Source organism: Danio rerio, chromosome 16 (assembly GCF_052040795.2).
Source record: "Danio rerio strain M-AB ecotype USA chromosome 16, GRCz13ab, whole genome shotgun sequence".
In the NCBI taxonomy this organism is placed as follows: domain Eukaryota; kingdom Metazoa; phylum Chordata; class Actinopteri; order Cypriniformes; family Danionidae; genus Danio; species Danio rerio.
Window position 1 is genome coordinate 59240001 of NC_141036.1, and position 130000 is coordinate 59370000.

At 36.7% G+C, this 130000-nt stretch overlaps 7 protein-coding genes across 43 annotated transcripts in view; 4 read left to right on the top strand and 3 right to left on the bottom strand.

The window, feature by feature from the left end:
• sacm1lb (SAC1 like phosphatidylinositide phosphatase b) overlaps positions 1 to 28063 on the top strand; it is a 30775-nt gene extending 2712 nt beyond the window's left edge. The window contains exons 2-20 of one of the 2 annotated variants that reach the window (NM_001080624.3): positions 1702 to 1799; positions 3828 to 3902; positions 4516 to 4643; positions 5604 to 5753; positions 6623 to 6682; positions 8657 to 8690; positions 10167 to 10268; positions 10340 to 10425; positions 12126 to 12212; positions 13417 to 13485; positions 14019 to 14098; positions 15382 to 15480; positions 15915 to 16053; positions 16597 to 16666; positions 18511 to 18583; positions 19052 to 19145; positions 21012 to 21104; positions 23290 to 23347; positions 27609 to 28063. In NM_001080624.3, the coding sequence (NP_001074093.2) occupies positions 1702 to 1799; positions 3828 to 3902; positions 4516 to 4643; positions 5604 to 5753; positions 6623 to 6682; positions 8657 to 8690; positions 10167 to 10268; positions 10340 to 10425; positions 12126 to 12212; positions 13417 to 13485; positions 14019 to 14098; positions 15382 to 15480; positions 15915 to 16053; positions 16597 to 16666; positions 18511 to 18583; positions 19052 to 19145; positions 21012 to 21104; positions 23290 to 23347; positions 27609 to 27745 (1732 nt within the window). In that variant the 3' untranslated portion in view covers positions 27746 to 28063. Of the gene's footprint in view, positions 1 to 1701; positions 1800 to 3827; positions 3903 to 4515; positions 4644 to 5603; positions 5754 to 6622; positions 6683 to 8656; positions 8691 to 10166; positions 10269 to 10339; positions 10426 to 12125; positions 12213 to 13416; positions 13486 to 14018; positions 14099 to 15381; positions 15481 to 15914; positions 16054 to 16596; positions 16707 to 17695; positions 18031 to 18510; positions 18584 to 19051; positions 19146 to 21011; positions 21105 to 23289; positions 23348 to 27608 lie in introns of those variants that run through there. The other variant, XM_087286285.2, reaches the window with a different exon arrangement.
• A 14746-nt stretch (positions 28064 to 42809) lies between these two features.
• On the bottom strand, positions 42810 to 76258 carry LOC103908994 (uncharacterized). 24 transcript variants are annotated; one of them, XR_015512069.1, is made up of 14 exons: positions 75892 to 76020; positions 55877 to 56032; positions 55632 to 55784; positions 54370 to 54513; positions 54104 to 54229; positions 53258 to 53368; positions 52709 to 52852; positions 51733 to 52203; positions 51390 to 51484; positions 51165 to 51221; positions 47429 to 47801; positions 46507 to 46671; positions 43564 to 44988; positions 42810 to 43477 (listed from the first exon to the last, which is right to left on the bottom strand). XR_015512069.1 is itself a non-coding variant. In XM_087288022.1 (14 exons), the coding sequence occupies exons 1-13, from the start codon at positions 76016 to 76018 to the stop codon at positions 44891 to 44893; spliced, it is 2220 nt and encodes a 739-aa protein (XP_087144148.1). In that variant the 5' UTR covers positions 76019 to 76258; the 3' UTR covers positions 42810 to 42991; positions 44868 to 44890. The 24 variants fall into 24 exon arrangements, 5 of the variants coding, with proteins under 5 accessions (XP_087144148.1, XP_087144146.1, XP_087144147.1 ...); XR_015512067.1 differs by having other exon boundaries at positions 42810 to 43109; positions 44769 to 44988; positions 51625 to 52203; XR_015512080.1 differs by lacking the exon at positions 75892 to 76020 and adding an exon at positions 57169 to 57319 and having other exon boundaries at positions 42810 to 42991; positions 44868 to 44988; positions 51896 to 52203.
• Positions 66374 to 71818, top strand: LOC110439018 (serine/threonine-protein kinase pim-2-like). Of its 4 annotated transcripts, XR_015512187.1 has the most exons (9): positions 67649 to 67884; positions 67976 to 68064; positions 68160 to 68201; positions 68828 to 68953; positions 69099 to 69130; positions 69254 to 69509; positions 69623 to 69745; positions 70244 to 70986; positions 71062 to 71818. XR_015512187.1 is itself a non-coding variant. In XM_087288238.1 (7 exons), exons 1-7 carry the CDS (start codon positions 67797 to 67799, stop codon positions 70345 to 70347), a joined length of 828 nt encoding a protein of 275 aa, XP_087144364.1. In that variant the 5' UTR covers positions 66374 to 67796; the 3' UTR covers positions 70348 to 71818. The 4 variants fall into 4 exon arrangements, 2 of the variants coding, with proteins under 2 accessions (XP_087144364.1, XP_087144365.1); XR_015512186.1 differs by lacking the exon at positions 69099 to 69130 and having other exon boundaries at positions 67298 to 67884; XM_087288238.1 differs by lacking the exon at positions 69099 to 69130 and having other exon boundaries at positions 66374 to 67884; positions 70244 to 71818.
• LOC141374996 (serine/threonine-protein kinase pim-2) lies at positions 75902 to 81900 on the top strand. 2 transcript variants are annotated; one of them, XM_087288271.1, is made up of 6 exons: positions 75902 to 76203; positions 78340 to 78465; positions 78611 to 78642; positions 78766 to 79021; positions 81183 to 81305; positions 81389 to 81900. In XM_087288271.1, exons 4-6 carry the CDS (start codon positions 78787 to 78789, stop codon positions 81487 to 81489), a joined length of 459 nt encoding a protein of 152 aa, XP_087144397.1. In that variant the 5' UTR covers positions 75902 to 76203; positions 78340 to 78465; positions 78611 to 78642; positions 78766 to 78786; the 3' UTR covers positions 81490 to 81900. The 2 variants fall into 2 exon arrangements, with proteins under 2 accessions (XP_087144397.1, XP_087144396.1); XM_087288270.1 differs by lacking the exon at positions 78611 to 78642.
• On the bottom strand, positions 78460 to 85350 carry LOC141378099 (uncharacterized). Its single transcript, XM_087288263.1, has 4 exons — positions 85089 to 85350; positions 83684 to 83740; positions 82026 to 82202; positions 78460 to 81742 (listed from the first exon to the last, which is right to left on the bottom strand). The coding sequence occupies exons 1-4, from the start codon at positions 85305 to 85307 to the stop codon at positions 81659 to 81661; spliced, it is 537 nt and encodes a 178-aa protein (XP_087144389.1). The 5' UTR covers positions 85308 to 85350; the 3' UTR covers positions 78460 to 81658.
• Positions 85351 to 87724: 2374 nt separating this feature from the next.
• slc6a20 (solute carrier family 6 member 20) lies at positions 87725 to 112839 on the bottom strand. Of its 3 annotated transcripts, XR_015512121.1 has the most exons (12): positions 112026 to 112839; positions 104074 to 104214; positions 103778 to 103869; positions 103133 to 103363; positions 99867 to 99977; positions 99278 to 99519; positions 98736 to 98898; positions 95593 to 95797; positions 95340 to 95499; positions 94881 to 95046; positions 91169 to 91969; positions 87725 to 88891 (listed from the first exon to the last, which is right to left on the bottom strand). XR_015512121.1 is itself a non-coding variant. In XM_087288111.1 (11 exons), the coding sequence occupies exons 1-11, from the start codon at positions 112147 to 112149 to the stop codon at positions 91802 to 91804; spliced, it is 1803 nt and encodes a 600-aa protein (XP_087144237.1). In that variant the 5' UTR covers positions 112150 to 112839; the 3' UTR covers positions 89892 to 91801. The 3 variants fall into 3 exon arrangements, 2 of the variants coding, with proteins under 2 accessions (XP_087144237.1, XP_087144238.1); XM_087288111.1 differs by lacking the exon at positions 87725 to 88891 and having other exon boundaries at positions 89892 to 91969; XM_087288112.1 differs by lacking the exons at positions 87725 to 88891; positions 112026 to 112839 and adding an exon at positions 110390 to 110421 and having other exon boundaries at positions 89892 to 91969.
• Positions 112840 to 118569: 5730 nt separating this feature from the next.
• ggctb (gamma-glutamylcyclotransferase b) overlaps positions 118570 to 130000 on the top strand; it is a 13436-nt gene continuing 2005 nt past the window's right edge. The window contains exons 1-5 of one of the 7 annotated variants that reach the window (XM_087285532.1): positions 119286 to 119375; positions 119454 to 119596; positions 122496 to 122650; positions 124028 to 124173; positions 124254 to 124386. In XM_087285532.1, the coding sequence (XP_087141658.1) occupies positions 119590 to 119596; positions 122496 to 122650; positions 124028 to 124173; positions 124254 to 124386 (441 nt within the window). In that variant the 5' untranslated portion in view covers positions 119286 to 119375; positions 119454 to 119589. 7 annotated transcript variants of the gene reach the window in all.

Sequence of the window (130000 nt, forward strand, 5' to 3'; positions counted from 1 at the left end):
ATGAGTGAAAAGAAGAGAGAGAAGCCAGTCCAGGAGACTCGAAACAAGCAGAATTCCTTTATTGAGACGTGTTGGTTAATGTGCAGTCATACAGCGTCTTTAAGATGTCCGTGTCTGCAAGAGCCTACTAGAGGTCTGCAGTCTGCAAGTTCTTTCACAAGTCTCTCACAAGTCTCACACAAGTCTATGATTTAGTCTATATTGTGTTCTTAGGAGGAGGGGATATAGCTAAACAAAGTATGCAAATTAAGAGTTGTGGTCGGCAGGGTAAACTGCTTTTTCAGGCCTAATCTCATCTTGTTCTGGAGACAGAAACCGCCTGACCATTTGATCGAAAAGAGAAAACAATAGACACCCCATGCTGTGAAACTGACAATTTGCATTACATTGGCTTAGCCTGTAATCAGAAAGACAAAAGGTTAATGTCCTTCCTAGCTGGGATGTTAATGAAATTATATAATTAAAAACCAGAGAATATAACTTTTTAGTTATACGTAGATTATTGTTAATTTGAAATTAGATTATATAAATGTATATTTCCACAGTAGTGTGTGTGTGTTTGTGAATGCAAGAGTGTATGGGTGTTTCCCAGTGTCATGTTGTGGCTGAAAGGGCATCCCCTGCATAGAACATATGCTGGATAAGTTGGTGGTTCATTCCGCTGTGGTGACCCCAGATCAATAAAGGGACTAAGCCGACAAGAAAAAGAATGAATAAAAAAATATATATAAATAAATTTAAAAGTGGTAAGTAGTAATTTAAGAAAAATTGTATAATTTATTTAATTTTTATGGATTGTATAATAATAATAGGCTGTCTCTGTGGCACGATGGTCCATTTCTGTGTGGAGTTTGCATGTTCTCTCTGTGTTGGCAGTTGTTTCCTCCGGGTGCTCCGGTGGAAACAGAGGAATTGATTAACTAAATTGGCTATAGTGTATGAGTGTGTGTGAGAATGTGAGTGTGTGTGGGTGTTTCCCAGTACTGGGTTGCAGCTAGAAGGGCATCCACTGTATAAAACATATGCTGGATAAGTTGGCGGTTCATTCCGCTGTTGCTACCCCAGATTAGTAAAGGGACTAAGCCGAAAAGAAAAATTAATGAATGAATGAATGAAAGGATAATATAAAATACAAATGAAATAAACAGTATTGTTTTCGGTGACATTTAAAGGCTTCACTAGGTTAATTATGTGAACTAGGCAGGTTAAGGTAATTAGGCAAGTTACTGTATAACGATGGTTTGTTCTGCAGACAGTTGAAAAAAATAGCTTAAAGGAGCTAATAATATTGTCCTTAAAATGGCTTTTAAAAAATTAAAAACTGCTTTTATTCTAGCCGAAATATAACAAATAAGACTTTCTCTAGAAGAAAAAATATTATCAGACATACTGTGAACATTTCCTTGCTCTGTTAAACATCATTTGGGAAATATAAAATAAATAAATAAATAAATAAATGAATAAAAGGGGGGCTAATAATTCTGAGCTCAACTGTATGGGATTACTGCACATTGTGATATCGATGCTGAAACCGTATATTGTGCATCTCTAATTTGCAGTTTATAATTATTCATTCTAGTGCAGGTTTTTGCAGAGGCATGTTACAGTTACTGGTGTTCAGACCTGTTTGTGTTTTTAAGCTGTATTTCTCTGCAGTGTGTTTGTGTGTGTGTGATAATCTGGAGTTTGCTGTTGTTTCAGACACACGACAGCAGAGAAGTTTTACATCGAGGCCTGTGATGATGGAGTTGGAGATGTTCTCGCCATCGACCGTGTGTCCACTGAAATGACCCTCACTGGTACTACACACACACATACACACACACACACACACACACACATTCAGTCTCACACTCATAAGCCTATTTCGCACAGTGATACCGGTAAATATACGGAAAATTTCCTGGACGACTTTACCAGTGAATTCAAGAAAGCGATGTTCCCTGCGGCAAGGGCGTTACGGGATTTTTCCAGAAAAGTCTGTTCACACATTTATTCCAAAATACCGGCAAATTCTGAATTCATTCATCAGAAATGAGCTCTAATCGATTGAGCTTGTGTTTGTAAACATTAGACTACAATAGTAACTCTGTGGGTGGATCAGTATTGTCAACAACTTTGATGAAAACACATGGAGAAACATGTACATAATATGTGTGTGTGCTGGCGCTCTCCTGCTGCTTCATGTGCACACGCGATGTGTCAAGCGACTGAAGGAAGCAGAGCTTTAAGTTAAACACAGTTGGCATTAAGAAGCGACAGAAATGTGATCAGACTAACATCTAGCAGCTAAATGTGTCTGGAAAATATTCAAAGGCTTTTATTTTCATAAACCGCATGGATGTGAATGCGTCTGAGTGTTCTGATTGGCTGGAGTAGACGTCTCATGTCAGTGTGTTCTAGACGTGAACGCGCTCTTCCCAGCAATCTTCCTTCTGCATTCACACAGCGCATTCCTATAGGTATAAAGTGATTGGCAGTTGAAGGCTACGCAGAGCGTGAGTCACCTGACATTGAGTAAGTGGTGCAGGCAGCCGAAAACATTTGGATACTTAAGATTAAAGGCTTCTCAACGCCAGGTTTCTGTTGCACGGAACGAACCTGCTGCAACTAAAATTATGCCACCTGTGCACTAGTTTATACACCAAGGCACGCAGGCACACTTTTATTCAAAATTGTGAAACTATATTATTAAAATAACTATTATTTTTGCATATAATAACTAAGTCAGCGACGCAGTGGCGCAGTAGGTAGTGCTTTCGCCTCACAGCAAGAAGGTTGCTGGGTCACTGGTTCGATCCTCGGCTCAGTTGGCGTTTCTGTGTAGAGTTTGCATGTTCTCCCTGCATTCGCAAGGGTTTGCTCCGGGTGCTCCAGTTTCCCCCACAGTCCAAAGACATGCGGTACAGGTGAACTGGGTAGGCTAAATTGTTCATAGTGTATGAGTGTGTGTGTGAATGTGCGGCTGGAAGGGCATCCGCTGCGTAAAAATGTGCTGGATAAGTTGGCGGTTCATTCCACTGTGGCGACCCCGGATTTATAAAGGGATTAAAGCCTGGTTTTTACTTCTGTATCAAGTGACCGGCGTAACCCACGGTGCATGCAACGCACGTAGCTGTGCATTTATACTTCTGCGCACTGTCTCTGTTGGTCTGCATTAACACTTCCGAAACGCTAGTTGGCAGTGAGGTGTAAATGTTCCTCTGTGTCGAGTTTCTTCTCTGCTGTTTTGTTTTCCTGAACACTTCCTGGATGTACAAGTGGCTCAAACTCGCTCATTTTGAGGCAGGAACCGGCGGACGTGCAACAACTTTAACTATGAGGTAAACACAAAACAAAACTTTCCATCCGGAGCTCCTTCACGGGACTCCACACTTGTAAACAATCGCTACATTGGGTTCGCGCCATTCGCGCGGCTCTCGGTCCCGGCCAGACTCGTCAGCACTACCAAGCCAACCAATCACAGAGCTTGCGCTACGCGTCGTTGCGAGAGGTCAATTTTTGAGAGGTGCACGTCAGCGACGGCTATGCGTCAGCGCCGTAGCATACGCCGGCGTTTGACGCAGAAGTATAAATCAGCCTTAAGTTGACAAGAAAATGAATGAATGATGAACGAATGAATAATTAAGTCAAATTTATTTTCATTTTATTTAATAAAATAATGACTGATGTCGAACAGTGACCATGAAATACAGTATTTTAATATATGTTAATCTTATTACTTATTGTCTTATTTTATATTCTCTTATCATCTTATTTTCTCTTATCTTATTTATATATAATCTCTTACCCCTCCAATAACAGTCGTGTCCTCTGTTGTGTTTCAGTGAGGAAGGACGTTCCTCCTTCGGCAGTGACGCGACCAATATGTGGCATCATGGGAACCATCCGGCTGGTGGCAGGTACCATCTCTCTCAGAGACTCTGCATACATTTATTACTACATTAAAGGAGACCTATTATGCCACTTTTTACAAGATGTGAAATACTTCTCTGCTGTCTTTAAAGCAGGGGTGGGCAAACTCGGTCCTGGAGGGCCGGTGTCCTGCATAGTTCAGCTCCAACACCAATCAAACTCACCTGAACAAGCTAATCAGTGTCTTTAAGATCACTCGAAGTCCATAAGCAGGTGTGTTTGATTAAAGTTGGAGCTAAACGCTTTAAATTCAAATTAGATTGTGGTGTTTTCAGAAGAGGGCGGAGCTACAGGTGCCTGTGTGTCAGCATAGTGGCAGATTCAAAAACAAGACTAACTTCCTATGCTAATAAGGGAGAGATGGCCACTAGTGGGCGGGGCTTTCCCCCTGATGACACGTACAAAGGAAGAATGTCAATCAAAGTGTTTCATTCTGATCCTAAACAATACAATTAATTCATGTTTACCCTTAGAAGCTGGATATATTCACACACTGCTGACACACAACTGTATTTAAAAGTGATTTCTGTCGTTTTAAAATACAGAATTAAACTAGAAGATGGTCTGTGAATGAGTGAGTGTTGATTATTGTGTGTTCAGGCGTTTACCTCATCGTCATCACCAAGAAGAAGAAAGTGGGTGATCTGTTGGGTCATGCCGTCTGGAAAGCGTCCGACTTTGACATCATTTCATACAAGAAGACGGTTCTGCATCTGACAGACAATCAGGTATGTGGGTGTTTACACTAATACAGCGTTTTATTTGAGCACTGCGCTTGAACAGATCTTCATCCACATGAGGAAAACACACTGCAGAAGCTCGTGATATAGACATTTTTGGCAATTTCAAGCATTTCCAGTTCAACACCCCCAAACCACTGAGCGCTCCAACCACAACTATTTTCAGCTCGGATATTTTTATTTTGCTGAAAATCTGAAAGCAGTTTCTTTCTTTTTTTTTGCACATTTAAGAAATATCATGCAGGTCATATTTTACTCGAGCAACAAAAACCAGAAATGTTCATGTTTAAATAAAACACAGAACGTTTCTTGTTCTTAAGTGGAATATATTGACAGGATTTCTGAGATTAAGCCTTTTTTGTTGGCTTTAGTTTGTTGAATTAGGGCTGGGCGACATTGCAAAAAAAAAAAATCATGAAATCTTGTTTTATATCATTCGATATCAATAATTATTGAATATTTTTTAAGAGTACATTTAGGTATGTTAGGATTTGTTTTTATTTAACCACTTTATTTTTATTTACTATCATCGCTAAGGCAAATAATTGAAATCAGGGCTATTTAATTAGTTTGTCATAGGGTTCATGAAAAGCATCCCAAACGCAGGGCTGGAGAGATATGACTTGCTATATGAGTGATGACACAACTGCATATAAGAGCCCATATGCTGTATTTTTGCTCCTTAAGACACCCACATTGTTTTTTTTCTACTTTAAAATGTTAATAAATTTTATTTTAAAACTTCATAAAATCAGTGCACTGTACAATAGACTTTTTTTTTCTTTTTTTATTACAAACATTCAAATGTTGTGTTTTAGAGCACAACAAACGCAGTGCATTGCTGAAGTAGGCTTCTTCTACGTTCAGACACATTCATATGTTATGTTATGTCGTCTCTTTAAGAAATGTTGTCGTATTGATCTGATCATGTTTATTTGTATCTTCCAGATGCAAGACAACAAAGTGTTCCTGTCCATGCTGAACAGTGTGCTGAACACTGACGGTTTCTACTTCGCCACAGATTACGACCTGACGCACACATTACAGCGGCTGTCCAACACCAGCCCAGAGTTTCAGGAGATGACCTTACTGGAGCGGGTGAGGACTCGTTGACATTTCTTTTGCTAAACGGAAATTCAAACTATTTTCCCAGTCAAAGTTTGCTATTTAACAAATTGGGGAATAATAAATTAAAAGAAAGATCTAATTAAAAGATCTACTAATAGTGGCTGTCATGAGTACAACCGCATTCACCATTGAGAGGTGGGATAAGGACTTATGAAGAGGATTTTTGTTTTCACAATCAAAAATAAAAAAAACAATCCAACCTTAGAGGCTGATAGCTCCTCACCTTCATCATAAGCCCCTCCCCTTCATTATCATATCACCCCCTTCCTCATTAGCTCCACTACTTCACCATAAGCCCCTTCCCTTTGTTATCATCTCCTCCCCCTCATTAGCAGCTCCTCTCTTCATCATAAGCCCCTCCCCTTCATTATCATATTTTCCCCTTCACTAGTAGCTCCTCCCCTTCCACACAATTCCTTCCCCTTCATTATTATCTCCTCCTATTCATCAGCAGCTCCTCTCTTAACCATAAGCCCCTCCCCTTCATTATCATCTTCTCCCCTTTTCCAGTAGCCCCTCCCGTCCCAATAAGCCCCTCCCCTTTAGCATCTACTCTCTTTCATCAGCAGCTCCTCTTTTCATTATAAGCCCCTGCCCTACATTGTCATCCTCTACTCTGTACCAGTAGCTTCTCCCCTCCCAATAAGCCCCTCCCCTTTATCATCTCCCTTTCATCAGCAGCTCCTCTCTTCATCATAAGCCCCTCCCCTTCATTATAATTCACTCTGGGACAGGTTTTGCATGTAATTACTCATGGAACCTTACACAGAAATGTTCAGTAATGTGCTGTATTTTTGTATTTTTGAGGTTTGTTGAATGATTTTCTGCTGTTTCTGCAGGCGGATCAGAGGTTTGTGTGGAACGGTCACCTGCTCCGAGAGTTCATGGCACAGCCGGAGGTAAAACACACTCACACATTCACATCAACAAACTTTACATTCAGCTGCTGTTCTCACACTCATTTCTAGGACAGGTGTTTCTGCGCCTTAATATGCAGTTGAAGACTACACTATTTGCTTTAACATTCCTTTGAAATGTTAATTTATTTTAGTTTAATTTAAGTGATGTTTCACAGAGCATGGATAATTTTAATTTCATATCATATTTTTCGCCAGAATAAAAATATATATTTTTGGCTAGAATAAAAATATATGTGTATATATATATATATATATATATATATATATATATATATATATATATATATATATATATTACGGAATCCCGGAAGGGACGTAGTGGAGGAGAAAAAAATTGGCTGGGTGAAAAAAAATAATGGGTGAAAGAAAAAAATGGGTGGGAGGAAAATATATATTTCTAAGTTTTTGCGTTCTCGCAAAGTTTTGCGTTCCCTCGCTTCACTCACGTTAACCCTCCCGTTTTTGCCGAAATTCTCCCATATTATACCATTCTATCCCACTTTCTTTACATTACTGTGCGTCGATCGTCGCCTTTCATATGCTACCTTTGAACCAGCGAATGCATGTATAAGCGCTGACTGACAGACGCGCTCCATACAATAAACTGATCCCAGATCAGCATCTGTACGCGCCAAGTAATCGGGTAATTTATGCACTCTGAAATGTTTCATATCATATTTTTCGCCAGAATAAAAATATATATTTTTGGCTAGAATAACGCTGATCTGGGATCGGTTTATTGTACGGAGCGCGTCTGTCAGTCAGCGCATGCATTCGCTGGTTCAGAGGTTGCAAAGTGAAAGGTGACGATCGATGCACAGATTAAATGTAAAGAAAGTGGGATAGAATGGTAAAATATGGGAGCATTTCAGCAAAAACGGGAGGGTTTACTTGAGTGAAGTGAACAGGAAGTGTTTGTGGAGAAACAGTTTTGCGAGGGAACGTAAAACATCTTTGCGAGAGAACGCAAAAACTTTAAAATATATATTTTCCTCCCACCCATTTTTTTCTTTCACCCTTTTTTTTTTTTTCACCCAGCCAATTTTTTTCTCTTCCACTACGTCCCTTCCGGGGTTCCGTAATATATATATATATATATATATATATATATATATATATATATATATATATATATATATATATATATATATATATATATATATATATATATATATATATATATTAAAAACTGCTAAGGTCAATATTATTAGCTCTCTTAAGAAATATTTTTTTTCTATAGCCTACGGAGCAAACCACTGTTGTCCAAATACTTGACATCATGGATAAGACTAAAGAAATTAGTTATTAAAACTATGAAAAATTTCTATTCAGTAGAACTTTATATACAGATGAAGTCAGAATTATTCGCCCCCTGTTTATTTTTTCCCCCAATTTCTGTTTAACGCAGAGATTTTTTCAACACATTTCTAATCATAATAGTTTTAATAACTCATCTCTAATAACTGATTTATTTTCTCTTTGTCATGATGACAGTAAATAATATTAGACTAGATATTCTTCAAGACACTTCTATACAGCTTAAAGTGACATTTAAAGGCTTCACTAGGGTAATTAGGGTAACTAGGCAGGTTAGGGTAATTAGGCAAGTTATTGTATAACGATAGTTTGTTCTGGAGACTAAAAAATATAGCTTAAAGGGGCTAATAATATTGACCTAAAAATGGTTTAAAAAAATTAAAAACTGCTTTTATTCTAGCTGAAATAAAACAAATAAGACTTTCTCTAGAAGAACAAAATATTATCAGACATACTGTGAAAATTCCCTTGCTTTGTTAAACATCATTTGGGAAATATTTAAAAAAGAAAAAAAATCAAAGAGGGGCAAATAATTCTGACTTCAACTGTATACTTTCACAGAAAGGTGAATGATTTTACCGTATGAAATGGGTTTGTGTGTTATTCATGCTTTTTTCATGTGTTTTTCTCTTTCAGCTCCACAGATTCGTCTTTCCTGTTATTCACGGCTGTATCCTTTACATTCTGACTGCAATGTGTGCATACATTAATATAATATAATTAGTGCTGTGCAATGATTACATTTTATTATTATCATTAATTAAAAAATATAAAATATTTGTTTATTGGTTTTAATATACAATACAGAATCATAAAAAAATTAGTAACACTCAGTAACAAGGTCAAACAGTAACAAGTATTATTTAAAGGTAAATAAATAATATTACTTAAAAAAAAGGGAAGTCAGTTTTGTTCATACATTAAGTATATTGTTCTGATCGTAATTTTTCAAATTATTAATTTTAATTTTGTAATTTAATTCCATTAAATAAATATTATCTGCAAAATTAATCAATTATCAATTAATAATGCATTATTAATTAATAATGCAATAATTAACTATTAATTACATTCTTACTTGCAAAATGTAACTATGATTTTAAAATTTCTGGAATATGATTAAAAGTGCAATAACACTTTAACTGACAACTTAGGTGTTTTTATAGCAGTATTCCCTTTACTAAAATTTATTGTACATCTTAACTTAAATGTATAAAAAATCTTAAACTAAAGCTGTTTGCCACTGTCTGGGCATTTAGTGATAATTACCAAGTGACTATATATATATATATATGTAGCATAATATAATCAATAAAATAATGGAGTTTATATTTTTAAATGGTATTAGAAAATGTTTTATTCTGAAAGAAATTTAAGGGAAATTGTTAAAGACTTGTCTTCTGGAGGATTTTTTTTAATTGTTATTTATCATGACATTTTATCAGTTTTGTTTTGGTTTTTTGTCCTCTTTTTTTGTATAATGCTTCTTTTGTTAAGAAACTGTCATGTTTGTAAATGATGTATTGGATATTTATTACCAATGTTGCCATGATCAAGTCAATGCTGTTGATTTGGCACTATAAAATAAAATTGTAAAAGTTTCAATTAAAATGAAAATGATAAATAAAAAACTATTTAAATAAAAAAAAAATACAAATGTGAAGTAATAAAAGTGTGAAACAAAATAAAAATGTGAAATAATTAAGAATAAAAGTGTAAAACTATTTAAAAATAGGGCAACACGGTAGCTCAGTGACCTCACAGCAAGAAGGTCACTGGTGGAGTCCCGGCTGGGTCACTTGGTGTTTCTGTGTGGAGTTTGCATGTTCTCTCAATGTTGGCGTGGGTTTCCTCCGGGTGCTCCAGTTTCCCCTACAGTCCAAACACATGCGCTCTAGGGGAATTGATGAACTAAATTGGGCGTAGTGTATGTGTGTGTGTGTGAGAGTGAGTTTGTATGGGTGTTTCCCAGTACTGGGTTGCAGCTAGAAGGGCATCCACTGTGTAAAACGTATGCTGGAAAATCTGACCCCTGATTAATAAAGGGAGTAGGCTGAAGGAAAATGAATGAATAATTCAAAATTAGATCATATGTAATGCTCGATCTTCATATATTGAGGTTTTGCTCCTTGATCTGCGCTCTCAGTCATCGCTATGAGGTCCTGCTGCATCAACGGTAAAATCTTCGACTGGAACCTGATTTCCCGCAGGAGCTGTTTCCGTGCTGGTGTCCGCTATTACGTCAGAGGTAAATCCAGTACATCTGCAGATGCTCATCAGATTTATTGATCCACTATTAAACGCTCTGGTTTCCTCCAGGTATCGACTCAGAGGGTCACGCGGCCAACTTTGTGGAGACCGAACAGATTATCCAGTATAATGGAGCAAAAGCTTCATTCATTCAGGTAAACCTCTGATCAGTGCTGGGGAGATTTAGGCCCCGTTTACACTAATGTGTTTTACTTAGAAAACGCATAAGTTTTGCTACGGTTACGCCAACCGTCCACACTACGCCGGAGTTCTCGAGCGCCGAAAACGCTGGAGAGGCCCTTTTCATTCTGAAACGCTGCTGCTCCGTCTCAGTGTGGATGATGGAAAACGGAGACATCTGAAAACGGAGGCGGGGCTGCAGACATTCGCCTCTCTGATTGGGGCTTTTCCTCAATATTAAGTAGCCTAACACACAGTTCAGTCCTGCATCATCTCCGTGCAAGTTCAGACTTCGTAAGTTTGATCAAGGCTGCAGTCTCTTTTTCTCAGTTTGATATGGAAAACAGACTATACCGAGGACACGGGTAAATCTTCAAAGGGAACAGTGTACTTTATAACTTCACTCACTTCACCTTGGCTACGTTGTTTCACTTTCTCAACAATAAAATGTAAACATGATATAAGGAACTCCCTATCTTCATTTTAATATTAACAACTAAACAGACAGCAGAAATGTTGAGGCGTCGTGCTGCATATATGAGCGTCATCTTCACTGTGTGGATATTTACAACAAAACGGAGCCTATAACAACACTGCCTCCTTTCAATTTCAGTGAAAATACGAAACACAGCCTCTCTTTTGCTGAATATCAGTTTTAATAATCGATAATGGCCATTATAAAAGTGTAACATACAATAAGTTTATACATTATAGGAAATAAAGGCAAGCGATCAGTCAATATACAGAATAGGCTACGTGGTTACATTAATCATTAACTTATCTTTGCGCTCAGCCAAAACACGTTACCTGAGAACAAGTAATAGATTCCAATGACCAAAGTCAGGGAATATGTCGTTAGATAAAGACAACAAGATGAATGAAATATCCTGTTTAATAAATATAGTGAGATTAGATCCAGCGGGAGATGCTTGATGAGAAGTCCGACTAGCACAGCTCTCATCTGGGTAGATGAGCTGCAGCGCTTGCCTGAGAGTGTGTGTGTGTGGTCACGTGATGTGTGTTTTCAGCGTTTTGGTGTGGACGGAGAGCAGTTCAGAAACGCTGAGTAAAACGCGAGTGTGGACGCGGATCGTTTTCATTCTAAAACGCCGTTTTAAAACTAAAACACACTAGTGTAAACGGGGCCTTATTCAACACATTTCTGAACCCGATAGTTTAATTAACTCATTTTTAATAACTGATTTATTTTATTTTTGCCATGATGACAGTAAATAATATTAGACTAGATATTCTGCAAGACACTAGTATTCAGCTTAGTGGCATTTAAAGGCTTCACTAGTGTGATTAGACAAGCTGCTGGACAACAGTGGATTGGCTTGGATTTGGCTAAGTAAAATTGTACAAAAACGTATACAAAACTGCTTTTATTAAAGTATTAAGACTTTTTCCAGAAGAAAAAAAAATATTATACATTAATATTATATAAACAAACTCTAGTTAAACCTTTAAATTGCTGAATACTAGTGTTTTTGCCTTTAGAGGCTGATAATTTTCACACACTGCTAGCACACACCAGTGCTTAAACCCCTTATATAAGGGATTTTTGCATTACAGGTACTAGTTGACTAAAAAAAGCTCTGCAGCAAAATGCTTTACAGTTTGAGGTGTCCTACAGTTATGAATAATGCAGTAAATCTGTGTTTTTATTCCTCAGACTCGAGGCTCCATCCCGTTCTACTGGTCTCAGAGACCAAACCTCAAATACAAACCAAAACCGCAGATCAGCAAAAGCATCAATCATGTGAGATTCACTTCTCCCCCTGTCCAGATCTGTGTTTTTTTTTTATATTCAGCGATGAATTGTGCTGTTTTATAGTGTTCTTGATGGATGTTTTAAAGGCACTATATAATAAATATAATATATTATTATGTGTGTCATTTTAAAATTATATATATATATATATATATATATATATATATATATATATATATATATACATATATATATATATATATATATATATATATATATATAATTTAAAATAAAAAATACACTACCTGACAAAAGTCTTGTCTCCTATTCAAGTTTTAGGAACAACAAATAATAAGTTGACTTCTAGTTGATCATATGAAAGGTAAAGGCCTCTAGATTTTGCTTATTTGAGCACAATTAAATCTGATCATGTCTTGATTATTAATTATTTCATTAGGACAGTAATGTCTGACTCTGCTTAGACTAAAGTCTCATCACTGAACAGAAATAATGTCCAGTATAGAATATAAAGTCCTGCTGCAGTGGAGACAGAATGAATATTGTGTCTGACTCCATCATGAGCTTGGAGGACTGCATCCATACATCTCTGACATGACTCACATCACTGATTAATAAAGTCATCTGGAATGAAGAAGAAAGCGTTCCTGCAGGACTCCCAGAGTTCATCAAGAGTCTTTGTGTTCATCTTCAACACCTCCTCCTTCATCTTACCCCAGACATGCTCAATAATGTTCATGTCTTGTGACTGGGCTGGCCAATCCTGGAGCAGCTTGACCTTCAGAATCTTTGATGTGGAGGCTGAAGTATGAGAAGGAGCGCTATCCTGCTGGAGAATTGTCCCTCTCCTGTGGTTTGTAATGTAATGGGCAGCACAGATGTCTTGATACCTCAGGCTGTTGATGTTGATCATCCACTCTGCAGATCTCTCGCACGCCCCCATACTGAATGAACCCCAAACCATGATGTCTCCTTCACCAAACTTGACTGATTTTTGGGGAAATCTTTGTTCCATGCTTGATCCAGTAGGTCTTCTGCAGTATTGCTGATGATTGGGATGCAGATCAACAGATGATGATCAGAGAAATTCACCTTCTGACACTTTTCCAAATGATCAACTAAAAGTCAAGTTATTATCTGCTGCTCTTACAACTAGAATCCACCACAAGACTTAAGCCAGGCAGTGTGCAGTGTGTATGTTTATAAATCATTATATTTCGACGTTTATTTACAGCTGGATGGTTTCCAGAGACACTTCGACTCTCAGATCATCACATACGGCAAACAAGTGATTCTCAATCTGGTGCGTTGACATTCAGAAAAATCTTTAATTATACAACATGGCTGTTGAATGCTAGATTCTGATTGGCTGATGAACATTCTCAGGTGTGTGGTTATTGTCAGATAAAGGCACAGCTAAAGTAGTTCCGGCAGGGTTTAAGTGCATTATAGCTCCATATCACTCCACTGAATGATCAGAGTTATTTCACAACAGTCAAAAATCACATCAAAACACAACAGGAGGAGGAGATGTGTGAGAAACTAGTGCTACACACAGGAGCAGTTTGAGGAGGACGAACATCTGACTAATAAACTCTCAACATACAACATCTGACGTGTGTTTTTAGCTGTGCAAGCTGTAGGTTAAACATAATGATGCACTCAGGGATGGAGGATTATTAGAAAATAATGCACATGTAAGATGTGACGGTCACTCCGCTTCACCAAATCACCATTTTGGGTTTGCATTATTTACTAATAACAATTTAACAACCCTTTGTCAGTTATTGCTTACTTATTGCACTGGATAAATGTATATGTCTTTTAATTCTCCAGGTGAATCAGAAGGGCTCGGAGAAGCCGCTGGAGCAGGCCTTTGCAAAGATGGTGGGCAGTCTGGGAAACGGCATGATCAAGTGAGTAGAAATATCCAGTGAGCGGCAGTTCTGTGGGTGCAAATGCCTTGTTAAAGTCAGAGGAGAATGGCCAGACTGGTTCCAGCTGATAGAAAGGCAACAGTAACTCAAATAAGCACTCGTTACAACCGAGCTCTGCAGAAGAGCATCTCTGAACACACAACACGTCCAACCTTGAGGCGGATGGGCTACAGCAGCAGAAGAGCACACCGGGTGCCGCTCCTGTCAGCTAAGAACAGGAAACTGAGGCTACAATTCACACAGGCTCACCAAAACTGGACAATAGAAGATTGGAGAAACGTTGCTGCTCTGATGAGTCTCCATTTCTGCTGACACATTCGGATGCTCGGCTCAGAATTTGGCCTCAACAACATGAAAGCATGGATCATCCTGCCTTGTATCAGCGGTTCAGGCTGGTGGTGGTGGTGTAATGGTGTGGGGGAGATTTTCCTGGCATACTTTGGGTCCATTAGTACCAATTGAGCATGGTGTTAACGCCACAGCCTACCTGAGTATTGCTGCTGACCATGTCCATCCCTTTATGAGCACAGTGTCTCCATCTTCTGATGGCTACTTCCAGCAGGATAACGCAGCATGTCATAAAGCTCAATCATCTCAGACTGGTTTCTTGAACATGACGATGAGTTCACTGTACTCAAATGGCCTCCACAGTCACCAGAGCTCAATCCAATAGAGCAGCTTTGGGATGTGGTGGAACGGGAGATTGGCATCATGGATGTGCAGCCGACAAATCTGCAGCAACTGTGTGATGCTATCATGACAATATGGAGCAAAATCTCTGAGGAATATTTCCAGTAGCTTGTTGAATATAGTTAATGTGTGTTTGGGTAATTATTTGTATAAAAAATACCAAATATATCTATGTACTTTCTCCAGACTAAAAATATGAAACGAAATGATGTAAAAATGTCTTTGCTCTTTTAAACATCGCTTAAAAAAACACTTTAATAGCTGGGCTAATGATTTTGTCTTCAACTGTGTACTTCACTGCTAAGGATACTACCAAATAATGCAATAATAGTGTTTATAGTCATTTCAAGGTTAACGAAGAGAGATAGAAAAAAGATAAATGAATAATAAATAAACTGCACATTATAGATTTATTTTATTTTATTTTATTTTATTTTGTGCTCAAACACAAAATCTGCCAGAATTTATAGTGAAAAAAATGTCAATGTTTACATGTTTTGACAGGAGAAATTTGAGTGTTTTTAAAATCGTGAACTGTTTAAAAGTGTGCGGTATCTTGTGTTTTTCTGCAGGTACATCGCGTTTGACTTCCACAAGGAGTGCAGTCGTATGCGCTGGCATCGCCTCCAGATCCTGGTCGATACAGTGGCTGAACTGCAGGATGAGTTTGGGTACGTGACGCTTGTATGCTGATACTGACGGTAATAACGACACTTCAATATGTTCATTTTATTTAATATATATCGTATATTAAGATTTTAAGTAGTGCTGGGCAGACATTAATCACAGTAATTGCATTCAAAATTGAAGTTTTAACATAATATGTGTGGGTTATGTGTATTATGTATATGGGACACACACATAGAAGCAAAACAAAACAATTTTTTTTTAATTTAAAGCAACAGTCACCAAAACGCCACAATTAGGATTGAAGCCTAAAGGGTCTAATTCAGAGAGTTTGTGATGATCTGTGCTTATTTTGAGCTGAAACATACACATCAGACATCAGAGACTTATTTTACATCTTTACATCATAATGGGTCTCCCTTTTTTGATAACCACACATAGAGCTGTGATTGTTTTATCTTTGTATTTGTTTTATCAGCTACTTCCTGGTGGATTCGGACGGTTCTGTTCAGATGCAGCAGGACGGGACGTTCAGGAGTAACTGTATGGACTGTCTGGACCGAACCAACGTCATCCAGAGTCTGCTGGCGCGCCGCTCGCTGCAGTCTCAGCTGGAGGTGTGGTATTATTCTCCTTTACACAAACCCTTTATCCTGGACACGTTTATAGTATATGTTAATCCCAAAGGTGTTCAGTCAAGTGGGAGGAGACTAATTTATTAATATTGGATGAAAAACGCACAAGCAAACACATAAAATCAGTGAGTGAGGGACAAAACACCACGATTATTACATGGAGATCAGTAATGGAATTATTTACCTTAATCTGAATAAGACAATAATGAGATTAAGGTGTTTACATGAGTTACTTTTTGAATGTTCCTTTCATGATCCTGTTTTACATGTTATAACTCGATTCGACTAACGTCACCACACTATCTACTATATGTTAGTCATTTACAGGTATAAATGATCTGTTACCTCCAGAGTTGTGTTCATATTTATAACTGTGTTTATTTATGTAGCTTCGTGGTTCTGCTGTTTGTCCACACATGTAGACAATAAAGCTCAGCTTTGACCTGATTATTCTTCTTTATTATCCTCCTTTGATTTAAAATCTGACTAGTATGCATGTTCTGTTTTTGTTTGCTTGTTTTATAGAGGATGGCAGTGCTACATGTGGGCCAGAGAATTGAAGAACAGGCAGATTTTGAAAAAATATACAAAAATGGTAAGAAAAAATGAGTCTTTTAGAGGCTTTACTTTAAAGGGCACCTATGGTAAAAAATCTACTTTTCAAGCTGTTTGGACAGATCTGTGTGTTGGTATAGTGTATAGACCGTCATACTGGGGTGATATGAACACACCCAGTCCTTTTTTTTCAATTTAACTACAAAAAAAGGGTCGACCAATTGGAGCTGTTTTCAAATAGATCGCACCATTACGTAGGTGTGCGATCCCCCCGCCCACCGAATTGATTGACATGTTCCGGTAGTCACGTGTATATGTCAACAAGACCAGACAGACATACGCAAAGCAACCGGGAATAAAAGCTCTGTTCTGTTCGCTAGGATCAGCAATCATCATCAAATGTGATTAAGAGTGAGTTTCACATGTTTAAAGTGTTTTAAAACAGAGTATGTGTGTAATTAATTACAGCGTTTTACTTCAGCTTTACTTCATCAGCACAGCCGCGTGTCAGAACAATTATAAAAGAAGATGCTTCAGTCCCGGTTTGTGGAAGTTAAATCAGGTTTATTTTGTACATTAGCATAACAGATATCCACACAGTACTTGAGGTTAGCCTTAGCTAAGCTAAGCGCGCTCTGTCTGTCTGCCTGCCTGCCTGCCTGTGTGTGTGTCATCTGCGGTTTGTGTGTGTATCTGTGTGTGTGTGTGTGTGTGTGCGTGCAATTGTGTGTGACTCATCAATGCAACTTCACAATACTGATTAGTAAAGGTTAGTTCTTACTGTAGTTTCTCACAAACGCTACGTGAGACCTTCTTCCTTTAAGTCTGTCTGTTGTCTGACGCAGCTGAGGGAGGAGCCATGTAGAAACAGTAGGCGGGCAGAACTCGGCTTAAAGGCGCAGTACGACAAAACCACCCCCTGCTGGAAATCAGTATAAAACAGCATCTTGTAAAAGGTATAATGAAAAATCTGATGGGTATTTTGATCTGAAACTTTATATACACATTCTAGAGACGCAAAATACTTATATTAAATCTGAAAAAAGGGGTAACCTAGGTGCTCTTTAAGCATCATGTTCACTGTCCTTCACTGAGCAGAGGATGTCTTTCACACACAGTCTACACATTTTACCAGGTCATGCTTTATAATAAGGGTCCATTAGTTATAATGGATAATGTAGATCCGGCCGGTTGTTCTGGCAGAATAAACCCTGACAGGTTTATCAACAGCTGTTGTGTAAGACTGAAGAGGTTATTCTGCGTAAACAACCGGCTGGATGTGCATTATTCTGATTATTATACAAATACTTGCAACTAAGCAAAACTATAAAACACAAAACGTTGATCTGAGCTGTAATAGTTTACTAGCTCTTTCATTAAATGTTTGTAAAAAGAAAAAAAAAAGTGAGTAGATGCAGCTTACACGAACATGATTATACGGTTACAATTAGTTCAAAATGCTGCTGCAAGGCTTTTAACAGGTATCAAGAAACATGACCACATCACAGCAGTTTTACGCTCTGCACTGGCTGCCTGCGCACTATCGAGTCACTATTAAAATGCTTCTCTTCGTTTTTAAATCTTTAAATTGCCCGGCACCTGCTTATCTGTCAGACATGTTAATTGAGCATCAGCCTGGTCAGTCTCTTCGCTCAGAATTTTCTGCATCCCTAAGTCGCGGCTGAAATGCCTTCGCAGTAGCTAGTCCTAGGTTGTTTCATTTCTTTTCGCTTTGGACAATAAATCCAATTGCAGTTATTTGTAGTTTTCTTTATTGTACACAAAACTATTACATGTTACGACAAACAAATATCCCTACAATAATAATAACTTGCTGTATGAGAGACGTAACCGTGTTTAATTGCCATTGTTTCTTCTCTCCAGCATGGGCAGATAATGCCAACGCGTGTGCCAAACAGTACGCCGGCACAGGAGCCCTGAAGACCGACTTCACACGGTAAACTACATCAGCTCTGCGTTGTGTTGATATTTTAGCGATTTTCTATCTCGCAATCAGAATTTATTCAGAGAGTGCCTGGAGTCATTATTTTATATTAGTTATAAGTCAATGCCAGAATTTTATGGATAGTAATTTCTTATTAATATTGAATGTTCTTATGTTTTTACCATGGTATTACTGCATCGTTTATTTTCCGCACTTGAACCACACCATTAAAAATATTTATATGCTCTGTTATAAATATTTTAAATTAATAAACAATATAAAATAATAAAATAAAGCCATTTTAAAAAATGTAAAAACAAATAGTTTTCTGTGAAGATACAGGACTTTTATTTTGCTCAATGAATACTTATCAATTATATAATATTGTTATCGTAATAAATACCAGAAAATATGATATGCAAGTCTATATCAACCACATCTAGTGTTGAAGATGGTGTATGTGTGTGTGTGTGCGTTCAGCACAGGGAAGAGGACGCAGTGGGGTTTACTGATGGACGGCTGGAACTCCATGATCAGATACTACAAGAACAACTTCTCTGACGGCTTCAGACAGGTCACAGCACGCTCAGAAAAAAGATGATGCTCATGAATACAGCTGAAAGCAGAAGTTTACGCACACTCTTAAAAAAGCAACATAACCATTTTTAAAAAAATGTCTGATGGTAAATCACTAAACGTTTACTATTTTAGGTCCGTTAGGATTACCAAAATGATTTACATTAGCTAAATGCCAGAATAATGAGAGAATTTTTATTAATTTCTAGACAGTCAGAAGTTTACACACATTTTCTTGGTATTTTTTAGCTTTGCTTTTAAACTGTATAACTTTGGTCAAATGTTTTGGGTTTCCTTCCACAAGCTTCTCACAATAGTTTGCAGGAATTTTGGCCCATTCCTCCTGACAGAATTGGTGTAACTGAGTCAGGTTTGTTGGCTGTCTTGCTCGCACAAACTTTTTCAACTCTGCCCGCACATTTTCTATAGGATTGAGGTCAGGGCTTTGTGATGGCCACTCCAAAACATTCAATTTGTTGTCCTAACTCATTTGGCAGTGTGCTTAGGGTCATGGTCTGTTTGGAAGAGCCATTTGTGGTCAAGTTGTAATGTCCTAGCTGATGTCTTGAGATGCTGCTTCAGTATTTCTCCATAATGTTCTTTCTTCATGATGCCATCTATGATGTGAAGTGGACCAGTCCCTCCTGCAGCAAAACAGCCCCACAACATGATGCTGCCGCCCCCATACTGCACAGTTGGGATGGTGTTTTTAGGCTTGTGCGCTTTCCCCTTTGTCCTCCAAATGTAACACTGCTCATTATGGCCATCAGTTCAATCTTAGCTCCATCAGAGCACAGGACATGTCTCCAAACATTACTCTTTTCCCAGTGTCATTTAGCTAATTGTAATCTGGCTTTGTGTTGATTCTGGCTTGTTGATTTTCCCATGTTGTCACACAAGGAAGCAGTGTGTTTGAGCTTTTCCTTCAACACTATTCTACAGTTGTGCCTCACATTAACTAAAATGTTGTCAATTAGCCAATCAGAAACTTCCAAAACCTTGACATCATCATCTGAGCTTTTCCAGAGGCAGAATAATCTTATTGTGTTATAAGTTATATTGAGTTATAACCATTTCTCAAACAAATCTCTCTCTCATTATTCTGCTATTAAGCAGAACAGAAACACATGTGATAATCCTGACTTACCTAAAAGAGGAAAAGTTTAGTCACATTAACATCTGAGTCTTTTAAATGGTTATGTGCCTTTTTATACAGTGTGTGTACACTTCTGCTTTCAACTAAACAACAATATAAAATGACTTTTAATCTTTTCATAGTTTCTTCTTTAAACATCATGTCCATTGTCCTACACTTGAGAGATATAAAAAAGAAAAAAAAATATATATATTATTATATATATAAGTAATATTTAACAGATTCAGGAATTTTTCACAGTATTTCCTCTAATATTTGTTCTTCTGGAGAAAGTCTTATTTGTTTTATTTCGGCTAGAATAAAAGCAGTTCTTTATTTTAAACAGTTTATTTAAAAGTCATTTATTTTAAAACCATTTTAAGGTCAATATCATTAGCTCAGTGCTGTAACTACGCAAGCACTGAAAATAAGAGTAATTTCATTAAAGACCAAATTGAACCAGAGACTTTGTCATGAGACCGATCCCATTTTAGGTCTTCATTTTGATCAGATGTGTAGTTACTGCACTGTTCCTTTAAGGGGGTGATGTACATCTTCACCAGATCAGAACAGACCTACTTCTTATTATTTTGGGGATTATTGCTCATTTTAATTTAGCGTTTTAAACCATTAATTAGTAAACCCATGAGCAAAGCTGTTGGAATAGAGGATGTGTTGTTTAATGGAGTATTTTCTGTGGTGTTGATGGATTTGATTGTTGGTTTTCAGGACTCTATTGACCTGTTCTTGGGGAATTATGCTGTGGAAGAAGCCGATATGAACACTCCTCTGCACGAGCCCAAAGACTGGAAGTTCCTCACGGTAACAAACAAACAAACACACACAGGGGTTTTCACAGCGTGCTCTTTTAGACTAATTTAATTTCAGTTTACTTCATGACTTTATCCAAATCAAAGTTTCCTGTTTTTCTAATTGGTGTTATCTGTGCATGTTTTGTTGGTCATTCCTAACCATTATTTTTAATCAAATTGCAAGTTGCAAAATGAGATATATAACCATTTTGAGAAATGTTGGTTATTTGATGTTATTATTTAAGACATCAACAGTTAAGTTCATTCGCAATTTTTATACATTAAACTATTACTTGAGCTCAGTGAAGGCCAGGAACACAATATTCTTCAAATCCAGGATCAATAACATTGTCAAACATCTTAAATTGGTTAAAAAAAACAATACATCATAAATATATGGAATAATATATACAAAGATTGATTAATATAAATAGGATTTTGAGTTAGATTTGGCCAGAATGTGCACAACATAACATCACTATTCTTTGTTTTTATTTTTTTGCAAAACGCTATATCCACCTTAGGCTATGTTCATTCATTCATTCATTTTCTTCTCGGCTTAGTCCCTTTATTAATCCGGGGTCACCACAGCGGAATGAACCGCCAACTTATCCAGCAAGTTTTTACGCAGCAGATGCCCTTCCAGCCGCAACCCATCTCTGGGAAACATCCACACACACACACATTCACACTTACACGACGGACAATTTAGCCTACCCAATTCACCTGTACCGGGTGTCTGGACTGTGGGGGAAACCGGAGCACCCGGAGGATACCCATGCTAATGCAGGGAGAACATGCAAACTCCACACAGAAATGCCAACTGAGCCAAGGTTCGACCCAGCGACATTCTTGCTGTGAGGCGACAGCACTACCTACTGCGCCACTGCCTAGCCTATATTCTACTACAGTAATACCACTCAGAAAAGCTAGTGAATCATTGTTTTGGTTGATAAGTAAGATTAAGTTAGTTAGATAAACGACTTGTAGCTTGTTACAGAAAGAGTGGAGGCTTCTTCCACACCGCTGCTGAAAACCAAACCTATATGATCAGAGCGGGCGGAGCCGTGGTGTCACAGTTCTTGTCTCTGTTGCACGAGCTTGACTTTAGCTTGATTCAAGCTTTGATTCTCTGACTGACAGACAGCTGTTGATCAGTGACGTAGCCTACGTGACTGACAGCTCGCCTAAAGTAAAAACCAGGGATCACCAAACTTGTTCCTGGAGGGCCGGTTACCTGCAGATTTTAGCTCCAACCCTAATCAAACACACCTGAACAAGCTAATCAAGGTCTTACTTGGTGTACTTGAAACACCCAGGCAGGTGCGTTGAGGCAAGTTGGAGCTAAACCCTGCAGGGCACCGGACCTGAATGAGGAATGAGATTGTTGACCCCTGGTATAAACAATTAAATGGTAAACCATTTTTTAGTTAGCCTATTGAATCCTCTTTTTAATGCTTTTTGTTTTGATGTTATCTTTAAATCAATGAGCAAACTCGGAGCACTTCACGGGCAGTGACTCTCTTCCCAGGAGATGTTGAGGTCGCGCAGCATCGTGAACGTTCTATAACTGTTATATAGCACTTTGTAAACAAACTGGTCTGGTGGATATCTCGTTTTGTGAAAAAATGCATTTTGCAGTAGGCCTGAAACGTACATTCTTAAATATTATTAATGGCAGCTATTCACACATAGATTGAAGTGCATCTGAACAGTGATTTCCAATAATAAAACAGTCCAAAAATGAGAAGCCCAGATGTATATGTTAGAGAAAAATATTAAATTAACAATTTAAAAAGAGCAAAAATTATGAAAAAATGTTAAATGTTTTGTATTCGTCTTTTTTATGCAATATTTTGCTTGAATTTAAATGTATTCTCTTTCCATTTTTAAAGATGTTCTGTGACTAAAATATGTCTTTAATAAATATATCTGTTTAATAAATTTGTTTTGTTCAAATGCACTAAAACATTCCCTGAGAAATGGAGAAAAATATTCATTTTCAAAAGAGAGTGCACTCATTTATCCTAAGCTCTCTCTCTCTCTCTCTCTCTCTCTCTCTCTCTATATATATATATATATATACATATATATATATACACACACACACACTATATATTTTATTTGATTAAAAATGTTCTTCTGCATTGAGATTGAGATGAGCGAGTGCTGATGTTTCTCTCCTCCTCTTCCAGCTGCCGATCATCATGGTGGTTGCGTTCTCAATGTGCATCATATGTCTCCTAATGGCTGGTAAGATTAATATTAATACTGTACAGTTTTTAAAGCCTGTAAATGATCAATATAGGCTGTTTTTAATCACGTGGTTCTGGTGACGTGCGAAATTCAGATGAAGGGCAGGAAGTAAAAAAATCTGAATGGGAGACAGAGGAAAGTGTATTTTTGCGATTATACCATATTTCAATTGAGATATTAATAGATAATATGCACATATGTTGGGAATGATCCTTATATCAGTAGGAAGGCCGAGTTTTCTACTGAGCTAAAATATATTTGCCTGTCATCGATGCCGTACAGACTGTATAATAGCGTTAAATGTAAAATTCTATAGTAAATACCATAGTGTTCGGAAGCACAGTATAGATAATTAATTGAATTATACTGTGCTAGTAATTATATTGTTGCTGTGGTACAACACAACTGTAGTAATGAACTAATTATACAACAGGCTTCAGTTCTCTACGCTATAATCATAGTGCACCACAGTTTACACTAACATTACAGCATTTACTACAGTTTATCAGTTTACTATAGGAACTATATAGTATTCTTTAGCATTCATTAACAGAGTTATACACATTACACACTTTACTATGTGCTTCATAAACATTTACATTTCGAGAGTTCACACTTAGATACTGTTTGACAACTTGTTAGCAAGTTAGCAGGTTTGGCATGCTGTCCTGGGAGAGAACCCTGAGCTCGGAGATAGTTGAGCCCAGGGCTCCCGCCAGGTTCATAGAGCATGTGAGGGGAGTACGAGATCAGATGTTCTCGAGAGCTCCCCTCGGCAAAAGAGGAAAGGAGGAGAAGGGGTGGATGGGGGGTTTCTTCGGAAAACAAAGAGAAGGGAGTAGTGCTAAGCTAGGTTACTTATAGTGAGTTTGGATCAATCTGATTGGCTAACTAATGAGAGTAGATGAGTGGCCAGCTGCAGTCAATCATATCACGTGCTCTTCTCGAAATTAGTTTGTGAAACTTTATGACTGTGGAATTTGGGACCGGTCAACGCTTGACAATTTTACTGTGGACAGGGGGGTTGAAATAATAATAATAAACGTGACTCCACTGTGTACTCATGTGAAACTTTATTAGCACATTGCTCCACCATTACAATGCTATTATAACATTAGGAAGTAATAACTTTATTAGCACATTGCTCCAACAATATAACATATTATAACATCAAAAACTGTCCGTAACGCTTAATCAATGGGAGCCCTGAGCTTGTTTCTTTGCAACGAGATGCTCCCATCTGGGGGTAATGCAGAAGGAAGATTGCCCGAAAGAGTGCGTGCACGTCTGGAACGTGCTGACTTGAGACGTCTGCTTTAGCCAATCAGAACAGTCAGACGCATTCACATCCGCGCGGTTTATGAGAATAAAAGCCTTTGAATATTTTTCAAGACACATTTAGCCGCTAGAAATTAGGCAGATAACGTTTATATGTTCATCTTAATGCCAACCGTGTAAATAAATATCGATAAGAATACCCTTATGATAAGCCCTTGTTTGTTTAACTTCAAGCTTTGCGTGTGTCCGTGAAACAGCCAGTGAGCGCCAGCACACACACACATATCATGTACATCTCGACATGCGAAAGTGTTTCTGCCATGACTTTAATCCAGAACACCGGCAGAGTTGTTGTCTCGAACACTGTTTAAGGCCGCCGTCATTTGCGATCTCCAGCAGTTGCTCTTCTTCTTGCACGGACATACCGGATTCAGCTGGTTTGTTGACAAATGGGTCACGTATCCATTCCTTGGCCGTTTGTGGGTCCTTTGAGGTTGGGAAGTAGCGCTCAAACTCCTTTAACAGTGAAGACTGGTGATCGTGCACCAGCTTGGTGAGTGAGGGCGCAGGCTCAGTCTCACACAACATCCCTGCTAATGTTGGAAACATGTCCAATATGCCTCTGTTCACGCGCCGTCCACACAAATCTAGTTTGGCTTTAAATGCAGCTACCTTACCTGCCAACTTAAACATAATTAAATCTTGTGCGGCCCGGTACTGATTGATCCACGGACCGGTACCGGTCCACGGCCCGGGGGTTGGGGACCACTGATTTAGCAGACGCTTTTATCCAAAGCGACTTACAAAAGGACACGGAAGCAATTTACACAACTATAAGAGCAACAATGAAAAAGTGCTGTAGGCAAGTTTTAGAAGTGTAAGAAGCAAAACATTGGTGCTTAATTTTTTAATTTTTTTTGTAGTTAGTGGAAGAGTCAGAGAGGATTAGGAAGGGAAGTGGAGACTAAATAGTTGAGTTTTTAGTTGTTTCTTGAAGACAGCGAGTGACTCTGCTGTTCTGATGCAGTTAGGGAGTTCATTCCACCAGCTGGGAAACATCTTTATTATAATTTATTTATTATTTTAATAATATAATAGTCTTTATTATTTATTACTATAGTTTCCCCCATGTGGATATCTTCCATCACGAAATAACAAATGAAAGCATAGAAAAGAAAAGCATAGAGACAGAAAGTGTGTCAATAATTTAATTATTAATATTAAGCAGTTATCATCATTATCCATTCATTTTAATAGGAAAGCGTGTGACCATGTAAAAATAAATACAGTGGGGAAAATAAGTATGGAAAACGTACAGAAAACATGTTTCTAAAGGTGCGGTTGACTTGAAATTATCCCCAGATGTTGGTAACAACCAAAGAAATCATGGGCATGGGCAATATGGGCGATTGCCCAGGGTTGAAACTTGCTGAGGGCTGCACAGGGAGACGGTGCAACGACAACAAACTAGAACCTAAAGTTTATTGATAAACTTTGATGTTGGCTTGAGAAAGCCAACGTGACTGCACTAGGACTAGGAATGGCAGTTGGCAGGAAGCACGGCGGCGGTTGCTAAGTGGTTGCTAGGCAGTTGATAAAACAATTATGGCATTGTTAGGTGGTTGCTAAGCAGTTGTTAAATGGCACTGCTCATGTACATGTTTGATCAAATGCTAATACTTAGTAGGCATTTCTAGCATATGTTATAGTATTTAGATAATCATTCATAGCATGTAGCTAATCGTTATTAGCACTTGGCTTCCATTATCATTGTTACCATGCATAGTACACAGGAAGTCCCATTTGCTAGCATGAGTCAAACAAGCCAATGCCCAGGTCCCTACGATGTTCTGATGTAGAGATATTGCTGTTTTTAAATGGTTGCTAGGTTATACTGTTTTGTTGCTATGGGGACATTTGACAGGTTAGTGATGACACATCAAAGCTTGACAATATGAGTGATCTTAATCAACCCTGATGTTTCTATGACAGTCTTTATGAGTGTCAAAAACTGGACTTGAACATTATGTATTCCTGGTGTTGGGTTGCGGCTGGAAGGGCATTTGCTGTGTAAAACAAATGCTGGATAAGTTGGCGGTTCATTCCGTTGTGGCAAGCCCTGGGTAATAAAGGGACTAAAGGAATGAACATTATGTAAAAATGGCTTGCTGTATTTTTTTGAAAATACAATGCTTAATAAGTGTGAAAGTGATGCATGCAGAAATGGCCATATCAGTAAAAAATATGGAGTTTAAGTCAAAAATGGCTTGCCATATTATAAGAAAAATAATGCTTAAAAATTATTTATTGGAGAACTATAAGTCTGATAAACCATAAAGATATAGCAACAAAATCTAACGCATCTAAATACAGCTTTTGGCCAAATTTGGGGCTTGTATAATTTTTTATATGCTCGGATTATAAAAATTTAATATTTAACATTTTTTATTAAAAAAGCAATAAGTCTTATAGGCATGAGGAGATATAGCAACAATCTTGAATGCAGAAGGCACATTTTGACCACATTTGGGCCTTGTGGCATGAACGGCCTAGGAGGAGATACGTTTTTTGATTTCAAGGACAGAGTAGCATAACAGTATGCTGGCTTTCTCAAGCCAACATAAAAAGTGCCCCAGTAACACTGAACTGTGCCCCAGTAAAAGCTTGGAGATGCTTTTATGCAAGTGAATTAATTTAGAGTGGTAATCCCAGAATAAAGCCGTTAGGGGTCATTCACATTTGGCTTCATTTGCATGTGCAACTGAAACAGCGCTGGTCAACACAATATGACGCATGAATCTCCGGCTTCACCTTGGCTTTAGTCTTGACTAGTGCAGTTGAATGCCATCTGTCTTGAGAGCCCTGTAAAAGTGTAGTATTGACGCATGCTCGGGGTCTGTATGCGATATCTAGTGTATATATCTATGGCTGAGAAACGCTCACCAGTGTGAGTATAATGAGTGTGTGTTTCCTCCATCAGGGGACACGTGGACGGAGACTCTGGCGTACGTGCTGTTCTGGGGCTCCGCCAGCGTGGTGACCGGCGGCGTGATCCTCTTCAACGGACGGGACTTTGTGGACGCCCCGCGGCTGGTGCAGAAGGAGAAGATGGACTGAACCTGCGTGTGTGGGAAGCAGTCGGGCCCCGCGGAGCCTTCATCCTCATCCTCACCCTGGAGCCTGTACTGATGACGATGATGATGATGATGAGGGCCCGGGGCCGAACACACGGGGTCACGCTGCTCTCCACACCAGCATCAAGCCACGCCCACTTTCCCATGATTCCATCTGCCGGTCGCACCGCTGGACGCTCAGGCTGACCGTGAGGCCCTCGGCCCCGTCCTCACGGTGCAACCAGATCCGCCATTTTGGCTCAAGCGCTGGCTGATGATGACGTGTTTGTCTTGTTTTCTAATAAACGCTGAGTGACAGTAAGGCAGCTGTTTACATGAACACCTTCAGCTAACGTTCAGAATAGCTCTGTTTAAACATTTAAGTGTTTTAAACATTAAACAGTGAAGTTGCCCCCAAAATAACTCATAGTTTGGACAAACCGCACACTTCATTTACTGGACTGACTGCTGTTGGGCCGTTTTCCTCCACTCTGGGCTGATTTTGAGTCTCAGGCTGTACTCACACTATCTACAGTTGCTTTGAACCGGGCCAAAGTAAGCTTGTCCCCCCTCCCTGCTCCCCCGACGGCCCGCACTCACATTACATTCAGACCTGAGCACGCTTACTTCATCAATGCTGCGCTGTTCAGTAGAGAAGCGCTCTCGCTCAGCACAGTGGAGATTTCTCTAGTTATATCGGTTGATATGCGGTGACACACAGTCAGATATTTCACTGAACTGATCCAACACTTTTGACACTCATAATCATCATAAAGCTCTCGTGCTGCAGGTATTAGGAGGTCTGCTGAAGGTGCAGCTGTGGTGCAGTGAGGGGTTTGCGTCTTTAATAATCTACGGCAGTTTGTGTTCATTGAACAGTCAGAATGATTAATAAACACATATGAAACAGCCCCTTAAAGTCACGTCTCGCTTTCAGTTTCGGGCTTTGGCGTGTTTTGCACTCACACACAAGCGTACCGCGCCAAAGCCCAAGTGAACCGCGCCGCCAGGGCCGGCCAAGTGAACTGTGCGTGAGCCCGATTCAGAGCACTCACACTTGTCAAACAATCCGGGAAACGGGCCTGGGCACAGTTCGGATAGCACAGTGTGAGTACGCTCTTAATTTGGCCCCAACTTGAGTTTCAGAAAATGAAGTGTTTTTGCTGACAAATCTTATTTTGACATATTTTGGGAAAATGTTTTGAAAATTGAGCACACTGACCCCCCTTTGGTTATGTTGGGGGCTGTTTTTGCCCCATTGATTTCCAATATAATCACATTTATTGATTGTTGTTTATATATATATATTTATATTTGTCGTTTATCTCTGTAAATTGGTCATATTAATTATATGTAATGATATTATTAATGTAATATTATAATCATTTTATATTTAATATTTTAGAATATATTTAGGGATTTACACACAGCGTAAGTCAGAATTATTCGCCCCCTTTTAAATTTTTTCTCTTTTTTAATATTTCACAAATGATGTTTAACAGATTCAGGAAATTTTCACAGTATGTCTGATAATATTTTTTTCTTCTGGCGAAAGTGTTGTTTGTTTTATTTCGGCTAGAATAAAAGCAGCTTAAATTTTTTTATGAACCATTTTAAGGTCAATATTATTAGCCTGTTTAAGCTGCCTACAGAACAAACCATCGTTATACAATAACTTGCCTAATTACCCTAACCTGCCTAGTTAACCTAATTACCCCTAGTGAAGCCTTTAAATGTCACTTCAAGCTGTATAGAAGTGTCTTGAAGAATATTTAGTCTAATATTATTTACTGTCATCATGGCAAAGTTAAAATAAATCAGTGATTAGAGATGAGTTATTAAACTATTATGATTAGAAAGGTGTTGAAGAAATCTGCTCTGTTAATCAGAAATTGGGAAAAATAAACAGGGCTAATAATTCTGATTCAGCTGTATATGTTTGGGCTGCTCAATGTATGGTTTCAGCATTGATGTCGCATTGTGTGTGTCCACAATAGTCAAATCTCAGTGTTGAGTCGGGATTACAGTTGATCAACACAACAGTTGAGAACTCATGAGATCTGTGGAGTCATTACAGAGTATAACTATAACAGAGGGAATCTTTATCATTAGCATGTGTTTTAGACATTTCAAGAGTTCACACTTAGATATTGCTTGATGATCATAGCAGGTTTGACATGCTTTCCCGGGAGAGAACCCTGAGCTCGGGAATAATTGAGCCCAGGGCTCCCGCCTGTCATGAGCATGTGAGGAGAGTTCGAGATCAGGTCGTTTGTGTTTATTAGTTTGTGAAACTTCAAGAGTTTAAAGCATTCAGGCTAAAAAAGTACAACATTTGTAACTTTAATGAAGATTCATTTCACTGAATAGTTATAATAATGAAGACTATATACGGTTCTTTTACATTTAATTATACAATTTCTGTAACCTGAATACTGTTTGACTCGGGGGAATCATAAAGCACTGCTTATTTGACCTTTTTCTGCGATTTGTTTATTGTTGTTTATAAATGATTCACACCTTACAAAATCTCCCGCATCTGTCTCATGTTGAAATGTACAGATTGAGCTGCTGTTTTCAGAAAGTGTTTCACACAAAAGTGATTTTACTGATGAGTGGCAAACTATTTTTAATACCAACAAAAAAACAGTAGTTTATTATTATTTTAATAAGAGCGCTAGAATGCTTTTTAGCTCAGGGTTTCTGTGTGTGTGTGTTTGTTTGTTTAGGTGCTAGAATTTTTGAGGTACGTAGTTGCAAACAATTTATATGGGAAATATATATATATATAAACAAACATATTAAGTTGAATATTACTACATTTAATTTGTTCATTTCCAGCCAATATAAATTGTTTACAACCACTTACTTTACATTTTTATTATTAATTTAATGAACCATTTTTGTCAGTACACTCAAACATGCACACAGACAGCTAAAGTCAGAATTATTAGCCCGTGTGAATATTTTAACCCCAATTTCGGTTTGTTGGAGAGATTTTTTCAGCACATTTCTAATCATAAAAGTTTGTCCTGGAGACAATCCAAAACTAATATTGCTGAAGGGGGCTAATAATATTGACCTTAAAATGGCTTTAAAACAATTAAGAACTGCTTTTATTCTAGCCGAAATAAAACAAATAAGATTTTCTCCAGAAGAACAAATATTATCAGACATACTGTGAACATTTCCTGAATCTGTTCAACATCATTTAGGAAATATTAGACAAAGAAAACTCACAGGCGAGCGAATAATTCCGACTCAACTGTACATCATGTTATTTGTGGAAAACAAGACAAACACTTCATCTGTGCGTCAGCTGCTGGTCAAGTGTGGTGAACTGGAGGATTTGAGACGGAGCCTGATGTCTTCTTCATCGTCAGCGGTGCTTTAATGGACAGTAAATCATGGTCTTCCTCAAACTGAAGAACTGACTGTGTTCTGGATCTTTCTGTGGGACCAGTAGCGTCTCCAGCACTGAAGCCGTGCCATATTTAGTTGGGTTTTTTTGTATACAGTATAGTTTTTCCTTCATCATTTCTGAACGCTTTGAATGAATGATGCCTTACTGTATTTACTGTCCTCACTGCAGCTGGAGCTTCAACAGAGAATGTACAAATCCTGTCAGTTATTATTATTATTATTATTAAAGTTATGATCATGATGCTCTCCTGGCAGTCTGAAGGGATACAGGAATGAGCTGTTTTTAGGTTTCTGCAATAATAAATGAAGCGTCACCAAAATGAACAATTATAAACAATTATCCTTCATAGTGCACTCAAAATACTGCATTTGCAACTTTGCATGTGATGTTACTTTATTTAGCCGTTTCTATTAAAAATCAAGAAACTGTTTGAAATTGCAAATTGTGCTGAAATTTTAATAATAATAAGAATATGTATTGAAATCACATTGCAATCATAAAATCACAGATAAAAAATTAAATAAAAAAACACAAAGGATTTTTACCTTCTTACAATTAATCTTACAAAAATCTTACAATCCTAAAGTCTTAAAACACTTTAAAATCTTACAATTGTAAAACCTTAAAACATTGTAAAATCTTACAATCCTAAAGTCTTAAAACATTGTAAAATTTTACAATCCTAAAGTCTTAACACTTTAAAATTTTACAATTGTAAAACCTTAAAACATTGTAAAATCTTACAATCCTAAAGTCTTAAAACATTGTAAAATCTTACGATTCTAGTCTAAAAACATTGTAAAATCTTACAATCCTAAAGTCTTAAAACATTGTAAAATCTTACAATTCTAGTCTTAAAACATTGTAAAATCTTACAATCCTAAAGTCTTAAAACATTGTAAAATCTTACAATTCTAGTTTTAAAACATTGTAAAATCTTACAATCCAAAAGTCTTAAAACATTGTAAAATCTTACAATTCTAGTCTTAAAACATTGTAAAATCTTACAATCCTAAAGTCTTAAAACACTTTAAAATCTTACAATTGTAAAACCTTAAAACATTGTAAAATCTTACAATCCTAAAGTCTTAAAACACTTTAAAATCTTACAATCCTAAAGTCTTAAAACATTGTAAAATCTTACAATCCTAAAGTCTTAAAACATTGTAAAATCTTACAATTCTAGTTTTAAAACATTGTAAAATCTTACAATCCTATAGTCTTAAAACATTGTAAAATCTTACAATCCTATAGTCTTAAAAACATTGTAAAATCTTACAATCCTAAAGTCTTAAAACATTGTAAAATCTTACAATTCTAGTTTTAAAACATTGTAAAATCTTACAATCCTAAAGTCTTAAAATATTTTAAATCTTACGATTCTAAAACCTTAAAACATTGTAAATTCTTACAACCCTAAAGTCTTAAAACATTTTAAATCATACGATTCTAAAACCTTAAAACGTTGTAAATTCTTACAATCCTAAAGTCTTAAAACATTTTAAATCATACGATTCTAAACCTTAAAACATTGTAAATTCTTACAATCCTAAAGTCTTAAAACATTTTAAATCTTAAAATTCTAGTCTTAAAACATTGTAAAATCTTACAATCCTAAAGTCTTAAAACATTGTAAAATCTTACAATTCTAGTCTTAAAACATTGTAAATCCTAAAGTCTTAAAACACTTTAAAATCTTACAAGTGTAAAACCTTAAAACATTGTAAAATCTTACAATCCTAAAGTCTTAAAACATTGTAAAATCTTACAATCCTAAAGTCTTAAAACATTTTAAAATCTTACGATCCTAAAGTCTTAAAACATTGTAAAATCTTACAATCCTGAAGTCTTAAAACATTGTAAAATCTTACAATTCTAGTCTTTAAACATTGTAAAATCTTACAATCCTAAAGTCTTAAAACATTGTAAAATCTTAAGATTCTAGTCTTAAAACATTGTAAAATCTTACAATCCTTAAGTCTTAAAACACTTTAAAATCTTACAATTGTAAAACCTTAAAACATTGTAAAATCTTACAATCCTAAAGTCTTAAAACATTGTAAAATCTTACAATTCTAGTCTTTAAACATTGTAAAATTTTACAATCCTAAAGTCTTAAAACACTTTAAAATTTTAGAAATGTAAAACCTTAAAACATTGTAAAATCTTACAATCCTAAAGTCTTAAAACATTGTAAAATCTTACGATTCTAGTCTAAAAACATTGTAAAATCTTACAATCCTAAAGTCTTAAAACATTGTAAAATCTTACAATTCTAGTCTTAAAACATTGTAAAATCTTACAATTCTAGTTTTAAAACATTGTAAAATCTTACAATCCAAAAGTCTTAAAACATTGTAAAATCTTACAATTCTAGTCTTAAAACATTGTAAAATCTTACAATCCTAAAGTCTTAAAACATTGTAAAATCTTACGATTCTAGTCTTAAAACATTGTAAAATCTTACAATTGTAAAACCTTAAAACATTGTAAAATCTTTTAATTCTAGTCTTAAAACATTGTAAAATCTTACAATCCTAAAGTCTTAAACATTGTAAAATCTTACAATCCCAAAGTCTTAAAACATTGTAAAATCTTACAATCTTTAAGTCTTAAAACATTGAAAAATCTTACGATTCTAGTCTTAAAACAACATTGTAAAATCTTACAATTGTAAAGTCTTAAAACATTATAAAATCTTATAATTCTAGTCTTAAAACATTGTAAAATCTTACAATCCTAAAGTCTTAAACATTGTAAAATCTTACAATCCCAAAGTCTTAAAACATTGTAAAATCTTACAATCTTTAAGTCTTAAAACATTGACAAATCTTACGATTCTAGTCTTAAAACAACATTGTAAAATCTTACAATTTTAGTCTTAAAACATTGTAAAATCTTACAATCCTAAAGTCTTAAAACATTGTAAAATCTTACAATCCTAAAGTCTTAAAACATTGTAAAATCTTACAATCCTAAAGTCTTAAAACATTGTAAAATCTTACAATTATAAAGTCCTAAAACATTGTAAAATCTTACAATTCTAGTCTTAAAACATTGTAAAATCTTACAATCCTAAAGTCTTAAAACACTTTAAAATCTTACAATTGTAAAACCTTAAAACATTGTAAAATCTTACAATCCTAAAGTCTTAAAACATTGTAAAATCTTACAATTCTAGTTTTAAAACATTGTAAAATCTTACAATCCTAAAGTCCTAAAACATTTTAAATCATACGATTCTAAACCTTAAAACATTGTAAATTCTTACAATCCTAAAGTCTTAAAACATTTTAAATCTTAAAATTCTAGTCTTAAAACATTGTAAAATCTTACAATCCTAAAGTCTTAAAACATTGTAAAATCTTACAATTCTAGTCTTAAAACATTGTAAATCCTAAAGTCTTAAAACACTTTAAAATCTTACAAGTGTAAAACCTTAAAACATTGTAAAATCTTACAATCCTAAAGTCTTAAAACATTGTAAAATCTTACAATCCTAAAGTCTTAAAACATTTTAAAATCTTACGATCCTAAAGTCTTAAAACATTGTAAAATCTTACAATCCTGAAGTCTTAAAACATTGTAAAATCTTACAATTCTAGTCTTTAAACATTGTAAAGTCTTACAATCCTAAAGTCTTAAAACATTGTAAAATCTTACGATTTTAGTCTTAAAACATTGTAAAATCTTACAATCCTTAAGTCTTAAAACACTTTAAAATCTTACAATTGTAAAACCTTAAAAAATTGTAAAATCTTACAATCCTAAAGTCTTAAAACATTGTAAAATCTTACAATTCTAGTCTTTAAACATTGTAAAATTTTACAATCCTAAAGTCTTAAAACACTTTAAAATTTTAGAATTGTAAAACCTTAAAACATTGTAAAATCTTACAATCCTAAAGTCTTAAAACATTGTAAAATCTTACGATTCTAGTCTAAAAACATTGTAAAATCTTACAATCCTAAAGTCTTAAAACATTGTAAAATGTTACAATTCTAGTCTTAAACATTGTAAAATCTTACAATCCTAAAGTCTTAAAACATTGTAAAATCTTACAATTCTAGTTTTAAAACATTGTAAAATCTTACAATCCTAAAGTCCTAAAACATTGTAAAATCTTACAATTCTAGTCTTAAAATATTGTAAAATCTTACAATCCTAAAGTCTTAAAACACTTTAAAATCTTACAATTGTAAAACCTTAAAACATTGTAAAATCTTACAATCCTAAAGTCTTAAAACACTTTAAAATCTTACAATTGTAAAACCTTAAAACATTGTAAAATCTTACAATCCTATAGTCTTAAAACACTATAAAATCTTACAATTGTAAAACCTTAAAACATTGTAAAATCTTACAATTCTAGTCTTAAAACATTGTAAAATCTTACAATCCTAAAGTCTTAAAACATTGTAAAATCTTACAATTCTAGTCTTTAAACATTGTAAAATCTTACAATCCTAAAGTCTTAAAACACTATAAAATCTTACAATTGTAAAACCTTAAAACATTGTAAAATCTTACAATTCTAAAGTCTTAAAACATTGTAAAATCTTACAATCCTAAAGTCTTAAAACATTGTAAAATCTTACAATCCTAAAGTCTTAAAACACTTTAAAATCTTACAATTGTAAAACCTTAAAACATTGTAAAATCTTACAATTATAGTTTTAAAACATTGTAAAATCTTACAATCCTAAAGTCTTAAAATATTTTAAATCTTACGATTCTAAAACCTTAAAACATTGTAAATTCCTACAACCCTAAAGTCTTAAAACATTTTAAATCATACGATTCTAAAACCTTAAAACGTTGTAAATTCTTACAATCCTAAAGTCTTAAAACATTTTAAATCATACGATTCTAAACCTTAAAACATTGTAAATTCTTCCAATCCTAAAGTCTTAAAACATTTTAAAATCTTACAATTCTAGTCTTAAAACATTGTAAATCCTAAAGTCTTAAAACATTTTAAAATCTTACAAGTGTAAAACCTTAAAACATTGTACAATCTTACAATCCTGAAGTCTTAAAACATTGTAAAATCTTACAATTCTAGTCTTTAAACATTGTAAAATCTTACAATCCTAAAGTCTTAAAACATTGTAAAATCTTAAGATTCTAGTCTTAAAACATTGTAAAATCTTACAATCCTTAAGTCTTAAAACACTTTAAAATCTTACAATTGTAAAACCTTAAAAAATTGTAAAATCTTACAATCCTAAAGTCTTAAAACATTGTAAAATCTTACAATTCTAGTCTTTAAACATTGTAAAATTTTACAATCCTAAAGTCTTAAAACACTTTAAAATTTTAGAATTGTAAAACCTTAAAACATTGTAAAATCTTACAATCCTAAAGTCTTAAAACATTGTAAAATCTTACGATTCTAGTCTAAAAACATTGTAAAATCTTACAATCCTAAAGTCTTAAAACATTGTAAAATCTTACAATTCTAGTCTTAAAACATTGTAAAATCTTACAATCCTAAAGTCTTAAAACATTGTAAAATCTTACAATTCTAGTTTTAAAACATTGTAAAATCTTACAATCCTAAAGTCCTAAAACATTGTAAAATCTTACAATTCTAGTCTTAAAACATTGTAAAATCTTACAATCCTAAAGTCTTAAAACACTTTAAAATCTTACAATTGTAAAACCTTAAAACATTGTAAAATCTTACAATCCTATAGTCTTAAAACATTGTAAAATCTTACAATCCTAAAGTCTTAAAACATTGTAAAATCTTACAATCCTAAAGTCTTAAAACACTTTAAAATCTTACAATTGTAAAACCTTAAAACATTGTAAAATCTTACAATTCTAGTCTTAAAACATTGTAAAATCTTACAATCCTAAAGTCTTAAACATTGTAAAATCTTACAATCCCAAAGTCTTAAAACATTGTAAAATCTTACAATCTTTAAGTCTTAAAACATTGAAAAATCTTACGATTCTAGTCTTAAAACAACATTGTAAAATCTTACAATTTTAGTCTTAAAACATTGTAAAATCTTACAATCCTAAAGTCTTAAAACATTGTAAAATCTTACAATCCTAAAGTCTTAAAACATTGTAAAATCCTACAATCCTAAAGTCTTAAAACATTGTAAAATCTTACAATCCTAAAGTCTTAAAACATTGTAAAATCTTATAATTCTAGTCTTAAAACATTGTAAAATCTTACAATCCTAAAGTCTTAAACATTGTAAAATCTTACAATCCCAAAGTCTTAAAACATTGTAAAATCTTACAATCTTTAAGTCTTAAAACATTGAAAAATCTTACGATTCTAGTCTTAAAACAACATTGTAAAATCTTACAATTTTAGTCTTACAACATTGTAAAATCTTACAATCCTAAAGTCTTAAAACATTGTAAAATCTTACAATTCTAAAGTCTTAAAACATTGTAAAATCTTACAATCCTAAAGTCTTAAAACATTGTAAAATCTTACAATCCTAAAGTCTTAAAACATTGTAAAATCTTACAATCCTAAAGTCCTAAAACATTGTAAAATCTTACAATTCTAGTCTTAAAACATTGTAAAATCTTACAATCCTAAAGTCTTAAAACATTGTAAAATCCTACAATCCTAAAGTCTTAAAACATTGTAAAATCTTACAATCCTAAAGTCTTAAAACATTGTAAAATCTTATAATTCTAGTCTTAAAACATTGTAAAATCTTACAATCCTAAAGTCTTAAACATTGTAAAATCTTACAATCCCAAAGTCTTAAAACATTGTAAAATCTTACAATCTTTAAGTCTTAAAACATTGAAAAATCTTACGATTCTAGTCTTAAAACAACATTGTAAAATCTTACAATTTTAGTCTTACAACATTGTAAAATCTTACAATCCTAAAGTCTTAAAACATTGTAAAATCTTACAATTCTAAAGTCTTAAAACATTGTAAAATCTTACAATCCTAAAGTCTTAAAACATTGTAAAATCTTACAATCCTAAAGTCTTAAAACATTGTAAAATCTTACAATCCTAAAGTCCTAAAACATTGTAAAATCTTACAATTCTAGTCTTAAAACATTGTAAAATCTTACAATCCTAAAGTCTTAAAACACTTTAAAATCTTACAATTGTAAAACCTTAAAACATTGTAAAATCTTACAATCCTAAAGTCTTAAAACATTTTAAATCTTACGATTCTAAAACCTTAAAACATTGTAAATTCTTACAACCCTAAAGTCTAAAAAAATTTTAAATCTTACAATTCTAATCTTAAAACATTGTAAAATCTTACAATCCTAAAGTCTTAAAACATTGTAAAATCTTACAATCCTAAAGTCTTAAAACATTGTAAAATCTTACAATTCTAGTCTTTAAACATTGTAAAATCTTACAATCCTAAAGTCTTGAAACACTTTAAAATCTTACAATTGTAAAACCTTAAAACATTGTAAAATCTTACAATCCTAAAGTCTTAAAACATTGTAAAATCTTACAATTCTAGTCTTTAAACATTGTAAAATCTTACAATCCTAAAGTCTTAAAACATTGTAAAATCTTACGATTCTAGTCTTAAAACATTGTAAAATCTTACAATCCTTAAGTCTTAAAACACTTTAAAATCTTACAATTGTAAAACCTTAAAACATTGTAAAATCTTACAATCCTAAAGTCTTAAAACATTGTAAAATCTCACAATTCTAGTCTTTAAACATTGTAAAATCTTACAATCCTAAAGTCTTAAAACACTTTAAAATCTTACAATTGTAAAACCTTAAAACATTGTAAAATCTTACAATTCTAGTCTTAAAACATTGTAAAATCTTACAATCCTAAAGTCTTAAAACATTGTAAAATCTTACGATTCTAGTCTTAAAACATTGTAAAATCTTACAATTGTAAAGTCTTAAAACATTATAAAATCTTATAATTCTAGTCTTAAAACATTGTAAAATCTTACAATCCTAAAGTCTTAAACATTGTAAAATCTTACAATCCCAAAGTCTTAAAACATTGTAAAATCTTACAATCTTTAAGTCTTAAAACATTGAAAAATCTTACGATTCTAGTCTTAAAACAACATTGTAAAATCTTACAATTTTAGTCTTAAAACATTGTAAAATCTTACAATCCTAAAGTCTTAAAACATTGTAAAATCTTACAATCCTAAAGTCTTAAAACATTGTAAAATCTTACAATCCTAAAGTCTTAAAACATTGTAAAATCTTACAATCCTAAAGTCTTAAAACATTGTAAAATCTTACAATTTTAGTCTTAAAACATTGTAAAATCTTACAATCCTAAAGTCTTAAAACACTTTAAAATCTTACAATTGTAAAACCTTAAAACATTGTAAAATCTTACAATCCTAAAGTCTTAAAACATTGTAAAATCTTACAATCCTAAAGTCTTAAAACATTTTAAATCTTACGATTCTAAAACCTTAAAACATTGTAAATTCTTACAATTCTAGTCTTAAAACATTGTAAAATCTTACAATCCTAAAGTCTTAAAACATTGTAAAATCTTACGATTCTAGTCTTAAAACATTGTAAAATCTTACAATTGTAAAGTCTTAAAACATTATAAAATCTTATAATTCTAGTCTTAAAACATTGTAAAATCTTACAATCCTAAAGTCTTAAACATTGTAAAATCTTACAATCCCAAAGTCTTAAAACATTGAAAAATCTTACGATTCTAGTCTTAAAACAACATTGTAAAATCTTACAATTTTAGTCTTAAAACATTGTAAAATCTTACAATCCTAAAGTCTTAAAACATTGTAAAATCTTACAATCCTAAAGTCTTAAAACATTGTAAAATCTTACAATCCTAAAGTCTTAAAACATTGTAAAATCTTACAATCCTAAAGTCTTAAAACATTGTAAAATCTTACAATCCTAAAGTCTTAAAACATTTTAAATCTTACGATTCTAAAACCTTAAAACATTGTAAATTCTTACAACCCTAAAGTCTTAAAACATTTTAAATCATACGATTCTAAACCTTAAAACATTGTAAATTCTTACAATCCTAAAGTCTTAAAACATTTTAAATCTTAAAATTCTAGTCTTAAAACATTGTAAAATCTTACAATCCTAAAGTCTTAAAACATTGTAAAATCTTACAATTCTAGTCTTAAAACATTGTAAATCCTAAAGTCTTAAAACACTTTAAAATCTTACAAGTGTAAAACCTTAAAACATTGTAAAATCTTACAATCCTAAAGTCTTAAAACATTGTAAAATCTTACAATCCTAAAGTCTTAAAACATTTTAAAATCTCACGATCCTAAAGTCTTAAAACATTGTAAAATCTTACAATCCTGAAGTCTTAAAACATTGTAAAATCTTACAATTCTAGTCTTTAAACATTGTAAAATCTTACGATTCTAGTCTTAAAACATTGTAAAATCTTACAATCCCTAAGTCTTAAAACACTTTAAAATCTTACAATTGTAAAACCTTAAAAAATTGTAAAATCTTACAATCCTAAAGTCTTAAAACATTGTAAAATCTTACAATTCTAGTCTTTAAACATTGTAAAATTTTACAATCCTAAAGTCTTAAAACATTGTAAAATGTTACAATTCTAGTCTTAAAACATTGTAAAATCTTACAATCCTAAAGTCTTAAAACATTGTAAAATCTTACAATTCTAGTCTTAAAACATTGTAAAATCTTACAATCCTAAAGTCTTAAAACACTTTAAAATCTTACAATTGTAAAACCTTAAAACATTGTAAAATCTTACAATCCTAAAGTCTTAAAACACTTTAAAATCTTACAATTGTAAAACCTTAAAACATTGTAAAATCTTACAATCCTATAGTCTTAAAACATTGTAAAATCTTACAATCCTAAAGTCTTAAAACATTGTAAAATCTTACAATTCTAGTCTTTAAACATTGTAAAATCTTACAATCCTAAAGTCTTAAAACACTATAAAATCTTACAATTGTAAAACCTTAAAACATTGTAAAATCTTACAATTCTAAAGTCTTAAAACATTGTAAAATCTTACAATTCTAGTTTTAAAACATTGTAAAATCTTACAATCCTAAAGTCTTAAAAACATTTTAAATCTTACGATTCTAAAACCTTAAAACATTGTAAATTCTTACAACCCTAAAGTCTTAAAAAATTTTAAATCTTACAATTCTAATCTTAAAACATTGTAAAATCTTACAATCCTAAAGTCTTAAAACATTGTAAAATCTTACAATCCTAAAGTCTTAAAACATTGTAAAATCTTACAATCCTAAAGTCTTAAAACATTGTAAAATCTTACAATTCTAGTTTTAAAACATTGTAAAATCTTACAATCCTAAAGTCTTAAAACATTGTAAAATCTTACAATCCTAAAGTCTTAAAACATTGTAAAATCTTACAATTCTAGTCTTTAAACATTGTAAAATCTTACAATCCTAAAGTCTTGAAACACTTTAAAATCTTACAATTGTAAAACCTTAAAACATTGTAAAATCTTACAATCCTAAAGTCTTAAAACATTGTAAAATCTTACAATTCTAGTCTTTAAACATTGTAAAATCTTACAATCCTAAAGTCTTAAAACATTGTAAAATCTTACGATTCTAGTCTTAAAACATTGTAAAATCTTACAATCCTTAAGTCTTAAAACACTTTAAAATCTTACAATTGTAAAACCTTAAAACATTGTAAAATCTTACAATCCTAAAGTCTTAAAACATTGTAAAATCTTACAATTCTAGTCTTAAAACATTGTAAAATCTTACAATCCTTAAGTCTTAAAACACTTTAAAATCTTACAATTGTAAAACCTTAAAACATTGTAAAATCTTACAATTCTAGTCTTTAAACATTGTAAAATATTTACAATCCTAAAGTCTTAAAACACTTTAAAATCTTACAATTGTAAAACCTTAAAACATTGTAAAATCTTACAATCCTATAGTCTTAAAACATTGTAAAATCTTACAATCCTAAAGTCTTAAAACATTGTAAAATCTTACAATCCTAAAGTCTTAAAACATTGTAAAATCTTACAATCCTGAAGTCTTAAAACATTGTAAAATCTTACAATTCTAGTCTTAAAACATTGTAAAATCTTTCAATTCTAAAACAGAAGTAAACTGTAATCGCAGTGTCAAACGCAGCACTGAGATCGAGCAGTACCAGCCCTGTTAGTTTACCTGAATCCATATTGTGGCGATTGTCATTGATTATCCTTATAAGAGCGCTCTTTGTACTGTGGTGTGCTTTGAAACCAGATTGAACACTGTCTAAACACCCCTTGCAGCTTAAGAACGTGTTAACTTGCTTAAAAACACCTTTTTTTCAATGATAGGGTGATATTAAGGATGCTCTTTGCAGTTATGGGTATGTTTGGAAAAGTCCCTGAGAGAAGTGAAGCATTTACCACTGTTAGGAGATCCATTTCTAGACAGTTGAACACCGTTTTAAAGAATGATGTGGGGAGTGTGTCATATTATCCTACAAATGGCAAGGCAATGAGCTTTAAACATTACATGATGTTGTTATATGAAGGCTAAATTGAGTCTGCAGTTAAAAAAACATATTTGACGTATCGTTTTGTATCAAATCAAATCACTTGTATTATCACATCATCTGCAGCACATGATGAGAGAAAAGCTTAGGTCTGTGGAGTGATGAACAAAGAGCAGGAGTCAGAGATACAGTTTATTGAAGACAATAGTTTACAGTTTGATCAACAGAAAACAGCTTCAACACACTCCATAGGGGTCATAGTCTCAATTTCACAGAAATGATAGGAAGAGCAGCACACATGTGGTCAGTGACGAAATAACATCATCAGGAGTTCATACTTCCATTGTTTTCTGACATGATGCTGTTTTCCGCTTCTGCTTCCCACATCGTGCACTTCCTCCAGCGAGTGTCGCAGTCAGAGCTGCATGCAAATGAGGGCCGACTGAAGCATCCCCATTGGTCCATTAGCTCTAGATTAACTGCTCCTCCTCCAGCCAATCAGGCGAGGAGGGAAGCTGACGTCACTCTAATGGCGACCAATCCCCACAGGCGAGGACAGAGAAGTGTATAATAATTAACAATCGCTCTTAAATAACAATCTGTGCAGTGCTCACACAACAGAGATGGAGAAGAGGACAGACAGGAGAAACTAAAGAAACCAGAAATAAAGCAAAACAATGAATAACTAACCCTAAAAACAAAAGCCTAACCCAAACCTAATCCTAACCAAACCCTAACCTGACCCAACCTTACCCTAACAAACACCCCAGCCCTAACCCTTCCTTCAAAATAAAGGCCTAACCCAACCCTAACCCTAACAAACACCCTTACCCTTCAAAATAAAGGCCTAACCCAACCCTAACCCTAACAAACACCCTTACCCAACCCTTACCCTAACAAACACCCTAACCCAACCCTTACCCTAACAAACACCCTAACCCAACCCTAACCCTAACAAACACCCTAATCCTAAAACAAAATGTTTAGAGGAACTGGGAAAGCAGAAAAAGCAGAAAAAGAAAGAAAGAGGTGAGATTTGGCCTCATTAATGAAAGATAAATATTCCTCTATATTAACGAACCCGATTATCTATCCACCCTTTATCTATCACTAACTTACTCTGATATTTACAAATGTTTCATCAATGAGGACCAATGAATTTCTACAAACGAGCACAGGATTTCCACAACATTATCAATAAGCTTAATAATATCAATAAATCTATTACAAAGTCCAACTCTAAACTACACTTGTGTCCATAAACACTATCTAAATCCCCCAGTCTTGACTAAAATGCTGTTATTTACCAAACCCTGCGGTTAAAATTAAACTATTTGAGCTGCTGGTTTATGTTAAAGCTAATCTGCAGAAATCCAGCGCTCGCTTGGAGAACAAGTGAAAGAAGAAGAAAGCAGAAAGATGAGAGCAGCAGCACTAGAAATAATCCTCATCAGATCTGACAAATCCACAGCTGGGCTAAAATCTGTCTGTGGCAGGAGGCTCTTATATCTAGCGTATCGGCCCATATAATCCTGCCCCGTCAGCGCCATCTACACCACCCTATCCTATCTGTTAAAGAGAAAACGCCTTCAAAACCGGCCCACGACGCCCCTGTTATATGCGCTTATCTCACTTAAACCTGCCTAAAGTCCCGTTAGAGCTACGAGCACTGTCTAAACCAGGCTTCCTGTCTTTATAAAGTATTGACGCACTACAGTAATAATACACAGACTTTACCGTTTACTATTAATCCTACAGCTAGAGAAATAAACCACACCAGTATGCTAATAAATCCCCCTTTCCAGCAGTTTCATTTATTAATCTGTGATTATTTCCCTTAATATGACTATTTACTCTACAGTCGGTGCTAACCCAGTTCATATAAAACACTACGTCCTGTCTAAACGTGAATGAACCTGCTTTCCTTTACTTATTTCAAACGATTAATGCTGTCCTGCCGCAGACACATTCTACCCCAGCTGAGGATTAGCGCTAACACTCAATCTCCGGCGTCGCCTGTGCGCATCGGCCGCCATTAGACTGACATCAGCTTCCTTCCTCACCTGATTGGCTAAAGGAGGAGCTGTCGGTCTAGAGCTGGTGGACCAATAGGGACGCTTCAACCGGCCCTCATTTACATGCAGCTCTGACTGCAACACTCGCAGGAGGAAGTGCAGAATTTGGGAAGCAGAAGCGGAAAACAGCAAAACAATCTGACGTAAATGGAAGTATAAAACCTGTTTCCTGCTGCTGATGGGCTCTACGTCATGCTGAACCACTTGTGCTCTATAATCTCCTCTAAAACAGGTCCTGTTCGAGGGTGGTAACTGATTATCCACCGAAGAAGATCCTTGCATTCTGCAGAAATAGTAAAGAGAGAACATGTTAGTCATGGATGCTCTTGATGATGACACAACACAGAGATTTATTCAATGGTCTGGTGAAATTCTTGATTCTGATTGGCTGGAAGTCGTCCAATAAAATCATTAAATACACAGTTAGTTTCAGTCAGTTATTAGCACAGTTCCAGATGAATGCGCCACACTCAAACATTAGCAGTAACCAACTCGGTGACCATCGCTGAAGCTTTCATTGGACGTGTGCTTCATCTGGAGCCAATGGGGATCAACCAACTCGCAAATACGAGATGATGAAGCTAACACATGTTACTATGAGCTATAATATCAAACACACGACGAGTCATATCAGACGGAGATTTAGTCAAATATTGTGCTGCAATACTACTTTAATTTGGAAAATGACCATGTAATAAGTGGGATTATCATTGCATTACTGTGTGCTTTTGCCTCTGCATTTAAAATCCTTTAGCATGCGGCAGTCTACTGACTATACAGCACTTGTATGAAAATTGCTATTTAATTGTGCATTTATTTGTTTTTAAAATAAATAATGTTATTTATGAATTTTATGGAAAATTATAGTAAAAAAGACAATAAATTGTGCATCTAATCTGACAGCTTTTATTTACAGACATGATGTCCAGCTGTTTCCTGTCCAACTGTTATACATATTGGCCTGATAAACACATTTTAAGTAATAATTTAAAATGAATACACATGAAGACAGACTAATATGGCAGGGTTGTATACTAAACTAGCAGTATTCCACTGTATTTCATAGGCAGGCAGAGCCATTTGAGTTCTGGATGAGTGAAATCGGCTCAACACACCTGTTTACTGTGGTACAAACCACTTTCTATACTCCAGTACATTTTACTTTTCTCATTCACAATGGCCTAAATATAAACATATAAAAATAATACAGGCTAATTTACATGTTTCATAATCATAATATAAGTCAAAATCAGAAATTAATTTGAGTCCGATGATGTCACATGACGTGCAGGTAAAATGAGTGCATTCACTGAGTGCTTCTGTGCATGAAGGTGTGCTGTAGTTAATGCCACATGCACCGTCATGTGTTTTATATTCAGAGTTCATTTTGAAATAACATAGTGAAATGTTGGTTAAGAGTTACATGTTCGCTGGAGGAAACAGCTGTGATGATGAGAGGAGCGCTGAGGAAATAGTAGATGGGAAACCCGATTGGGGTACAAGTGATACAAGAGTTTCTACAGCAAAGAACTGCAAACATGCTGATATTATACCAGTCTACCGATAAACACACAGCTTCTGCTCTCACTCGGAACGGCTTTGCTGATTAAATGAAAAATGAGTTAAAAACGGAGGAGCTGAAGTCTGCTGCCGTTTTCATATGAAATTGAAAGGGGACTGAGGCGATAATTTAGCTGTGGACCATTCATGAGTAAATCCCAAAACCTTTAGGGGGGCTGAGTGAAAATAAGAGGCCTAGCGACACCCATGAGCTGCACCATGTGTAGTGCTGTTTTCTCACCTGCTGACAATCTGGGGTGAAATCGTGGACGTTTATATCTGGAGTAAGGGAAATATCCATTGACCATATAGGACAGCATTAGTAAAACAGCCATGACATGTGAATCAACAGCAAAACGAATGGATCTGTAGGGTTCCCCCTCCTGTAGACGGTATCTCGTTACTCCTGCAAGGTAGAGATTTTCATGTTAGTAATTACAATATCTTTGCCCTCTTGACATTGCCATACATACACAGGAGATTACAGATGAAGGGTCAGTTCACCCAAAAAAGTAATTGTTATTAATTACTCAGCCTCACGTCGTCCTAAACCCCTGAGACCCACGCTCAGCTTCTGAACACAAATGAAGATGTTTTAGAAGAAACACGAGAGCTCTCTGACAATATTTGCCTTCAGTAGTTTAACTGAAAATCATGACTTTATTGAACAGTTTGTTGTCCTCAGTGTCAGTATATTGCGCACACTCAGAAGAGCTCTGTGTAGTGGCGTACACCGCTGATGTCCTCCTCTGATTGGAAGAAAGCACAGGCGCATCCGAGATGATACATCAGCAGTGCAACTGAGAGCAACATGCGTGAAAGCCTCAAAGCTGTCCTGATTGTGCGCAATATACTGACACTGAGGATGAGAACCTGTTCAATAAAGTCGTTATTTTAGCTTTATGTGGAAATAAAAGTATTCTCAGAGTCTGATAATGCTCTGATTGAACCACTAAAGGCATACGGTCTGTTTTGAGGATGCTTTAGGGTCCTTTTATAGACCCTTGCTGTCTATAGAGCTCTCAGATTTCATCTTAAATATCTTCATTTGTGTTCAGGGGTCTCAGATGTTCAGGACGACATGAGAGTTATTCATTACTAAAACTATCTTCATTTTTATGTGAACTTTCCCTTTAATAAGCAGCACTTAAAAGGCAACTCACCAAGATAGGGGGATCTCCAGTAGCCTTTTTGAGTATAATAACTGTTGCCAAAATCAATCAGCTTGAGCTGCAGGGTCTTTGGATTGACCAGGATGTTTTCTTTATGTATGGACTCATGTTCTATGCCATGCTCAAGGCAGCGCTGTGTTGCGATAATGAGCTGCATGATCAGCTGCCGCGCAACACTCTCACTCAGGAGGCCATTGTTCTTCCTGATGAATTTATCCAAGGTTATGTACGAGGACGCGTACTCCATGACCAGGTAGTTATTCCTTCCCTCCATGGCGTACTCGTACAGCTCAATGATGTGCGGGCAGAGCGGAGGTTCCTTGAGGACCATCATATGATATGCTTCCGGGATAGTACGTCCATTCTAGAGAAAAATCAAGTCAGGAAAAGGTTTGATGTGAGTGTCAAATATATAAATGACATTATAATGTGTCACTAGCTGTGTTTCCATATAAAGATGCAGATTACATTTATGCGCAACACAAATAAAGATTCACGAATAAAGCAGCGTTTCCATCAATGAGTCAAAGAGAACAAAATCATCACTGCCTTACAAACTGGCGGCAAATATCAGTCAGAGAAATGAGTTTCGCTTAAGAAGACCAAACGAAATGAACACGGTGAATGCGGTGGCTTTTGGAGACGTGAGACGGGAGCACAGACAGATGCTCAAGACTATTCTGGAGGGAATGATACTAGAAGAAGGCCTGATACTAGAGAATGATACTAGAGGGCTGAGGCCTTTTACAATCAGCAGAACAACATTTCAGATCTGCAACAATGGAAAGCTGCAAACCAACATTACTGACGCAAAAACCCTCAAACACACATTTATATCATCATGTCTTATAACACAATCACATTACTGTTTTTAAGTGCATGCTGGAATTTATTTGGTAAAAATGCTTCTAAACTAGTTTTTGCACATTATTTCCTCTGGAATCAAATTTTCTCTTAGTCAATTATGTGCATGAGAACATGTATGTGCATCTTGGCGTTTTCATAAAGCTTTGTTTATGTGATAATCCTAAATGCGCATGAAACAGGTGGATGGAAACAGAGCTATTTTCACATATTACCTCAAATTCAACACTACATGTGACCCTGGACAACAAAACCAGTCTTTTGTCACGCAGATATATTTTGGGGAAAACTCAAAATGATGACTTCAGGGTATCTGCACATATTTAACAGGAAATTTAATAACTTTTAAGACCTTTTAAAATCCTCTAAGAGGAAAATTGAAGACTTTACCTAAACCAGGGGTCGGCAACCCAAAATGTTGAAAGAGCCATATTGGACCAAAAATAACAAAAAACAAATATGTCTGGAGCCACAAAAAATGTAAAGCCTTATATAAGCCTTATGAAGGAAACACATGCTGTATGTATCTATATTAGCCTACTATCAAAATGACTAAATTGGCTACAAATACATAATGAGCCTTCATGATTAAATAGCTTAGATTAAATTAAATTTGTTGTCATTAAAACACTTCAGCACAGCCTCTTGTCTTTTAGTGTTATTAATTTGATCACTTCTTCTTGCAGCCCATCAGAGTTCACATACCTGCATAAAAGCGCGTTGAATATCGGTCACATCACAGGCAATTGAGTATGCTGGCACTGAATTAATGTCCTTGGTTTGCTGATCGGTGATATTACCTACCATTTTAATAGCCCTTTCCTTCACTGTCTTAGTGGAGAAAGGTATATCTTTATTTTTTTGAATTATCTTGGTTTTGTTTTTAAAGTTTGCAAATAGGTGTTCTAATATGTCATACCATCTTTGAACGGTTTTCCATGCTTTATAATCTCCTGGTTTGTTTACAACAGCCACTTGCCTGGCATCCCACCCTGCTGATAGAAACGTGTGTCGCAGGCTATGACGCAAATCTTCGTTGACAGAAATGTTGAAATTAAATATTAATTCTACACACTTTGACAGCATTTGAAAATGTTAATAATGTTTGTCCTCCTATAGAAATCATATTAAAACAAAAAAATATATTAACCTCCCCCATCTTTTTGCATTTTCAAACATTTTTGAAAAAGCTCCAGGGAGCCACAAGGGCAGCGCTAAAGAGCCGCATGCGGCTCTAGAGCCGCGGGTTGCTGACCCCTGACCTAAACAAAAAACACAACAGGAAAATGTTCAGTGTGACTACACAGAATGATGTGTTGAAGCATTAGCAAAACTCACCAGAGCCACGCTCAAGACAGGTCAAAGGGATGCGAAAACTTTGTACGAGTGGTGGCAGCTTACGGTTTGAAACACCCACAGTATTTCGGCCTTAAGTGCAGCTACATTCGCAAAGCTGCTGAAGGCATTGCTTGAAGTGGACGGCCTTGTGAAAGGCTGAGAGGTCGAAGTGCTCGATGAGAACATACTTATGGGCAAACTACTTGCCTGCGACATACTTCTTGTGCTTCTCTGCTTTCATGTGTGAATAGAGCGCTTTATGGCACATTGTCCCCAGTTTTATCGTCTTTTAACATAAAGCACACTTCCCTTCATGATTTCTGGCAGTTTTTTAGCCACCCCTGATACTTTTCGTCCTCCAACCAATTGTCATCAAACAAACATTTGCCCATGCTTGCGATTTCGCAAAATGCCGAGGTGGCGAACCAACAACACAACGCTTTCATCAATCACTTACTCGTATGTCACCTATAGAATGATGCAGGTTGCACCCACGAAGTGCTGCCCCCAAATGTTGCGCTGGTCAAATTGCGGTTGAAAAAATCTAATAAAAATGACGAGTCAGACATGAAACTTAAGATCCCACATGAAATTTAAGACCTCCTTATGGAAAATTACAAATCGAAAAAATCTGAAATTTTATTTAAGACGTTTCAAGACTTTTTAAAGACCCGCGGGGACCCTGGACTTCAATTACGTAAAGATTTGGTTTCAATATATAATTTGTGCATTTCTTATTGATCTGATGTGGGGCAGTGGGTAGAACAATCACCTCACAGTAAAAAGGTCGCGGGTTCGACCCCCGGCTGGGTCAGTTGGCGTTTCTGTGTGGAGTTTGCATGTTCTCCCTGCATTCGCGTGGGTTTCCTCCGGGTGCTCTGGTTTCTCCCACAGTCCAAAGACATGCGGTACAGGTGAATTGGGTAAGCTAAATTGTCTGTCGTGTATTTATGTGTGTGAATGAGTGTGTATGGGTGTTTCCCAGTGATGGCTACAGCTGGAAGGGCATCCCCTTTGTAAAACATATGCTGGATAATTTGGTGGATCATTCCGCTGTGGCGACCCCAGATTAATAAAGAGACTGAGGAGAAGGAGTTTACATGGAAATGTGAAATGTAGTTTAAGTTATTAACTTTAAAGCTGATTTTCCCAATATTAAGATTTTCTTCATGTTCCAGATTGTCAAACAGCCGCATCTCCATCAATATTGTTCTAACAAAGCAAACATTATCAAAAAGCCTCTTTATTGATCTCTCAGATGATACGCAAATCTCAGTTTCTGGACATTATGACTGGTTTTGTGCTCCACAGTTCATCTGCAGAAACAGATAACCCCCAGTTCTAGACATTTCCAGAAACTCTGTAATATTCTCAGTACAAACAAGATTTCTGGAAATGACTAAACACGTGCAGTTTCAGCCATTTCCATAAAGCATGTAAATAAAAACACACGACATCTCAAAATGACTAAACATGGAGGTCATCTGTTCTCTTCATATATTTTCAGTAGAGTATGCATACTTACCATAGTGTACCAGTATCCGAAACTCCTTAAGTCCTTATTCACAACTTTTATGGCAACCTGCAAAGAAAGCATAAAGTCAAAACTTATTTAAGCCAGAGAGATGTCTGATCTGACCTGCATAAAACACACACACACACACACACACACACACACACACACACACACACACACACACACACACACACACACACACAAAGACCACTGCAGAGTTGAAGTGACCGTTACCTTCTGGCCGTCAGATTTCCGTGTAGCCAGATAGACAGTGCCACCGTTTCCCTGTCCCAGCTTCTCTCCAAGCACATATTTGTCAAGTATAGATCCTGGAGTAAAGTGAATCACATTTATGACATTATTTCTGTGAGTGTTCTGCTCTAATCCTGAGATATTTCTGTAAAACTATAAAAAAAAATCCAAAACCCGACTGCAGATTAGACAGAAATCATTATGACAGAAGACAGACCTGAGCTGCTGTTTTCAGCTGAGCTGCTGTTTTCAGCTGAGCTGCTGTTTTCAGCTGAGCTGCTGTTTTCAGCTGGGCTGCTGTTTTCAGCTGAGCTGCTGTTTTCACCTGAGCTGCTGTTTTCACCTGAGCTGCTGTTTTCAGTTGGGCTGCTGTTTTCAGTTGGGCTGCTGTTTTCAGCTGGGCTGCTGTTTTCAGCTGGGCTGCTGTTTTCAGCTGGGCTGCTGTTTTCACCTGAGCTGCTGTTTTCAGCTGTGCTGCTGTTTTCAGCTGTGCTGCTGTTTTCAGGTGAGCTGCTGTTTTCAGCTGGGCTGCTGTTTTCAGGTGAGCTGCTGTTTTCAGCTGGGCTGCTGTTTTCAGGTGAGCTGCTGTTTTCAGCTGGGCTGCTGTTTTCAGGTGAGCTGCTGTTTTCAGCTGGGCTGCTGTTTTCAGCTGGGCTGCTGTTTTCAGCTGCAGTTTTCCCGCCGCTGCTGCCGCCATGTTGGATCTCTGCTGTTTTCATTTGTTTGGCAGCCACAGTGTCCTGATTTCTGCTGTCCTGATCAAGACATTCAGCCTTTCTCTTCTGTCCTCTTAGAGCTGATGTGGATTACAGTCAATAATAAATTATTAATGAGCCGTTCTTTCATTATTAGTATTGCGCATTATTAGTATTATTAGACGTTTTACTCTGTCATAAAACTTTGCTGAGAAACGCTTTGCACAATACTGCATAGTTCCCAGTTTAAGGCACATCATGTAAGACTTTTATATTTATTAACAGTAGTATATACTCTGCTGAATCCTGTACTTATATTCTGCCAAACATCATGAAAAATGCTCAAATGCAGAGAAATCATCAGCGATCATGAGAATAACTGTGGCATAATAAAAGCTCTGCTGCCGCTTCACTGTCGTCTCTCATCAGCAACTGCTTCAGCATTTCTCAGATTTCACTTCACTGCTTTTAGCCTTACTCTGCTTCAGACTCCATGATAATACTTTACTCATCCATCAATCATTATTGACAGCATTATTATTGCTCAAAATTTGCAGCAGTGCTAATAGTTTTCCAGCATTTTCCAGTCATAAAGAGTGGACTGACCTGAGCTGGACGCCTCTGTGTCGGCGGCGTCTCTTGTGTTCTCCAGCTCTGCAGCTTTGATGCGTTTCCTCAGAGCGTATGGTTTGCCTTCACCAGAAACACTCTGAAAATCATCATCCGCTTTCCGCTTCACTCCTCTTCCTCCTAATGTGGATGACAACACAACAAACAATAGACTCTTAAATGAAAACCATCATGTCTTTTATTGCCATATCTTCATTCCAGAAAATCTGGAATCTGAGGATTCAAACATCTAAATATTAAGAAAATCACATGTAAGAGGATAAAAGATCAATAAAAAGTAAGCTAAATTAATAGACTGAATTAGCGGATCAGAGCGCACATTCATAGTTTTAAGTCACATGACTGAAATAACTCAAACTATATTCACAATAATAACTCAAAACAAATGTACAGATAATGAAAATGAAAATAAAAACATCACAAAAGAGCTTTGATCAAATCATGAATGAGGATTTTCTTTAAAATATTGTGATATTATCATATATGTCAATATAGCGCCTCTACAGCCTCATAATGCACACTGACCTGAGCTGCTGTCTTCTGCTGCAGTTTTCACTCGTTTGGCAGCAACTGTGTCCAGATTTCTGCTGTCCTGATCTAGACATCCAGCCTTTCTCTTCTGTCCTCTTGGAACTTCTGTGGATTACAGTCAATAATGCATTATTAATGAGCCGTTCTTTCATTAATTGGCATTTATTGTATTTGGGGATCTGTTCAAATGGCAGCAGTGCTAATAGTTTCCAGATGTTTTGTCATGAAGCTCTACTGAGAAACACTTTGCACAAAACTGCATCATTCACAGTTTTAAAGGTGCATTATGAGACTTTTTCCATTAAAATCTCCAAAAACCACTAGAAGAGTGATTCATGAATTCAGTCCCATTCAGGAATTCTCTCGCGGTGCATTATGGGATAGTGTAGCGTCCACTGGATGCGCACTTCAGAATCTCTCCAGTTGTAGTAGGTCATCCGGGTACTTCTCACATGCTGTTTTACAAATACTGTGAGGTCAGACATACTACTCGGCTCACATACTGTCTTAATGTACTATTTAGTATGGAAGTGTGTGATTTTAGACACAGCCAGTGTGTGTGTTCATGCTAATGACGTCACACATCCTCTATTTCTGCTCTGTTTGTTTAGCGAGGTTTTAATATGTTTGTGTTTTATTTGACAGCACAGAGCAGCATTATAACAGAAGCAAAACATGTATTTAGTCTGATAAAACAGCACACGTGATCACGAGCTGAAGAACCAGACGCGCTGGACTGTGGCATAATAAAAGCTCTGCTGCTTTGTGTCGTCGTGCACTGTGCCTTTAAGCTGACATATATATGCTCATACAACTGTAGAAGAGTGACGGGAGACTGACCTGAGCGGCTGTTCTCATCGCTGGACGTCTCTGCAGCTTTGATGCGTTTCCGCAGAGCGTATGGTTTGACTCTGTCAGAAACACTCTGCAAATCATCATCCGCTTTCCTCTTCACTCCTCTTCCTCCTGATGTGGATCACAGTCAATAATGAACTATTAATAATCAGTTCTTTCATTAATTGCTGTTTATTTTACTCTGGGATTTAACAAATGACAGCACTGCTAATAGTTTTCCAGCATTTTCCAGTCATAAAGAGTGGGCTGACCTGAGCTGGACGCCTCTGTGTCGGCGTCTTCTCTTGTGTTCTCCAGCTCTGTAACTTTAATGCGTTTCCGGTGGGCAGATGGTTTGCCTCCACCAGAAACACTCTGAAAAGCATCATCTGCTTTCCGCTTCTCTCCTCTTCCTCCTAATGTGGATGACAACACAATGAACAATAAACTCTTCAATTAATCGTCATGTTTATTTATTGTCATATCTTCATTCCAGATTTCTGTTGCGATCTCAAATAAATTAAAGATTGAGAAAATCACCTTTAAAGTGGCCAAATTAAGTTCAAATCAACAATTGAGTTCTGACATGTTTACAGTAGAAAGTGTTGAACTTAATGAAACATGATCATAACATAATAATTGAATAATTTTGGGCATAATAGATAAATCAATCACTTTGATCCAGACAATGTATTTTTGCCTATTTGCCAAAATATCCCCATGCTCACTGGATTTACCAGCTAACTGAGTCAATACTTTGCATGCTGCTTCACGGTTCGTACAAATTCCATGAGTTTTCCAGGACTTTAAAGTCAATTTTCATGACCTAATGTTTAATGTAATGTCTACATATATGTGGTAAACCATAAAAAAAACGTTAAAATTTATTACAGCATATCATAAAACACACAATAGTTTAAATTTATTTTAATATCTATGTAAAACAGATGATGCTTACACAGCACTAATAATGCGAGAGCGTGTTTTTGGCCAAGAAAATAGGCAAAAACAACTAAACCTTATTCCAATATACAGACATATGTCAAACTAATTTGAGATCATCTTAATAGTCTGTTAAACTAGTAATAGTAGATAAAACTACTTCTATTGTAAAGCTGCGGTCACGCTGCACTTTTCTCTCCATAGACTGACATTCATAGGCATGCGAATACAGCAGACCAGAAATACAAGCACGTGTTTCGCATTTCACTGCATACGAAAGCTCAAGTTCTTACCTGCGAAATCACATCAGGTGATTGAGTGAGACCAATAGAAGGTCACTTAAAATATGGAGCAATAATAATAATAATAATAATAATAATAAATATAATAATAATAATGACTAAATGTAAATGTAATTTCCATGACTTTTCCAAAACCTTTCCAGGCCTGGAAAATGCCATGACAAAATTCCATGACTTTTTCAGGTTTCCATGACCGTATGAACCTTGCTGCTTCATGTTTCAGAAGTTTAAGTGGTAACACATTATGGTGATGAAGCTGTAGAAGTGTTGATCTGTGGCAGGAAACACACCTGAGCTGGTTTTCTCCTGAAAACTGGTCATCTCAGTGTCTCTTGTGTTCTCCATCTCTGAAACTTTGATGCGTTTCCGCAGAGCGTATGATTTACCTCCACCAGAAACTCTCTGAAAATCATCATCCGCTTTCCGTTTCTCTCCTCTTCCTCCTAATGTGGATTACAACACAACAAACATAAACTTTTACAATGTACAAATACAAGGCAGATGATCTGAAGTGTTGATCTGTGACAGGACACACCTGAACTGGTTTTCTCCTCATAGCTGGTCATCTCTGTGTCTCTTGTGTTCTCCATCTCTGAAAGTTTGATGCGTTTCCTCAGAGCATACGGTTTGCCTTCACCAGAAACACTCTGAAAATCATTATCCGCTTTCCGCTTCATTCCTCTTCTTTCTCCTAATGTGGATTACAACACAACGAACAATAAACTCTTAACCTAAATCCTGATGTTTAATGTCATTAATTCAACCAGATTTCAATTGAAAAAATCTGAGAGTTCCAAATCCAAACATTGGGAAAATCACCTTTTAAATTGTCAAAGTTCTTAGCAATGCTTATTATAAATATCAAACATTATCAAGTGTTTTTTAAAATAAATTTATTGTAGCAAGTCTGTTTATAATCTTAATGAAACATGAACATAATATTCTCATGTTTTTGTGTTTCTTTGTCATATTTCATGCCTGTAGCCGGGGGTGTCCTATACATGAGCTCAACTGTCCTATTTTGACTGTTACATCATCATAAATTGTGAAAATAACCCATTGAACCAAGCCGATCATTCTAAATCTTTAGGAAATATTTTGGTTAATTGAAAGATGTGGTTATGATGACCATCCGACAAGCTAATCCAGCTTAAAATGTCACTAAAATGCAATATTTAAGCCTCATGAAAGAGGCAAAAACTGCAAAAAGGTCTACATTTTGGTAAAAATAAAGAATCAGCTCTTTCACCAGACTGACTCCGGGCCTGTATTTGTCATGTGTTTGGCTGTTGCCAACATAAGACCTGGGTCCTGAGTCACAGTTTTGCTCGTTTGCACAATTAAATTATCATTCATTATTAGTATGGTATAGCTGCCCGTGTATTAAAATGAACATTTTCACCATTATACATTATAAATCATTATATATTCGTTAGGAAGAGTTTGACTTTGACTCAAGTATTGTTATCTGCATTTTACTCTGGTGTTTTTGTATTAAACTGACTGATGTTGTTTGCTAAAACACTGAATCTGCATTTATATTCAGGATTCTCTGAAAACACCTCTGTGTACCGTCAGGTTATGGAGTTATGATCGCCATATTTCGGCTAAACAAACACAGCTGAATATACACACAAACGGTTTAAAGCTGTTTTCATTTGTAAAAAGACCGTCAAATTGATTTTTAGCAGTGTAATATTGCATGGTCGTAAGTAAGAGTCCAAAATAAGTATTTCTAGAGAGTAAAATTAGAGTTTTAGTATCAAACATTTAATAATATAAAACAGGCAAATATGAAACACACGTGTTCTTAGTGTCTGGACTTACCCGTCAAGGTCTTACAACTTTCGATTCCTGCTAGAAACTTGAAAGGTCTTGTAGACATCGTCTGAAATCGCTCAACTGTTTTGCTCGATGTGTTTATCGACCGAGAGCAACTTTTACAATCAACCTTCATTTCTTGTTCCTGCAGATTACTGAAGCCGAGTTTACGCGCGTCAGCAGACCCTGTAGAACCGTTAGAACGCGTTCTGCTGTTGCCAAGCAACACGTCGTCTTCCGCGAGTGTATGTGGTTAATGTGACCTTCTTTACCCTATAAAGCAGCACGAATCATATTTAATACACAAGTTTATAAGATCTGTATAATATCATACTGATCATTATTTTGCTTGAAACCCTGTTGTATAGTTTGATGCCTGTATTTTGCCCTCTTGTGGATTTTCATGACACTGCAGGCAGTGGAAGAGCTTTTTTGACCTTTTCAAAATGGCTGTTCTCATTGAATTGCTCCCAAGCTTTATATGATTAAATAAAGGTTTTCTTGATTAAAACGAACCATAATTACTTAAGTCAATCTTTATGTTACAAATATTATACATAAAGAATGGGGGGGGGGGATTATTCAGTCTATTTTTGTCATGCAGCACTCTGCAGTCTTCATAAACAAGCTAATTAAATAACTTAAAATAATCTTCCATCTTAATTTGACAACTAACCTTGTATTGTAGGATACACATTTTTAACATTCAAGTACATTAAAGCACATTTTTGCACCTGCACTATAAAAAATGATTTGTTAGTTTGACTTTAAAAAGTTACCTGGTTGCCTTAAATTTTTGAGTTTATTGTAATTATAAGTATGAGTTATAATAACTTGAGTGATTATGTTGTTTCAACTAATTTTACTAATATTTTGTGTTGTATCCACTTCTTTAAGCAGTTTAAGTTGACTTACAAATGTAAGTGCACTCAACTTAATGGTGTAAAATTGTTGAGTAAACTAATTTAAGACAACTTAATCCATTTGACTGCTTCAAGAAGTTGATATAATATAATTCGAAGTTATATGAATAAAAGATTTGTCAACTCAACTAAAAATAGTTTGTTGAAAAAAATAACTGAAAAAGTTACCTGGTTGCCTTAAAATATGAGTTAAACCAACTAAATATAGCTTGTTGTAACAACTAAGACGTTTACACGGTTGACCTAAAATTATGAGTTAAATGAATTTACCACAGGTTAATACGACAAATGGATTTAAAAAAGAGACCAAGAACGTCAACACAAATAAACTGTAATAACATTTATTATAACTTCAAGAAAATATTTTCATTCACGCAGAAGTACAGTCATCAATTCAATACATTCATATTAAATCTCCTTGAAGCAACAGGATACAACCTGTAAGTTCAAACACCACTGAAAAAAATCATGCCAAGTTATAAATCAATCGTTATAAAGAATTTCTCAAACAGCATTAAAATTAGGCCTCTGAAATGTTTCTTCATCTATTTAACATTGTAAAGGTTTACACCAATACAAAAACATTTATAATGAAAACTGTTTACAACTGATTTTGTTCTCTCATGCTGAAACTGATATTCAACGCTCTGCAAAAGTTCATGGAGTAAGAAAGAAACTCTTAAGTGTTTAGTGGGTTTTTGCTCACGCATGCACTTACTGATATCCATGCTGTTCATTTAACTTTAATGACTAAATCTCAATCCAGTGTGACGAGTTGCTCACACTTAATGAGGAGAAAATGTGTTCGATGATAAGCAACTTTAATCTAAGTGATTGTTTTTCTTGTTCTCGCATTACACAATTCCCACCACTCTCATTGAGTTAATATAAAAACAGTCTGCTAGAACTGCAGTTTAACACAACCTGAGTTTGTTTATACATTTTAAAGAGTTTATTTTAATGCTGTTTGAGAAATGCATTTTACTGTTTCTTGAGATTTCTGACTTGTTGAATTTTTGTTAAACCGCAATTGTAGCACAGAGTTGATATAGAATGTGTGTAACAGAATGTCTGCTACTGTGCAATATGAAGTGTAATGTGAGACAGAGAAAAAAAATAAAGCTTATTATCCAGAAAATGTTTCCCTTTTCATGAAGTGTAAGCGACTCGTTACACTGGATTGAGATTTAGTCCTTAACGCTGAAGGAACAACATAAATATCAGTAAATTTGAGCATCCACTAAACACTTAAGAGTTTAAATCTACTCGGTGAACTTTTGCAGAGCATTCTTCACCACCAATTTTCATGATCTCTTTTTGGAGGATGAGATAAGTGATTTTCAGGGCAAGAAGAATCCCTATTAGCATAGCAAAGACATTTGACTTCCCTGAGGCCAACGTACAACCTCTTCCTCTCACACCACAGCCACATTCATTATTTCCATTGGATGAAGATTCGAGGTGTTCTCCTCTATGACTATAAATAGTCCAACATTTATCACTGCCTCTTCTGCCTCATTCAGACTAGCAGCGATTTTGTAGCTGCCTGTCGCTCTGGGTGGCGACCTGCTTCAAACGCAGATCTGTGTAGGTCTATACAGCACGAATACAAGCAGCCTCTGAGCGAGCTGAGAGAGGATCACGTGAGCTCTACTGGTGCTCCTATAGAGTGGAGGAACCATGACGTCACCTTGTAGGCGAATCGGCTGCTAGCATAAAACTTTTTTTTTTTCCCATAGGCTTTTCGAAGATTACTTATATTAAGCTTAAGTGTTCAGACACTGTTCATTACATTTACACTCTTTGTCCAGGCGGATAATCCTCACACGAAAATACATATCATTTTTAATTTTACATCACTTTTCTACATTGATGGAAAAGCTTGTGTTTGTGTGGACAGAAATGTACTATCCACCCTCCCTGTTAAATTTGATCAAATCCGTGTCCTGAAACACAGCTCCTCTCCTGCTTTCACTGCTCATACTGACGGAGGGAGCGATTAGTTTGTGAATGAATCTCTGTTATGAACGACTCGTTCACTAGCCGAAAATATTTCAAGTTTCTGGCAGCGCAGCATTTCGTTGTCATATTTCTTTTGCATTGTTTGCTGATTTTATTCAACAAAACTAGCATAAGTCGAGTGTTTAGTGCGAGTTGGAGCTGCTTTGCCTCATGATGAATGCAGTAAGTGACTGTATTATCATCAATAACGCTACCTGATTAGCACAAATTTCAGAACATACAAAAACATAAACAACTTAATCTTACCTATGTAATGTTCTGCCTTTGTGCTTTGTTTTCTTTGTTTGCTCGTTACTACACTCGTAGACAGCGCTACAGTCCCGCAGTCTTGACTAGTGCGGTTGAATGACATTTGTCCTGGGAGCACTGTACCAATGTGGCGGCGCTATAGACGCATGCTCAGGGTCCCTATGCGATATCTAGTGTATATATCTATGTCACAAATTGAGGAGCGGGGAAAGGAGGCGGAGTGGAGCGACAACGCGGGGAATCCTTCACAAACTGAGGAGCGATCACAAACCGAAAGCGGCCAGAGCGTCAAAGTAGCCAGAAGTCATTCATTTTTTAACGAGAACCGGCGGCGAGAAACAGCGGCGCGTCTTCATTGGCTATGACGCTGTTCGGCGGCAAGCAATCAGAATGAAGTAGTCCACCGCTTGAGAGGAGTTCAGAGAAGACAGACCTATGAACTTTGGTTCCGACCACAGTTGTTCCCAAGAGTTTGATTATTGCGGTTCCTGGATTTTCAATTATTGAAAATCGCGACGACGTGGGGCCCCCTGCACGACAGTTAAAAATGAATCAGTTTTAAGCAGAGGTATGCCCACATCAGATAGCGTGTATGAGGATAACTCATCGTTTCATTAATGGTAAATGGATTTTAAAGTGACAATTTACCGCAAGAAGCAAGTTGTCATTTACTCATCCTCCATATGATCCAAACCAGTTTCCTTTCTCTGTTGAACACAAAGTTAGACAGATGAAGAAAACAGCCCCTGACTTCCATAGTATTTTTGTTCCTACTATAGAAGCCAATGGCTGTTTATTTTCTCAGTAATGATTAAATCACACTGAACTGAGCTAAACTGAACTGAACTGAACTTAAACACTAAAACCTGAACCACACTGTTCCAGTTACTAAGACCATTTATGTGAAGCTGCTTTGACACAATCTACATTGTAAAAGCGCTATACAAATAAAGCTGAATTGAAAATTAAATTGAATTTTTCAACATTCTTTAATATATATTTATATATATATGGGCTCGAAATTGTGACCATTTTGGTCGCATATGCGGCCGAAATTTTGTTTATGGGACCTCAAAATATATTTGGGAGCATTAGCGCGAGTGCTTAAAATTGTTGTGTGCGACCAGTTTTTACTGCAAAATGTTCGCCACATGCGCAGATTCGGCAGACATTCACACAGAATATATCTCTAAGCTCTTTTTCAGCACTTAAAACACGAAACGCAGCGCTCACGAATGGTTTAAAACAGATGTCATGAAAACTTGCTGCAGTAAACAAAGCCAAATCTGTAATGCTTGCCCCGCCTTTGCGCTCTTCTTATTGGCCCACCACTGCTCTAGCACTGAAATATCAGCTGTCAATCACTGTCATTGCCTTCTTGCTTGAGATGACAGAGAGCTACTACCGTAAAAAATTGTAAAGCGCTGAAGATGAGAATGAAGATAACACTGACAGATTTAGTTTTAGAAACCATGACATCTAAAGTTACAAATAATGACACATCTTACTATTGATCACGTGCTGAATGTTAATCCACCATCTACACTTTTCCAAGAGTGGATAAAAGACTTCCATAGGCTTCAAGTCCGCTATGAAAAGTCTGTGGGATGGAGTTTTCAGGTAACTGTTTGCCACATCTAGCACGAGAGCTTCTGTTTAATCCTTCATATAATCGCCAGATGCTGTCCGCCATGCAAGGGGCAGCTATATGTCAAATTTAACACCACGTACACCATCGCAAACGGGCTTACACTGAGTAAACTAATATCACTACTCATAAAAAGGCCGGTATTGCTATTAACATGACGTTTGCATATAATAAGGTTCAGTAACGTTACATGTCAAAAGCATCAGTGCAATATCAGAGAGCACTTGTGAGAACAGCACAGTTATACCGTTAACAGATTCATTCAAGCAGTGTGTGCAGAGCCGGTGAGCGCTCCGTGTATCTTTTGGTCACTAAGTTATGTTCTAAAAATCTATTTTCTCGTGGTAACGGGATTTCGTTGAGACATATTTTCCTCACGTTTGCATATATAATATATATATTTATTGCTTGTTAGTTTGATTACTGTTGATTTCAAATGCAATAAATATGTTTGTATGAAACTTGTAGTAACGGTGCTCATAATTGGTGGGTGCGACTAAATTTTGGCTGATGCGCCTACATTTTTTAAGTTAGGAGCACCGGTGCTACCATGCAAAAAGGTTAATTTCGAGCCCTGTAAGAAATGACCTAATGTACCCGGTGGGCGGTAGATGACAACCACATTTATGTAGAAGGGGTGGATAATGGAGACTGCATGAAATTCAAAGGAGCTGACTGTTGGCAGGGACCGTCTCTGAGTGAATTTCCATTCTTTGGAAATCAGTAGTCCAGTCCCCCCCCACTCCCTGTCTGACGAGGAGTGTGGGAAGAAGAGATATTAGCAGAAAGAGCTGCATGTATAACAGTGTCCTCCGGCCTCAACCAGGTCTCAGTTAGAGTCATGAGATTATAGTCAGAATGTGTAGCTATGGAGGTAGTAAAATCTGCCTTGTTAACAGCAGATTGACAATTCCAGAGGCCCACGGAGAGAGAGAGTTGTGAAATAGCAGATACATGTATTGAACAAAGGTTGTGAGAATGTACCTCCCATGCTTTGCGAGTGTTAGTAACAACAGAAATTAGTAAACACATAATAAAAGTGCAATGAAAACAATAATAAGAGCAAAGATAAAGTAAAATAAATAAGTACTCAGCTGCTTTGTCTGTGTCTTTGCTCGGTGGAGTCGCGCAGGTAGAGTCGATGGCGCAGGTAAAGTTGATGGCGAAGGTAGAGTCGATGGCGCAGGTAGAGTCGATGGCGAAGGTAGAGTCGATAGTCTTTACACTCGTCGGCCTTCACACGAGGCTGCCACGACCGCTGCCCCGATGAGACTAGCTACTTATATACACCCCTGAGTGCCTTGCTTATTGGATTCAGCTGGACACGCCTCGAGAGTAAAAACACCCGAAACTGCGGCAGGGGACACAAAACCGTCCACGCTCGACACACAAGCTCTTATAGTAACCAAGGAAACAGTGGGTAAACTTTTCTAGTACCATACACAGAGCTGAAAACAAGTTTAAATGTCCTACAACCTTACACAAACAGCTGAAAACAAGTCTAAGGGCTCTATTTTGACGGTCCATGCGCAAAACGCAAAGCACAGGGCGAAAACGCTTTCAGGGTGTGTCAGAATCCATACTTGCTAATTTAAGGATGGGAAAATCTGCTATGCGCTGTGGTGCATGGTGCATGGTCTGAAAGGGTTGAGCTTTTTTTCTTAATGAGTTATAGGTGTGTTTTGAGAATAAACCAATCAGAGTCTCATCACCCATTCCCTTTAAGAGCCAGCTGCGTCGCGCCATAGCGCATTTGCTATTTACATGATGTAAAGTAAGTTCACTTTCGCTTTTGCTCTCGTGGACAGGGAAACCTTTAAGCACAGACATCCATTAGTCTATAAATAATTAATTTCGTTTGTTAAAAGCAAAGATTTGTTTCAAAACTATTTCTAAATTCAGTTTTAATTTCCAGCAAACGAATAAATGAACAATAATAACAAAGTGTGTATAAGAGTTATAACCTAATACACATGCTGTGCCCCTTATGGTCTAAAACCTGACAGGTGGGCAAATCTAGGCTTGTTTTTAATAAATGCTAATAATAATGTTATACAAAAGCAAATTGTTATGAATGAACTGAAAAAGCCTCCCGAGATGAAGAAGGCATGAAGGCAGTGGTTTTTCATATTTATGTAGGCTAGAAAATAATGTTTTGTAATATTTTAATCCTTTATATTTATATTCAATATATTGTTATTATAGCCTATATACAGGTCTATCCTTAATATTTTAACTGTTTCACATGTAAAGATATTTGCGTATTGCTCTACATCTTCTGTGTAGGCTATTAAGCAGTGTGTAAGCGAGTCGCAACTCTGCGCTCGACTTTGGACCGAGTTTGTTTTGGTCTAATGAAAAATCTATTATAGTTTCTCAAAATAGCAACTCGCCAGCAGTGCGCCTCAGAACGCCTTCCTTTTTAGACCAGAACGCCTACAGGCACACATACGAGCGCAAATGCATTTGCTACTTAAAGAGCCTGGCGCAACGCCTCAAAACCACTGTTGCGCCAAGCTGAAACAAGCAAACAAGTATTGCGCCGCGCCTTGCGCCAGGTGTATGATAGGGTCCTAAGTGTCCTCGAACCATACACAACAACTGAATAAGTCTAAATGTTCTTACAGGCTGTTGGTCTCGTTGCAGAAGTGCTTCTCCGTTACATTTACATGTAATGTTAGTGTGTCGATTCTCCGTGTACGCAATAATGACCTACCTGACGCCGTCTCTCCGCATACTTGCGCTTTTGTTTGTTTACAGTGGGCGTGACCTGCGACTGGTTTGGACAGAACCGGTTGGAGTGACTGAAGCTGCCCTCATCATTGGCTAAAAAGCTTGTCACACAAAGAGAACAGTCATACATTAGCACTGATACAGAGTTTTGCCTAAATTTATATTGTAGCCTTTATTTTGCCTTTACTATAAGAGACCCGCCCCCACCCAATTGTTTTTACAGATTTGCACAGTTCATGTGATTCACATTATTTCAGAATGAAAACGCAATATATAGGTTTTTATTTTATTAACAGTTTTTATTAACAGTTCATTTGTTTATATAACTATAATTACCACAAATCACCAGTACTTTATGGTCTAAAACACTATATTACAATATAAAAACAGTATATGACTTAGTATAATTTATAATATTTAATATGGGAAACCATTAATAAGAAAGTTATATGAAAATTAAGCAAATAAAATACTATTAAATCACTGGACATTTATAAAATGTATCATTTCATGCGGAGATGTCATTGGTCCATTTCCTGCTAGTTATCAAACTATTTCATAACTGTAACAAGAGGCAATTTTATCATAACTTAATGTTATAACAGCTATCATAAAGTTATTTATCAATATGTGGCTCTCTTTGAATTCTCAGAAGCTAGAGAAATCAAAAGTGTAAAACAGGAAATACTTTGGGACCATTGTTTTTGTTTTCATGCCTCAAAATTGTCTAAACATATTAACTTGCTATTATTTCCTTCATTATAACTAAAACCATTATATTTAAAATAATTCTGTCCAATTAGATTGTTTATATATCTCTGCAAAATGTTTTAGCAATGTCAGCAAATGAGTATCTGCTATTGACTGTCAAATAATAATGACTGATCATCTATGATGACTGATGTCAAGTCTATGATCAATGTTCTCTATTCGCCTGTCTCGATCGCAATATTTGTGAAATAGTTTATTATTATTATTGTTTACTATAATATTTATTGACAATACATGTAAAAATAAATTGATGACGATGTCCGAGAAGACATTAATAACATTAACATCCGTCATAACCGTACATGGTTTGCCTAGATCGTGTGTGCCTGAAACGTCTGTGGTTCTGCGGACCTGCAGCTGGATATTATTGTGTTGCTCCCTCAAAGGAGATAACTAAGGGCCATTCACATATCCCATTTTTCACCCGCACAAGTTCATTACTTCCAATGGAGGCACGAGGTTTACATGCATATTAGTGCCTTTCAGACAGAGGTTTAGCAGTCTTTGACTACATTTGTACTATTTAAATGGGAAATACTTAACTAATATGATGCTTAAATTTAAAACTATCAAAAACTATTTACTTTCAGGTTTCATATTTTGAATATGATTTCACATATTTCATATGTGATTTTCTAAACTAGTACTATTTCGAAATAAAAAAAAACGCACAATAATCGTTTTAACCGTGATTATCCCAGACTATAATCGTACAACCAAAACCTGTTTTCGTTGCATCCCTAGTCATCATGTAGATTTCTTACAAAGTATTTTAAAAGCACAAAACACTAAAGTGTTTTAATACAAAATATTCACCCATTTTCATAAACCCTGTAAAATAACAATTACAAAATACTATTTTGTATTTGAAATATATTTTAAACACTTGTATCATAAATACTGCCCATCCCTGGATATTACAACCCAAAATACAGTGTTTTATTTAGATTGGTAAAAGTAATAATAAAAACTAATCCAGCACATTCGTGTTAGCTTTACACAGCTTAAGCTTATTATATTTAACACGTAAACGTGATGAAAAGTCCTCTGGTGTAAACAGTCACTGAACATCGGAGTTCAAGTGAATTGTTTCCATCAATTAGCGCAAGTGTTGCGGAAAGATGCCTTCTTGCCCTCCTCGCGTGCTTTCTTCGCGAGAGGCCACAGCTTGTCTCGTGCTGCCCTGTCATCTGGTGACAGACACTTTGATAGATGCAGTCAGTTTTCAGAAATCTGCAGCCCGAGTAATGTCACGAACGCGGCGAAAAGTGAAGAGGATTATGGCCGATCTGGTTTGCCATCAGCGCGTTTGGGACCCACACGGTAAGCAATATCAGCACTGTCCTGAAGATCATCTGGAACGATCTTTCCTAATATGTTGAGAACTACTTATCGGACATTTTCGGTAACATCATGTTGCTTTAAACAGCACCTTCAACTGTAGCACTTACAATCAAGTACACTTGCGTTCAGCGATTAGTTTTCCTCTCAGCGCGCCGATCTCTGCTTCACAAGAGCCGCTCTGTGCTCGCCGACATCCCGGTGAAGCACCGCGGTAAAGTTAGTTTGACGTTAAAACCAATTAAATTATTTACTCCTGTTATGGTTTGAGGGGAAAAGGTCGTACATGCATAAATAAGTGCCCTTATGTTGCACAAGGCTTAATTTCTCGATAAAAATTAAATAAATAAATTACCCGCGGTAGAAGACGCTGTCGCGCCGTCGCTGACGTCGTCAAACTATTCACTTGTAGCTCAGCTATAACATCCTCGTTTTTCAAGTTCGGACAAGTGTCAACGCATCGTGATTCCGTATCACATTGGATATTCAGTCCAGAGCTACAGGCCGATGCCGAGCCATCAAGTTCGCCGTGTGGGAAAAAACACTCATGCCAGACCTTGCGTGATTAACTTTATTCTTGCCTCTTTTCCCCACGCACAAAGATGTCAAAAGAGTTGTATAACGTCCATGCGTATTTTATAATGTCATCACCAGTGTTAAGCAGTAGGTTGACATACCACTTTACCTTTTAAATCCTGAAGAATAAACGCGAATACCTGTACCTAGGGCGCCGCCATCTTGGTCTCCCTCCATCCTACGTCATCTGATTAAATAGAACGCGTTCTATTCTGCGAATGTCACAATTAACCAGACGCCTGACAGAGTAGACGAATATTGAGAAGCTCCGCATTTGGACACTCAGACAAGGCGAACAGATTTACAATCAGAGAATTAATTGCAGTAAATTGATTGATATACTTTAGAGAAAGTTATTAACTGATAAGTTAATGGAACAAAGTATGTCTAATGTTCCTGGTCCTTCGGGACGCAGCAGTCCATCATCTACACCGAGAATAGGGCCTTCTCCTGGTTCTGGTAACTTTTACATTTGAATGTATTATTATTGAATGTCTGTTCAGGCAAAACATGAACCTGTCTCAAATTAACATGCTTTTTTATCTTTCAGTGGAAGAAAAGTATGATGTGAGAGAAAAAATAGGAGAGGGCAGCTTTGGCGACGTCTATGTTGGATACAGAAAATCGGACAGAAAACGAGTAAGTCTATTTTCCCTAGTCCAGTTAAGATGACAAACTTTGAAGAAATCATGTTTGATTGCTCACTAATGTTTTATTCTACTTTTCATCCACAGTTTGCCATCAAGATGACTGATTCCAGGTACGACAGCTATGTGGTAAGTCTATTTAAAGCTTCACAAAATACACTTAATAAATGAGTCTGTTTACGGCTGTGGTAATATGTACAAACTATATACAAATATCTGTCAATTATTTTGTGATTCACTGCTGTTTTCTGTTTATTTACGGTTATGATGGGACCTTTATCTGTGCTCTGTCGAGTTTTCTAACCACGTACATTTTGTATATTAAATGATTGCTTGCCTGTATTTACTATAATGTATAAACTTATTGTACGTTATACTTTTATAATGGCCATTATTGATCATTAAAACTGATATTCAGCTAAAGAGAGGGTATGTTTCGTATTTTAAAACTAAAACATATTAGTGTTAACGGGGCCTAAGTATTAAACCTGTTAAAGTAATGTTTCACAGCTTAGCTCAATATCTTGATAATACCAAAGCTTCCAAAAATGAACGGGTTTTTACACCACAATTGACAAGACCAGTACAGATAATATATGTCCCACAATGCAATTCAAAAGCATAAATAAACACACACAACAAACATGAAACACAAAATACGGGAAACTGCTGATTTACAGATTTTCTTTTACCGTTATATTGGAAAACAGGATTATATGTTGTTGATTTGCAGCTAATGTGCTCTTTATCTTTAGCCTGGCTATCCTGAAGAGCTCCCAAAGGAAGTGGCGTTGATGACCATTTTGAGAGATTCCCCCTGCCGGTTCCTCATCAAACTCCAAGAGTGGTTTTTGGTGAAAGAGGAGAAATCACCATACGGGGTAAGTCTGTTTATTCAGCACATTACATGAAATATGCACTGTAAGAGGGTTTGTCTCGTTTCTTATTGTTTTGTTGATTTTGTAACTAAAAATTCTTAAATCAAGAAGCATTTCTGAACAAGAACATAACTCTGTCTTATTTCAGAAGAGCTCGTGGGTTATTAATATGCCGGTGCGGTAAGCGAAATAAGCTTGTTTCTACTTTAAAATCTATCCTGAATGTAACTGGAAGCCAGTGTAAAGACTGACCTGAGGACTGCTGTCATGTGCTTGATTTTAATTGATTGCATTTGCTTTCAGACAACGATCAAGTCAATAGTGATGGTGATAGAGCATCCCGGCCTGTGCAGAACTCTAGCAGAATTCCTGAAGGAGCACCCACACCTGGAGAGCAGAGACGCTCGCACACTGATCCAGCAGATCGTGAAAGCGGCTCAAGCGTGCACGAGGAAGGAAATTTGTCATTTTGATATTCACGATCATAATATCCTGGTCATCAGTCCGCCTCTGCACATTAAGCTGATAGATTTTGGATGTGGGTTGCACATCTCCCATGGTAAGTCTGATTATTTCAGGAGGAAACAGTAAGCGTTCATTAGTCTCTAATGATCAGTTGAATGGGGTTTTAGCTGATCTGTTTGCTCAACTCTACACATCTCTTCCTTACAGATCCAGAGAATCACCCACAGCCAGACACAGTGATATCTCCAGTGAGAGCGGAAAAAAGGACGGTGAATCAGCTGGTTACCATCGTGCAGGATATAGCAAGACATTGTTCCACCATACCTACAGGTAAGAAGACGACTCTAACTAACACTGTTCAACTCTCCTGTTGACTAATGGGTCAGAAATTACCCAAACCCCATTTTAATAGCAAAAAAACCCTTTTTGAAAATACAGGAGATTTCATTCTGGCTATTTTCCTGAAAGTTGTAATGTTACCGGTAATTTGCTGGAATGCTGCGCTGTGTGAACGCAGAAAGAAGATTGCTGGAAAGAGCGTGTTCTCGCTTAGAACACGCTGATGTGAGACGTCTACTCTGGCCAATCAGAACACTCAGACGCATTCACATGCACGCTGTTTATGAAGATAAAAGCCTTTGAATATTTTCCCAGACACATTTAGCCGCTAGATGCTAGTCAGATCACGTTTCTATGTTCCTTCTTAATGCCAACTGTGTAAATAATTATCGATAAGAGTGTGTGTGTGTGTGTGTGTGTGTGTGATGTTTCCACACATGTCAGTTGTGTGTCCACAATTAACCAACTTTCTCTTTTAAATTATTACAGGATTCATCGAGTTTATTGCTGCCTGCTGGTCCCCTCAATATGTTGTAGAAGAGATCCAGCATACAGTGGATGAGATTCTGGACCAGCCGTGGCTAAGAAACTAGTGAAAATAAAGACTGTTTTAGTCAATTGATGAACATGAGGAGTTTATGCTTTCCAAGTGGTTCAGCATGACGTAGAGCCCATCAGCAGCAGGAAACAGGTTTTCAGACTTCCATTTATGTCACATTGTTTTGCTGTTTTCCGCTTCTGCTTCCCAAATTCTGCACTTCCTCCTGCGAGTGTTGCAGTCAGAGCTGCATGTAAATGAGGGCCGGTTTCAGTCTAGTCCACCAGCTCTCGACTGAAAGCTCCTCCTCCAGCCAATCACGCGAGGAGGAAAGCTGATGTCACTGTAATGGCTCTTATCCTAAAACATATTTTGTTGGAATGTGGAAGTTTGAATGTTATTAGACTACTTTGATGCACATTTTTACAAAGGTACCACCACAAAGAGTCTTTCAGTATTTTAAATCTTAAAGTTTATTTATTTATATCCTACATATTTGTACAAGTAACTTTTTATTGTAATACAAATTTTTATATTTTACAAATTGTCTTTATCATGTAATATTTTTATGTATATCCATTTTGCTATGAAATAGCCATAAGTTGCCGATGTGGCAATAAATAAATAATAAATAAATGAGTAATAAATGTCAGTCTTATGGCGGCCGATGCGCACAGGTGATGCTGGAGATTGAGTGTTAGCCGCTAATCCTCAGCTGGGGTAGAATCTGTCTGCGGCAGGACAGCATTAATCGTTTCAAATAACTGAGGTATAGTTATGGAGTAAGTTAGTGATAGTTAAAGGTTTGATAGTTAAACGTGTTTGTTAATGAACTATCATCAGTCAGGGTTAGGGTTTAGGGTTAGACATACAGAACAGAAATAATCATCTTTCAGTAAAGAGGCCAAATCTCACCTCTTTCTTTCTGTTTCTGCTTTCCCAGTTCATCTAAACGCTTGATTTATTGTTTAGGGTTAGGGTGTTTGTTAGGGTTAGGTTAGGATTAGGGCTTGGTAAGGCCTTAGTTTTTAGAGTTGTTTTAAACAACTTGTATTCATTGTTTGCTTTATGTCTGGTTTCTTTAGTTTCTCCTGTCTGTCACAGTTTGTTATTTAAGAGCGATTGTTAATTATTATATACTTCTCTGTCCTCGCCTCTGAGTCATTAGAGTGACGTCAGCTTCCCCCCTCACCTGATTGGCTGGAGGAGGAGCTGTTAATCTAGAGCTAATGGACCAATGAGGATGCTTTAGCCGGTCCTCATTTGCATACAGCTCTGACTGCGACGCTTGCAGGAGGAAGTGCACAATGTGGGAAGCAGAAGCGGAAAACAGCATCATGTCAGAATTATGAATTCCTGATGGATTCCTGATGATTTGATTTGATTTGATTTTGTCACTGACCACATGTGTGCTGCTCTTTCTATGATTTCTGTGAAATTGAGACTATGACCCCTATGGAGTGTGTTGAAGCTGTTTTCTGTTGATCAAACTGTAAACTATTGTCTTCAATAAACTGTATCTCTGACTCCTGCTCTTTGTTCATCACACCGGCTCCTTGCATTAACATAACTGAAATCCTTCAGCGTAGTAATACGGGACTGTAATGCACTCAAAACATGCCTGAACTACTTTATCTGTGTGTTTATCTGACAATAAGTGTGAACAACACAAAACATCAAATATATTTTTACAAACTGCAGACTCAATTTAGCCTTTATATAACAATATTTAAGCATCATGTAATGTGTAAAGCACATTGCCCTGCCATTTGTAGGATAATGTGAAAAATAAGAGTGTGTTGACGATGGTTTGAGTAAACCTACTGTAATATCTACTGAACTGTTTTTTGGGGTTTTTTCAAGGTCTGACCAGCAAATGTTGAGGTTTACTCACATAACAATGGCTAGAATGGAAATGCCTTCATTTCACAACAGATTTTGGAAAATGTAAGTTTTGCATTAAACTGTAATGGAAACACACACTTATGCTTCAGTTTGTGCTAGAATTACAATGAAAACTGCCATTATTTACTCGAAGATATTTTGAAGAATGTTGCTTGTTGCACTGATAGACATCTATTGTTTTTTTTTTGCTACTAGAAGTCAGTGGGTACCAGCTAGCAGCATTCTTCAAAATATCTTCACTTGTGTTCATAATACTTGAGTAAACGAGGTAAATTTAGTTTTTGGTGAATTGTCCTTCAACTTTCAGGACGTCCACAGCTCAGTTTCATACATTGTTAGCGATAGTGGAACCAAAGAACATCAACTATTTAGATCTGGCCTACTACTTTACACCACGCTTGTTGACGCTGCAGGGGAATGTGAACTTCTGCTCGCCTCTGGCTGTACCAGCAGGTTTTTGGGTTGTGGGTAGTTTCTTGAGTGTGTCACGTCTAGGAACGACTCCATCATTTTTGCAACACTTTGCGCTGATGTTTGCATCATAAATCGTTTCCATCAATCCAACATAGCTATTTGATTTGTTGTTACCAGCAAAGCTCACAATGATAAAGTCACAAAGCTTAAGTGGTAAAATGTAAGAATGCAGTACACAAAATAAAATAATACGCTGAAATTAATCATAAATGGGGGTGAGTTGTGCCAACTTAACCCAGCCTCTTTGGCACAATTCACCACAGCCTGACAATGAAAGACCAGCATGATCCAGCAGTTTAGAACATCTTGCTAACTGTACAGACTTACTGTGTAGCCTACTAAAGTACTAAAACATGCATGAGATATTGTCAAGCTTGTCTATAAATGTTTTGACACAACAATCAAAAAAACCTTGATCATATAAAATTTGCTTTGAAAGGCAAAATAAAAGCAGTTTTCAGAGCTAAAATGTAATCATAGCAAGCTGTTTTGACATTTAATCTACAACCCACACTATCTGAAGAGTTTAGATGCAAAACCCTCTAAAAGCCATTTAATATTTTCTTCTAAAATTAGCATTTTTCCCTGAATCCTGTGTGTAGTCTCAGTAATTTCACTTTTATAGTGATGAATAAGTTTTCATTGCCTTTCAAGTGAAATAACTGAACATAAACATAGGAGGCTGATTAAAAAAAGCTCATTTTAGGTGAACATTTTCAACGGCATTTAGAGGTTTTTCCATCTGAACCCTTCATCTATTTTCAGGTTAGTACTTGTTTTTTAGATATCAGTATCTTTTTTCGTTAAACAGGGCTCAACAATAAGGATTCAACAATACGGTTTGTTTGGCATATGCGAGTCCAGCAATCTCGGCACCAAATCAATCCGTCCCAGATCGCCTAAATGAGGTGGATCTCTGCCTGATTAAGCTGATCGATTGTAGTGAGAAAACAAAACAGTCCAACGAACTAATGAACTAGGCTATATCACAGTGTCTTATGATTGTTAAATGTTATTGTACTATAAAATAACTGTTTAAAAGTAGTTTATCATTAAATTTAATAATTTATTCCAGTGATTTTAAAGATGAATTTTCAGCTTCATTACTCCAGTCATCAGAAATCACTCTAGTATTAATTGTTATTGTTAATATTATTATTATTAATGGTAATAATAAAAGCATGAATGTCTGGTGTAATATTTTTAATAACAAAGCAGTTATTTAAAATTTTAATAAATATTTAACAATTTAAAAAAAACTTTTACATTTAATGAACTTGATGAACTGAATTTTCTTTAAAAAAAAACATGAAAAAAAATGTATAGAACTGACCCCAAACTTTTGGCCGATAGCGTATGTATGTATATATATATATATATATATATATATATATATATATATATATATATATATATATATATATATATATATATATATATATATATTATACACATACGCTATGTATATGTAAATATTATTTATAAAAAACATATGAGCAATTCCATGCAAATGTCAACTTTGCCATGAAAAAAGTTTTCACCAAAATATCGAAACTTTCTCCGTTCTTAGTGTAAGCAAGTATTTGACAGTACTTTAGAAATACTCAAAAATGCATCTGTCAATGTTTTCAATATTATATTTGATTTACCAAAGTCACATAAGCGGCAATTTCACATCTGTCACATCCATAACAGAGAGACGTCACACCCATGACAAAGCTTTTTCCTCATAAATGAAAAAATAATAATAATAAAATAAAAACAATCATGTTTGTTCTACAGAGGTTCAACTCGTATCCTTTTGATTAGCATAGTTTTTGGGGGGTTGTGCAGATTATTTCACAGAATTTCTACAAAGCATGTTTAATGCTCTAAACTCGCAGACTTTTTTGGTCACATCCAAATTGCCTGTTTATTTTCCTCATTTAAAGCACAAAACATGTAGACAGATTGACTTTTTCTGCTCCTATAATTTTGTGGTTAGTTGTTCTGTAAAATATAAACAATGTTGGGCCAGTGGAAAAAATCCTAAGCGTTGAACCCTGATAAAGTTCTATTCATTAGATACTTGTGCTTTATATACAAAATATACTAGTGCTTAGTAGTTATTTTTATTAGATATTAGTACTTATTTATGAGATGCTAGTACTTATTGTAATAGTGACTAGTAACAAATTACATTGTTTTCTATTGATTTCTATGGGATCTATCATTGAGATATCAACTGTTCAGTTTTGACTTGTATGTATTCCAGCTGAGACTACATATTTTTATGTACTAGTAGTTAATCATTAGGGACTAGTATTTATTAATTAGATAGTACTTATTTGATAAATACTACAACTTGCGTATTATACTACTTATTCATTGGGTACTATTACTTATTTATTAGATACTACTATCAATTAAATAGATACTAGTAGTTTTTCAGTAGTACTATTTTTTTAGACTTTTTTTTTTAGAACAAATAAGTACAAGTAAACATGAAAATAGATAGTAGTGCGGGTTGTAGATTAAATGTCAAAACGGTTTGCATTAGTGTCTCTCTTCTTTGCAGGACGGATGGGTAAAATGGAGGGCTCTTCAAACGTATGTGGTCACATAACCAATTTCCTCTGGTTTTCTAGAAACAAGGGGTGTTTATTTATTTATTTATTTATTTATTTTTAGTAACTCAATGCCACAAGAACGAGAGGTATTACATTTCACATAGTTTCTAAAAGAGAAAAAACAAATATATATATAAAGTTAAATTAAATTTACATGAAATATAAATGTTTTCAGATCATTACATGTTTTCAGTGCCTTTTTGTTTTGTGATTGTTCTAAAAGATTTACATATACTTTAAGGTAATTCACAAAATGGGTAAAGTTTGGTTTACATTGAGCCCACTTTTTCTTATGTATATGATATTTTCCTAACAGCATAAACAAATTAAAAATATATTGTCCTTTACAGTTTAATTTATCGTCATCAGAATAAAACAGTACATCAAATAAACCAATTTCTGTCTTATACTCCGTTTTTTGTTAATAAACAATTCCAAATCTTTCCAAAATATTCTGGAGTAACGATACATACAATGAAAAAAACGATGCTAAATTGTCCACAAAATTCACACATGTATAAAATATTAAGTTTATAGAAACACGGGGTGGAACAACTTCCCTCCTGACATAACATCACCCTCTCCCCTGTGTTTAATTAAAGAGAGCTTACCTGTGGTCGAGACGGATGACCGGAAGTTCCGGAAGATAAAGATGGAGGAACTAAACCTGTGGTGCAGCTTTGAGAAAATACATATTTCCCTGTCTGTTCTCGACAGGAGAACTGTGTGAAGAGACATGTTGAGTCAATGATAGCAGAAATGTCCTCTTGGAGTATCAAATAACTGGTTTGTTTGCTGGATATATCAAATTTTCCGTTATTGGCCGCCATTGAGACTCTCGCGAGTTGTGAACAGATACCGTCACCGTGGATTGTGGCGATAATTACGGCAAAGAAGTGAGATAAAGACACGTTCAAGATAAGGTAAGACCCAACGTTATCATACGACGTACTATCTGAACTTTCTCAAAGAAACCGTACTTTTTTACTGACAAACGCAAGCTTCGTGACAAACTACCGTTATTCTTCCTTAACGGACCGTTGTGTTGCCTAGTTACGAGTCCTGTCAATCATCTCCTCACGTCATCCTCAGCAGCAGAATAATTATGCATTCAGAAATTAAAATACGTCTTTTTAAAAGTTAACATTGCTGTTCCTGATCAAATATATCGCGGAAAACGTTTAAATATTTTCCAGTATTCAAACATCTTTGCCGAGGCCTCTTTAATTGAGCGTTGGTCGCGCGAGGCCGCCATGTTTGTAGTTTACTACCTTATGCCGAGTTCAGACTGCATGATTTTGAAAGTAGTCGTGTCACAGATGTATTCACACTGCAAGACCATCCGGGCTAGCGTTGTGTCGCTGCTTTGTTGAAGATAGATCCTTTATGGGGCGTCTGCAGACTTGGATCCAGACAGTTTTACGCTCCACAGTTTTACGCCCCTGTTGTTCCTAATGCGTCCAGTAGGGGATAAAAGATACATGGCCAAATAATACATTTGAAGTCAACTCTCCTACATTATTAAATGTCCTGTTCACAAAAACATGTATTTTAATTAGATTACGCTAAATATGAACGCTAAGTTAATTTATCAGAAAGTAAGTTATAAACTCACTAGATAATATGCAGAATTGATACACTCACCAAACAATTTCACATATGCAAAAGCCCAATATCAAAGTAATTTAGATACATTTAATAAAAAAAATTGAACAATTAGTTGGAAAGTGTAATGGTTAACATGCATTTTGTTGGATTGTTTATATATAAAGTTGCATTTTGAAAATAACAAAAATATAACCAAACAATGCAGTGTAATATGGAGTAATGATGTGCTGTGATAATAATGTAGTGGTATTGACTACCAGACAGCTGCTGAACGTTTAGACAAACAATTCACTACTTTCAAAAATTCCAAGAACCATTTAGCTACCTGACAAACAAAAACCCAGACAACATTAGATTTTTTTTTTTTACATTTATTTATTGACAACAATATCACTAGAGATAGTCTGTTTTCTTTAAATGAAGCTGAATCCTTGCATCAAATTCTTAATGCTCGCTAAAAAAAAAAAGTTACGTATAAATACTCTGCAAAAATCCCTTTCTTACTTAAGAGTTTCTGACTTGTTTCTAGTCCAAATATCTAAAAAATTCTTAATCCTCAGAAAAGTAAGAAATGGAAATTGAAAAAAGAAAAAACAGTTCATGTCATTTTATATATTATCTGGACCTATATGCAAAATGTATGTATATATATATATATATATATATATATATATATATATATATATATATATATATACATATTTATTTATTTTACTTTATTAATGATGACCTTTATATTTCTATATATAAAAGATAAAGTACAAGCAGTTTATTTCCAGTAATCATACATATCATAATAATGAACATGCACAATATTGTTGCATCTAACATGCCATGGATAATTATTATTTACACGTTTAGCTTGTCTTTAAAGAATATTCAGATTGTTGTATTCTGCGACATGTTGAAGACTTAATAGGCTATTTGTTTTAAAACATGAAGATTTTCTCATGTTAATCTGGGCTACGACATTGAAAATTCAGTGACTATTTGTAAGCCTTTTGTTTGTTAACTCTGCACAGTAAGGTCCTCGTTAACATCAATTAATTTAAATAAAGTAGTTTAGTTTATGCTTAATTTTAGTGTTAACTATTGTACTTTATAATCTTCTTGCATGTATTTAATAGGCAATACATTAAGTATTATCCCTGTTAAAGTAATGTTTCACAGCTTAGCTCAATATCTTAATAATAAAGCTTCCGCAATTGATCACAACATGAAAATCTTATATCGTCAGAAGCCTAATTACCAGGTTTTTACACCACAATTGACAAGACCAGTACAGATAATATATGTCCCACAATGCAATTCAAAAGCATAAATAAACACACACAACAAACATGAAACACAAAATACGGGAAACTGCTGATTTACAGATTTTCTTTTACCGTTATATTGGAAAACAGGATTATATGTTGTTGATATGCAGCTAATGTGCTCTTTATCTTTAGCCTGGCTATCCTGAAAAGCTCCCAAAGGAAGTGGTGATGATGACCATTTTGAGAGATTCCCCCTGCCGGTTCCTCATCAAACTCCAAGAGTGGTTTTTGGTGAAAGAGGAGAAATCACCATACGGGGTAAGTCTGTTTATTCAGCACATTACATGAAATATGCACTGTAAGAGGGTTTGTCTCGTTTCTTATTGTTTTGTTGATTTTGTAACTAAAAATTCTTAAATCAAGAAGCATTTCTGAACAAGAACATAACTCTGTCTTATTTCAGAAGAGCTCGTGGGTTATTAATATGCCGGTGCGGTAAGGGAAATAAACTTGTTTCTACTTTAAAATCTATCCTGAATGTAACTGGAAGCCAGTGTAAAGACTGACCTGAGGACTGCTGTCATGTGCTTGATTTTAATTGATTGCATTTGCTTTCAGACAACGATCAAGTCAATAGTGATGGTGATAGAGCATCCCGGCCTGTGCAGAACTCTAGCAGAATTCCTGAAGGAGCACCCACACCTGGAGAGGAGAGACGCTCGCACACTGATCCAGCAGATCGTGAAAGCGGCTCAAGCGTGCACGAGGAAGGAAATTTGTCATTTTGATATCCACTATCATAATATCCTGGTCATCAGTCCGCCTCTGCACATTAAGCTGATAGATTTTGGATGTGGGTTGCACATCTCCCATGGTAAGTCTGATTATTTCAGGAGGAAACAGTAAGCGTTCATTAGTCCAGGGCTGATAGTGGAAAAAATTCCTGAGCCTGAACTTTTTTCCTTGCCCCTGAGGTGAGTAGGGGTGGGGGTACTATGTATGCAACGCACTTTTAACACATAACTTGTGGGCCCCTGGGCCCAAATATATTAACAGCCTATGTGTAACCCTGATCATCATTATTGTCAAGTGGCTCTTTTTAGACACATGCCAGTAATGTCAGTGACACATGCCAGTGTCAGTGATCTTGTGACATGTGCCAGTAGGTGTCAGTATAAGCACGTTATAAGCACATTAATCTTATAAGTGTCTTTGCTTTAATATTTAAAAATCATTAGGCAAATGACACCTGTTATCTTACATGCATATATGTTATGAGTTTTCAACATGCATTTTATTATAACTTTTTAAAGGATATTATTTAAAATACCTTAAAATGAAAATAAGTTAAATAATAAAATAAATGAATGAATTAAAAACATAGAGAAGTCCATATTGTAGGGAACAAAGGAACTGCCAGGATGCAATAATATACGGTACAACAGATAAGTGTAACCCCTCCCATACATAAGCATGCCACAATAAATTTGACTGACATGTACTGTCAAATGACTATATTACATACGGAAGTATGACTATGAATACATAAAATAAATACGTTTAAATTAAAACATCGTGGAGTAGCTCAGCAAATAAACTAACTCGCGATGCAATAAATTAGGTTAAAAGTCGCGTAATGATTAAATATGGTTTTGCTCGTGTTAATTAATGTCATAAGCTTCGCCGGGTGTCGATGTCACTGCAGTGACATGCAGCGCGACACTCTGAGTGACACAGGTCACTACACATGCCACTAGCGAGTGACACATGACAGTGGAAAACCGGACGTGCCACCGGAAGTGTCACTACACTCAGTGGCATGTGCCGGTGTCATCTGTAAGTCAGATGTCGTGTCACTCCATGTTAAAACTGCTACTGTGAATCCGCGTTCAAGCGCACACAATAAGCTAAAACTCGCCCCAAGCACCGGCAAAAACAAATAACAATGAATGTGTCGAGGAAAAAGTAAGGACATATCTTAATTATTTATTAATAAACTTATTCTGAGTCAGTGTCGCAAAGATCCTGACTGGCAATCTCCTCTTGGACTCGCCATTAGAAATTCATCTTTACGGATTACATGAAGGAGTTTTTTTGTTTTCGATTAGTTTTATTTCGTTAAGTAATAATTTAAAGCTTTCTATAAATATATTTATTATGTCTGTGAGGCATATACATTTTGCTACATTTTGTTAAGCGCTCCTGTTCAAAAACCAGACGACAGAAAGCGCATAATTTTGGTTTTCTTTATTTTATAAAAACGCTGTAACGTTTTTTGATGTATTACTCGTACTCTGTGAGCAAAAATGACGGATAACTTTAAATTGCTCCCACTGAAAAAATGCAAGTGATTGCTCTGGCGCCTCGATGTCCTGCAAGCTTTTTATAAGCAAACTATGTGCCTAATAGCACACATTCTTTAACGTTTAAGCTACCATTGTTTTATACTTGAACTGTTTTATATCTTTTATTTTAGGCAAGTCGTGATGATCTGAGAAGGCAAACTGATCAAACAGACAATGATGGTCTTCCGCTGGGCGCTGTTCGTTAAAAAAAAAATATTTTTAACGAATAAAAAATGCTCCAAACGTTTTTCTAAATAAGCTGAATAAAAAACGAAACTAAATATAAACACTTTGCCATTAGGCTACATACAAAACTGAACTATTTCATAGCTGAAACACTAAGTTGTTTAAGGAGAAGGGGGAAATATATTTTTGTCCCGTCATTTATAAAGCTCTCTAAATTACACAATTAATCTTTTATTTACATGGCGTCTACACTCAAAAGATGATTCACGAGCACACAAAATGGCACTTGATAAAAACCAATCCGGCGCTTTCAGCAGTGAGTGAAGTCTGTGAATCTAGAGAAATGACAGATCAATATCCCTGAACCTGATTTTTTTTTTCCCCGCAGCCACAGTACGCCGGAAATCCGGCGTGGTGCCGGAACGCTATCACCCCTGTTAGTCTCTAATAATCAGTTGAATGGGGTTTTAGCTGATCTCAACTCTACACATCTCTTCCCGACAGATCCAGAGAATTACCCACAGCGAGACACAGTGATATCTCCCGAGAGAGCGGAAAAAAGGACGGTGAATCAGCTGGTTACCATCGTGCAGGATATAGCAAGACATTGTTCCAGCATACCTACAGGTAAGAAGACGACTCTAACATGTTTCCACACATGTCAGTTTTGTGTCCACGATTAACCAACTTTCTCTTTTAAACTGTTACAGACTTCATGGGATTTATGGCTGCCTGCTGGTCCCCTTTGAATACTACAGGAGAGATCCAGCATTCAATGAAGATTCTAAATCAGCCGTGGCTTAGGGACTAGTGAAAATAAAGACCGTTTTAGTCAATTGATGAACATGAGGAGTTTATGCTTTCCACTTTCTGCACTTTCTCCCGTGAGTGTTGCAGTCAGAGCTGCATGTAAATGAGGGCCGGTTGAAGCATCCCTATTGGTCCACCAGCTCTAGACTGACAGCTCCTACGTCAGCCAATCAGGTGAGGAGGGAAACCGATGTCACTCTTATCATGGCTGATGTGCGCAGGCAACGCCGGAGATTGGCACAATTCACCACAGCCTGACAATGAAAGACCAGCATGATCCAGCAGTTTAGAACATCTTGCTAACTGTACAGACTTACTGTGTAGCCTACTAAAGTACTAAAACATGCATGAGATATTCTCAAAATTCTCTATAAATGTTTTGACACAACAATAAAAAACCTTGATCATAAAATTTGCTTTAAAAGGCAAAAATACTCAGAGCTCAAATGTAATTATGCCCCTCCAGCTGTAACCCATAACTGGGAAACACTCATACACACCCATTACCACACATACACAACAGACAATTTAGCTTACCCAATTCTCCTGTACCGCATGTGTTTGGACTTGTGGGGGAAACCGGAGCACCAGGAGGAAACCCACGCGAACGCAGGGAGAACATGCAAACTCCACACAGAAACACCAACTGACCCAGCCGAGGCTCGAACCAGCGACCTTCTTGCTGTGAGGCCACCGTGCAGCCCAGTGTAAGTTCTAGTAACAAGAAAATAGATATTTATGCGGGTTATAGATTAAATGTTAAAACGGCTTGCCATATAAGTACCAGTACCTAGGGCTGTGCAATTAATGGAAAATCCGATTTCGATTTTAGCTTCTAACGATTATGAAAAACCATTAATCGGGATAAACAATTATTAACTTAGCAGCGCGAAAGACCGTGTGCTTATGTGTGTGTGGCGTGCACACACATAAGCACGCGGCCGCTCAGCATTCGGTCTCATTCGCACCTTGAGACGAGCAGAGCACACACATCTAAAGTCATCTTAATGTGAGCGCTTTAATGGTCAAATAGGTGTCTAAACGCAGTGTTTAGTGATTATATTAACCCTGATTTGTGTAATGAACATACGGTTGAGAATCAAAGACGTGAAAGAGAAACCATTAAAGTGAAAGCGCCAGATGTTCCTGTTGCCGCCTGTTTTTGTGATTATTAATCAAACAACAAAATGAAAAAATCCCTCACTGCTCTTGACTGAAGGACTTTAGTTGCTAAAGTGTTTTTCTGACTGTGAAGATGCTTAAAGCAGTTTGTTTCATATTTTTTATTCTATTGTATTTATTTCTCTTTCCTTTGCAGGGTAGAAATAACTATATATGCAGTTGAAGTCAGAATTATTAGCCCTCCTGGATACTAGCAACCCTTTTCCTCCCAAATTTCTGTTTCATGGAAATAAGATTTTTTTTTCAACTTATTTCTGAACATAATAGTTTTAATCACTCATTTCTAATAACAGATTTATTTTATCTTTGCTATGGTGACAGCACAGAATATTTGACTATTTTCAAAATACAAGAATTCAGATTCAAAGTGCGATTCAAAGACTTAATTAGGCAAGTCATTGTATATCAGTAGTTTCTTCTGCAGGCAATCAAAAATATTTATTGCTTAAGGGGGCTAATAATATTGACCTTAAAATGGGTTTCAAAATATTTAAACCTGCTTTTATTCTAGCTGAAATAAAACAAATCAGCCTTTCTCCAGAAGAAAAAATATTAGAGGAAATACTGTTTAAATTCCTTGCTCTGTTAAACATCATTTGGAAAATATTTATTTTAAAAAATATTCTCAGAAGCGCTAATAACTTTGACTTCAACTGATAATCGTTTTGAATAACCGTGATTACAATTGACCGAAATAATCGTGATAAAGATTTTTCCCAAAATCGAGCAGCCTTACTAGTACCTATTAAGTAGATACTAGTCTCTAATGAATGAGTATTAGTATCTAATAGAAAGAGCTAGTGTCTAATGAGTAAGTGTAACCGGTTCTGCATTATTTTCTTTTTTTTCCTATGAAGTAAAAACCAGATGGATAGCAGCAGTTGTGAGGGCTCTTTAATCACTAATGATATATGCACAAAAAGTGTGTAGTCAGTGCAGAAAGGGGAGAAATGGAGAGAAATAAAACTCCAAATAATATAAACTTCACAAATCACAATAAGTGAATAACCTACCTGATAAATAAACCAAAAGCACAGCTTGTACAGTGTGTCTTCGACCTTACAGCTTTTCTGTTAAAGGGAAAGTACAGTGCGTTTAGCAATTACAAGCTTCAATTGGACCAAAATAAATCAAAACCTCAATTGAAGTGAAATCACAAAAATAATGAAATATATGTGAAAAATAAAGACATAAATATTATTTAAACATAAAAACTAGCTTCAAAACTGATTTTTAAAGTAAAGATGATTTAGGATTAATTGGAGCTCAGCAGACACCCTCCTCTCCCATGTGCCTTCAGTGCAGAAAGGGAAGAGGCGGGTGCAAAACAGGAAATTAAACAACTTAAGCTCCCTTAGAAATTTAAAGAAGAAGCACACACTAACAAACACCTCAGGTATACTTAATAAACACGTTAACCACAGGTGTAAAACTCAGTTCCAAAAGGGCCGCAGCTCTGCACAGTTTAGTTCCAACCCTAATTAAACACACCTGATCCAACTAATTGAGTCCTTCAGGCTTGTTTGAAACCTACAGGTAAGTGTGTTGGAGCAGGGTTGGAACTAAACTGTGCAGGGCTTCAGCCCTCCAGGAATTGAGTTTGACACCCCTGACGTAAGGTAAAATACATATTTTGTTCAATTCTATAAATAAAGGGAACTAAAATCTGTATACCTGTTAAGCACTAGTTTATTTTTATAAAGCGCTGATATCTAAAGAATAAATACTAGTACTTAATGGAATAAAAATACTAAGTTAACATCTAAAAAAATAAGTTCTAGTAAACATGAAAATAGTAGTGCGGGTTATAGATTAAATGTCAAAACGGCTCGCCATAATAGTGTCTCTTTGGAGGTCGGATGGGTAAAAATGGAGGACTCTTCTAAAGTATGTGGTCACATAACTAATAGGGTATATGCCGAAAGGTCATGAGGTCTGTTTTCTTTAAAAATCAGCGATCTCCACTAGCTGAGTGATATCTGATATAAAGTGGGTCTCAGATTGTACAAGAAGCACTGCATTAAATTACATTTCCCCCGCCATGTCTTTATAATATGAGCATTTATTTTACCCCAGTATATTCAATGGAGCTTCTGCGCTAGCCTGCCGATTCTGACGGGCGCGTGCGAGAAAACAGCTTTTTGTCTCGTTTTACGCTTCAGCAACTAAATAAATGCTACAGTTTATTTAACTGAATGTATTTTAATGACATTACAACATCGATGCTGTGTAAGGAACCGTATAAAATGGTAAAAAGTTCACAATAACAGGTCACCGGAAGTGTATCAGCATGGGAACTGCACTAGCTCGGCATATACCCTATTTTCCCTATGGTTTTCTAGAAACAAGGGGTGGAACAACTTCCCTCCTGACATAAATCATCACCTTCTCCCCTGTGTTTAATTAAAGAGAGCTTACCTGTGGTCGAGACGGATGACCGGAAGTTCCGGAAGATAAAGTTGGAGGAACTAAACCTGTGGTGCAGCTTTGAGAAAATACACATTTCACTGTCCGTTGTGGACAGGAGAACTGTGTGAAGAGACATGTTGAGTCAATGATAGCAGAAATGTCCTCTTGGAGTATCAAATAACTGGTTTGTTCGCTGGATATATCCAATATTCCGTTATTGGCCGCCATTGAGACTCGCGAGTTGTGAACAGATACCGTCACCGTGGATTGTGCTGTCCTGTCAATCATCTCCTCACGTCATCCTCGGCAGCAGGATAATTATGCATTCAGAAATTAAAACACGTCTTTTTAAAAATTCACATTGTTGTTCCTGATCAAATATATCGCAGAAAACGTTGCTTAATAATATTTTTCTGTATTCAAACATCTTTACCGAGGCCTCTCTACTCGAGCGTTGGTCGCGAGAGTCCGCCATGTTTGTAGTTTACCACATGATCTGCGTTTGTAGTTTATATGGGGCGTCTGTAGACTTGGATCCAGGCTGAATCCTGATGCGTCCAGTAGGGGGGGGAATGAAAGCTGCATGGCCAAATATTACACTTGAAGTAAACGCTTCCGCATAACTAAATGTCCTATTCATAGATATACTGTTTTTATTTTTTTAGCTAAATATAAAAGCCAATTCAATGTATCAGAAAGTGAGTTTAAATATACACACACATGATGCACTCTTTCAGGGCCGCTGCTGCTGGCCAAAATGGTGCCCTAAGCAAAATTTCGCAGTGGTGCCCGGACAGAGGGACAAAAACACACAACATACATACAACATGTATTTAGACCTATATATAAATATGCATATAAACACTCATAGTTTTATTTACACAATCAAATCCTTACATTATAAAATAATAGTTTACATGTAAATAAACACTGACATGTCTTCTGCAGAAACATTCCCAATTTTAAACATTTACAAAAGGTAAGGAATAAACTCTCTTATCAAATATCAATGTCAAATATTTTGTTGCATTTTTCAAAATTCAGTATTTTATTTTAATACATTTGTGGCTGCTGTATTTTGTAGTTTATTTTGATACACTTTAAACTGAGGTATTTGGTATTTTATCTTAAAATACATTTCAATACATACAATTCCTGATTATAATCCTATGTTGTTAGCGTAAGGGGCCGGAGCGCGCGCAAGGGAAAATATGACCTCGCATGTTTTTTTTTTGCGTTCAACATAAAATGCATTTTTAAAATGATTTTCAAGAGTTGGCGGCACGGTGGCGCAGTAGGTGTCGCCTTGCAGCAAGAAGGTCTCTGGTTTGAGCCTCGGCTGGGTCAGTTGGCATTTCTGTGTGGAGTTTGCATGTTCTCCCAGCGTTCATGTAGGTTTCCTCCGGGGGGCTGCGGTTTCCCCCACAAGTATACAAAAACATGGGGTACAGGTGACTTGAGTAAGCTAAAACTGTCAGTAGTGACAATTGAATGAGTGTGAATGGATGTTTCCCAGTGGTTTGCAGCTGAAAGAGCATCTGCTCCGTAAAAACGTGCTGGATAAGTTGGCGGTTCATTCCGCTGTGGTGACCCCATATTAATAAAGAGACTAAGCTCAAAAGAAAATGAATGAATGAATTTCAAGAGTTCACCCTTAGCTGATGATTGATTATAAAGCGTGTTTGGCTTGCTGTCACGAAAGAAAGCCCTGAGCTCATAAGATCCTCGAGCCCTGGGCTCCCTCCCATTTGCAGGGTGAGAGGGGAGTTTAGGTAGATCTCGAGAACTCCTCCGCTGATAAGGCAAAAAAAAAGTGATTTAAAGGGGAAATGAAGCACTCAGTCAGGTTTACATTATTTTGTACATTGGATTCCACTTTAATAGTAATATATTTAACAAACTTGATTAATGAAACCATTTAGCAGAAAACGGCAACCGATGCCCTTCCAGCCGCAATCCAGTGCTGGGAAAACTATTCATTAAAAAATTAATCAAAAATCTAAATTTAATGTATTTAAAAAAACACTTTTGTTAATATTTTGGCTTTTTTAAAATTTATTTCATCCTTTTTTTAATCAGGAAAACCTCTTGAGATTTGTAATGTCTTTTTCCTGGATTAAATGTTATTAATGATGTATTAATGTCATCTAATGTTAATAATGTAATGCCCTCGCTGCTTTGACTGACAGATGTGCACATTATCCTGTCAGAGGTTTTGTGTGTGTGTGTGTGTGTGTGTTGAGCTCAGATGGACTGGAAGTAAGTGTGTATAATGATGAGCATCACCACATGACCACCTGTGCATTAACAAGCCTTCAGTTTAATTAGACACTGTTTAAGAAGCAATAATATTTTTATTTAACTGTTTTTGTTTACTTTTTGGTTGCTCTTTTCAGTTGTATATTTATTTTAGTAATTATTTATAGGATTATTAGTAAATATTATATTTTAAAATGTTAAAATAACATCTCATTTAAATGTGTATTAGTTATAAATATTACTTTTAGTTTGTGTTTCCTTTCATTTTATTTCAAAAAGCATTTTCCTTTTTTATTTTAATACAATTGTAGTGAGTTATGATTACTTTAAAATTAAAAGTTTTCATCTTCACACTTCAGAAATAACACACTACTGCTGACACCATATTTCAGCTCGACTTTAATAGGGTGCAGGTATTAATGTTAGTTTACAAACAGATATGAAAACACTGCATAGAAAATCTGTATCAACTGTTAACAGCATATAAACTGTATTAAATCACTTTATACATTTCACAAAACTACAAATCCTAATCTAAAAATGCTTATTAATGCACATGAATGCATTTCTTACATTCACGTCTGTTTGAAGTTAATTGCTTATAATTTTGTTTTTATAAAGCCTGTCAATAAAATAAATACTACAGACATTCTACAAAAATAGACTCATTTAAAGGGAGAAAAAGAGAACAAAAATCTAAACTAAACATTACATGTCGAGATGATAAATTCTAGTTATACATATACACTTATTGGCCACTTTATTAGGTACACCTTACTAGTACTGGGTTGGACCCCTTTTGCCTTCAGATCTGCCTCAATCCTTCATGGCAGAGATTGAAAAAGGTACTGGAAATATTTTGCTCCATATTGACATGATAGCATCACACAGTTGCTGCAGATTTGTCGGCTGCACATCCATAATGTGAATCTCCCGTTCCACCACATCCCAAAGCTGCTCTATTGGATTGATTTCTGGTGACTGTGGAGGCCATTTGAGTACTGTGAACTTATTGTCGTGTTCAAGAAACCAGTCTGAGATGATTGAGCTTTATGACATGGTGCGTTATCCTGCTGGAAGTAGCCATCAGAAGATGGAGACACTGTGCTCATAAAGGGATGGACATGGTCAGCAGCAATACTCAGGTAGGCTGTGGCGTTGATGCTCAATTGGTACTAATGGACCCAAAGTGTGCCAAGAAAATCTCCCCCACACCATTACATCAACACCACCAGCCTGAACCACTGATACAAGGCAGGATTGATCCATGTTTTTATATTGTTGATGCGAAATTCTGAGCCGAGCATCTGAATGTGTCAGCAGAAATGGAGACTTATCAGAGCAGGCAACGTTTCTCCAATCTTCTATTGTCCAGTTTTGGTGAGCCTGTGTGAAATCCCCTTTGTTCCCCATTCTGATGCTCGGTTTGTACTGCAGCAGATAGTCTGGACCATGCCTACATTGTGCTAGTTGCTGCCATGTGATTGGCAGATTTGAAACTTGCAGAATGAGCAGTTAGACAGGTGTACCTAATAAAGTGGCCGTGAGTGTGTGTGTGTATGTATAAAAGAATGTTTCTATATTAAGTGCTACCAAACATTATACTTCATCTCAAGAAATGAGACTTTTGTAAAACACAGAATATAAAGATTAAAATATTTTTTCTGATATTTATGATCATTTCTCTTATGAGGCTGTATATATATATATATATACTGCTACTAAATTATTGAAATTGTGGAAATATTGCATGGGTTTATATAGAGTTATATACTATTTACATAAATATTTATAGTTAAGAAATCAAAATTTGGTGAAATAAGGTAATCGCAACAAATAAAAACATTTGTTATTCTGACCAATTGTCATTTGCCAAAAAAACTAAGTGACAATATTTGTCAATATTTTAAAAAAGTGATCAGATCTTTATACAATAAAACATTAACATTTCATTCATCATATCACATATTTAATCGATGACGAGAAATATCAATTTCTTATTTTTCCCCAGAGCTAACTATATATATATATATATATATATATATATATATATATATATATATATATATATATATACATCCAATATACATACACACACACACATACACACACACATATATATATATATATATATATATATATATATATATATATATATATATATATTTATATAATAGACATGTAGAAAATATGTTAATACTGTTGTTTAACAGGAATGATTATCCTCTAACTGAATATTTTGGCCCTTGATGATGTTTTTTCTCCCTGTACATTCATTGTTTTATACACTTATAAAATGTTGTAATTTGACATTTACAAAACATTATTTTCTCCTACAGTAATTTATGTGCTTCTGTAAAAATGCATGTAGTTAGGTAATAGATAAATAGTTTTTTTCCTGTAGTAAAAAATAAAGGCCTTTCCTAAACATCCTCAATTATTATAAACCAGTAGGAAAATCTAAACGTCTTAATTCTCGATAAGAACTACAAACAACCTAAAACCGCTAATCAGAAAAAGTTGGAACAGTATGGAAAACACAAATAAACAAAGTAGTGAATTTTAAATTTACTCTGACATATTTCGTTGCAGACAATAAGACAAACATTATTTAATGTGTTCCTCATGATTATTATTATTTTTTCCTAAATAAACATGTTTTCCAATTTTGGAAAGGCCCCGTTTACACTAGTGCGTTTTAGATCAAAAACGATCCGCGTCCACACAAGCGTTTCACCTAGCATTTCTGAACATATGTCCGTCCACACTACGCCACCAAAAACGTATATCACGTGACCATTCGCGCACTCTGGGCATGCGCGTTCTAGTATAAACAGGAAGCATGCGTCTCACTCTGCATTTGGTTATTGTTAGTCAACAAACGCCGGTTGAACAATGAACGAGATTACAAAGAAAGCACGAGAGGTCTTTTGTGGACAGACGACGAGGTCGAGTTGTTACTAAACGTAACAAATGAATAACTGCACAATGGCATCTAAAACAGACAATAGAGCAAACAACACTCCCATTTCTGTGTCCGGTGTAGTGTAGACGGATGGCATAATTGTAGCAAAACTTCAAACTAAATTGTATTAGTGTAAACGGGGCCTAAGCTGAACCGTGATCTACGACCCCTCAGGCGACGCTGCATCAAGAATTCTTCTTCATCTATAAGCCTGCGGCAAACCTTTGTCAAGTATCACAATATAAAGTTACGTCCACAAATGACAGTGAAAACTGTACTGTGCCAAAAGAAAGCCCTATGTTAACAGTGTCCAGAAGCGCCGTCGACTTTTCTGGGCTCTGAGGCATCTGGGATGGACCATCACACAGTGGAGACCTGTACTGTAGTCAGATGATTCAGTATTTCAGGTTTTTTTTTTGGGAGAAATAGACAATTTGTGCTCCGGACAAAAGAAGAAAAGGATCATCCAGAGTGCTACCAGCCACAAGTCTAAAAGCCAGGGTCACGGTATGGTGTCGGTACCCTTGGCGAAGGTAACCTGCACTTTTGTGATGCTCCATTAACGCTGAAAAGTACAGAGAGATTTTGAAGCATAATATGCTGCCTTCTTGTCCAGGGATGCTCATGCATATTTCAACAAGACAATGCAAAACCAGGGTGACACGGTGGCTCAGGGGTTAGCACTGTGGATTCACAGCAAGAAGGTTGCTGGTTCGAGTCCTGGCTGGGTCAGTTGGCATTTCTGTGTGGAGTTTGCATGTTCTCCCCGTGTTGGCGTGGGTTTCCTCCAGGTGCTCCGGTTTCCCCCACAGTCCAAACACATGCGCTATAGGGGAATTGATGAACTAAATTGGCCATAGTGAATGAGTGTGTATGAATGTTTCCCAATACTTGATTATGGCTGGAAGGGCATCTGCTTTGAAAAAATATATGCTGAAACATTTGTCGGTTCATTCCATTGCGGTGACCTCTGATATAAAGACTAAGCCGAAGAAAAATTTATGAATGAATGCAAAACCACATTCTGCTCAACATACAAAGTTCTGCTGCGAAGAAAGAGGATGCAGGTACTTGAATGGCCTGCCTGCAGACCCGACCTGTCTCCAATAGAGAATGTGTGGTGCATTTTGAAATGGTAAATTCGACAACGAAGACGGTTGTACTGTACTGATGTCCACCTTAAAGCTTGTTTGCAGGAAGAATGGGACAAAGTTACACCTGAAACACTTCATCATTCCAGTCCCTAAACATCGCATGTGAAAAGGAATGGCAACATTACAAAGTTACAAATTTTCGGAAATGTGTTGCAAGAATTAAAATTGGACATATGGACATGAGGAACATCTTAAATAATGTTTGTTGTAATGTCAGTGATGAAATACAAGTCAAAGTCAATTAGAAATCACAACTTATTTTTTTCTTTTTTAGTTATGTTGGTGTTTGTGTTCCTCAGCAGTGTTTGAGCTCCTCTGCAGTGTTTGTGTGGTTGGTGTTTGTGTTACTCTGCAGTGTTTGTGTTACTGTGCTCCTCTCGGACAGCAGATCTTGTTTTCCTCCTGCAGAAGGCATATAGAGCGGCGATGGGGACGCAGCTGAGTGATGAAACCAGCAGCAGAGCGATGAACACCTGTCCGTATATCGGATACTCCTTCACCACTGATTTACCCTGACACACAACAACACACACACAAATATCAGCACAATATCACTACTGTAACAGTGAAATGCTCGTGCTACTCTGACATGTGTTTTAGTGTTTTAATTTGGCATTGAATTGATTTCATACAGTAAATATTTTATTGGTTTTATTTGTGCATTTGGCACTGGTGTTTGTGTGGTTGTGATGGTGTTTATGTGGTCAGTTTTTGTGTGGTTGTGGAGGTGTTTTTGTAGATGTGGTGTTGTTAATCTGATGGCATAGTGTGTAGTGATGGTGTTTGTGTGGTTGTAATGGTGTTTGTTGTGATGTTTGTGTGGTTGTGTTTATATGGTTGTTTTTGTGTGGTTGGTGTTTGTGTGGTTGTGATGGTGTTTATGTGGTCAGTTTTTGTGTGGTCGTGGAGATGGTTTTGTAGATGTGGTGGTGTTAATGTGATGGTGTAGTGATGGTGTTTGTGTGGTTGTGATGGTTTGTTGTGATGTTTGTGTGGTTGTGTTTATATGGTTGTTTTTGTGTGGTTGTGATGGTGTTTATGTGGTCAGTTTTTGTGTGGTAGTGGAGATGGTTTTATAGATGTGGTTGTGTTAATGTAATGGTGTAGTGATGGTGTTTGTGTGGTTGTAATGGTGTTTGTTGTGATGTTTGTGTGGTTGTGTTTATATGGTTGTTTTTGTGTGGTTAGTGTTTGTGTGGTTGTGATGGTGTTTATGTGGTCAGTTTTTGTGTGGTCGTGGAGATGGTTTTGTAGATGTGGTGGTGTTAATGTGATGGTGTAGTGATGGTGTTTGTGTGGTTGTGATGGTGTTTGTGGGGTTGTGTTTATATGGTTGTTATTGTGTGGTTGTGATGGTGTAGATGTGGTCAGTTTTTGTGTGGTCGTGGAGGTGTTTTTGTAGATGTGGTGTTGTTAATGTGATGGCATAGTGTGTAGTGATGGTGTTTGTGTGGTTGTGATGGTGTTTGTTGTGATGTTTGTGTGGTTGTGTTTATATGGTTGTTTTTGTGTGGTTGTGATGGTGTTTGTGGTCAGTTTTTGTGTGGTTGTGGAGGTGTTTTTGTAGATGTGGTGTTGTTAATGTGATGGCGTAGTGTGTAGTGATGGTGTTTGTGTGGTTGTGATGGTGTTTGTTGTGATGTTTGTGTGGTTGTGTTTATATGGTTGTTTTTGTGTGGTTGTGATGGTGTTTATGTGGTCAGTTTTTGTGTGGTCGTGGAGGTGTTTTTATAGATGTGGTGGTGTTAATGTGATGGTGTAGTGTGTAGTGATGGTGTTTGTGTGGTTGTGATGGTGTTTGTTGTGATGTTTGTGTGGTTGTGTTTATATGTTTGTTTTTGTGTGGTTGTGATGTTGTTTATGTGGTCAGTTTTTGTGTGGTCGTGGAGATGGTTTTGTAGATGTGGTGGTGTTAATGTGATTGTATAGTGATGGTGTTTGTGTGGTTGTGATGGTGTTTGTTGTGATGTTTGTGTGGTTGTGTTTATATGGTTGTTTTTGTGTGGTTGGTGTTTGTGGGGTTGTGGTGGTGTTTTTGTAGTTGTGTTTGTGTGGTCTGGGTTTGTGGTTTGGGTGGTGGTGTTTGTGTAGTTTTGTTTATGTGGTCGGTGTTTATTGAGGCAATTTTTGTGGTCTGTGTTTGTGTTGTTTGTGCATTTGTTTTTGTGCAGTCAGTGTTTTGTTAGGTTGTGGTGGTGTTTATGTTCTCAATGTTTATTTGGTTGTAATAGTTTTTGTGTTGTTGTTGTTTTTATGGTTAGTGTTTGGGGGGTTGTGTTTGTGTGGTTGGTGTTTGTGTAGTTGTGGTTGGTGATTGTATGGTTGTGGTGGTGTTTGTGTGGTTAGTATTTGTGTGGCTGTGTTGGTGTGGGTAGTGTTTTGGTGGTGTTTGTGTGGTTGTGGTGGGTTTATGTCATTTTTGTGGGGTTGTTTTTTGTGTGGTTGTGTTTCTGTGTTTTTTGCTTGTGTTTGGTGCTGGTGTTTGGGTGGTGACTGTTTGTTATTAGTACTAGTGTTTGTATGTGGTTGGTGCAGATGTTTGTGTGGTGTTTATGTTTATGTGTGGTTGGTGTTTGTGTAGTTGTAGTTGGTGTTTGTTGTTGTGTGGTCTGTGTTTGTGTTGGTGATTTTTGTGGTCTTTGTTTATGGTTGGTGTTTGAGGTATGTGGTGGTGTTTTGTGTGGTTGATGTTTGTGTGGTTGTGGTGGTGTTTATGTCATTGTTTTTGTGGGGTTGGTGTTTGTGTGGTTGTATTTGTGTGTTTGGTGCTGGTGTTTGTGTGGCAACTGTTTGTTATTATTATTGGTGTTTGTATGGTTGTTGCAGATGTTTGTGTGGTGTTAATGTGTGGTTGGTGTTTGTGTTTGGTGCTCGTGTTTGTGTGGTTACTGCTTGTTTGTTTTTAGTACTGGTGTTTGTGTGGTTGGTGCAGATGCTTGTTTGGTGTTTGTGTGTGGTTGGTGTTTGTGTAATTGTGTTTGTGTGGTTGGTGTTTGTGTAGTTGTAGTTGGTATTTGTGGTTGTGGTGGTGTTTGTGTAGTTCTGATGCTGTTTTGCTAGGTGTATTTATGTGGTTGTTGTTCGGTTGTGTTTGTGTGGTTGTGGTGATGGTGGTGGTGGTGGTGTTTATGTGGTTGTTTTTGAGTGGTTAATGTTTGTGAAGTTGTGTTTGTGTAGCTGTGATGGTGATGGTGTTTTTGTGGTGGTGTTTATGTGGTTGTGTTGGCATTTGTGTGTTTGGTAATGATGCTTTTATCAGTTGTTTATGTGGTAAGGGTTTAAGTGTTATTATGTTTATTTTGAAATGATTTATTGTTATTGTGTGTATGCGTATGTATGTGTGTGTGTTTATATATATAAATGTCTGATCTCTCCAGTAATTGTGTAGTTTGTTTGTTTGTGTAGTAGTTTTGTGCTATTCACCATGTGTTTGTCCCAGGCCTGGTATGTTGGCGCTCCACCCTGTATGTAGTTGATGATGTAGAAGATGAAGAGGCAGAGCAGCAGCAGTGGACTGACCAGCGCCCACATCAGCTTCAGGTACCAGTGCGGACGGTGACCCAGCATGTCCTCGATGTCCTTCTCAAACCTGAAAAACACAAATTACACACAAACATGTGAGTGAGCGTCAAGCGTAAGTGAGCCAATGCAAACCCGCGAATAGACATTCTGCGGCGCGAAATGCGCGTTAACCAATCAGGAGCTTGCTCTTGCTCTTATGACGTATCGACTGTTGTAGGTTTCCCGTGGGTTAGCCAAATTAACAATAGGTTAAGCCGGAATATTAATAACTAATAATAACTTGTTATTATTGATCATTGATATTCATAAGCTGAGCTAATTTCACTACACAAGCATGAATTTTGAGTGAGATTTGTTGACCTTTTGAGGCCGTAGACGTAGCAGACGCTGATGACTTCGATGAAGACGATGAAGAGCAGAGACAGAGTTGCTGCATACTCGTTAAATATCGTGAACCAGTAGTTTCCAGAGGGGCTGGTGAAGCCCAAACCCAGCAGCAAACACAGCAGACAGACCAGACCTGGATCACCAAAACACACAGTCACTAACCAGAGTGAAAACACACACACTCGCTCAGACTATAAGTGAGCCCCTTCTCTACACACATGCTCACCGTTGATGGTTTCATTGCTCAGTGTTCTGGACAGGACTTTAATGTCTGCCAGTGGTGTGATGATGGCGGTCACGTTTCCCAGCATGCTCCCCATTCCCAGCAGCAGCAGCATGAGGAAGTACAGCACGGACCAGAGCTGAGGAACTGGCATGTTTTTGATGGCCTCGCTGTACACGATAAATGCCAGACCTGTGCCCTCCACCGCCTGCAGACACAACAACCACCATATACAAGTATAACTACACACTTGGGACAAAAATAAAAACACAAGTGCGAATACTTGGTAACTATAGTGTGCAGAGAGAATGGTGCAGGTAGTGATGTGATAGGGTGGGGTGTGTAAGGTGATGTGGGTAATGATGTGATATGGTAGTGATGTGTTGGGTGATGTAGTTTGTGATTTTCGTAATGATGTGGTAGTGATTTTAGGCTGGTATGGGTTGTGATGTAGTGATGTTAGGCTGGTGTGGGTAGTGATGTAGTGTTTTTAGGGTTGTGTGTGTTGATGTGATAGTGATATTAGTGTGGTGTGAGTATTAGGGTGGTAGTGATGTTAGAGTGGTGTGGTAGTGATGTTAGGGTGGTGTATGTAATGATGTGGTGGAAATGTTATGGCGGTGTGTGTTGATGTGGCAGTGATGTTAGTATGGTGTGGGTAGTGTTGTGGTATTGATGTTGGGGTGGTGTGTGTTGATGTGGTAGTGATGTTGTAGTGATATTAAGGTGGTTTGGGTAGTGATGTTAGGGTGGTTTGGGTAGTGATTTGGTTGTGATATTAGGGTGGTGTGTGTTGGTGTGGTAGTGACGTTAGTGTGGTGTGTGTAGTGATGTTAGGGTGGTGTGAGCAATGTTGTGGTAGTGATGTTAGGGTGGTGTAGGTACTGATTTAAATAGTGATGTTAGGGTAGTGTGGTAGTGATAGTCATGTGGTAGTGACGTTAGGCTGGTGTGGGTAGTGATGTAAGGGTGGCGTATGTAATGATGTGGTAGTGATGTTGGGGTGGTGTGTGTGTTAATGTGGTAGTGATGTTAGGGTGGTGTGTGTTGATGTGGCAGTGATATTAGTGTGGTGTGAGTTTTAATGTGGTATTGATATTAGAGTGGTGTGGTAGTGATGTTAGGGTGGTGTAAGTAGTGATGTGGTAGTGTGGTTAGGGTGGTGTAGGTAGTGATGTGGTAGTGTGGTTAGGGTGGTTTGTGTAGTGATGTGGTAGTAATGTTAGGGTGGTGTATGTAATGATGCGGTACTGATGTTAGGGGGCTGTGGGTAGTGATGTGGTAGTGATATTATTGTAGTGTGTGTAGTGATGCTAGGGTGGGGTGAGCAATGTTGTGGTAGTGATGTTAGAGTGGTGTAGGTACTGATTTAGATAGTGATGTTAGGGTTTTGTGGTAGTGATAATAATGTGGTAGTGATGTTATGGTACTGAGGGTAATGATGTGGTAGTGATGTTAGGGTGGTGTGTGTGTGCGTTGATGTGGTAGTGATGTTAGGGTGGTGTGTATGTGTTAATGTGGTTGTGATGTTAGGGTGGTGTGTTGATGTGGCAGTGATATTAGTGTGATGTGAGTTTTAATGTGGTATTGATATTAGAGTGGTGTGGTAGTGATGTTAGGGTAGTGTAGGTACTGATTTGGATAGTGATGTTAGGGTGGTGTGGTAGTGATAGTTATGTGGTAGTGATGTTAGGCTGGTGTGGGTAGTAATGTAAGGGTGGCATATGTAATGATGTGGTAGTGGTGCTAGAGTGGTGAGTGTGTGTTGATTTGGTAGTGATGTAAGGGGGGTGTGTGTGTTGATGTAGTAGTGATGTTATGGTGGTGTGTGTGTTAATGTGGTAGTGATGTTAGGGTGGTGTGTGTTGATGTGGCAGTGATATTAGTGTGATGTGAGTAGTGATGTTAGGGTGGGGTGAGCAATGTTGTGGTAGTGATGTTAGGGTGGTGTGCTAGTGATAGTGATGTGGTAGTGATGTTATGGTGCTGTGGGTAATGATGTGGTAGTGATGTTAGGGTGGTGTAGGTACTGATTTGGATAGTGATTTTAGGGTGGTATGGTAATGATAATGATGTGGTAGTGATGTTATGGTGCTGTGGGTAGTGATGTTAGGGTAGTGTAGGTACTGATTTGGACAGTGATGTTAGGGTGGTGTGGTAGTGATTTTATGGTTGTGTGGTTGTGATGTGGTATTGATAGCAATGTGGTAGTGATATTAGGGGTGTGTGAGTGATATGGTAATGATAGTAATGTGGTAGTAATGTTAGGGGTGTGTAGTAGTGATGTGGTATTCATATTAGGGGTATGTGGTGGTGATGTTAGGGTGGTGTTGTAGTGATGTAGTAGTCATATTAGGGGTGTGTGGTAATGATGTGGTAGTGATGTTAGGGGTGTGTAGTAGTGATGTGGTGTTCATATTAGGGGTGTGTGGTAGTGACGTTAGGTTGTTGTGGTAGTGATGTGGTAGTCATATTAGGGGTGTGTGGTAATGATGTGGTAGTGATGTTAGGGGTGTGTAGTAGTGATGTGGTGTTCATATTAGGGGTGTGTGGTAGTGACGTTAGGTTGTTGTGGTAGTGATGTGGTAGTCATATTAGGGGTGTGTGGTAGTGATGTTAGGTTGTTGTGGTAGTAATGTGGTAGTAATGTTAGGGGTGTGTAGTAGTGATGTGGTATTCATATTAGGGGTATGTGGTGGTGATGTTAGGGTGGTGTTGTAGTGATGTGGTAGTCATATTAGGGGTGTGTGGTAATGATGTGGTAGTGATGTTAGGGGTGTGTAGTAGTGATGTGGTGTTCATAATAGGGGTGTGTGGTAGTGACGTTAGGTTGTTGTGGTAGTTATGTGGTAGTCATATTAGGGGTGTGTGGTAGTGATGTTAGGGTGGTGTGATAGTGATGTGGTAATCATATTAGGGGTATGTGGTAATGATAGTGATGTGATAGTGATGTTAGTGATGTGGGGTAGTGATGTGTTCAGGGGTGCCGCTGGCCGCCACGAGCCCTCTGACAAGCTGAAAGTGAAGAGGAGGGTGGGTGGTGGTAGATTGCGGATGAAAGTGAAGAGCGGGGGTGGAGGGTGGGGTGTCGGCGTAATGGAGGGATGGAGTGGGGTTGGGGGTGGTGATTGGCGTGGTGCGTTTACAGTGTCCAGTTCCGCCTCCAGACTGCAGTCCTGGATCTTGTCAGTGATGGTGCTGAAGGTGTCAGGATGAGTGCTGTTCAGTTGACTGATCCACGCCGTCACATTCTCAACACTGATGGTCTCCTCCGACAGATCGAATGTGTTAAGCAGCAGCAGCCTGTTTCTGCAGCACAAACCACAGAAAACATTGACAAACCAGTCTGATCTGAGCCGAAAACAATCTGGTATTAGAAAACACATCCTAATCATATCATTACCGTTACATTAGATACTTCTTTTCATTTCTGAAATAAATATATGTGATGAGGTTCTATTATTACTTATCACTATACAGAAAAAAAAACATGATGGCTGTATACAGTAATATAACGAACATCATTTTCTCTCTGTGTAGTTCTGTAAATAATTGAATAATAGTTTCCACAGACGTCAGTTCACTGAATGAGTCTTCAAAGGAAACAAGCTTAACAATAAGCTCAGGTTGTAAAATCAGCCGTTTAATGTTTGCAGGGAGTGTGTTTGTGCATCTCAGATGTCCTCACCGCTCCAGACAGCTCTCGTAGTTGAAGGTGGCTTTGAAGCCGTAGATGGCGAAGGTTACGACGCTGGCGAATATAGACGTGCCGCTGTTTATGAGTGAAACTGCGATCGCCTGCTTCTCAAAGTCATTATGATGATGATTATAGCTGGAGAAGGCGATCAGAGAGCCGAAGCCCAGACCCAGAGAGAAGAAGATCTGAGTCGCAGCGTTTATCCACGTCTGAGGATTCGCCAGCTGCTCCAACTGAACACACACAAATCAAATCACTTTTATTGTCACATCATCAGCAGCACGTGTGAAACACACAGGTTATTCTACAGTTACACCCATGACATTAGACACATTTGTTATGTTTGTTAAAGCTAATCAATCAATGATTAAATAAACTAACAGAGTGAGTGTTTACACAATAAACGCAAACAAAATAAAGGTTAAATAAATAATACCTGCATAAATTAATTGACACACACAGACACACACTAGTACAGCTATCTTTATGGGGACTCCTCATATCTGTAACGCTGTTTCCCACACTCGTTTTATTCACACCTAACCAATAACCAGCAGTAATGAGCAGAGCTGTTTCTCACTTTAGGTGTGAACATGTACTTGACTCCGTTCCAGGCCCCGTGCAGAGTCACTCCGCGGATCAGGTAGATGATCAGAACCACATACGGAAACGTGGCGGTGAAATACACAACCTGAGCAACAAAGAGTAAACCATGACACACTTACTTTAACCACATTATAGTCATAATAATAACAATATTTCGATGACTTTAGACATGATGCACACTTTTTTTGTAATAATTCAATGACCCAAGAGCACAAATATGTTTTTATGACGATAAATAAACATTCTTTGACATATTTAAACTAATATTTGTGTATGTGTGTGTGTGTGTATACAGTATTTATGTGTGCCTGTGTTTTAGTGTATATATCTGTATGTGTGGTTGAGTATGTGTGTGTGTGTGTGTGTATATGTTTCTGTTTGTACGTGTTTCTCTGTGTATGTGTGTATATTTGTCTGTGGATGTGTATCTATGTGTGTGTGTGTATTTGTTTCTTTGTGTGTGTGTGTGTGTGTATTTGTTTCTCTGTATGTGTGTGTTCCTCTCTGAATGCATGTGTTTGTGTGTATCTGTATGTGGGTGTGTGTGTCTCTTTGTATGTGTGTTTATGTATGTATGCATGTGTGTGTGTGTGTGTGTCTATATATGTGTATGTATCCATATGTGTGCCTGTGAGTGTGTTTCTGTATGTGTCTATATATATATATATACACACACAGACACACACACACACACACACACACACACACACACATACATACATACAGTGAGGTAATTAAGTATTTGATCCCCCTGTGATTTTTCAATATCTCCTACTTAGAAATCATGGAGGGGTCTACAATTTTTAGCATTGGTGCATTTCCACTGTAAGAGACAGAATCTAAAAATAAAAATCTGGAAATCAAATAGTATAATTTTTAAACAATTTATTTGTAAGTTACTGTGTCAAATAAGTATTTGATCGCTTGAGTCAAAAATGTTTAACATTTGGTACAGAAGCCCTTGTTAACAATTACAGAGGTCAAACGGTTCCTGTAGTTCTTCAGCAGGTTTGCACACACTGCAGGAGGGATTCTGGCACACTTCTTCATACAGATCTTCTCTAGAAGATCTTCTGGTTTTGGGCTGTCACTGAGCAACACAGAGATTAAGCTCCCTCCAAAGATTTTCTATTGGATTTAGGTTTGGAGACTGGCTAGGCCATTCCAGACCCTTGATATGCTTCTTGCAGAGCCACTCCTTGGTTTTACTGGTTGTGTGCTTTGGGTCATTGTCATGTTGGAAGACCCAGCCACGACCCATCTTTAATGCTCTGACTAAGGGAAGAAAGTTTTTGCCCAATATCTCACAGCACATGGCCCCGTTCATCCTCTCTTTTATCCAGTGCAGTCATCCTGTCCAGTGTGCAGATAAACACCCCCAGAGTATGATGCTTCCAGCCCCATGCTTCACTGTATGGATGGTATTATTGGGATAATACTCATCATTCTTCCTCCTCCAAACACGGCGAATGGAGTTAAGACCAAAAGTTCTACTTTGATCTCATCCGACCACAGGACTTTCTCCCATGACTCCTCTTGATCATCCAGATAATCCCTGGCAAACTTCAGACGGGCCTTGACATGGGCTGACTTAAGCAGGGGAACCTTCCTTGCGATGCCTGATTTTAAACTATGACGTCTTAATGTATTACTGATAGTAGCCTTGGAAACGGTGGTCCCAGCTCTCTTAACGACATTGACCAGCTCCTCCTGTGTAGTTCCTGGCTGATTCTTGACCATTCTTAGCATGATTGATACCCCACGAGGAGAGACCTTCAATGGGCCCCCAGTCGAAGGGACATTGACAGTCATTATTAGCCTCTTCCACTTTCTGTCAGCTGCTGCAACAGTTGTTCTTTTTTCACCAAGCTGCTTGGCAATTGCCCCGTAGCCCTTTCCAGCTTTGTGAAGGTCTACAATTTTGTCTCTTGTGTTTTTTGACAGCTCTTCGGTTTGCCCATGTTGCTACTTAGACTTTTGACTGATTGTGGGGTGCACAAGTGTCTTTATGACCGCTAACGACCTCAGAAAGGTGCTACTAAATTACAATCATGAGCAGAGTGTAGCTGGACTATTAAAAAGCTAAATAACCAACCCAAGCTCATTCTAAAACGTAGTCCCGCGGACGTTTCTGGAGACAGTGGAATACGCCCCGGGAGGTACGTACGGCTGCATTTTTTTTTTCAAGCGAACGCTATGGGGCGGTGTGACGCTGTTCCCTTTTGCGCTTGCCGGCCGACCGCTTACCTCCTTGTGGAGGGCTTCCCCGCTGCAACCCGTTTGTCCACTCAGCTCACCGTGTACGTCGACAGGCTTGAGATGCAGAGAGGAGTTGACCACGGCAATCGTTTTCGAGTCAGGGGAAGAGCAGTTCCAGCAATCAGGTAAGACAAAAACAGAATCCCAAAAATTAAGTGAACGAGTTTCGTAACAGGGAGAGAACGCGGTGAAATCCGAAAACGTGGTAGAAAAAAAAAATCAGGGCTTTTCTGGACAGCTTTTGTAAATTGTTGCTTTGGTTTAGGGAAGCGAGCGGGCGGGCGGGTCAATCGGTAAAATTGGTTGGGTTCAGGGAAGGAGGAGGGTGGGTCAGTCGATTAGCCGGTCGCGCAGTCAATCATCCGGTCAGTCAGACAGCGGCCTCTGGTGGGTTCACGCGAGAACAGCGCGGGCGCAAACTGCACTCGGGAGAGGTGTCTGAGATGGGATAAAGCACACAACAGCGGCCTCTCGCGGATTCGCAAAAACAAAAACTGCAGCCGTACGTACCCGCCGGGACGTATTCCGCGGTCTCCAGAAACGTCCGCGGGACTACGTTTCCACAATGAGCCTGGGTTGAAAATAACAGGTCTTTGAGGGTAAGAAATCTGGCTGAAAAGCAAGTGATCAAATACTTATTTGACACAGTAATTTACAAATAAATTGTTAAAAAATCATCCAAGGTGATTTCTGAATTTTATTTTTAGATTCTCACAGTGGAAATGGTGAAAATTCTAGATCCCTTTATGATTTCCAAGTAGGAGATATTAAAGAAATCACAAGGTGATCAAATACTTATTGACCTCACTGTATATGTGTGTGTGTCTGTGTTTCTGTATGTGTCTATATAGGTGTGTGTATGTGTTTGTATGTGTCTATCTGTGTGCATATGTGTAAGTCTCTGTATGTGGATCTCTACATGTGTTTGAGTATGTATGTGTGTGTGTGTGTGTGTGTGTGTGTGTGTGTGTGTGTGAGTACCACGCCAGTGGACTTGACTCCTCTGACGATGAACAAGTATACGATGACCCAGGCCAGCACCAGACAGAGCGCCTGGCCCATGTGCAGCCCGCCGCCGGTCTCCTCCATGGAGGATGAGATGTTGAGCGTCTCCCGGTAGAAGAAGAACTGCGTGGGTGAAGCCACTGCACACTCCTCCACAAACCCCGTCCGGTTACTGTTCACAGGACACTCAGCCCACAGCAGCACTGACTGAACAACAAACAGAGAAAAAACACAGGAAAAACTCTTACTTTAATAAAACTCTGCTCTTGAAGGTCTCGAAGTGCTGTGAAATGTGCGTTTTTATTCGATGTTTGACGTAATCTCAACTGCAACAAGAAGAGAGGGTGGGACACAGAGTAGCTCCTCCCCCTTTTAAAAAAATCAGCCAATTGCGTTTAGCTTTCTCACAGCTCTGCCAGTGAGAGTGGTTGAGCTCAAGTGCATCAAATGAAAAGCCAATGAGAAGAAGGGGGCGGGGCATGTCGACCACTACAGAGAGTAAATAATAATTTAATATTTTTAAGCAAAAACAATCATTTAATTAACTCTAGATTTTAATCACTAACATAAGTATGTCTTGTGTCAGTCACTGAAGCGTGCAGATTTTATGTGTGCACAGACCTGGAAGGAGTGGAAGAGGTACCAGAAGCTCCAGGCGTTGATGACGTTGTAATACAGACAGAGGTAGAGTGAAGTGATCACACTGGCCACACCTGAAACACAGACCATCAGCATCACCATCACAACCATCATCACCATCATTTGAATGTGTCCATGTTTGTGTGTGTGTGTGTTTGTTTGTATGTGTGTATATGTGTTTGTAAGTGTTTGTGTGTGTTTGTATATATGCGTTTGTGTGTATGTGTGTGCACATGAGCTGATCTGTTGTCTCTGTTTTCATACACTGCCAGACTCACCCAGGCCGCTCAGATACGGGCTGATGGAGCTCCAGGCGCCGATGCTGCCCAGACGCATCTTCTGCCCGATGGCGAGCTCCATGCAGAATAGAGGAATCCCCTCCAGCAGCAGCATGAGCAGGTACGGGATCAGAAAACCACCTGCGCACACACACAACACATGTACACAGGTAATTCAAATATTTTTTGTGTTAGTATCAATATCTGTACATTGACCAAGTTTAGTCATTTGTGATTCATGTTTTTTCCACATATTTATGCTTTTACTGACTTTTATTTAATATATCGTCTGGGCTGCTGTTAAATATTACCATCATCGCCATCATCATTATCATCATCATCACCACCACCATCATTACCATCATTCCCAACTTCATAATCACTAATATCATCACCATCGTCATCATCACCACCATCATCATCATTACATCATTAATTTGGCCACCATCATCACCATCATCATCACCACCACCATCATTACCATCATCCCCAACATCATAATCACTATTATCATCACCATCGTCATCATCACCACTATCAACATCATTACAACGTTAATTTTGCCACCATCATCACCATCATCATCATCACCACCATCATTACCATCATCCCCAACATCATAATCACTATTATCATCACCATCGTCATCATCCCCACCATCATCATCATTACATCATTAATTTGGCCACCATCATCACCATCATCATCACCACCACCATCATTACCATCATCCCCAACATCATAATCACTATTATCATCACCATCGTCATCATCCCCACCATCATCATCATTACATCATTAATTTGGCCACCATCATCACCATCATCATCACCACCACCATCATTACCATAATCCCCAACATCATAATCACTATTATCACCACCATCGTCATCATCACCACCATCATCATCATCATTACATCATTAATTTGGCCACCATCATCACCATCATCATCATCACCGCCATCATCATCACCGCCATCATCATTACCGTCATCACCACCATCATTACCATCATTCCCAACATCATAATCACTATTATCATCACCATTGTCATCATCACCACCATCATCATCATTACATCATTAATTTGGCCACCATCATCACCATCATCATCACCACCACCATCATTACCATCATCCCCAACATCATAATCACTATTATCATCACCATCGTCATCATCCCCACCATCATCATCATTACATCATTAATTTGGCCACCATCATCACCATCATCATCATCACCACCACCATCATTACCATCATCCCCAACATCATAATCACTATTATCATCACCATCGTCATCATCCCCACCATCATCATCATTACATCATTAATTTGGCCACCATCATCACCATCATCATCATCACCACCACCATCATTACCATCATCCCCAACATCATAATCACTATTATCATCACCATCGTCATCATCCCCACCATCATCATCATTACATCATTAATTTGGCCACCATCATCACCATCATCATCATCACCGCCATCATTACCATCATCCCCAATATCATAATCACTATTATCATCACCATCGTCATCATCACCACCATCATCATCATCATTACATCATTAATTTGGCCACCATCATCACCATCATCATCATCACCGCCATCATTACCATCATCCCCAATATCATAATCACTATTATCATCACCATCGTCATCATCACCACCATCATCATCATTACATCATTAATTTGGCCACCATCATCACCATCATCATCATCACCGCCATCATCATTACCGTCATCACCACCATCATTACCATCATTCTCAACATCATAATCACTATTATCATCACCATTGTCATCATCACCACCATCATCATCATTACATCATTAATTTGGCCACCATCATCATCATCACCACCATCATTACCATCATCCCCAACATCATAATCACTATTATCATCACCATCGTCATCATCACCACCATCATCATCATTACATCATTAATTTGGCCACCATCATCACCATTATCATCATCACTGCCATCATCATCACCGTCATCACTATCATCATTATCCCCACCACCATCACATCATCCTCGTCATCATCATCATCATCATTACCACTATCATCATCATCATCATCCCTACCATCACCATCATCTACCTCTATCATTAACATCACCACCATCATTACCATCATCATCATAACTGTTATCACCACCATCATCACCGCCAACATCACCATCATCCTCATCATCACCACCATCACCATCATCTACCACTATCATTAACATCCCCACCATAATTGCCATCGTCATCATCACCGTTATCACCACCGCCAACATCATCATCATCATCATCATCAGAACCATCATTATTACATCATCCCCATCTTCACCGTCATCACCACCATCATCATCATTATCATCATTACCATAATCAACGCCACTATCATAATCACCAAAATCATCATCATTACCATCATCACCACCATCATCATCACCATAATCAACATTATCACCATCATCATCGTCATCATCCACCACTATCATCATTACAATCATCACCATATTCACCACCATCAACATCATCATTACCATCATCATCATCATCACTGTTATCACCACCATCATCACCGTCAACATCACCATCATCCTCATCATCACCACCATCACCATCATCTACCACTATCATTAACATCCCCACCATAATTGCCATCGTCATCATCACCGTTATCACCACCGCCAACATCATCATCATCATCATCATCATCATCATCAGAACCATCATCATTACATCATCCCCATCTTCACCATCATCACCACCATCATCATCATTATCATCATTACCATAATCAACGCCACTATCATAATCACCAAAATCATCATCATCACCATCATCACCACCATCATCATCACCATAATCAACATTATCACCATCATCATCGTCATCATCCACCACTATCATCATTACAATCATCACCATATTCACCACCATCAACATCATCATTACCATCATCATCATCATCATCACTGTTATCACCACCATCATCACCGCCAACATCACCATCATCCTCATCATCACCACCATCACCATCATCTACCACTATCATTAACATCCCCACCATAATTGCCATCGTCATCATCACCGTTATCACCACCGCCAACATCATCATCATCATCATCATCATCATCATCAGAACCATCATCATTACATCATCCCCATCTTCACCATCATCACCACCATCATCATCATTATCATCATTACCATAATCAACGCCACTATCATAATCACCAAAATCATCATCATCACCATCATCACCACCATCATCATCACCATAATCAACATTATCACCATCATCATCGTCATCATCCACCAATATCATCATTACAATCATCACCATATTCACCACCATCAACATCATCATTACCATCATCATCACCATTACCACCATCATCACCGCCATCATCAACATCAACACAACCATCATCATCATCATTTTCGACAGTACAAACACCTTAAACTGCAGCACATGTTCTGTAATTTAACAGACTTATTTCTGTAGATATTGTTTCTCATACATCATATTAATACTAAAATGTCAATAAAAGTCACTTTGTTAAACTGTAGAGTTAAATTTTCAACATCACAAATGGACAGGGCTGAGATCAACATCCCATAATGCAATTCACAACCACAAATAAACAGTCACAAACACAACGCTACGCCACACAATCAGTCTTGTTATTAAAAAGTGCATGAAATCTAGATGTACAATGTGTGTGTGTGTGTTTTTTTTTTGCTAGCACACATTATTAGTCTTTAAGTAAACATGACATCTCCCTGCGTTAGCGTGGGTTTCCTCCGGGTGCTCCGGTTTCCCCTACAGTCCAAAGACATGCGGTACAGGTGAATTGGGTTGGCTAAATTGTCCGTAGTGTATGAGTGTGTGTGTGAATGTGTGTTTGTGCATAAAAACGTGCTGGATAAGTTTGCGGTTCATTCCACGGTGGCGACCCCAGATTAATAAAGTGACTAAGCCGACAAGAAAATGAATGAATGAATGAATAAACATGAAATCGAAACTAACACCAGACTCTTTCTTTTTTTTACTTTTCAAAGGTAAAAGTTGGCGCAATAAAGAGCAAAATCCCATAATGCAACTCAGAAGCATTAATAAATGGGGGAAATTAAAAACATGATCACGAAACACGTAAAGCTGCTAATTTATGCATATTTTGTTACAGTGTGAGTGTAAATATGTGAGTGTTTTGTCGGCTGAACTCTCTGTAATCCGCACAGAAGCAGGATTATGTGTGTAATAATGAGGACTTGTGAATAGTTTGAGGCTCTGACTGCGCATAACTTTACATCTGGACTTTGATCTGGTCAGAAAACGCTCAAAATAAATCCTCGAAGATGCTCTGAATGCATAACCAGAAGCACTTAACATGCAGAAATACAGGGAATATGGTGTGTTTAACTCCAAGAGCTGCTGTGTGTGTGTGTGTGTGTGTGTGTCTGTGTGTGTGTGTTGGGAATCTGAATGAAGCTCTCGCACCATAAAACCTTCAGTGACGCTTTAATGAGCAAAAACACAAACACTTTCTCTCAGCTCACTCTTATTTTAGCATCAGCTTTACTGTAGATTCATATTCATATCTAGAATACACCGTTATTTAGGTTATTACTGAGATATTAAGATATTTTCTTTATTTATGACACGTTGAAGTCAGAATTATTGGCCCCCCTGTTCGCCTTCCCAATTTCAGTTTAACAGAGAGCAGATTTCTTTAACACATTTCTAATCATAATAGTTTTAATAACTCATCTCTAATAACTGATTTATTTTATCTTTGCCATGATGACAGTACATAAAATTAGACTAGATATTCTTAAAGACACTAGTATACAGCTTTAAGTGACATTTAAAGGCTTAACTAGGCTAATTAAGGTAAAGTTAGGGTAATTAGGCAAGTCATTGTATAACAGTGGTTTGTTCTGGAGACTATCGGGAAAAATATAGCTTAAGGGGGCTAATAATATTGAGCTTAAAATGGCTTTAAAAAAAATAAAACTGCTTTTATTCAAGCCGAAATAAAACAAATAAGACTTTCTCCAGAAGAAAAAATATTATCAGACCTACTGTGAACATTTCCTGAATCTGTTCAACATCATTTGAGAAATATTTAAAAAAGAATTAAAATTCAAAGGGGGCACATAATTTTGACCTCAACTGTATGTTCTGGTTTGTTTTAACCCTTTGAAAGGCAGCATAACTGTAACCAAATTTAAAAAGTGTACTCAAACTCAGAGTGCAAGTTAAATGGTGGTAATTTTGTTGTGTGTTTGTATTTTTTTATTTAACCAAAATGAGAATTAGCTCTTTCCTTAGAAAGCATATCTATAAGAGATGGTTAAGTCTTTTTAAATTAAGTGATTTAACAAAGGAATTTATTAATCATCATGTTTTAAATATTGTATTTATAAAGTATGATTTATTCAATGCTTAAAAATTGCCACTAAAGTGCAAAATAATTTCTAACAAATATAAAAACAGTATAACTTTTTGGAATAATTAAATTAAAAAAATTATATAAATACATATATTCATTTATGTTCCTTTAGCTTAGCCCCTTTATTAATCAGGGGACAGCTCAGTGGAATGAACTGCCAACTTATCCAGTATTTTACACAGCGGATGCCATTCCAGCTGCAACCCAGAACTGGGAAACACCCATACACACTCATTCACACTCACACACTATAGCCAATTTAGTTAATCAATTCCCTATAGCGCATGTGTTTGGACTGTGGGAGAACGCAGGAAGAACATGCAAACTCCACACAGAAATGACAACTGACCCAGCCGGGACTCTTGTTGTGAGGCGACAACGCTGACCACTGAGCCACCGAGCCGCCCAGGAATACACATAAAATGTAATAATTAAATTAAATAAGAATAAGAAAATGATACAAATATAGCATCATTACAAAAAACAACAGCATCTGTTTCATTGTTTTCTTTTTTTTTTTTTTTTGCAAGACGTTCAGTAATCCTTAAGTCAAGTGAACACACACTTTTCTCTCTCATTTTCTTTCAGTTGTTTGTTCTTCGGCTCTCAGAGAAACAACAGCCCAACACTGTAAAAGCGACTAGTTGAGAACGTGATTAATCCATTGCCTTTACATGATTAAGTAAATTAACTATATGTATAATTATAGAAATCAAGTGTTAATTGAAGAAGAGTAAAGTGACTGTAACAGGTCTAAATTATGACAGAAACATTTAATTTTTTAAAGTAAACTCAACTTGTCATTTTTTAAGGCGATGAATTTTTCTCACTCTTCTTACCTCCTCCATGCATTTGGCAGAGGAATGGAAAACAGCAGAAAGCTACAATTAATTTTTTTTGTTTAAAACTTTTTTACTTAAGTGTTACTTCAAAACAAACAAACACACAAAAACTTAAACATGTCACTTCAGATAGCTTCCAAGGAAATAATTGTACTTTTTTCTCTTAGTTCACTTCATGAGATAAAATAACTCTAATAAAATTATATAGACAACTATAAAAATGATATATAATATATAATGTAACATATAAATTATAAAATGATATAAATTAATCAAAAGAAAAATTATATAAATGAATTCTAATACAATATAATAATTAATTAAATTATATATATATGTATATATATATATTTATATATATATATATATATATATATATATATATATATATATATATATATATATATATATATAATATTTATATATTTACACATTCATATATATATATTATATATAATTTTATTTTAGAATTTATGTTATATTATACATTTTAAATGAATTAAATAGTTTATAAATAGACTATTAAAGATTTTATACATAAATGGTATAAATTACAATTTATTTTTAAATATTTTATCTTATTTCATTCATTTTCCTTCGGCTTAGTCCCTTTATTCATCAGGGGTCACCCTAATATAAATACATAATGAAAATAAATGATGTTTTTTATCATTATAATTAAATTATCATAATAGCTAAATTTTCAGTATAAAAATCAATATAAAAAATTTAATTAAACCATTTAAAATTAAATACAATTAGTAATATATTTTGACTTTAATTACATTACATTTTGATTTATAAATTATATTTTAAATATTTAGATTAAAAAATAAAAATAAATAAATAAATAAATAAATAAATAATAATAATAATAATAATAATGTACTTTAAGCTACAAAAAATATTTTTGGTTGAAATCTTTACTGAAATGTTACTTCAAATAAAATAAATAAACATACTATTTAAATTAATGCAAATTATATATAAATACATAACATAGTATAGAAATGATAAATTAAAATTATATAAATTATTATAAATATACATTCATTTTCCTTCAGCTTAGACCCTTTATTCATCAGGGGTCGCCACAGCAGAATGAACTGCCAACTTATCCAGCATATGTTTTGCCCTTCCAACTGCAACCCAGTACTAGGAAACACCCATACACACTCATTCACACACTCACACACTGCGGCCAATTTAGTTCATCAATTCCCCTATAGCTCATGAGGGGGAAACCGAAGCACCTGGAGGAAACCCACGCCAACATGGGGAGAACATGCAAACTCCACACAGAAATGACAACTGCCCCAGCCGGGACTCGAAACAGCGACCTTCTTGCTGTGAGGCCACAGTGCTAACCACTGAGCCACCGTGTCACCCCTTTGTATTATTTATTTACACCAATATTATTATTATTATTACTATATTATTTATTTAAATGTTAAATAATTGTCTACGATACAAGTATTATTAAATTATTAAAGAAAATTGTACAAACTTGGCATCATCACAAAAATGCTATCAGTAACTCTCAGCTCAAGTGAACACACTCTTTTCCTCCTGTGGTTCAGTTGTTTGTTCTCCGGCTCTCAGAAAAACAACAGCGCAGCATTAATCTTCTTACCTCCTCCATGCATTTGGCAGAGGTATGGAAAACGCCAGACATTTCCGAGACCCACGGCATAAGAAACACAGGCCAGAACAAACTGCATGGGGTTGTCCCACGACGGACGCACGTCTTTACTCATGCTGGAGGATCTGGAGACACACACCAACACACACTCATACACTCACTGGAGCTCCAGGAGGAGTTTCAGTGGAGAAACACACGGGTCAATGTTCATATAACAGCCATAAACAAAGCTGAGGTAATTATTGTGCAGTTCTTTTTGACTGGCATGAATATTCATGATGCTGCAGGTTGTTGTCCAATCAGATTACTCGGAAATGATGAGAATGCCCCTCCCCCCTGGGCCACTGGTCAAGATTAATAAAATGAAAAGAAAAGAAAGTTAGACGTTGTATTGGGAAAGAGAAAAACAGAGGAGGAAGGAAAGAAAGAAAATTAAAAGAAACTAGGAGAAAAAAACAAGAAAGAAAAAAAGAAACAACAAAAGAAAGCAGAAAGAAAGAAAATGAAAAAAAGTTAAAAGAAAAACAATAAAAACAAAAAAGGAATTGAAAAAGAAAGAAAAAAAGTAAGAACGAAAGAAAGAAAATAAAAATATAACGAAAACAAAAGAAAGAAAGTAGAAAAAAGGAATGAAAGAAAGAAAAAAAGAACAAAAGAAATAAAATAAATAAATAGAACGAAAACATCATTCATTCATTCATTCATTCATTTTCTTGTCGGCTTACTCCCTTTATTAATTGGGGGTCGCCACAGCAGAATGAACCACCAACTTATCCAGCACATTTTTACGCAGCGGATGCCCTTCCAGCAGCAACCCATCTCTGGGAAACATCCACACACACACTCGCGCACACACTCATACACTACGAACAATTTGGCCTACCCAATTCACCTGTACCACATGTCATTGGACTGTAGGGAAAACTGGAGCACCCGGAGGAAACCCACGCGAAAGCAGGGAGAACATGCAAACTCCACACAGAAACGCCAACTGAGCCGAGGTTCGAACCAGCGACCTCCTTGCTGTGGGTTGAAAGCACTACCTACTGCGCCACTTCGTCACCTAGAACGAAAAAAAAAGTAAGAAATAAAATAAAAAGAAAGCAAAAAGAAAAAGAAAGAAAACAAGAAAGTAACAAAATGAAAAGAACGTAAAAAGAAAGAAAGGCAGAAAGAAAGAAAAGAAATAGGAAAAAAAACTAAAAAAAGAAAAACAGAAAAAAGGTTAAAAAAGTAAATAAATAAATAAAGAAAATATAAATAGGAAAGCAAAAAAAGCTAAGAAAAGAAGAAAGACAGAAAAAAAGAAAGAAGAAAAAGGAAATAAAGAAAGGAGGAAAAAACAGAAAGAGCAAAAACTGAGATAAAAGAAGAAAAGGGATAAGAAAGAAAGAAAGAAAAAAGAAAGAAAGAAAGAAAGAAAGAAAGAAAGAAAGAAAGAAAAAAAGAAAGAAAGAAAGAAAGAAAGAAAGAAAGAAAGAATGTAAAAGAAAGAAAGAATGTAACAGAAAGAAAGAAAGAATGTAAAAGAAATAAGAACAAAAATAAGACAAAGTGAAAAAAGACAAAAAAGAAAATAGAAAGAAAAAGAAATTAAAGAAAGAAAGAAAAAAAGAAAGAAACAGAAGAGCAAGTAGAAAAATAAAAAAGAAAATGAAAAGAAAGTAGGAAGAAAACAAGAAAGAAAAAAAACAGAAAGAAAGAACTAAAGAAAGAAAATGAAAAAGATTAAAGAAAAAAGAAATTAAAGAAAGAAACAATAAAGTAATGAGAAAAGAAAGAAAATAGAAAAAAGAATGAAAACAAAAGAAAGAAAGAAAATGAAAAGAAAGCAGAAAGAAAAAAAAAGAAAGAAAAAAATTAATAAAAACAAAAAAGAAGAAAAAGAGAAAGAAAAGAAAAAACTAAAGAAAAGAACGAAAAAGAAGAAAAAGAGAGTGTAAAAGAACAAAAAAAAACATGAAAAGAAAGTAGAAAAATAAACAAAGAAAAACATGAAAGAAAAAGAAAGAAAAGCAGTGAAAAGAAAGTAAAATAAGAAAAAATATATCAAAGAAATGAAAAAAAAAATAAAATAAATAAAAAGAGGAAAGAAAAAAAAGCAATGAGTAAAAAATTATTTAATAAGTAAAAAAAGCAGACCAGTGTGCGTTAATATGAGGCTGAGGCTGATCCTAGATCAGACATTGGCTGCGTCCAAAATCGCCTACTACTGAGTAGGTACTTCATTTGAATTAAAACACTACAACTCAAAAAAGTGCGTTCTATACAGTATGAATGTGAAAAGTATGATGGAATTCAGACGTACTACATTCGTCATGTTGTCATGATCACCTGATCTACCTGTGTCAGTTGCGTCGCTTCACTCCCATTCATGAATTCTCTCACGGGGCATCATGGGATAGCGCAGCTTGCATGGGATTGGCACTTCAGAATCTCACCGGAAGTAACAGGTCATCTGGGTACTTCTCGCATACTATTTTTCTAATTCTATGAATTCAGACAAACTCCTCGGCTCACAAACTGATTTTAGCGTATTATAAACTAAGGAAGTATGCGGTTTCAAACGCAACCTGTGTGTGTGTGTGTGTGTGTGTGTGTGTGTGTGTGTGTGTGTTGTTCATTTAGTAGATTTATGCTTTTAAAATGGATTTTTGAGCAGTTCTTTTGACCTGCATGAATATTCATGATGCTGCAGGTTGTTGTCCAATTAGAATGCCCGGAATGATGAAAATGCCCCTCCCCCTTTAGATGACTGCTTAAGATTAAAAAACAGACAAAAATAGTAAGACATTGTTTTAGAAATAGAAAAAGAAAGAAAGATTATAATATTAATAAGAGAAAATATTATAAGGAAATACTGTAAAAATGTCCTCTATAGATTGTTTATCGTCTAATTAGAATTTATTGACTTTTTTAGTAATTTGACTGAGGTAAGAATCAGGAACAGTCAGTAAAGGGAAACACTGTGTAAATGTTCGCTCACAGGTGTTTGTGCATCTGTGTGTGTATGTTTGTTTGTGTGTATTTGTATGTGTGTGTGTGTGTGTGTGTGTGTTGTCTTCCCAGCAGGCCTCACAGCTGCAGAACTGCATGCAGGCTTGTTTTCCCTCATGTTTCCCGCTGTCAGGACGCTCAGACGTCAGACGTGTGTGTTTCTGCGTTTGTTTGCAGTCTCAGCGTCTGCACGTCACTAAAGACTCTCCAGACGGAGAACTTTCCTCAACACAGATGGAGAATCCAGCGTGAAGCCGGTCAGCGGGACACACACAAACATCTCTGCAGAAAACAAGCACAGGAATGAGGACAATCACAGGGTGAAGAAGAGTGTGAATGAGTGTAAATGTCTGGTAAATGTGTGTGACGGGCTGCTGCTGTGAGGAGAAGTTTAAGAAAGAAAGTGTTTGCTGGATTATTAGACTGATGAAGAAGTTACAGATAAAACTCATTCATTTTCTTTTCGGCTTAGTCCCTTTATCAATCAGGTGTCGCCACAGCGGAATGAACCGCCAATTTATCCAGCATATGATTTTTTCACAGCGGATGGCCTTCCAACCACAACCCGACACTGGGAAACATCCATACACTTCTGCATTCACACACACACACACACACACACACACACACACACACACACACACACACACACACACACACACACTCATACACTACGGCCAATCTAGTTGATCAATTCCCCTATAGCGCATGTGTTTGGACTGTGGGGGAAACCGGAGCACCCGGAGGAAACCCACGCCAACACGGGGAGAACATGCAAACTCGAACCAGTGACCTTCTTGCTGTGAGGCAATAGTGCTACCCACTGCGTCACTGCGACTCCCTAAATATAAAAATAAAACATTAAAAAGATTTTCTAAAAAAAGAAGAAAGACAAAGATGGGAGAAATAGAATGAGCAAGAATGAAAGAGAAAGAAAGAAATAATACAAGAAAGAAAGAAAGAAAGAAATAGGAAGAAACTAAACATGAAGAAAAATAGGAAAAACTGAAAGAAGAAAAAAACAAAAAAGGTTAAAAAAGTAAAGAAATAAATAAAGAAAATAAAAAGAAAAATACTAAGAAGAAAATAAAAAGAAAAGAAAAAAGGAAAGAAAAAAGCAAGAAAGAAAAGAAGAAAGAATTACAGAAAAAGAAAGAAGAAAAAGGAAATAAACAAAGGAGGAAAGAAACAGAAAGAACAAAAAACTAAAATAAAAGAAGAAAAGGGATAAGAAAGCAAAAGAAAACCAAAAGAAAATAATAAAAAGGGGGAAAGCACGACAGAAAAATGAAAGAGAGAATACACAAGGAAAATGGAACGAAAAAACAAAGAAAGAGAAAGAAATCAAAGTAAAGCAAGAAAGTAAAAAGGAAAAGAAAAAAGGAAATAAATAAAGGTGAAGAGAAAAACAAAAAGAAAAGAAGAAGGAAAGAACAAGGCATGAGAAAAAAAAGAATAAGAGAAAGAAGAAAAGGAAATAAATAAAGGAGGAGAGAAAGCAAAAGAAAAGAAGGAAAAATTAAAAAGAAAGAATATATAGAGAAAATCAAAGAAATGAAAAACAGGAATAAAAAAGCAAGAAAGAAAAGGGAAAAAGAAATATAAAGAAAAATAAAGAAAGAGAGAAAGAAAAGAGGGAAAAAGGAAAGAAATATATAAAGAAAATAAAAAGAAAGAAAACAAACAGAATATAAGAAAATGAAGAAAGAAAGAAAGAAAGAAAGAAAGAAAGAAAGAAAATAAAGAAAGAAAGAAGAAAGAAAATAAAGAAAAAAGGAAAGAAGGTAAACAGAAAGTAAACAAGAAAAACAAGAAGAAAATAAAATAAAAAGAAACAATAGAAAGAAAATGAAATGAAAAGAATCAGAAAAAAACAAAGAAGAGAAGAAAAAAAAGAAAAATGCAAGAAAGAAAACAAAATATATTAAGACAATCAAAAGAAAAGTAAAAAAAAACAGAAAGAAAACCAAAAGAAAAAAGAAAAATTGGGAAAAGCAAGAAAGAAAAAGAAAATTAACAAAGGAAATGAAAAGAAAAAAAAGAATGAGAAAGAAAAAGCAAGAAAGAAAAAGAAAGCAAGAAATATTTAGAAAATGAAAGAAAGAAAGAAAGAAAGAAAGAAAGAAAGAAAGAAAGAAAGAAAAAGAAAGAAAGAAAAAGAAAGAAAGAACAAAAAGGAAAAAAAATTTAAAAAGAGAGGAAATAAAGGAGAAGAGAAAACAAAAAAGAAAAGAAGGAAAGAACAAGGCAAGAGAAAAAAGAAAGGAGAAAAGGAAATAAGTAAAGGAGGAGAGAAAACAAAAAGAAAAGAAAGAAGAAGTAAATGAAAGAATATATCGAGAAAAAGAAAGAAACAGAAAGTAGTTTCAGTGGTGTGTTTACCAGAGTCCAGCAATCAGCACAATCACAGGGTTAAGCAGAGTGAGGTGAGTGTAGATCTGGTAAATCACGGTAAATGTGTCTGACGAGCTGCTGCTGTGAGGAGAGATTCAGTGTCGCTCCACATCAGAAAAATAATTGATGACCGTTTCATGCGGATGAACTTCATGACCTCCTTTATATAAATATACTTTACATATATGTACCTGGGGCGACACGGTGGCTCAGTGGTTAGCTCTGTGGCCTCACAGCAAGAAGGTCGCAGGTTTGAGTCCCGGCTGGGTCAGTAAGCGTTACTGTGTTGAGTTTGCATGTTCTCCCCGTGTATGTTGGTGTGGGTTTCCTCCAGGTTGGCCATAGTGTATGAGTGTGTGTGTGTGTGTGTGTGTGTGTGAATGAGTGTGTTTGGGTGTTTCTCAGTACTGGTTTGCAGCTGGAAGGACATCCGCTGCGTAAAACATGTGCTAGAATAGTTGGTGGTTCCTTCCGCTGATAAATAAGGGACTATGCTGAAGGAAAATGAATGAATAATTGATTTATTTTCTCCTTGTCATGATGATAGCACATAATATTAGACTAGATATTCTTCAAGACACTAGTGTTCAGCTTAAAGTGACATGTAAAGGCTTCACTAGGGTAATTAGGGTAAAGTTAGGGTAATTTGGCAAGTTATTGTATAACAGTGGTTTGTTCTGGAGACAATCCAAAACTAATATAGCTTAAAGGGGCTAATAGTTTTGACCTTAAAATGGGTTTAAAGAAATTAAAAACTGCTTTTATTCTAGCCGAAATAAAACAAATAAGACTTTCTCCAGAAGAAACAATATTATAGGAAATACTGTAAAAAAAACTGAATCTGTTCAACATAATTTGTGAAATATTTGAAAAAGAAACTTACATGAGGGCTAATAATTCTGACTTCAACTACATTTATATATTACTGATGCTAAATGTTTTAAAAAGAGAGACATTTACAATTACCTGGCAAATTCAGGCAAATATAACTGATCCAAACAGAGATCTTCAGTAACGAGGTGTTATTAAGAGCACATTCCCACCTCAGCAGTGTGTTTCAGCTGTCGGGGGCGTTCAGAGACCCTCCTCCAGTCCTAAGATCCCGCTCTGCTAATGTTGTGTCCACACAGAAGAGCTGATCCTGAAACAGCACCATGAGCTCCTGGATGATCCTCAGCTTCACGCTCGCCGGCTTCAGCCTCCTGAGTTCAGCAGGTGAGAAAAACACATTTTATAGCACTGCATTTTACTTAATCATTTTAATTCACTACTTATTTACTTTTATTTTATTGAACCCTTGTGTATTGTTCAAACTGACTACACTTTTGGTATGTTCGTGACTGTTTTTGCCCTATTGACTTGCATTATAATGACAATTTCGATTGCAAAGCCAAAAGTTAAAACCTTTAATTATTACTGTCTATTTTCCTATACATATATATACATATATATATACATATATATATATATATATATATATATATATATATATATATATATATATATATATATATATATATATATATTAGTGTTATTAATAAATTTTTTTGCGTTCTGAATGGTAGAAAAATCAGTTTTGACCTCAAAATAAAGCACCTTTCATCTGTTCATGGTAATTAAAACACTTGATAACCCACATAAACATTGATAAATAACATATTGTTTCATTTTAAAATATCCTGAAAACTTATATACTGATACTTACATCTTAAAAATCTTATTTTGATTTCTCGGTGGCTTAAAACTTAAATAGACCCTTCGCGGGCAGTTTGATTGACAAGCAAGCCGACTAATCACAACGCAGTTATTCTGTGCCCCGCCCCCACGTCACTGCGCTGCGTTCTCCGACATGCGTGAGCCAGACTAACCAGGAATTCTACAGTAACATCGACGATTAACATGAAATATGATGAAAATGTGCTCGTATAAGACTTACAACGCTGACAGCAGGTACCCAGAAACGCTTGGAAAACATTTAATCTTTTCCTGAAACTAGAAGTGTATGAAATGGATACGTTTGTGTGTCAGTGATGCGCATTATATGAACAGATGACAGGAAACGCGAGGACTGGACACTAATCTTTTCTGTTATTGGACCGGGACAGCCTGTTAAACTTTAGTTTGTGGACTTATGGCGTGACAATAACCGTGAATTACTCTGAAGATGACAGGTGAGATTTGCTAACTTAAACCGCATAGCCTGGAGACACCGATAAACAAATGAATTCATCATTACTGTCTGTTATATTCATAGATGCAATGTTGCTTTATTCGAGATACTACCCTTTGCGAATGATCAATAATCAATTGAAATCAATTTGAATTGATACGAAATCCCCCTCATTATACTTTATATACATTACACAATATATTACGTCTTTATTCTGTTATTGTAGACCCCATGTGTATAATAATGTAGACCCCATGTGTAATTTTGTGTGAAATGAAATCATTAAGTAATTTGTACAGATATATCACCATTTTCTCTGGTTGGATTTATTCACAAATGAGCCACATTTTGGGTCACAACAACCCAGAATTTTTAGATTGTTGTAGTTAAAAGGTTCACCCGAAAATGACAGCTCTGTCATCATTTACTCAGCCTTTACATGTTTCAAACCTTTATGAGTCTCTTTCTTTTGATAAAATAAAATACACTAGATTGAATATGTACACATAGACATCACCTTTTTTTGGAAGGACACTATATATGTATATATATATATATATATATATATATATATATATATATATATATATATATATATATATATATATATATATATACAGTTAAAGTCAGAATTATTAGCCCCCTTGAGTTATTAGACCGCTTGTTTATTTTTTCCCCAATTTCTGTTTAACAGAAAGCAGATTTTGCAAAAATGCAAAAACATTTCTAAACATAATAGTTTTAATAACTCATTTCTAATAATGGATTTATTTTACCTTTACCATCATGACTGTAAATAATATTTTACTAGACATTCTTCAAGACACTTCTATACAGCTTAAAGTGACATTTAAAGGCTTAACTAGGTTAATTAGGTGTACTAGGCAGGTTAGGGTAATTAGGAAAGGTATTGTGACTGTCGAAAAAAATATAGCTTAAAGGGGCTAATAATTTCGTCCTTAAAATGGTGTTTAAAAAATTAAAAGCTGCTTTTATTCAAACCGAAATAAAACAAATAAGACTTTCTCCAGAAGAAAAAATATTATCAGACATATTGTGAAAATTTCCGTGCTTTGTTAAACATAATTTGGGAAATATTTAAAAAAAGAAGAAAAAAAATCGAAGGGGGCCAATAATTCTGACTTCAACTGTATATATACATACACTATATAACTGCAGGTTAGCTATGTCTACATGTCTGCCCTGTACACTGCTCTTTTTGAATTGGATTGTAATGCAATAATGTGCACATTTTGTTAAGCTGCTTTTAAACAATAATCATTGTGAAAAGCACTAAACAAATGAACTTCATTTGAATGAACTGAAAGTCAAACACAAGATATTTTGAAATATGAATATCTCATTCATTCATTCATTCATTCATTTTCTTGTCAGTTTAGTCCCTTTATTAATCCGGGGTCGCCACAGCAGAATGAACCGCCAACTTATCCAGCAAGTTTTTACGCAGCGAATGCTCTTCCAGCCGCAACCCATATCTGGGAAACATCCACACACTCATTCATACACACATTAATACACTCTGGACAATTTAGCCCACCCAATTCACCTGTACCGCATGTGTTTGGACTGTGGGGGGAAACCGGAGCACCCGGAGGAAACCCACACGATCGCAGGGAGAACATGCAAACTCCACACTGAAACGCCAAATGAGCGAGCCAAACCGAGGTTCGAACCAGCGACCTTCTTTGTGTGGCGACAGCACTACCTACTGCGCCACTGCGTCGCCAATATGAATATCTAAAGTATGAAATATGAAGATGTTTTAGGACAGTGCATGATTTCCTTCTTTGGAAACTAAAGGCATTCCATGTGACCAGAAGTGAAGAAAAGTCATTTTGAGAGGGAGGGAAGGTTATGATATTTGATTAAAAATTGTGAGGGCAAATAAATTCTTTACAGAATAATGAAGTGCTTGAATCATTTATAACAAGCACTGCAATATACATTGGGCATTAGAATTGCCTAAAAGCAAATCAAGTTTGTAATCGTGTGTAAAGCTTCTCTCTTGCTTCTTATGAAATTCTCATCATTTGTTTTATATTCTTGGTGTATGTGACTTATTAATGTGTTTTTGATTTTATGTTGCTTTTTATTTTTAAATCTGGCGGGGGGGTGGGGGGGGGGGGGGACAACAGGTGAAAATTTGCCTTTGTGATTAACTCTGGCTTATTTATGTTTTTTACTGTAGAATAATGAGCATTGCCCCTGTTAAATAAAATAAATAAAAATAAACAAATAAATATTTATATATATTTATATATATATTTATAGTTGGTAAACTCACAACAAATAATTTTTTTTACAGTCTTGTTTGCTAAAATAATAACAGAAAAGCTCCAGGATGGTGTTATCAAGACTTTCAGAAAGAGGAAAACAATAGTGCGAGACTGATAACGGCAGAACAATGTCAGATTTACTGTCCTGCCTCAATAGATGCTGCATTACAAACGGCTTGCATAAAGAATTTAAGATGCTGATGAAAAGGGCCATTATTAAGTGGCACCAAAAAGACACATATCCAGTGGCCTAAAAGGGATTTAAATTCTTTGTGTGAACTATCCCATTAACCTAAAGGAAAAAGCTTACCCTCATGCTTGCAGATGCATCTCGTAGATGAGCTGTTCTCCTGTTCCTCCACTAGAGGGTGACCTTTAGTATCCAGCATCTGCAGCTGTAGTGTCCGGCTGATGAATGCAGGGTTTGAACACAATGGATTTGCATGAGAATGGAGAGCTGCTGAAAGCTGTGTATAACAGAGGTGTTTTCCATCACGCTCAGGCCATTGCTCTGCCTGTGAGCCCTGCCGACCGCCATTCTGCTCAGATTTTCCCTCTTCCTCACCCTGTCCCTCCTCTTCCTCCTCCTCGTCCTCCTCCTAGTCCCTCTGCCCTCCGGAGACGCACTGATGGACAACGGCACAGAGAGCCTGAACGCCTCCACATTCCTGTATTTCGCCTACGGGAGTAACCTGCTGAAGGAGAGACTGCAGATGAGGAATCCTTCTGCTGCTGTGCACTGCGTGGCCAGACTCAAGGTAAAAATCTGTCCATCTGTTCATTTATCCAACCCAACCCTAACCCTAACCTATTCCTTACCCTAACCCAACCCTAACCTAACCTAACCCATCCATTTATCCATCCATCCATCCATCCATCCGTCAGTCTATCTATCTATCTATCTATCTATCTATCTATCTATCTATCTATCTATCTATCTATCTATCTATCTATCTATCTATCTATCTATCTATCTATCTATCTATCTATCTATCTACATACCTAACCATCCATCCATCCATCCATCCATCCATCCATCCATCCATCCATCCATCCATCCATCCATCTATCTATCTATCCATCTATCTATCTATCTATCTATCTATCTATCTATCTATCTATCTATCTATCTATCTATCTATCTATCTATCTATCTATCTATCTATCTATCTACATACCCACCCATCCATCCATCCATCCATCCATATATATACCTACCTATCCATCCATCCATCCATCCATCCATCTATCTGTTGTTTCATCTATCCATCCATCCATCCATCCATCCATATATATACCTACCTACCTATCCATCCATCCATCCATCCATCTATCTGTTGTTTCATCCATCCATCCATCCATCCATCCATCCATCCATCCATCCATCTGTTGTTTCATCTATCTATCCATCCATCCATCCATCCATCCATCCATCCATCCATCCATCCATCCATCCATCCATCCATCCATATATATACCTACCTATCCATCCATCCATATATATCTACCTATCCATCCATCCATATACATCTACCTATCCATCCATCTATCTGTTGTTTCATCCATCCATCTATCTATCTATCTACTTACCTACCTACCTATCCATCCATCCATCCATCTGTTGTTTAATCCATCCATCCATATATATCTACCTATCCATCCATCCATATATATCTACCTATCCATCCATCCATATATATCTACCTATCCATCCATCTATCTGTTGTTTCATCCATCCATCTATCTATCTATCTACTTACCTACCTACCTATCCATCCATCCATCCATCTGTTGTTTAATCCATCCATCCATATATATCTACCTATCCATCCATCCATATATATCTACCTATCCATCCATCCATATATATCTACCTATCCATCCATCTATCTGTTGTTTCATCCATCCATCTATCTATCTATCTACTTACCTACCTACCTACCCATCCATCCATCCATCCATCCACCCACCCACCCACCCACCCACCCATCCATCCATCCCTCCATCCATCTCTCCATCCCTCCATCCATCTCTCCATCCCTTCATCCATCCATCCATCCATCCATCCATCCATCCATCCATCCATTTGTCTGACTATCTATCTGTCTTAATCCCTCCTCATTATCCTCCTGCAGGACTATAAGCTGGTGTTTGGCAATCATAAAGGGCTGGCGAGTCAGCGTTGGCATGGAGGAGTGGCCACCATCGAGCCCAGTGCAGGTGATGCAGTGTGGGGCGTGGTGTGGAGGATGAACATGTCGGACCTGGAGTCTCTGGACAGGTAAGAAGACCATAGGTGATGCTTACACCTGAGAATGGCAGAGCAGATGAGGTGACCTGTGTGTGTGTGCGGATCTGCAGGCAGGAGAATGTGAAGATGGGCATCTACAGCCCCATGGAGGTGTCCGTCTCCACCAGCGGCCAGCATCTCCACTGCAGGACCTACATCATGAACAGCTGCGTCTATGCTCCCCCTTCACCACAGTATCTGCAGGTACAGGCTCAGTCTGCAATGTTCATTATTTATGTCTGTCTGTCTGTCAAATGATCCACCTGTAATTTTATCCATCATCTGTCCATTATCCATTCGTCCATTTCTCCATTTAACATTTATCATCCATCAATCCATTTTATCAATAAATCTATCCATCCTTAATCTTATCCATAAATCCATCCATCAATTTTATCAATCCATCCATTCATTCATCCATTTTATCAATTAATCCATCCCTTCATCCATCCATTTTATCAATCAGTCCATCCCTTCATCCATCCATTTTATCAATCAGTCCATCTATTCTTCCATCCATCCATCCATTTTATCAATCAATCCATCCATTCATTCATCCATCCATCCATCCATTTTATCAATCAGTCCATCCCTTCATCCATCCAATTTATCAATCAGTCCACCTATTCATCCATCCATCCATTTTATCAATCAATCCATCCATTCATCCCTTCATCCATCCATTTTATCAATCAATCCATCCCTTCATCCATCCATTTTATCAATCAATCCATCCCTTCATCCATCCATTTGATCAATTAATCCATCCATTCATTCATCCATCCATCCATTTTATCAATCAATCCATCCATTCATCCATCCATTTTATCAATCAGTCCATCTATTCATCCATCCATCAATCAATCTACCATCCATCCATCCTTTATTTTACCCATCTACATATCCATTATTTTATTAATCCATCCATCCATTCATCAATTATTTTATCAATTCATCCATCATTTTAACAATCCATTCATGCATCTTTCCATCCATTCATTCATTATTTTATCAATCAATCCATCCATCCATCCTTTTATCTATTCATACATCATTTTATCTATCCAGCATTCATCATTTTATTAATCAATCCGTCTATTATTTTACCCATCTATCCATTCTTTTATTAATCAATCCATCCATTCATCAATTATTTTATCAACCCATCCATCCATCATTTTATCAATCAATCAATTTATCCATCCATCCATCCATCCATCCATCAATTTATCAATCAATCCATCCATTCATACACCATTTTATCAATCCATCCATCCACCAATCATTCAATCCATTAATTTTATCCATCTATCTAGCAATTGTTTTATAAATCAATATTGATCAATCCATCCATTCATCAATTATTTTATCAATCAATCCAACCATCTTTCCATCCATTCATCCATCATTTTATCCATTGTTTTATAAATCAATATTATTTAATCCATCCATTGATCAATTATTTTATCCATCCATTCATACATCATTTTATTAATCAATCCATTCATTCATCTATCATTTTATCAATCAATCCATCCATTTATACATTATTTCATCAATCCATCCATCCATCATTTTATTAGTCAATCCATCCATTCATCCATTATTTTATTAATCAATTTATCCATTCATACATCATTTTATCAATCCATCCATTTATCAATCAATCCATCATTTTATCAATCCATTCATCTATCATTTTATCAATTAATTTTTTATCCATCTATCTATCCATTGTTTTATAAATCCATATTAATCAATCCATCCATTTATCCACCATTTTATCAATCCATCCATCCCTCTATCCATTCATACATTATTTTATCAATCCATTCATCCATTTATTTATTAATCAATCTATTGTTTTATCAATCCATTCATCAATCATTTTATCTATCCATCCACACATAATTTTATCGATCTATCCAGCCATCTATTTATCAATCAATCCATCATTTTATCAATTAATTCATTAATCATTTTATCAATTATAAATCCATTATTTTATTAATCATTCTATTAAAAAAGGGGTCGCCATAGCAGAATGAACCGCCAACTTATCCAGCACATGTTTCACATATTCCAGCCACAACCCATCACTGGGAAACACCCATACACACTCATTCACACACATACACTATGGACAATTTAGCTAACTCAATTCCTCTACAGCGCATGTGTTTAGACTGTGGGGGAAACCGGAGTACCCAGAGGAAACCCACACCAACACGAGGAGTACATGCAAACTCCACACATAAATGGTGACTGAAACAGCCGAGGTTCGAACCAGCAACCTTTTTGCTGTGAGGTGACCGCACTACCCACTGCACCACCATGCCACCCTCTATCCATCCATTCGTCAATTATTTTCTCAATTTATCTATTATTTTATAAATCAATTAATCCCTCCATTCATTTTATCAATCCAGCCACTCACACAATCTCCTTCAGCTCAGACTGTTATTTATCAGGGGTCACTACAGAGGAGTGAACTGACAAGTACTCTGGCATATCCAGTACTGGGAAACACCCATGCACACTTGCATTCGCACACACACACACACACACACACACACACACACACACACACACATACAATCTTACAGACAATTTAAATATTAGTTTTAACGTTTGGCCCGTTTCCACTGAGTGGTACGGTACAGTTCGGTTTGGTACGCTTTTATGGCTGTTTCCACTGTCAATAAGCGTACCGAACAAAACCGTACCGTACCACTTTTTCGGCGCCCTTTTGAAAGGGTACCAAAAACGAGAAAGGGTACTAAAAGGTGGAGCTACACGCGCAGCCGAACGCTGATTGGTTACAGAGATACGTCACGAGCTTGTGTAGCTAGACAGAATGTAAACAAAGGATCCGCCATGTTCTAATACACAGCCGAGACATTACATGGAAATACTATATGCATATAATAACGAGCCATGGATGACCCGAGCTCAAACAAACCTTGTCGTTGTCTTGATGAATAGACACAAAGCCAAGAAGAAAAATCTGCCGTCTGCTGTTGTTGCTTTACGAGCCCGTCTAAAGGTGCGAGTGGTATTCGCTTTCTTCTGGGAGCTCATGATCGCGTCTATATTTGATATAACGAACTTCTTGAGCTGATGATAATAACGTGCATGTGATTATTGACGTGTCTCCGTCATCTGATCCATTCAGAAATAAAAAGAACAACCGCGAGAGAGAAACGCAAAAAATAGGACAAGCCGGGGGGAAAACACAAGAGCAAAATTGTTTTAGCAACCTGAATCATGAACAAACTGCCATGATTATCTTCGCCTTTTGGATTATTATGAACTGGGAATGACAAAATGACTCTCAAACAGAGCTTACATGTGCTGGTCAAGATTACAGACACAGATGAGAGGTTTGCGCTGACTGTGGGCTATATTACGTGTGTTTTTGAACTCAAATAAGGACTAAATGTCTGCTGTGTGTAGTTTTTCTGTAGTTAATAATATATCAGAGACTGTAAGGGGCTGGATGTGTTCATAAATGTTGCATGTATTTATTTATTTAATATAATCACAGACTCTACAGTAGCCTACATTGATCTGCAGTTATAATCAAATCATGTTCATAGAAATTATAGTAATAAACATGTATATAGAAGTATTTATGGGTGTAAAGCATCTGTTTTGTGAGAAGTGCTTCTCATATGATTTGTAAACGACCTATACAGCTTTACTGTAAACATTTATTCGAGCCAGCATGACGTCGACTTAAAACTTTGTCGCACACCACGACCACCAAAAGGGAACCCGTGGTAATGGAAACGCAAGCCTGATAAAGGTGACCCGAACCGTACCGTACTGTACATCTCAGTGGAAACGAGCCATTTGATCTGCCTGTTGACATTCATTACATGACAGTTCATCTGAGCATAAAATGAGTTTTTTACTCTCCATCGTGTCCTCCCAAATCTGCTTTCATCACTAATGTTCATGTATTCCAACCTCATTTTAAAGCTTAAAAAATACACAAAAGCAGTTTCATAAGACGTCACACACTGTGCTAGTTTTATAAAACCAAATCTCTTTATACTGTGAACCAATCATTCAGTTTTGACATTTAAAGTAAGATGTTATCCGAGTATAGAGGATATTTAGATCAACTCAGTTTTGCCTTGTGTGTCAGAGTAATTAAAACAACAACGAGACGAGCTCATGCTTCTCTAAACGCAGTAATCTGATATCATTCTCCACAACAGAATGAGTTTGTTATTTGTGCTGCTGGCGAAAGGACAATGTTGTGCTTTTTCTGGCGTTTGCTGCGGCTCGGCTGGCTTTGTGTGGGACAATAATGCTGCCATTCACACATTAAACACACAACACATCACACCGAAGCATCTGGAAAATGCACTATAATTTCATAACACTCGCCATACTAGAGTCTCTATTTAAATCTGACATATTCTGAAAAACACGCTTGTAATGCTTTTTGAGTGACTGGATAGAAGTGTGCAAACATATTATTGCCCTTAAAACTATTCTGATTGTAAAATGTTAACACATGTTTGGGACATTAAAGGACAACAATATTTTTTTGTGAGATTAAAAATGATAAAATAATAAAGCAATTTTTTGAAAGCTTACAATTACATTTGTGTATTAAGAATTTAATTTAATTTTTGATTGATTAAACTAGCTTGGTTATAATAACTAAGTTTTATTAAGTTGATGTTTGCATTTCATTAAAAGACTAGATTTCATTAATAGCTTGAAATAATTTGAGTATGTTCTATCTATCTATCTATCTATCTATCTATCTATCTATCTATCTATCTATCTATCTATCTATCTATCTATCTATCTATCTATCTATCTATCTATCTATCTATCTATCTATCTATCTATCTATCTATCTATCTATCTATCTATCTGTCTGTCTGTCTGTCTGTCTGTCTGTCTGTCTGTCTGTCTATCTATCTATCCTTCTATCCATCCATCCATCCATCCATCCATCAATCCGTCTGTCTGTCTGTCCGTCTGTCCATCCGTCCGTCAGTCCATCCGTCTATCCATCTATCTATCTATCTATCTGTCTGTCTGTCCGTTCGTCCGTCTGTCAGTCTATCCGTCAATCTATCTATCTGTCTGTCCGTCCGTCCATCCGTCCATCCATCCATCCATCCATCCATCCATCCATCCATCCATCCATCCATCCATCCGTCCATCCATCCATCCATCCGTCCATCCATCCATCCGTCTATCCATCCATCTATCTATCCATCCATCCATCCATCCATCCGTCTGTCTGTCTGTCTGTCTGTCTGTCTGTCCATCTGTTCCTCCGTCCGTCCGTCCGTTCATCCATCCATCCATCCATCCATCCATCCATCCATCCATCCGTCTATCCATCCGTCTATCTATCTATCTATCTATCTATCTATCTATCTATCTATCTATCTATCTATCTATCTATCTATCTATCTATCTATCTATCTATCTATCTATCTATCTATCTATCTATCCTTTATTAATCTGGGGTAATGCGGAATGAACTACCAACTTATCCAGCATATGTTTTACACAGCGGATGTCCTTCCAGCTGCAACCCATCACTGGGAAAAACACCCATAGACTCTCACTCACACTCGAACACTATGGACAATTTAGTTTACCCAACTGACCCAGCCGAGGCTCGAACCAGCAACCTTCTTGCCATGAGGCGATCTGGCCTGATTGACTGATTGAAATCAAATCAATCATGTTCGTTCTATAGTGAGCTGACTCTTATTCTCTTGATTATCATTGTTTCTTTTGGGTTGTGCAGTTTATTTCACTGAATTTCTACAAAGTG

Bases quoted from the DNA above. Each gene is read 5' to 3' on its own strand.
- LOC110439018 (XM_087288238.1), top strand. From the start codon at position 67,797: ATGGAACAAAGTATGTCTAATGTTCCTGGTCCTTCGGGACGCAGCAGT. The intron at 68,202-68,827 runs GTAAGTCTATTT...CTTTATCTTTAG, and splicing joins CCAGGTACGACAGCTATGTG to CCTGGCTATCCTGAAGAGCT. The intron at 68,954-69,253 runs GTAAGTCTGTTT...ATTTGCTTTCAG, and splicing joins AGGAGAAATCACCATACGGG to ACAACGATCAAGTCAATAGT.
- LOC103908994 (XM_087288019.1), bottom strand. From the start codon at position 57,298: ATGAAGGTTGATTGTAAAAGTTGCTCTCGGTCGATAAACACATCGAGC. The intron at 56,033-57,168 runs GTAAGTCCAGAC...AATCCACATTAG, and splicing joins AAGTTGTAAGACCTTGACGG to GAGAAAGAAGAGGAATGAAG. The intron at 51,485-51,624 runs GTCTGTCTTCTG...ACTTTACTCCAG, and splicing joins AGCTGAAAACAGCAGCTCAG to GATCTATACTTGACAAATAT.
- slc6a20 (XM_087288111.1), bottom strand. From the start codon at position 112,149: ATGAGTAAAGACGTGCGTCCGTCGTGGGACAACCCCATGCAGTTTGTT. The intron at 103,364-103,777 runs GTCTGTGCACAC...TTTGTTGTTCAG, and splicing joins ACCTCTTCCACTCCTTCCAG to TCAGTGCTGCTGTGGGCTGA. The intron at 98,899-99,277 runs GTGAGGACATCT...TTTGTGCTGCAG, and splicing joins TACGAGAGCTGTCTGGAGCG to AAACAGGCTGCTGCTGCTTA.
- LOC141374996 (XM_087288270.1), top strand. From the start codon at position 78,376: ATGATGACCATTTTGAGAGATTCCCCCTGCCGGTTCCTCATCAAACTC. The intron at 79,022-81,182 runs GTAAGTCTGATT...TCTTCCCGACAG, and splicing joins TGGGTTGCACATCTCCCATG to ATCCAGAGAATTACCCACAG. The intron at 81,306-81,388 runs GTAAGAAGACGA...AAACTGTTACAG, and splicing joins TTGTTCCAGCATACCTACAG to ACTTCATGGGATTTATGGCT.
- LOC141378099 (XM_087288263.1), bottom strand. From the start codon at position 85,307: ATGGCGGCCAATAACGGAATATTGGATATATCCAGCGAACAAACCAGT. The intron at 82,203-83,683 runs GTAGGTTATTCA...TCTTGTTACTAG, and splicing joins GCTTTTGGTTTATTTATCAG to AACTTACACTGGGCTGCACG. The intron at 81,743-82,025 runs GTAAGCTAAATT...TTTCATTGTCAG, and splicing joins ATGCGGTACAGGAGAATTGG to GCTGTGGTGAATTGTGCCAA.